Source organism: Vitis vinifera, chromosome 8, assembly GCF_030704535.1.
Source record: "Vitis vinifera cultivar Pinot Noir 40024 chromosome 8, ASM3070453v1".
In the NCBI taxonomy this organism is placed as follows: Eukaryota; Viridiplantae; Streptophyta; class Magnoliopsida; order Vitales; family Vitaceae; genus Vitis; species Vitis vinifera.
In genome coordinates this window covers 804,720-918,617 of record NC_081812.1, presented here as the reverse complement: position 1 = coordinate 918,617, position 113,898 = coordinate 804,720, and the positions used below count along the sequence as shown (strand labels likewise).

Here is a 113,898-nt window from a genome sequence, read left to right as displayed (position 1 = left end):
ATAATCTCAGCTTTTGAAAAGAAAAAAAAAAAAAAACAATAGAAGAAAAATATATTTTCAAATAATTTAGTTTTTCTTATAATGAAATAATTAAAAAAAAGTGGATAAATTTTTCTTTTCATATTTGATTTTTTTTTTTATTTGTATGACATTTTTTGCTTCCCTTTGATTTTTTTTTTTTTTGTTATTAATTTCCATATTTTCCATCTTTTAATACATTGAATGGACATAGTAATATAGTGATATTATATGTTGGACCGATGAGGTATAAAAGGCATCTCTAAGACTATTAGTACTGTTTTAAATTATAAAAATGACAAAAATATATTAACATTACAATATATTATGATAACACCTAATACAAAAAATTTGAATTGTTTTATTTGACTAACAATTTTATATGATAGGATAATACACATGTTTTCTGCCATAAACTAATATTAAAACCCAAATAAAATATTAATTTCAATTTATAAGGCTTATAGGTTCCTTTTATAAAAATCATTAAATAATTTCAAAAGCATTGAGTGGATGATGCTAATATGCTGATATGATGTGTTAATATTAAATGCCAATAAGATATTAATAGACATTTTTAAAACTATTACTTTTATAATAAAATATAAGAACAATATAAATGCATTATACTTACAATATAGACATACTAACATTACGATATATTATAACATAATTTAGAAAAAAATTTACTTTTTTATGAACTAATAGTTAAGGGTTATGGTGCTATACCCTCTAGCATATCTTATGCACACAAAAATACATTTCTTTATGATATAAGACATTTCCAATTTATTATAATTATGATACATTTCTTATAATAATAGAGTTCATGATAAATAGTTAAATCCTTTATCCGGATAAGTTATTTCATGATATTATTTTCATGCAACTTCGATGATTTAATATCGAGTATTTAATAATGTAGATATCATGACATCTCCAAGTGCGTTATTTAGTAATACTAGATGTCGTATTACATGACCAAAAAAAAAAAAACAAAACATTTATCACAAATATTGAAACAACTCAATTCTTCTTTAGCTAATTATTTGGATTTCCAGAATGATAATCACTTTATACCAACTTCTTTTTTCGAAGATAGTCAAGATATAATGTATTAATGGAGTTCCCAATGACTAGCAGAAAAAAAGGAAAAAAATCACCAACAAATAAATGAAATATAATAAATTAATTAATATACAAATTGTTCCAACATTGTTCATCTTCAAACAATTCCAATGATCCTTAGCAAAGCATCATGAGCTTCATGTGTTCTCTGTTCACTAATAAATGGTATCTTGAACTTCATTATCATCGAATCTTATAAGTTGTATAAGAAGTTTTATCCTGTATTTTGTCATCTTATTTTAAAAATTATAAAAAAACAAAAAGAAAAAAAAAACATTTTTAGGTTATCATCAATCCATACATTCTAACAAAATACTTAATTGTTTCTTTAAAAAACTACGTGCCTTGTAAATTCAAATTGATATCATATTTAATTTCTAAAGTTTGTTTATGGCATAAAATATGTTAGGGAGTATAACACGATGACCCATAATTGTCTCTTTCATAAGCAGGTTCAAAAGTTTCTACTTTGGTATTTTCATAATGTATTGTAATATTAGTATATTTATATTACAAGTGTAATGCATTATTGTCATATCTATATTTTATAATAAAAGAATGATTGTGTAAAGTAACCAAAACATACATTAAATGGACTAATAGCCACTAAATTATAAACTAACCTAAATCAAATACAAATGCAATAATCAATACAAAGGAACCCACATGCTAATATGCAGTAAACACTCTCACACACCATTTTATTGTTCTTCAATAATACATTGTGGAAAATAAGATTGTTTTAGGTTAAAAGTTTTATGTGTAGTAACATTAGTGTTGTAATGACCCGCACCCAACTGTATAGATATTGTCCGCTGTAGGCTCAAATGGGCCCTCATTGCTTTAAAATGTATCTACAGGGTTAAAAGAGGTCTATACTTATATAACGTCAGAAACTTTCCACCTTATCCAATGTGGGATGCCATAAACATATTCCTCATGTAGACACAACGTCCTCGTTGTGTACGAAGCCAAACAAACTCCCACACCGAGTTCGAGGATTAGCTCTGATACCATTTGTAACAGCTCGCATCCAACCATGTGGATACTGTCCTCTCTAGGTCCAAGGGGGCCCTCACGACTTTAAAATGTGTTTACAGGGTTTAAAGGAGTTCATACTTTATAGTGTCAGAAACTTTCCCCCTATCTGAGTGTGCAATGGTATAATACTAATTATTAACAATTCATATTATTTATTCACAAAAAATAAGTAGTGTAATATGAGTTTTAAAGTCACACTATAAGTAAGTATTTGGTAAACCAACTTAATCACTTAAAACGACTTAATAACTTAATTTAAGTCATTAAGTAAATTAAACATGTTTAGTAAAATAATTTAATGGTATAACTTAGAGTTAAGAACAACTTTAAGTAATAAGTAAAAATAATTACCTTATTCTTAAGTCCATACATTTATTTTATTTTTTTACCCCATTTGCACTAGTTACCTCCATGATCTTCTTTATTATTCCACGACCTCCACTATTACTCAATCTTCTTTGCCTAGTTATAATTTATGAGGATAAATATGTCAATTTGATGATTTAAAATAAATTTTAAGTTAATTTTATCAAACAACCTTAATACTTAAAATAAAAATTAAGTAGTAAGTTTTAAGTAAGAATTAAGTAATAAGTTATAAGTTAACAACTTAAGTATAATTTAACTTAAAGTTAATTAAGTCATTAAGAAATAAAAATTAAGTGTTACCAAACACCTCATAAGTTTGCAACTAACTTCAATATCAAGTCCTATGCTAATGACAATCTATCACAAAGTACCAAATAGGTATTTTTTGAAGCCAAAAAAAAAAAAAAAAAAAAAACAATTCTATAAAATTTTCATGAACTATTTTTTGTTAAAACAAAAATATTTTTGAGGACCTTACCAAAAAAGGGAAAAAAAAACATATAGGAATCCTAGTTTATAAAAAATTTTGTTATTTAGTTGCGAGTTCAATATACTTCAATAAAAAGTATCTCTATTATCAAATACGGAAACCAAAAATTAAAAAAATAAGGCAAGAACATTAATTAAACCACAAAAGCTAAAATTTAGATATAGGTACATGGAAAACCCTTAAAATTAGAAAAATAAAAACCTAGAAATTCAAATCACCACAAATGATTTCTCATATATGTAAAATAAAACCCTAGATGTCTAAAATCACTCTAAAATGAATTTTCATATACCCAAAATAAAACCTTGCAAAGTGAAATCATTCTTTTCCCAGGTAAAACCCTACAAAGTGAAATCATTATTTTACCAGATACTCAAAATTAAACCCTAGAAATTTAAATAATTGTAAATGATAAAATAAAATCCTAGAAATTGAAATCATCTCTCTTATTTTCAACATAATAGTTAGGAAAATTATCAAAAAGGATTGCCTATAGACCATAATTTCCCTTGAGGGTTACTGCATTTACAATTTCTTGTCAAGTTCTCAAGTAATGATTTAAGAGTTCTACCTACACCTTTTTTTTTTTTGTTTTTTCCTCTTATTTTCATCTAACTTTACTATTTTTTTTATACTTTTTTTTCCTATATATTAGAATTAGTTATATTATTATTATTATTAAGTATTAATATTATTATTTATGATATTAATATTTTGAATGATTCATGTTATTATTAATATCATCTATTATTTTTATGATTATTATTGACTTTATTATTCATATTTTCAATATTATTTTAATAAAAATATTATTATATTTTTATTATTACTACTACAAAGAAACCCTAAAAGATAATCTCTATTTTTTTTAAGAACTTGTAAACTTTATTATTATTATTACTATATTTTTGCCTTTTGTGCTTTATATACGGCATTAAGACTAATTAAATTATTATTATCATTATTATTATTAACACCTCATTAATATTATTATTTATGATATTAGTTTTGTATTATTAATTTTATTAATAGAGCTAATATTAATCCAATTTATAGGTATGACAAAAATACCTTGATCTTATAACATTAATATTTTAAATATATAATACATTAAATAATAAATACTTGTAGAAAGTTGTTCTATACTCTTCAACATTCTCTTTAATACAAATTAACTTTAAAATGATATATTGATATAGATGTTAATATAATAGGACAAAACAATGTTTCTAATATTATTAGATTTGTTGCAAAAATATAGGTATGATATTTATGTATTGGACTTATAACATAAATATACTAAAAATACAATACACCACATACCTTAATTTTGCTTTTTAACAATTATAAAAACAAATTTTTTATTATAATATTTTTTTAATAGTTATATTACTAGATTAAACATTTCAAAATTTATGAAATCTATATTATAAAAAAATATAATAACTTCGTTTTTTTTAAATGGTGAATAAAACAATAATTTGTAAAATTATTATATTGTATTTTATTATTATTTTGGATAAGTTATTTATAATATTTTAAAAATAATAATTTATAATTAATTATTGCATTATTTACATGTATTAGTATTAATATTATTCTTTTGATAGGTTATTAATGACGGTAATAATGATCGTAATAATAATAATAATAATAATAATAATTAGAAAAGAAAAAGTGATAAAAAAATAATTTTTTTATCATAATATTTTTTTAATAGTTATATTATAAAGTTAAACAATTCAAAATTTCTTAAATCTATTTAATAAAGATATAAAATAAAATTTTCTTATCAAATCTATTTAATAAAAAAATATAATAACTTTATTTTTTTAATATGGGAATGAAACAACAATTTCTAAATCCGTTATAGAATGCTCCAAATGATAAACCCTTTTAGTCACCAACTATCAACGATGATGTGAATCATGTGATAAAATCAAAACTAACCTAAATATATTTAAATTCTCGTTGAGTCTGCAGATACAGAAGCTAAAAAATGGCGATTTGCTTTCAATCTCCATTCAAACCCACTTTCGTTTCTCCGCCATCTCTGTCACGAAAATGCTCGGGGTCCGTCGGTGGGCTGTCCCTCGGTGGAAAAGGGTTGCCGTTGGGTTGGGGTCAAGTGCCGGTAGCGCCGATGCGTCTTCTGTGGCGGTGAATGAGATTTTTGGCCGGAAATTGGGAGCGGATGATCTTGTGCTTGCTGGGTTGACTCGGGGGAGAAAGTTCGGGTTATCATGCGGACAATGTAGCACCGGAGATCATGGAGGATTTGTATTAATTCGGAGTTATGATCTTTTGGAGCTGATTCCGTTGAAGTTTCCAAGCGAGAAGGAGTTGTTCCTTTTTCTTTTCCTTTCTTTTTTTTTCTTTTTGTGTGTGTTGTTCAATCCGGAATTTGAAGTGCCTACCAAGAAAATGCGGGTGGCATTGTCCTCTGAGATTGGGATGTTGAATTATAGCCGGGCAGGGGCGCTGGTGGCTTTGGTTTTACAAGGAGATTTGAGAGGATAGGGAAAGGCATTGTCGTAGGATAGAATTGTGGAGTCGAAGAGGGCACCATTGATCCCTGTGATGGGAGAGGTGAAGAAGGCTGCGATTCAGGCTGGTGCATCTGGATGTAGGTACAATTAACGGGGCAGGGCCGACTGCAGTTTCAGTTACAGATGATGAGGAGAAAGGGAGGGAGATTGGAGAACTAATGGTGGAAGCTTTCTTGGTGGAGAGGAAGTTGCAGGCAGTAGCAATAGTCAATCAAATCGATCGGGTTGGTGCTAGGCTTATGAGTAGCAGCCTCAGATGGAAAGACAATTAGGGGTATGTTTTGCTTTAGGTGTTGTGGTACAAAACTTGCTCACTTTTTAAGCTATTGAGTTTAGCATATTGTTTTGGAAATTATCCTTGGTTGTGTTGAAAGATGCCCTGATGTAGGGCAACCCTAAGATGGTTGCCTACACTCAAAAGTATGTGGGCTAGGGTTTTATTTTTTTGGGTGTAAAGAGAAGAATAAGGAATAAATTTTATGGTAAAGAAAATTATAAGATAAGAAATAGAGAAAGAGAAAACAATAAAAAAAAAATGGAAAACCTTAGAGTCTCACTAAGGTCTTATAGGAGTCTCACCTAAAAGAAAATCAATGGAGTCTCACCATTGAGGATTGCAACGCTTACAATAAAAGAAAACATAATATTATTAATATCAATCAATTCCTCATTTTGATTAGCCTATTTATAGGCTTCTTTAAGCAATCCAAGGTCTACTAGGATTCTAATAACCCATTATGACTTTAATTCTAATTATAACATCCAAAGTCTACTAGGATTCTAATAACCTATCATGTCTCTTTACTGTGCTAAGACAGGATCTCAAGATCTCTTGAACTTGTTCAATTTCATGCAAAACAAAAACTAGACTTCGAAAAACTTTTTGATGTTGTAAAACAAATTGATAATTTTCAAAATAATTATGTGTCTTCAACAAGCTTGTGGAGAGTTGCTTCCCATACTCTTCTTGTAAGTTGTCTTGTAGAAGAATAAGATTCTTGAATTCCCTATGTTCAAAAGAAATTTCAGCAGATTCTTCATGTTTGCCACTACTCATGATAATGTTTGGCCTTGGGAAGTCAAGCATCGATTCTTCTAAAGCTTCTACAACTTCTTTGAGCTCTTCTACTAGTTAATATAGGATTAGTTCCATCACCTCTTGCTTTCTAGATTCATCATTGATGATTTCTTCCTCCTTTCTAGTAACTTTGACTTGCTTTTTAGTAAGAGTATTTGATGGCTCTTCTAGTTTCAAGGGTGTTAATTTTTCCTCTAGTTGCTTATGTGGTGGAATTTCTTTCATTGGAAGAAGGATCTTCTTACACCCATTGCGCACAAGTGTGTAAGTGTTCTCATATCCATCATGTAGGACCCTTTCATCAAAAAGTCATGCTCTTCCAAACATAATATGGGCAGCTTTCATCGGCAAAACATCACACCATGCTGATAACTCAAAAGTATTATTGAAATTGAACACTACTAGACAACGAGAACTAATCAAAATGGATGTGTCATTTATCCATACTATTTGATAGGGATTTGGATGGTCTTCTGTCTTTAGATTAAACTTCTCAACAAGCTCCTCTGAAGCTAGATTGGAACAACTACCTCCATCAATAATCAAAGTACATAGTCTCCCTTGGCAAGCAACACGAGTTCGGGAGATGCTAGTACCTTGCCAATCCTCCTCTTCGTTTAGCCTTGGTATGCTCACCAATGATTGCATAAAAAAGCCTTCAACCATGTTTCCATACTTTGCTCCACTCCTCAATTACATATGCTTTGATGCCAAGAACTTTCTCTCTGATACCAAAACTGATGTAGGACAACCCTAAGATGGTTGCCTACACTCAAAAGCTAGTGGGCTAGGGTTTTATTTTTATGGTGTAAGGAGAGGAACAAGGAATAAATTTTATGGTAGAGAAAAATACAAGATAAGAAATAGAGAAAGAAGAAACAATGAAGAAAAGATGGAAAACCTTAGAGTCTCACTAAGGTCTTCTAGGAGTCTCACCTAGAAGAAAATCAAAGGAGTCTCACCATTGAGGATTGCAACGCTTGCAATGAAAGAAAACATAATATTATTAATATAAATCAATTCCTCCTTTTGATTTACATTGATTAGCTATTTATAGGCTTCTCTAAGTAATCCAAGGTCTACTAGGATTCTAATAACCTATTATGACTCTAATTCTAATTATAACATCCAAAGTCTAGTGCGACTCTAATAACCTATCATGACTCAAATTCTAATTATATTATAACTTAATTAGTTAATCCTAATTAGACTCCAAAAAATATCAATCCTAATTTAATTCCAAGTAATACTAATCATACTTTAATTGCAACTAATACTAATACTACTTTAATTGTAACTAATACTAATTCCCTTTCTTGATATATATCTTGGAGATTCATCCTCATCATGCCCTCATGTTGAATGCTTGTTGATTTCATGTATTTCCATGAAAATTGGAATGTATATTGCTGATGTTTGTATCCTTTCGTGATGTTTTACACTCTTTCTTATAAAATGAGTGTTTGAGAGTTTGACTGCTGGTCTTACAGAGCAGGTTGGCTTCAAATTGTAGCATGTAAACATGGAAAAGTTTGGCTTGCTTCTCATTTTTCTCTTGAGCATTTATTCTTTGCTTACTAACCAACAAAAATTTTGAAAGGTGTCCTGGCTGGAATAGTGTTAGGATCTCTCTCCTGTGTGACCAATTTTTTGACTGGCTGCTTGTATGATTGTTAGATTGTTATGCCTGTCAAAACTCACTAAGTTATTTCATTTTCATTGTCTTATTATCCATTTCTGCAGTTTTGAAAATTCCACTAAAGATTGAAGGTGTGAAAGGATTCATTTTTGTGGACCTGGAAACAGCAACAGACAGTTTAACTTCACTGCTCAAGTTGGCCAAGGCAGCTATGGGATGATCTACAGAAGTGCACAAGAAGGATCATTACAGGGTCAGAAAGTGATCTTCAACAATCACCCATTGTTTGGATATTCTGATGTAAAAGCAAGCATGTGTGATCAATCCATGCTAACTGGTTCTCTATGCATTCTTCTTTCTGGTACGTTATCATAATCTTATTGGGACTATCTATTATTTCTTTTGTTTGTCTCATTGTTAATTCTACATTGTTGATATGTGCTATAACAGATCAATCTGGAAGAACTCTTAGCTTTGCTGTGAGATTGCATATTGCATTGGGGTCATCCTGGGCCATTATTTACCTTCACATTGGGGCTTACCTAGCTATGGACCACTGTGCTATCAAGGCAAAAACAACAGAATGTCAGACTCTTTGATGCAAAAGTTTCCATGTGGGGAGAGGGGGTGTCTTGATTGTTGTTTGCAAATGATAACCTTATTTTTTGCGAGTCTTCTCAAGATTAAATGGTTCATTTAAGCTGATAGTTCATGTGGTTTGAAGCCATCTTGGGTTTGAAAATTAACTTAGAAAGAGCAAGTTGATTCCAGTTGGAAAGGTGGACAATGTGGAGGGGTTGGCCTATGAATTATAGTATAGGGTAGGAGAACTTTTGTCTTCTTATTTGAGGCTTCTGATGGGTGCTTCTTTTTAATCTGTGTCATATTGGGATAGAGTGGATGAGTGGCTTCACAAAAAGCTGTCAATGTGGAAAGGACAATATATTTTTAAATGGGGAGGCTTATTTTGATTTGGAGTGCATTATTCAGCTACCCGCCTAATCCCACAGTAGAAACATTGCCAGGAAGGTACTCAATGCTTTTAGTTATAAACCTTCCCCTAACAGCTCTAATTTATCCATCCCTAATGATAATATCCATCCCCCATTTTTGAACTTGAAGAGTAACCCATTTTTGACATAAATACCCTTCAATATTTTCATTATTTACATGTGTGTTTTAAAAGAAAGGGTTAATTTTGCAAGAAAAAGATGAGGGCATTTTTGTCAAAAATTGGTATTTTTTAGGTTGAAAAAAGGTGAAGGGTTGGTTTTCCAAAGTGGGGAATATTTCATCCCTTTTAATCAGTTATCCCAAAAAAAAAAAAAAATTGTTCTTGTTTCCCCACAAGGGTTGACAGGTTTAGACCTCAAGTGCAGGTCATAACAGATGATCATGAAAATTACCTTTTCCACTTGTTTTGGTGTCTTCATTATTTTTTTTCTTTTCTTTTATATTGCACTTGGCCTCATGCCCTGTTGGAACCATTGGGATATATATTCTATCATACTTCTACCGTGCCTGATATCATAGAGTACAATCACATGAGCTTCCTAGTAAAAGTTTCTGGCATTTTACATTGACAGGATATGAATGACAGGTGTCTGGATCATGCCAATCTGGAATGCTGTTCTCCATCATAGACCCGAGTATGGCGTAGTTCTCTTCGGAGTGTGTCAAGAAGTTCATGGCATTGGTCCTCGAGTGTTGTCAGGATGAGACAAAGGGAAGCCAATCAATGTTGAAAGTAGTCAGAGGGTTGAGCATTGCTTCAATGTTGCCAGAATCCAATGAAATTCCATCAGAATCAAATGCATTCACTTTTGGAGTGACTGGACTAGCCCCATCATCATCTATTCTGGAAGAAATGCTGTCTCCACTAATCCTGGAAGTAACATTCTCAGCAGTGTCATCCCAACTATCAACCCCCATTGATGCCTGAAGAATTCTCTAGTAACTGTTGAGGAACGACAAGGAGCAGTCCCCTATTAAACTGCTTCATTTTCAGTGTATTAGTCTGCAGTCCAGAGTCTACTTGTGATTGCATACTTGTAACTCTTACCAAACACTGCTGGGAAACTACTAGGATTAAGCCCTGCTAAACTGCTGGATTTTCATTGTATTAGTCTGCAGTGAAGAGTCTACCCCGCATACTTGTAACTGGAAACTGCAATGTTTTTCAATTGTATGAAGCTAATGCTTTGTTTATAGGTGGCTTTCTTGAACAATATTTGGTATGAAAATGTCATCTGAGGACTGAAATTCTTAGTGGTGTAACGTATATTACAGCAATAATAGAATCATTTAGATGTTTACCAGCAGGGTTAGGTGTGATTGAGGGGTAACTTTATCTATTGACATCATAGTTTGAGAAGTTCAAAGTCATCCCTATGACTTTTTCACAGTTTGATTGCAAAAAATATTAGTTTTTTTCTGTCAAGCTCCGCATGATTTTTATTCATGCATTTGTAAACACAAAGCAGTTGCCATTGTTTGTCCTTTTTGCTATTTGACTATGTTGTTTCATTGTGTATTGTTTGGTTAGAAGCATTCTTTCAGAGAACCATGTTGAAGAAATCAATTGTGTTGTACTAAAATATTAACAATATTATCTAAATCACCCCCACTCTTAGATAAAGACAAAATTTTTTTTAAAGTAATGCTAAATCTTAAGGTGGACTTCTTCTATTGGTTTTTATGAACTGAGATGAGTTGTAATTACCCTCTACTTTATAAAAATAGACAAAGTGCCATTGACATTTTTGAAATGGAAAAGGTCATTGGAGATTGCAGAGAGTGTGTGTGTATGTGTATATATATATATATATATGCTAGTAACATAGGAACAAGTCCACAACATAGGTCATCTCCCTCCATGCCACACCAGCAGATGAATGAGTTTGAAAATATAAAAACAAACCCAAAAGACAATGCTATTTACGAAATCCATTTTTTACTTTGCTTCTCCCATTTTCTTGACTCAATCTCTGATGTCGATGCCATTATCACCTCCACCACCCTCAGTTTATATCCACTCCACTCCTCATCAATCAAAATTTCATCATTTCTTACATCTGGGTGGTAAACATTAAAGAAAGAGAAGAAAATAGAAGAAAATGTGTGTTATGGGTTCTTCTCTGTTTTTTCTTTTTTGGTTACCTTTAGGATTATTGGGTTCTATTGTTTCTAGGTTTAATGCTTGTTAAGCTATGTGTTAACTGAATCTCCATTCCCACCCCTCCTTTTTAGTGATTTTTTTTAATTGATTTCTCGCATGTTAGGTGGTGACAATTTTCTGCAACATGTTTGGGTGGTTTAGATTTTGTTGAAAAAATGGATAAAAAGAAGAAAAGAAAAGAAAATGTATTATGGGTTCTTGTGTTTTTTACTTTTTGGATTAGTGAATTTTATTGTTTCAGGGTTTTTATGCTGGTTGAGTTATATGTTGAACAATTTTTTTCCTCTTTAATAATTATTTAGTTGATTCCTTTACAAGCGTGTTTGTTCTTGAGAATTTTCCAATGAAAAGAGAAGAAAATATGTTTTGGGTTCTTGTTTGTTTTCTTTTGGATTACTAGATTTTATGGTTTCAGCTGGCTGGTAACCATCTTTCACTACCCTGCTTGATTCATGATATTAGGCCCAGGAAAAAAAAAGTGATATGGGTTCTCTAATTTCTTTTGTCGAAGAAAAAATGTGAAAAGTCAACTGATTTTTTCTTCTTTAGTCAGTTTTTCTACAATTATCACTATTATATACACTGATGAGAACATTTCATGTGTATTTGTTGTGTTTGAATTTGAAGATGGCATGGACCAGAGTTTTTCTACTTGGAGCTGTTCTCGCTTTGTCATCATTTTGCCTCGCTGCAGGACAGATTACTCATCCATCAGAAGGTCATTTTTCTCTTTGTGTGTGTATATGTATTGGGTCTGTAGGGTTGTATGCAGGTGTATGCTCATATTCGGCCTGAAGGATTCTATGTGAGTGTGTGTATATTGGGCATATGAAGCATGCTGGTTTGCATGTAAGTCATGTCTGTACTGGTGCCATGAATTGTATGCAGTTGTGTGTATATATATTGGGGGTGCGGGGTTGTTTGAGGTGACTGGGCACATGGGGTTGTATACTCATCTGTTGATAAGTGAAACCGAAAATCATCAATGTTGAATTCTTGTTTGTGCTTGACTGCAGTCACTGCATTGAGAGCAATCCGTCGTAAGCTCAGTGATCCTAAGAAGAGACTCAACAATTGGAAAAGCAAGGACCCATGTGCATCAAATTGGACTGGGGTAATCTGCAGCATGAATCCAGATGATGGTTATCTCCATGTCCAAGAACTGTATGTATATACATTTATCAATTTAGATTTGTTTTGCTTTTCCCTTCTTGATGCTGCTGGTAGTGTTATTTCCTTTTGTGATTGAACTTATCTCTAAAATGAAGAGGCATTTGTTTGATTTATAGTACAAGGAAACTCTTAACTGAATTTGTATTTTTAGATTTCAAAGTTTACTTACATGTATAATCTCATCATAGTCAATCACCACTATTATTATGGCCATCAGGTTTTGTAGAATAGAAGATGATACCACTGGCTAGGAAAGACTGATGCCACTTCTTTTACCTTTTCAGCTTTGTTTCTTCTTTCTTTGTCTTTCCCAAGATTGGGAAAAAAAAAACAAACACTGAATTACCTAGAATTTGGAGGTTTGGATTGAATTTTTCCCTGTAATGGTTTAAGTGACTAGCTAGGCTGGGTGCATTCAAACCATGATATCCCCTGTTGCAGTTCTATACCGTTTTGTTGGATATGAAGAGGGTTAATCTATAAGAAGAATTAATTCTTAAAAAATTTCGAGGTACCAGTCCATTTTGTGTTGGTAAAAATGTTTATTGCAGGTTTAACTGTATATATTTTTTGCCGTGAATTATTATCATCTTAGGAGTCTTTCAGCTTTATCATATTTCAGGAATAAGACTACATATGGCATAGTTCATGGTATCTTGTTTGGTTATAGGTTAATCTCAATGACTAAGTTCACATCAATACTGATGATTAATTCCTAGTGTTCTTTCATCCAATTTGTTATCAAAGTCTGCTTTGGCACCCAAGATTGATCGTGCATTGCTTCAATCATTTCATAAAGATGATTTTTTTCAAACAGTTTCGGCTTTAGAAACTGGATGCTTGAATGAGAGTAAAGGTATAATTGGTTAGAGGCAGATCGATTGAAGGATTGAGCACATGGACATATCTTGAATTGAAAAAAAACCACTATAACATCCTTTAACTATGTTGAGTTTATGACCTTCTACACCATGGATGATATTCAAGCCAAACATAGTGACAGAAGAGTTAGTCAATTTAACAATATATCAACAAGGTCATTTATGCTGATTTCTGTGATTTTTCCTTTTCTATTTCTTTTCTGATGCAGGAGGTTGCTAAATTTTAGTCTCAATGGGAAATTAGCGCCAGAGCTTGGCCTACTATCTTATATGACCATATTGTGAGTCACAGCATGTGATCTAGCAACTATCTATCCTCTGATCAGAACTGATGATTTTTTCTTCCCTTTTGCTTTGCCAGGGATTTTATGTGGAACAATATAAGTGGCAGCATACCGAGGGAGATAGGTGATATTACCTCTTTGAAGCTCCTGTAAGTTGAAACTTGATTTAGAGTAGGTCATATATTTTCTTTCTTGATAAAAAGCTAAAAATTCTTTATAATACTAAAGAGAGAGCCCTGGGTGATCCTTAGAAGAAAGAACTATCATACATGAAGAACATGATATATGATAATGAAAAAGAAAAGAAAAAAGAAATGAGAGTAGACAAAGTATAGGCAGCAGGAGGAGGTTTGGTAAAAATTCTTTACAAAAAATTTCAAGTGATGCAACTTCCCTCTTAGCAAATCGATTGGCCCCTTGATTGGATGATGTAGGTGTCAAAGAAGGATATTAGCCAAACCCCTCACCAAGTTTTGTGAATCTTCCAACTGCCAGATTTATGGTTTTATTAGTAAATATCCTCTCTTGATTTTGATGCCTAGAATAGCAGAACATGATATTCCACAGCTTATCTCGGCTCATTGGTCCATGACATTGCTTATGATAGCAGGAAGCTAACATTTGATGTACTATATTTTATGTGCAGGCTTTTAAATGGAAATCAAATATCAGGTTCTTTACCAGAAGAGCTCGGTAATCTGACTAACCTGAACAGATTTCAAGTGGATCTGAACAATATATCAGGACCACTGCCAAAATCATTTCGAAACTTGACCAGTTGTCTACATTTGTGAGTTGCCTCTTAAGATCCAAACACCTCTTGTTGGGTCATATTTAGTCTTCAAGATCTTTGGGTACACATATTTATAGATGTTTTTTGTCAGTCATATGAACAATAATTCAATCAGTGGTCAAATTCCAGCTGAGCTATCTTCATTGCCTCAACTTATACACTTGTAAGTTCAATGAGAATTTAATGGCCTGTTCTGTTAGTCACTGTTTTCCTCACCGTATTAACAAAGAAAGTCTTAACATACGCAGCCTGCTTGACAACAACAATTTGTCAGGGTATCTTCCACCAGAGCTTTCTCAAATGCCGAAACTGAAGATTCTGTATGTTCAATCTTTCTTCATTATTTTTACAATTTTATAACCTTTTTAGCTTTTATACCAACGTCTGGCAATTGTATGTTTTCCTTGTCTGAATGTGATAATTGGTACTGGTGACACAGCTGAATGCAGTTCATATGATTCCATATGCAGAAAAAAAGTATCTAAGTCCTAAAAAGTAGGGGGAAATAGTTGCAAATGCATTGTAAAAGTAAAAATGATGGAATATCAGAGGCTGGTAGATGCACAAATGGAATGGCTTGTTGATCACTAACCTCTGCCTCTCTTTATTGCAGTCAACTTGACAACAACAACTTTGGTGGGACTGAGATTCCAGAATCATATGGCAACATGTCCAAACTGTTGAAACTGTAATATCTTCTTTTTTCTCTCTTTCATGATTTTGTTTCCTTTTCCATTAATATTCAATTCATGGATAAAGTATAATTCGAAATGTCACTGACATTTGGGAAGAGATTAACTGCTGGACCAGATCAATGTTTAACTTGCAGTTTTAGACTATGTTTATCTATCCAAAACCAACTAGTCTTTGAAAGAAATCGTGTAGTATGTTAGCGTATGTTTTCAGTTTTTGTTTGTTTCATATCTTCGACATCTTCCCATTTTTTAAAGAAGGTACCTTCTTTTATTCTTGCTGAACTTGCTGGTGTCTAGACTTATAATACAAAGTTTGTGATTTTATTCCACAACTAAGCAGGAGTCTTAGGAACTGCAACTTGCAAGGAAGTATTCCCAATCTAAGCAGGATACCAAACCTTCATTACTTGTAAGTTCTTAAATAAAATTGAATTTTTTTGTTGACTAAACAGTTATTGTCTCATAAAGAATTTGTATCTCTGTGTGGGTTATCCTCCTACTGATGATAAGCACTCATGGTTGATAAGTTCAATAATATTCATATACTGATGATTTCATTTACTAAAGAAGTGATGTGCCTTCTTTTGTTCTTTTTTTTGACGTAGTATACTACCAGTAGTCATGATTGGAAAATTACTGTTCATATTATTAAAATTAACAAATCAAATAAAATTTTAGAGTATCTGTTGACTGTGATTACTTCTGATTTGTTAATGTTTGTGTGGCAGAGATCTTAGCCATAATCAACTTACGGGAAGTATACCATCAAATAGGCTTTCCAATAACATCACAACCATGTATGTTGCTGCTGTAGTTCTATTTAGTTCTGTTCCATTTGCTCATCTCTTTCTTTCTTTTTTTTCTTGTGTGTAAAGCATCAATGTTGTCTCATTCTAGGCCATAAAAGAAATAATCCATTTTGTTGATCAATGGTGCAGTGACCTGTCCAGTAATATGCTTAGCGGATCTATCCCCTCAAGCTTTTCGGGCCTTCCTCATCTTGAGAGATTGTGAGATTCACTTAACATTTTCAGTTTCATTTCTTCTACATCGCATGCTATCTTGATGTGAAAATCCTTTCTAAAAATTTTACTTTCAGTACATTAGCAATACCACATGGACTGGTATACTGATCTAGGTTAAATTGTGGAAAACTTTTATAAGACAGTAAAACTTGCTTTGTTGTAGGTCACTCGAGAACAATTTGTTGAATGGTTCCATTAGCTCTGCCATTTGGGAGAATGTGACTTTTGCTGCTAATGCAACACTTACCTTGTAAGTAATGATAACAGAAAGTTTCCATATCCACTGCATTTTTAATCCTAGATTTTCATTGGCCTGGGGAGTGGGTTTCATTATTTGCCTAGTTCCATTTAATGCTAATCTTTTTTGTATCATCTATACTTCCAGGGATTTCCAGAACAATTCATTTTCAAACATTTCTGGCAGTTTTGTTCCTCCTTCAAATGTCACAATCAAGTAAGCTTCATTTTTCATGAATTAAATATACATTGTGCATATTATGGTACTTCTAGCCGTGGAAGCCATAGTAACAGGAGTAGGAACCAAAGGAGGAGAAGACAAATGGGGACTCCCATGACTCTGCATAATTTGGATATCTAACAACTCAAAGGAAAAGAATGGTATCAAGGTCATGACTTACAAAAGTAATGATGCAATGAATAATTTTAGCATTCAAAACTTTTTTATATTAAAATACCGACAACAGAGTAATATGATGCCAGAAAGGAAGGACTATGCAGGAGTACTTATATATATTTGTAATCATAGTCAAATATCTTATGCTATTAATTTACTGAAGAAATAAAATTTGGAATTTTTGTGTAGGAAAAAAGAAATTAAGAAAAAATGAAAGAGAGAATCCAGGTTATGCTAATGTTTACACTTACATGATGGATTTTGTAAAACCATATATATTATGCACATGTAATTGATATCTATGCTGTTCACTTCCATTTTAGTTGTGACTTATCCTTTGTCACATACATTGACCTTCAGTTCACCATTTATGCTTTCAAGTCTTTAATCATTTTCCTTTATGTATTGCATTTGTGATGCTGTCCTTTTACTCAAGTGCTCAAATGGTTTCCAAGAAATTGTTGAGAATGTATGCTCAGGTGCATGCCTTTAATGATGTCTGTATCTACATTGTCATTTATTCTATTAGTGTTTCTTGCAGATGTAAATACATGTAATGAGTTTTTATAATTGACAGTTGCAAATAAGCTGATGCCCTTCAATTCTGGATGTTCAGGCTAAATGGTAATCCTCTCTGTACAAATGCAAATGCACTAAACATCGTCCAATTCTGTGGAACTGCAAATGGAGAGGATGAGGCTCCTGGAAGCCCAGACAACTCCAACATTACCTGCCCGTCTCAATCCTGTCCTCTCAATGATCATTTCGAATATGTCCCCGGATCTCCTGTTTCTTGCTATTGTGCCGCACCACTCGGAGTTGGATTTCGCTTGAGAAGTCCTAGCATATCAGATTTTCCTCCATACACTGATCAATTTAAGGCATATATAACCTCCAATCTTGGTTTGGTTCCTTACCAACTACACATTGATTCATTCATATGGCAAAAGGGTCCGAGGCTAAGGATGTATTTGAAGTTCTTTCCCCAGTATAATAATCAATCTAATACATTTAACACAAGTGAAATACAGCGGATTAGAGACTTAATCACCACATTTACAATTCCTGGGGATGATATCTTTGGCCCATATGATCTGCTTAATTTCACTCTTGTGGGACCTTATTCAGACGGTATGCCTTGAAGACTATATTTTCATGTTCATAACTATCAATATAGCTATTACTTTCACTGAAGAATTGAAATTGTTTAAAGTGTTAAAAAAATGACAAGTTTTTTGGACATTAGCCTACAGCCTTTTTTTTTTAATTCCAGTATAACTTCGAAATCCCAGTATTTTTCCATGGTCTCTTCCATTTTACACAAACCAAATTTTGACTGGGTTCTCATGAATGTGGAAGGACCATGAATCTTTACTAACAAAATAAATAAATAAAACAAAAAAAGAGGAAAGAGAAAAAAGGAAAGGCAGGCTGTGTCCATGTAGTCATTGTTCATTTCTAGTTTTGCTCCCATAAAAGAGTTTCAATATCATGTTCATTAAATTTAGTTCCTTACATAGTATGTGAGGTACCTTAATTGTTCAAATCCAGATTGTTTTAAAATATCAGAAGCATTGATTGTTGATTGTTCTTATTGCTGCAGTTGATCTCGAGTCCAAAAAATCAGGTATAAGCAAAGGTGTTATTGTTGGAATTGTTTTGGGTGGCCTCTCCTTCGCAACTGCCATAGTTTTGGTCATTGCAGTTGTGTTCTGGAAAAAGCAGACTCGACATGGGCATAAAGATTCAAAACAACAACCATGTGAGTTCATATAGATTTATAGTCACTTTAAATATCTTTAGTCATGTCTTTTATAATAAAACCATTACAAGGAGTGTCCTTTGACCAGAAATATCCTTTGAAGTTAAGTTTCCATTTCTGGGAAACCAAAGTTCAAATTGGAATGGATGCTCAACTCCTTAAACTCATATATAAAATACCATTCAAATGTATTATTTTCATGCATTTTCCCTTTTGATTATTATTATTTTTTTTTACTTTTAAGGATATTCTATTTGATGATTGCATCATGTCATTTATAAAAGAAAGTTTTAAGGCATGAGTAAAGATGAAAACAAGAAGAAAAAGGATTCATGACATGTTCTTTTAAAGTGGAAACCAAACTGATAAACCCACTGATGTCTGAAATGTTCATGGCATATTCTTTCATCTGTCGCCCAATTTTTTTTTTTCCTTCATTATTTCTACCACCTCAATAAAAGGAAAAACCAAGTGAGGTTAAATAGATGTATTCCGAAATGCCTAATACTGCCTGCACTTAAAATTTTGTATATAGAAGAGGCAACAGGCTCTGTTGATGCCCTTTCCCTTGCAGCTTTTCAGTTAACATTTTAGAAAATTTAAAACATAAATATGGACTATGATGGGCTCTTTAAAATATAGCTGCTTCATTGAATTATATAATACCCTCAAGCATCCCTCTTAGAGATATGTTTGCAAGAGGCATAGTTAAATCTTTCTTGTTTAATTTCCCTGTGCCACTTCCATTCAGTAACTTGGGGAATCAATGAGGTTTTATGATTTAGTATCTGAAATAGTCCTATTGGTTGACCCATTATTGGTTGAACCATTATCACACCCTAAATCTACTTTGTTTTCTTAAATAGTCTTGCCTGAACAATTTTGATTACTTTAGATGCTAACTGGAATCATAAAAAAAATTTGCTTCTCAATATGCTGATCTTGTAGGTAGGGTTAGACACAATCATGGTCTTTTTTTGTTTGCTTTTCTCTTTTCAGTTTCAAAGACTGCAGTGATAATAGAAGGTGTGAAAGGATTTAGTTTTGGAGAAATGGAAATTGCTACTGAAAATTTTAGTGAAGCTACTCAAATTGGCCAAGGAGGCTATGGGAAGGTATATAAAGGCATTTTAGCAGATGGAACAGTTGTAGCAATAAAGCGTGCACAACAAGGATCTTTGCAGGGTGAGAAAGAGTTCTTTACTGAGATTGGATTGTTGTCACGATTACATCATCGTAATCTGGTTTCATTGATTGGGTATTGCGATGAAGAACAGGAACAGGTAGAATCCGGTCTTTTCTAGATACACAAATATAAGTACACACACACACACACATATACATATAAAACGGAGCTACTACTGAACTGCCAGTAGCACTTATTTGATGACTTGTTAAAAATAAAAAGGATTTATTGTTGCATGTATATCAACTTTTTTGTCTGTTAGTCGTGTCATGGACTCATGATAACTGATTTTTGTAATTTTTTTTGTTGGTTCCACATTAGTTTCTTGGATGTGTGTGCCCATTTGCATTTAGAATGAAAGAATTAACTCTGTTTTCAGTGTTATAAGTTTGTTTATGCTTGAAAATTAAGCATCTGATCTTTTTGCTTGTCTGTGCAGATGCTTGTATATGAATTCATGCCGCATGGTTCACTGCACAGTCTCCTTTCTGGTAAAGTTCTATAGACTTCCTAAGGTTCTATTAGTGGTTGTGTGTGTGGGTTATTCAAATTATGACCATATATTGATTGTTTTTTTCTTGTTTTCTTTTCTTTTCATTTCTTTCTCAAGGAGGGGGTGCTCTTCAGTTTGAATATGTTTCTTTTTTCACATTCCAGTAACAGAAGTAATGTTGGTTTTATATGAGAAGAACATGTTGAAACTACATTTTCTATTTCTAAATTAAAATTCTGGAATCTAGTCTTATACTTGTGGCATTATTATTCGTGTTCTCGGTTTTTTGTTTTTTTGTTTTCAAAAAACATGATGGTAACCTTAAGTATGATCATTCAAGTTCCAGTCTGATTGTCAGCTACAGTTTACTTTTTAAAAACAGAACACAATCCAAATGATTTCTTGGTTTTACGTATTTCAATTTTATCTTCTTGCGAGTGCTACATTTTTTGTGTTTGATGAAACAGCTAGGTCCAGAGGAACTCTTACTTTTGTGACAAGATTGCATATTGCATTATGTTCAGCCAAGGGTGTTCTCTACCTCCATACTGAAGCTTACCCTCCCATAATTCATCGTGATATCAAGGCGAACAATATACTTTTGGACTCTAAATTCAATGCAAAAGTGTCTGATTTTGGAATCTCATGTCTTGTACCAGTATCAGATGGTGAAGAAGGTGCCACTGCTCATGTATCCACTGTTGTGAAAGGCACACCAGTAAGTTTTACTCTAATTGCATTAATGAAAGATGTCTAGGCATGCAGCCTTAAGGTGCATTGTCAAGCTGATGACGTAGCATCATAGTTAGTGATGTAATCCTCCAATAATGAAGTCATTGGATATATGAAAATACATAGCAATCACGAGAAGGCCATGGGAAGCTCTTTGGACTGTCTTTCAAGTCTTTGTCCTAGGATGTTCTTAGAGTATTCTCTAAGCAAGAAAGTTGTCAGGAATTCTGTCAGGGGTTCTTCAATATAAGTTTGTGAAAATTCTTGTAAGAAGCCCCCTTGCTTCGGTGAAGTCTATTGATAGAGGAGGTTGATGTCTTTCCTCTTTTATTAATAGGAAACAAAAATATCTTCTTGAGAAGAAAAAATACTACAAGGACAACTGGACAAGAATCCTTCACCGTAGCCACAAAAGATCCATAAACCATGGAACTCGAGGGAGGAGCCCTCAACTGACACCTGTAGAACTGCAGTTCCTTGCTTAGCCAATCAAATTGTTTCCCCGTTAGTCTTACTGGGCTTCTGATCAAAATGGCATTGTAAACCTCTAGAAGGTTGACTATCCTATGAATCCAAAAATCATATCTTTAAGGCAGTCTCCAGCCCTAGGATATCTAGGAGAGAGCAATGTTTAAGTCCCTCTCCACCCGAGGTCATTGATTCAAAATGATCGTGCTTCTGTCCATCCGTCTAATTAGCCTAGGGTTCCATCTTGATGTTCAGACCAAATCTAATTGGATAACAACACTAACTTCATAGTTTGTAGAAACAACCCCATTTACTTGGATTACCCAGAGGACAACTAGCAACTTTGAGCATGAGGCTCTCTATGGAGTGAGATGCCTACTTAGCTCCAATCCCAGAGTTGACATTCTTTAAGGATTAATCTTTACTGGACAATGAATACTTAGCACATGTCTAGGTAGATTATATGGAAGATTGAACACATTTAACAATTTCATTTGCTTCTTGAATCTTCTCTAATCCTGGCTATGTGATAAGATATGCAATTAGTTCAGCTAACCCCTGTTTTGAGTGTTCCAACCAGCAAACCAAGACCCTTAAGCTATGACATTATTTGCTGAGACAACAGCCTCTAGGATACCTTAGGATTGCCAAAACCTTATCATATAGTCAACTTCAACTGCATCAAGTTGAAAACACTCCTGCAGTTACTCTTCGAGACATCACTTATTCTGCATGTTTTTCTTAAGAGGTCATCGTCCAGATATCCTATTCATCACATCAATTGGGTCACCTTAATTCCCCTCATCAAATATGCACTGCAGATTCATTTTTTGTTTTCCTTCTTGCCACTGTACACTTACTGCAATGTGTCATGGTTAATTGACAAATTTTTATACAAGCTACCATATTATTGGTCTATCAACCTCAAATTCTTATGCTATTTTGTTGTTTCAGCTTTTCAATGCAGAATCACAGTAAAATTCAATTATGAAATGTCTTCCATGCAGGGCTACCTTGATCCAGAGTATTTCTTTACTCACAAGTTAACAGAAAAGAGCGATGTTTATAGCCTGGGAATTGTATTTCTAGAATTGTTGACCGGGATGCAGCCTATATCTCAAGGTAGAAACATTGTCCGAGAGGTACGTAGTTCTCTCTATCTCTCTCTCTCTCTAACTCCTGTCACAAACACCTTTTGGTGCTAAGTAGACATTCCTAAGGTTGAATGCAATGCCAATTCCTAAAATACTTATTCCATTCTTAGTGAATTTTAACCCAATTTGCAAGTCTCCCTCAAATAGTGTACTTAATGTGTCTAATAACTCTTTAGGGGGTTAAATTGATATTTATGTCACTCATTTGCTTTGGTATGTTAAAACTAGTATTTTGAGAGAGCTATTCGTACCACAGCCATTGCAAATTTTGAATAATTACAGTGTTGATGATAATGAAGATAGGTATTAGATAATGACAATAACTGCTCTAGGACTTTCACATGTTTTAGTTCAGAAGTGTCGACTCTTAAGATCTTATGTCTGAATTCTTCTCAGGAACGGATGGAGGAACTTATAAGTAATCTACATGCTCATTTGAGATTGTTTGAGTTCTACTTCACCCATCACGTACTTGAAAGGAAACAGTGGAAAACATTATGATTATTGTTACCGTTTGGAAAATGCCATTTATTCTGAAAAATTAACAATGCTGTTGTTTTTTTATAAAGAGGACAGACCCTATTAAAAGACATCCCATTTCATCGTAACCAATAAACGTTTGATTGTTTATTGTGTTGTATAAGATGGGAAATCCCCTTCATTGAGTCTGGGGGAGGCTTACTCAGCAACCTAGATACTGACCTTAACTTTATGATTCATGGGTTGCTCAAAGTGTATGAGATTGAACGAGACCAACGAGTCTGCACCAGAATCAAGACACCCATGCCAGTACTGTCTATTTTTATTGATGTCTTTGTATGCCTTTATTTGTATTTATTTTTCTTCTTTATTTATTTTTTCCAGTTGAAAATTCTTGGAATAGCTATCCTAGCATGGGTTTTCAATGATAGATAGGTGCTAGCACATGTTCATAGTTTCTTGACACTATCACATCACCCCAACTGCATAATCTTAAATCAGACTCCCCCATTGTTTGAGATGAATTGAGTGAAGGTTGAATGTCATTTTGTCTGCAGTGAACTTCTGCGTGAATTCTGTGTTTTTTTTCCTGGTGTCTCTTCTGTAAACGGTTATCTTCAGTCTCTTCTTTCTCCATTTGTTTTTGGTTTTAAGAGTAACTTTTGCTTAGAAATTAGTACAATATTTTCTCATTTCCTGTAGAAGAAAGAACCTTTTTTTTTTTGGTTGTGATTTTGAAGGTTGAAAATAGCTGTTGGGAGCTCCATTAAGTGTCTGGTTTAGATACCAAGTCTTTGTCGTCTTCTTTACATTAATGAAGGGAAGATTGATGCTAAAAACACCTTGAATGTGGTGGATTAAGATTTTGTTTGATAGTGATTTTAGGAAGTGTTTATAACCTTTCTAGCACTTGAAAATTTTAATTAAAAGAATTGTTTTCAAGTGCTAAAAACACTTCTCTAAAATCACGATCAAACAAACTCTAATATTGTTTGCATAATTTTGAATGCCAGGTAACTGCAGCATGTCAATCTGGAGCAATGTTCTCAATCATAGACCAGAACATGGGTCCATTTCCTTCTGACTGTGTCAAGGAGTTCATGACACTGGCCCTCAGATGCAGTCAGGATTTGACGAAGGATCGGCCTTCAATGCTGGAGGTGGTCAGAGAGTTGGAGAACATATCCTCAATGCTACCGCAAGCTGGACATGGTCGATCAAAGTCAGACACCTCTGCTTCTGGAATATCAGTAATGGGCACCACAGCAGTCTATCCTGGAAGAAACTCCTATGTTTCTGGTTTCCCCGGGAGCGATCTCGTCAGTGGGGTCATCCCTACCATCCGGCCTCGCTGATCTACCATTAAATTTTCTCCTTCTGAACCTTACTTTGATTAGTTTGTTCATGTTTGTTTAAAGAAATTTAAGACTGATCATACATACAGCCTGCAATATCTTTGTGCAGTCTATGAGGAACTACTTGTATATAATGATGAATCCCAGTTCACATGATTTGTTAGAAGAGTTTGTATTGAATCCTATAATATACTCTGATATACACATCGATACGTTTTAAAGTCATGAAGGCGTTTGATTATGGCATAGAAGAAGACTTTCTTTTATGTCATAAATATCGAAAAAACATCAATATATTTTTAGTCTTATTATTGGTAGTCAAGTTGTATTTGTTCGTAGTCAAGTTGTATTTGTTTGTAGTTGTATTCGATATCTTAAAGTTTTTTAGATTTGAATGGTTGATTTATGTTCCTCCTGCCAGATATCCCATACAAGATAAGATATGGTTGATTTATCTTAAAAATATTGCTATATTTCTTTTTCTGATGGGATATAGCATTAAATATTGATGTTCCCTTTAACCACTTGATTTGTTGAGTGATGTAACGTGAATCTTTAAAAATTAATTTTCTATTTCAAAATAATTTTAAATTTATTTTTTATTTAAAAAATACTAAAAAAAAAAAGAGAAAAAACGTTAAAGAAAATAGTTTTTTTTTCATGTTTGATTTGATGGTAGAAAAAAAAAATTAAAATTAAAAATAATATATTTTTAAATTATTTAATATTTATATGACTTGAAAAATAAATCAAATAAATTTAAAAAAACGTATAAAAATAATTTATTAATTTTATAAATATTATTTTCCTCAATTTTTTTTTCCTCTATATTTATTTCCTCTTGTATTTTCTATCAAATTTTGTAGGAACTAAAAATGGGAATAATTTCCAAATGAGGCCATGTGTTTTGAAACCTTTTTTTATTTTTTTTTATTTTTTAAAAATACATCATCAATAAAAATTTTAATTATGAAGTGATTAATAATCTTTTGACATATTATATTATAATACTCTTAACATTTTTTTTTTTATAAAAACACCTCATCTTTTATTTATTTTTTTTACTTTATAAAAATGATAAAAACCCCATTAGGTGTAGATTAAATAAAAAATAAAGAATATTAAAACTAAAAATTAAAATGTAAAACCAATGATGTAAAAATAGAAATAGGGAAATAGCAGAAATCAATATTTTATATTTATATTTTTAGGTTCAATTTTTTTAATTTTAATCATTTTTTATTTTTCATTTCATGGTTGATGGTAGCTAATCGAGCTTTTATACAATTTTATTATTAAAAAAAGGAGAGATTTTTGTACCAAAAACATTAGATTATCAAAATATTCGATAGAAAGTTATTATTATCCACTTAAGGATTGAGGATAATTTTTTCATTTGAGGTGATATACACCCTTTTTGCAAATCTTAAAAATTTTATGGACGAGGTTTTATTATGTATTTTCAAAAAGGTATATAAGATTTTCAAAACAAATGAGTTGGTCTAGGAAGTATTCTTAAAAATTGTTCTAAGATAGAAAATGAATCCATTTACAAAATTTGAAGATATTAATTTTCAATGGGTGTTGAAAATGAATCATCAATCATATGATGACATATTTATATTTTTAATTTTAATTGTCTATATCGTAATGTCTCATATCTCATTTATTTGTATTTGTTCAACGATTTAGACATCATGATTCCACACACAAGGAATGTTTGAGATTTGGATTTTTATGAATTAATATTGATAGTTGACTTGATTTTCAGTTTACAACACTCAATATCAATGGTGTTATATTATGTTTTCAATTTTAATTGTTTGTACTCTAATGTCTCAAATCCTATTTATTTTATCATGATTTTGTACATGATGAATGATTGAGATTTAGAATTTCTTCAATTGACTCAACAAAAGACTTAATATAAATATATTTAAGTTATGTTTGGTTCTCAAAAAATATTAAGAAAGAAAAATACTAAGGAAAATGATTTTCTCATATTTGATTTTACGATAAAAAATATAAAATATAATCAAAATTATTTAAAAATTTATGCATTTTAAAATGAGTTAATCTTTATGTAATAAATGAAAATAAGTGAAATAGATTTAAAGAAACATATAAAATATTTTAGTGACTTTGAATCTATTTTTTTTTATTTCATTTTTTATTTCTTTTAATTTTTCTCTTTATTTTTTTCCATTTTCTCTCAAATTTTTTTTGGAAACAAGCATAACCTTAATTTTTATAAATAAAGAATATTTGTACCTAAATATTAATATATTAGATGATTTTTTTGAAAAATATTTTCAATTCACTTGTTCCATCATTAATATTATTTTTATTAATCTTTTTAAAATAAACATTTTTTCAATTTCTATTTAGTAGAATGGTTGAAAATATTTACTAAGAAGTATTAAGTTGTAAAATTATTTACATAAAAATAAATAAATAAATAAAATGTGGGGAAAACTTAAAGCCTAGTAGAACCTTTTTTGTTTTTGAGACTCAAAAACACATTTGATTTTTTTTTTTTTTTTTAAATATAGATTTTTTTTTTTTGATAACTTGCTTTAAAAATAAAGTATTTTCTCATAACATATTTACTTATTTTTAATTGTTTTTTGAAAGTTATTTTTCAAAAAATTATATAAAAATATAACAATGATAGAAAATAAAACACTATAAATAAAAAAATATTTTTATGAAATATTTGAAAAACAAAAACAGGTTGAGAAAATATTTTTTAAAAATATTTTAGAGTAGAAAATAAGTTCATCTATGGTATTAAATGATATTTTTTGCCATATGCATCATAAGTTTGGTGATAATATATATACATATTTTCAATTTTAATTATTAGCACTCTTACATCTCGATCTTATTTATTTATATTATATAAATTATCATACATATTCAACTTCTCGGGTTTGTCGGTGTCCATGGAAATTTTGATTTTTTTTTTGGGTTTTTGGTAAAACTCATATCACACATCACTCAATATCAATGGGAGAAAATGTCTATAGTTGGTGTCATATTCCCAAGAGAAATTAATACATATTCCAAATTCAAATCACATCAATCTTTTTATCATTTAGCACTTAGGGCACGGCACATAAGTCAATGGATTTCTTAAGTTAATTCACCGATATACTAAATATAAATATATTTAAGAAATATGTAATTAAAAGGATATAATAATCCCTAAATTATGAATCTAACCACTTTCATTTTTTTTAAAGTAATTTATTTTTTATATAAATATCATTTACTATTTCAAATATTTATATATAGATTTTTAAATAAAATGTTATTTAAAAAAAAAATAATGAGAACATTTTTGTCAAAATGAGACAAAAAAAAAATGGTTAAATTTCAAAAATTAGGTTTTCACATACTTTTTAATCAAATAACCTTATATTTAAATTTTATAAAATAAACATTTGATATCATTTTAATAACAGTTTTTTAATAACTTACTATAAAAGCAAACTATTTTTTGACAACATATTTAATTATTTTTATTTTTTTTCTAGAAATTATTTTAAAAATTAATTATACAAATATAAAAAGTAATAGAAAATAAAGCATTATAAACAAATTTTATTTTTTAAAAAAATATTGACAAACACAAAAACCAAGTTGAAAAAATTTCTAGACCCTATTTGAATAATTTTCTGTTTTTAAAAATTGCTAACATTGTTTAGCTATTATCTTTCGAAAACAATTTTTAAAAATAAAGTGGCGTATAAAATAATTTTTAGAGAATAATGAATTATTTTTATTATTTATTTTTTAATTTAAAAAAAACATGAACATGTTTTACCATATTTTTCAAAACTTGTGTTTAAAATTTATTTTTTATTTTTTAAATTAAAAATAATTTTAAAAATAAGTTTAAGAAAACATCATCAAACGAGGCTCCAAATTCTTGAAATTTTCTCAAAAATTATTTTGGAAAACATTTTCAAACGCTGGTTGATTTCAGACGTTATCAATTATGAAATAATTTAATCACTTATTTATATCATGTGACACATAATTTGCCATGTGAACACTTTGCACATGGTACGATAAAAGTACTAGACATTTAATCTTAAAAAACATATGTGATGTTACAACGTATTCTAAGGTTTGATTAAATTAATTGCTAATCCGAATCCAATTCCCGTCAAATTCAACTACTAGATCCAAATGGAAGGGCCTATATTATTTATTAATTTAAATATCTATTACCGAATCCCGTCAACGGTCACTAATGCTTTTCCCCAGGCCGTCACTTTCTTGAAAAATAAAAAATGTAACCTAAAAGTCTAAAACACGACATTTACATCATCAATTACGCGATGGTTTGAGAAAACTTTCACTCCAATGTAGATATTTTCGTCTGGTTTTATGGAATTCCAAAATTATCCAAGATATATTTTTCTCCAACGTTTTATTTAGCATTGATTACTTAGATTTTTATAAATAATTTCGATTTTTTTTAAAAAGAAAAATTCTATTATATATATTTATATCAAACTTTTAATTTAAACCTTTTGATATGAATAGCTAATTTTGTTTGATTTTAAAAAATTTATGTAATACTATTTGTTGAATGAAATTATAAATAAAAATAAAATTATAATATAAATAAATGAGATTAAAATAAGAAAAACTAAGTACAATAGGGTGAGATATTTTAATAAATTTTTTGTAATATTATTTGTTGAATGAAATTATAAATAAAAATAAAATTATAATATAAATAAATGAGATTAAAATAGGAAAAACTAAATATAATAGGGTGAGATATTTTAATATTCGACCTAATAAAAAAACAGAATTTGATGAATCGTGAAGTCAAATTAAATCAACGTGTGTGTGTTTTAATATGATATCTTAAAAAAAAATCTAAAAATGATGAAAATAATCCAATACCAATAATAATAATTTTATAACTATTTTTTCTACCATTAATCCATGTTATTATACATTTTAATTTTTTTTAATGGATGAAAATAATAATTAAAATATATTGTTAAAAAATATTCAATTTTTTGTTTTATGAATAAAAAAAATATATTTTTTTCTTTTTTTCTTTTAATTTATTTTAACAAATTGATCCTTATCTTCAAATATAATATTTTTTGTTATATTTTTTTAATTAATAATCCATCACCAATCTCCTGGTAGAAAGGATTGGGTGAGCGCGTGAAAAGGTTGGGGAAGAGAGTGATGAACTGGTCCAAGTACAAGCCTATCTGCTCCAGTTGTAGTCAAATAACCAACTACTCTGGAGACAAAAACGCCATTGATGAATATTTTGAACCTCAGTGATGAAGACAAGAGCTGTTAAAACTATTATCAATATTACCTTTATTCTCTATTATTCTCAAGTGGGGAGCATGAGGACAAAGGTGCTATCAGAGAGATCGTTTTCTCATATAAATTTTTTTCTTCTTTTTTACTATTCTCATGAAGATGACAACGACGACGATTCTTCAGCCCACCACGTGCTCCGTCACCCCATTGACTTTCTCGTTTTTTGGGTTTCAAATCTCCTGTTCTCTCACACCCAGCTGCATTGTTGCTTCTGCTTCTCCCTACTTCACTCTTGCAAGTAAGCCCTTTTTGATTTTTGATTTTTAATTTTTTTTGTGGGGTTTTTTTTGGGTGGTTTTGTTTGGTTTGAATTGGGGGGTTTGGGATTTTGGGTACTGTTTGGTTGGTGGGAAAATTGAGGGAAAAAAAGAAGTCAAATTGAATACAGCTGCAGCATTGGAAGGTGAGGAGAGATTTCCTTCTTTATTTTATTTTTTGGGAGGGGGGTTTTTTTGTTTCTGTTTTCTTGGATTTTTGGATGTTTTTGTATGATTTGAATTGTGGGGAATTTGGATACTGGGTACTGTTTGGTTGGTGAGAAAATTGGAACTTTTTGGCTGGTGGGAAAGTTGAGCTAAAGTCACAGCTATGCATTGGAAAACAAAGTGAGATTATTTATTTTTTCTTTTTTAAAACTTCATGGACTTTGGGTGTTTTTCTTTGGTTTGAATTGTGGGGATGGGATTGCACACTGTTTGGTCGGCGTGAAAGTCGGGGAGGAGAAATTCAGACTCGATATAGCGACAAGACTGGGAAGTGAAGAAGGATTTTTCATTTTTTTTATTTTTATTTTTAAAGAGAACTTTTGGGGTTTTTTTTTTCCTGTTGGATTGAATAGTGGGGATTTGGGATTGGACGCTATTTGATTGATGAGAAAGTTGAACTTAGCTAAAGCATTGAATGCGAATTGCGAAGTAATATTCTCTTTTGTTTAGATTTTTGGATTTCTTTTTAATTTGAATTATGGGGATTTGTGGTTACCCTCTGTTTGGACGCCACGAAGGTTGAGGAAAAGAAAAGGTTAAACTCAGTGCAGGTACAACATTGGAAAACCAAGTGGGAAAACTTCTCTACTTCGTTTTTGTTTTTTGTTTTTTTGGTTTTCTGAATGTCTTTTGTTTGATTTCAACTAGGGTAATTTATGATTGGTCACTGTCACTGTTTGATTGGTGAGAAAGTTGAGGAAAAGAGAAAGGTGAACTTAGCCACAGCACTGGAAAGTATAGGTTTAAGAATTTATCAATGGAAAACAGAATGCTTGAGTCTTTCTATCATTAAGCTTTTTTTCTTTATTTATATTTATTTTTTGGATTTTTGGTGTTTTTATTTGAGTTTAGTTGTGGGATTTATGATCACTCTCTGTTTGGATGGTGATGAAGCTGATGAAAAGAATGAAAGTTAGACTTACACGGCTACATCATTTGAAAGTGTTAGGTTCTGAATCTTGATTTCTTTAATTTCGGGTGGAAAGGAGTGTGGGCAATTTTCATTTTCTGGTGAAGTTTATATCTGCTTTTTATTATTATCTTTTATTTTTTTGGGTTTGAGTTGTTTTGCTTTGATTTGAATTATGGGGATTTTTGACTTTTTTTGACAGGCAAAGAAAGATATGCATATATAAACAGCAAAAGAAAAATAGTACACCAAAGTACACAAAAAGTACTGAAAAGTTACGCCTTAAAAGAGAAGCCACAAAAAACCACCCTCCCTCTTAACAAGAGCCCAATTGATCTACAAAATCAATAAAAGGTATTGAGCCTTCTCTTATATACATGCAAACCCAAACTTAAAGGTGCAAACCCAAGCTGAAAGGTTACAGAGGAACGAATGTTTCAACTTTTGATCAGTTTGTTCCTTGTTTTCAAATGCTCTTCAACTTCGTCCTTGCTAAATTGCCCAAAAAATGTAAAGAGGAGTGACTCTCTACACCTTTTTCCTTTTCCTTCCTACAAAGGAATCATGTCAACTTAAGAAAGTTTCTTTTACCGTGGATAGGAGCACCCAAACTACACCCAATAAGGAAAACATCTGCCATGGAATCCTTGCTTTGATACAGTGAAGGAGAATGTGATGATAGATACACTGTTAAGTTTACAAAGAAAACATCTTTTCTCAATCTGACATCAATACTTTTCCCTAAGTAGCTTCCTACGCAAAAAATCTCGCTTTGGACAATACTTAAGGATTCCTGTAGTGTCTATTAGAAAGGTAATTGACATCCTAGGTTCTAAGTCAAAATAGAAAGATTTAACCAAAAAAATGCCTATCTTTGAATCCTTCCCAATCACCCTCTCATTTAGTTCCCTTCTTAACAACTTCTCTAGCAATCTTGAGAAAAAAGTTTCAACAATGGCCAACTCCCAATCACATAAGCGTCTAGAGAAGTATGGAATCCAATGACCTCTAGTTCTTGTCTCTTCCTATAAATCCTCCACTCAAGCCTCTTTAGACGCAACTAAAGCATATAAGGAGAGAAAGGAAGTGCATAAGGGCTTCTCCACACATCATTTATCCTTTCAAATTTTAACTCTCCTATCATTACCCACTTCAAAGGAGGCTCTACTAAACAAAAGATCACATCCTTATAGCTTGCCAAATTTCAAACTTGTATCAATTTCTTACTTCCTAGGAACGTCACTATGATCTATTTTGAAAAAACTTCCCTTTAGAAGCAATTTCCAACTCCACTTTCCAAGGAGAGCCTAATTAAGAGAAGAGAGGCTTCTAATGCCCAATCCCCCCTTACTCCTATTAGTATAAATGACGGACCAACTCACCAATAGGTGTTTTCTCTACAACCCCTCCTCCCCATAGAAAATCTCTTTGAATCTTCTCTAACTTTAATTTGATCTTTTTTAGGGAATACAAAAAAGGGAATGTAATAGATTGACAAGTTGGATAATGTATTTTGAATTGACATAAGTCTCCCCTTTTAGAACTATATTGCCTTTTCCACATTGACAGTCTTTTACGAAATCTCTTTTCCATTGCCCTACACATCGCTATTGATATGAAAGGGGCACCCAAAGGCAAACCTACCCAAGTGGACAAAACTCTCCCCGCCTTACGACCCAACTCCATTACTAACTCCTCCACATTAACTACCTCCCCAATTAGGATCAGTTCACATTTTTCAAGGTTTATTTTTAGCCCTGAGCTTCAAACCATATGAGCAGTCAACTTAAAATGAAACATTTGATCTTGAGAATCCTCACATAAAAGCAAAGTATCATCTACAAACAAAAGGTGCAACACAAAATTGGTTTGTGATTGTTTGATAAAACAATTGGTTTGTGTTGGAGAAATTTCGTTAAAAAAATGGAATATCGGGCATGACCAACAAGAAATTTTGAGTGGAAATTTGGTGAATTGAGTTTCGCCAATGGCCCTTAATTTTTCAGCACCATAACACTTTTAATGTCAATTTTTTTCGACTCCATGCTAGCTTGGAAAAGGCATCTCCATGTCACTAGGGTAATGTTGCCCTTATGATATTCATATATCCATCTATTTATCTACACACACACATACTGAATTTATGTCTTGTAAACCTTTTAATATATTCATACAAAAATGAAATATTAAAATAGAATTTTAGTAAATAAATAAATTTTATTATCTTATTTAACTAATTATTGAAAAATATAAAAACCATCATGATAATCTTCTTAATGAGTTTTCATTTATATCTTTTATATGATAATTTAATACAATGGAAATGTGAACTTACAAATAAAATTATAAACATTTTTTTTAAAATTATACATATATCATAAGTTCTTTTATTTCTTTGAATACATCTAAACTAAATAGATTATTATTTTAGTATTAAATGCGTTTTCTAGTTTTGCATATTATTAAACACCATAAATTTTATCATACATATATAGTTTTATTCAATACAAGTATACAACAACTCGATATGTATATTATTGCTTGTTTTATCATTTCTTATAGTTTTTTTTCCCAACATTTTTATGAGTTTTGATCAATTTCCATTTCACCGATATTTTTTTTCATTGGATTTTCATTCGATATCTCCATAATATCTAACCACTGATGTTTCCACACCTTTCAATGTTTTTGATCCTTGATTGTCCTTTGTTTGGTTGGTCAGAAGGTTGGCAAAAAGAAAAGTGAAACATTATGCTGCCATAATAGTATTTTGAAGTGGCTGTTAGTAAGGCGAGGGAGTTGTTTTTTTTTTGTTTCCCTATGCTTTTTTGCCCTTGGCCACCTTCTATACATCGTGTATATCCTGCATGTTCTTTTGGTTGGCGCTTTTAATATAGTTATGTTTTTTTTTTTTTGATAGATAAATGGAAATTGTATTAAAAAATTATACATGGTGTATACAAAGTAACAACAACCAAAAGGGGCGAATACACAAAAATAATATTGTTGTTATTATGTACCCAAAAAAAAGAAAAAAAACTTTTGTTTTTTCTTTTTTTTTTTTAGTTGTTATTATGTACCAAAAAAAAGAAAAAGTATTTTAAAGTGGCTGATCTTGGAAATGCCTGAAAATTTGGAATAATCATTGACTGTGTCAATACCTTTGCTCATTTGATTTCTAGGGCACCAAAATGTTGGGAGTGAGGGCTGGTGTATGCATTTTTGCTCTGTCCTATTGTTGCTTCGTGCTCCTTGCAGTTGCGGAAACTACTAGTCCTTCTGAAGGTGAATTTGTTTAAATCTTATTTTTTCATGTTTTCAAAGTGTTTGTTTGTCTTTCTTTTTTCTATTGTTAGTTATGGGTATTTTGCTTTCTGTATACTCACAACAATACTGTCCTTTGATATTCTCAAGCTTATTGACTCTCTTATGTCAAAATTGCTAGCAACATTTTCTTTATATACTCTGAAGGAATGCGTTATGTATTATATCTGGTATTTTTGCCTTTCAGAAGCTAAAGTAGTGTATTTTTAGAAAATATTTAATTTTTTGTTTAAATTTAAAAATATGACTCTATTGTGTCAATATTGTTGGCAACCTTTTGTTTAATATACTCAGAAAGAATGTGTTATGTGCTATGTCTGGTGCTTTACCCTTTTAGAAGCTAAAGTGGTGTATTTTCAGAAAAGGTTTAAATTTTGTGTTCAATTTGATATTTTAAAATTTAGCTGATGAGTATTTGATATTTGTATATATATATATAAATATATTTTATGTTTTAATAAAGGAAATGGTGAAAAAAAAGATTCTGCTTGGGAATTTTGCTAGATTTGATTTAAGCAAAAAACACTATGGCAGGAGCATCATCGTGTGGAACAGCAGGATGCTTCATTCAGTTCAACTTTGTCGTATAACTTAGGTTTCTCTGCCAACTAAATAAACTTGGTTTTTTAGCTTCCCAGTTTTCAGAATTTGTAAATTTGGAATTTGCAAGTAATGAAGATAAAGATGTTAAATTACACTTATTTTAGATGTAAATATAGGAAGTGATAATATTTTGTTTCATTATTTGTTTAAGGGTTGTTATTATTTAGTGACAAAGTTTTATTAGAGTTAATTTATTTATTTATTTTTTATTTTTATAATATTAGTAAAATTAGTGTCCTATTAGAGTTAGGATTTTTTATCTATATATAGGCCAAGTGATGTTAAACACTCTAGACTTTTTGATTAATAATATTCATAATTATCTGGAATCTCTCTCTTTTACCTCTATTTCTTTCATTTATATTCTTTTCTCTCTACTATCCTACATCAGCTAGCTTAACAAGTTTATTGGGTATTAATTATGATTGTTGAATCTGTAGTACCACAATCATTTTGGCAGAGAATCATAAACCTTCTCCAAGCCCCAATGTCATTTTCATCATTCAACTCATGGGTGTAATCTTATTATTTTCCTTCTGGTAGTACTGACTTACCAATAAGTTCTAATGCCTCTCTCTTTTTATGGTACACTTGATGTTATTTTCTAGCATTTGGACAAAATTGTTGTGACTAAACTGTTCAATCTAGAATTTTCAGACACTTTGAAGCCATCTTAGGTCCATAATGGTGCCCAGGAAAGAGCTACTGTTACTACTGGAAGATCCATTAGTATTCTTGGTATTAATGGCTTTGAATCATTGATAGGAATAGCTTCGATCAGTTCTGGATAAATTATGCAAATGAGACATAGCGGCACCACTTCAACCATCGATTATTCAGGTTAGATCAGGAGAGGGTGAGTGGTTCAAGTGGAAATGAAATCTGAAGGAATAGAAAGGAGATTTATGATAGATTTGAATAAGAAGTTTACTCTCTGATGCTTATCTTTAGCATTGAACTGAGTGTATACTATTGAAATCTGTGCTGGGTGGGTTGAAGTCAAGGGCCATCCCTTTCATTTCTGGAAGAAAGTGTTTGAAGTGGTTGGGAATCTCTGTGGCCTGGTGATGGCCATTGACTGAAGTTTTTGTTTTCTGGATATATAAAGCTTTTTTTGGTAGTGGAGTTCGAGGACTAAAAGTTGCATTTATTTATTGAGCTATGGATCATGGATATTCGTTGTTATTTTTTCAGTTGAAAATGAATAATGATTCAAGCTTCAAGTCATGCTACTGGACTGGGTTGACCCATTGAGTTGCGGAAGAAAAGAGAGAATAACATGGCAGCATCTCTAAGCAGTGAGCCGATCATGTGGCTTTGGATAAGCCACATACATAGACATTTATGGAGCTGAGAGAAGGGCTTAGGAAAGGATGCTTTTAGCTATAGGTACATTTCTCAAGCTGGTTAAAAGATTGGTTATTTTTAAGAGATCTGTGGCAGGTTAACACGCTAAGGTCTCTTAAATCTTAGGTGCAAGATGCAGTGGATGGTCCACAATTGAGCAAAATAAGGAGAAAACTAATAAACTAGTGCAATGCTAAGAGAGGAGCCTCTACTCTCGTTGATTTTATCAGGGGTCTACTGTTCCTTGAGTTTGGTGCTTTATTTTTCTAGGAGTGATTTTATTTTTCTTTGTATACATCCTTGTTCAAGTTATTTTTCATCCTTCCTTTTCCTGTTATTCTTACTTTTATCTAGACAATTCAAGTATAGTTTCTAATTTTAAAAAAATTAAAAAATCTCTGGTGATTGAGAGTAGAGTTTCTTATTTAACACCACTTTCTTAGATTCTTCTTCCTAAGAAGAGAGGGGAAGAAGACATTAAGGATTTTAGGCCAATTAGCCTTGTAGGCAGTCTTTATAAGCTTCTAACAAAAGTTCTAGCAAATAAGCTAAAAGGATGATCGGAAAAGTGGTGTTAGATAACCAGAATGCCTTTGTGGGAGGTAGGCAGATCCTTGATGTAGCTTTGATAGAAGATGAGGCAATTGATTTGAGAAAAAGAAACTTCAGGTCTATTTTGGTTTGTGAATTGGATATAGAAAAGGCATATGATCATGTGGCTTGGAAATTTCTCTTTTCAATTATGGAAAAGATGGATTTTGGTCCTAAACGGAGAAAGTGGATTCCTTTTTGCATTTCTACTATAAGGGTGTTAGTCTTGGTTAATGACACTCCTACTGATTTCTTCCAAACTTCAAGAGGCTTGCAGTAGGGGGAGATCCTCTTTCCTTCCATCATTTTGTGATAGTCATGGAAGCCCTTAGTTGTCTATTATCAAAGGCTAAATAGGATGGGTTTATTAATGCTTCAAAGTCAAAGGTAGAGGGGGAGGAGTTATGCACATGTCCTACCTCTTATTTGCATATGATGCTATTCTATTTTGTGAGGCCAATTTGGATCAACTAAGATATTGGGGGTGGGCTGTAATTGGCTTTGAGGTCATGTCAAGTTTGAAAATAAACTTGCATAAAAGTGAGCTTATTTCAATTAGAGAAGTGGAGGGAGTGGATAGATTAGCATCTATGTTTGGGTGCATGGTAGGGAGGCTTCTCACTTCTTATCTTAGTCCGCCTTTGAGAATGCCTCACAAGTTTTGTGTTGTGTGGGATGTTGTTGAGGAGAGATTCAGGAGGAGATTGGTCCCTTAGAAGAAGCAGTACTTGTCAAAGGGAGGAAGATTAGTACTTATAAAGTGCACTATCTCAAGGTTGTCGATCTCTTTTATGTCTCTTTTTTGTAATGCCCTGGAAAATGAGGATTAGATTAAAAAAAAAATTTAGAGAGATTTTTTGTGAAATAATCTATTAGAAGGTAATAAGATACATTTAGTGAGCTGGTCTACAGATTGTAAGGATAGAAGGTTTGGAGGCTTGGGCATCAGAAGATTGGAGGTCTTTAATTGGGCTTTACTTGGAGAATGTTTGTGGGAGTTTGCCCTTGAGTAGGAGAGTCTGTGAATACACGAGAGACTTGTGGAATGAGTTTGTGGAAAGCAAGAATGAAGATATCGATTTTGATGGATATATTGGTAACCTAATTTTATGGATATATTAGGATATATTGAGAAATATCGATGGATATTTTGACACAAAATATTTTTTTTTTTATCAGAAACGAAGAAGAATATATTAATAGAAGAACAGATATAGGAGAAAGAAAAGAAACAAAAGAAAGAGAAAAAACCAAGGGAAGGATGAGACGAAAATTGATCAAAACTAATGAAAATGTTAGGAAAAATTCTAACAAATAATATAAGAAGTTAAAAATAGACATTTTGTAGTTGTTTTGTTGAAAAAATTGATATATATATATATATATATATATATATATATACAGATATAAATATGGGAAACATCAGTAGAACGGAAATTGATAAAAAAACTCATAGAAATATTGGGAAAAACTCCAAAAATGATAGAAAGATTAATAATGCATATATTGAAGTTGTTTTAATTTTAACAAAGAAATTGATATATATTGAAAGATACAAAAGAAATGATGATATATATGTAGAAGCATTTTTTATTTAAAAATGTTGATTATTTAAAATTTTATATTTATCATGTATTTAATTACTATATAAAATACACAATAAGATAATCAAAATTAAGTTATTTATGATAATTTTATTTGAATTACTTTATGATATATAGTATATAAAAGATTAGTATGTGTAGACATATATAATGTTATGTACCTTAAAAACAAAAAAAACATGGTTGGGTTATTGGTATGGGCAACACATCTCTTGGACAAGGTCCCTCGTTCAAACCCCTTTACTTGCATATTTAGGGTTGTTTTTCTGTTTAGCTTTAAAAATGCATTCCTAATCCCACATCGGAAATGGGAGAGAGAGTAATGCCATTTTTATTAGGTTAGTGCCCATAGGGTGGCATAAGCATGTTGGGCTCATGTATGATGGAGGCCTAAGATTTTATAGAGCCCAGGCCCACTACCGTTAAGAGTTTTGGAGGGAAAATTCTAACGTGGCTGAAATATAGGGGAAAAATCACTCAATTGAGATTTCGACGGGGTTTATTGTGTCAACATGGGCTGATACATGAAATATCAGCGATATTATGACGAAAAATTGCGACATTTCAAACCTTGGTGGAAAGACATTAGAAAATGTTGGAATGATTTCAGCTTCAGGAGAGCTATTCAGCTCAAAAATGGTAAACGAACCAAATTTTGGTGGGATATGTGGGTGGGGGAGAATCAATTGAAAGAAGCATTTCTTTTTTTTGTATAGACCTGCCTCTTCTAAGCATTTTATAGTTGTCAATTTGTGGGAAAGGGGAGGAAGCAGATGCCATAGTTAGTGCAATTCAAGAGACCTTTGAAGATTGGAAAATGGATTTCCCAGCCAAAGAAATTTGTAGGGCTTGCTATTTGTTATATGTGATGCTTAACTTGCTTAAGCATGTGGGAATTGATTAACTATTCTCATACCTTATGAAATGACCCAATTGATAATTGGTTAACAAAGGGAAATAGATAATTTCTCTTTTGGCATATAACAAAGGATTGGCATGAAAAAAATCTGTTTTCTCATTTTCATGCTTGTTACATTGTTAGGGCTTGCTCTATATTCTATGTGATGCTCAACTTGCATAAGCATGTGGGAATTGATTTACTGATCTCATTCTTCATGAAATAAGCTTATGATTTGTGTCCTGTTTTGCAGTCACTGCACTGCGAGCTGTCAAGAAAAGGTTAATTGATCCTATGAAGAATATTAGAAATTGGGGAAAGGGAGATCCATGTACGTCCAAGTGGAAAGGCATTATTTGTAAAGATAAAAACACAACAGATGGATACTTGCATGTTAATGCGCTGTATGTTCTTTTTGTACTACTTTTGACCTTTTTATTTTATTTTTTCATCATTTCATAATTTTAGAAAATAGCTGAAGTTCATTTATCTAAAGAATCTGAGGTTTTTGTGATGTTCAAAGTGCCAACTTCAATGCTTATATCTTTGGGGTTTTCTTGTATATCTCTTACATGCTTGGGTTGCATCCTTTTAACGTTGTTTAGACAATTTTTTACTCATCCAAAAAAGTGCCAACCACTTTGCTTTCAATTGCCCATATTGTGGTTTTTTATTATCTCTATAATTGATCTTTTGATTCCTGATTATATGCTACTATGCAACAGAAACTGAATTATGATATTTACTATATTTCCTCCTTCTGGTTGTAGCCTGCTGCTGAAAATGAATCTATCTGGAACTTTAGCACCTGAACTTGGCCAACTATCTCATCTTGAAATTATGTGAGCCATAAATTCAATGAATAGGGTGAAAAGTTTTTGTTTTCAGTAATTCTGTGATATCCCTTTCAATGATACTAATGCTTTTTATTTCTGTTTTCTTCTGAAAGAGATTTCTTGTGGAATGACTTAAGTGGCAGTATACCAAAGGAGATAGGAAACATTGCACCTCTGAGACTCTTGTAAGTGAAATCTATAATATTTTACTTTTGGAAACTTTTTCTGATTATGGCTGTTGTTTTATTTTTTATTGTAGGAAAACAGTAGTTTTAATTACCATTGCTCATCTAGAATTAGTACATTTTTATTTTTATTTTAAACTCAAGTTATCTACTGGAAGGAAATGTTTCTGTTTCCAGGATAGGAAGGATTTCTGTCTTAAACATTGGTGAAGAAAACTTCATATCAGTTCTCTTGGATTCTGGACTTTATACTGACTGTGTTTGAGTTGTAAAAATAACATATCTCTGATTCATCAGAGTTCTTAGTGGGAGGAGCCTTTTTGATTGTAAGGAAACTATTAAGGGCTGAGATCTATGACTTACTGAAGCTTTGAGAAATTTCTGATTCTTCTTGAAAATAAATATCTTGTACTATTTTTAGAAATGAAAAATATCCCCAAAAGAAGTTACTGGATCAATTTCGATGTTTATGGCAACTTAAGATGCAAAACGTAATATGAGATAACAGGTGCCATCATTTTGAAGTGCCGATTGAACAAATCCATAGATATTTGTCTGCATAAAATGCTTTTTGACAGTGCTGACTCGGTTGTCTATTTGTGTACACAGGCTCTTGAGTGGAAACAGATTGTCGGGCTCTTTACCTGATGAGCTTGGTTATCTTTTACATTTAGATAGACTCCAAATAGATGAGAATCACATATCAGGACCAGTTCCAAAATCATTTGCAAACTTGAGCAGAATTAAACATCTGTGAGTGGATCTTCAACCTAAATGCTACTTCAAGATGGCAAGAAGTTTAGCTTTCTCAATTCTTGTGTATTTTATCTGCATGTAACTTCTGCAGCCACATGAACAATAACTCACTCAGTGGTCGAATTCCTTCTGAGCTTTCCAATGCATCAACTCTTCGTCACTTGTGAGTAACATGGCAGTTTTTCCCTCTTTTTCTGCAAATACCATATCTTCCATATTGAAATTGCTTTACTGCCTATTGAGTTTATAGTTAATAAGACAAATGTTCACAGGCTTTTCGACAATAATAACTTGTCTGGGAATCTTCCACCAGAATTGTCACACCTCCCAGAACTGCGCATACTGTATGTTCCTTCCTTCACTACATGCTTATTTTTTATTAACTTGTTTACCTTATCATATGGTCTAAGTTTTAGACTTGTATTTTTTTGTAATCTTTTTTTCAATTTAATTTGCCTGTTCGATGATGCTAAGTGTTTATCCCTTTCATGTTGGGTTTTTTGGGGGTATAGAGCTTTAAGCATCTATCTATCTATCTCTCTATATGCACACACACACACACACACACACACACACACACACACACACACACACACACATATGTATGTATTTTATTCCCTGCCTCAAATGGGTGATGCACATAGGCTTATTGTTTTTCCATGTATAAGGTTTTGCTTATTTATTTTCTTTTTTATGCCATTTGTCAATGTCAAAGCATCACTGTGACATGTGGAGTTTTGGCTTACATTCCAATCAGATATATTGGGGAAAGATCTGTACAAACAACATACACATTTAGAAGTCAAGTGAATGCAACACATGGAATGGTATGCAGTACAAGTCCAACTTCTAGTGGAAAATACAAAATTCAGGACAAAACTTTTCCTTTTAAAATGTACATGTAATGTATCTGATCAAAAAGGAAAAAAAAAAAAAAAAACATGCAATGTAGAAAGTTATATTCCTAAATGCATGGCTTCATAGGAAGAGTTAGTAGATTCTCTGTTGTTTAACAAGGTCTGCTATTTATATTACCACACTGTTCTCAGAGATCAACATGTGACAAAAAACAAAGTATTGTCCAAACCATCAGTCCTTACAACATTCTTGATTTTATTTTCCAGTCTTCTCTTTTTTGAAGTATCTGTTCAAGTTAATATCTTCTTTTAGAAATTTCTATAGGTCTCTACTTTGTTGTAGAAATTGTTGCAAGATGATAATTTTTGAACTTAAAAGGGTTGTAGTAGATTGGTTCTGGTCAAAAGTGTGTGTGTGTTGGTAAAAAGAATGTTGTGTGTGTATGTTGGGAAAAAGAATGCCACTTTCTGGTTGACTTATTATATGACTTTCAGTAAGTAATCCTCAACTGCAGATCTCTTTTTCATGAGACCCTGATAGATGTTCTTTGTACTGGGATGAAATTGTGCTCATGTGTAACTGCATTTGTTATATTCAGTTGCTATTTTGCAGACATGAGAAGACTTCACTGATGTCGTTATTAATACATTTTCTTTCTCCATTTCATATGAATACATGCTAGGAATGATGTTCTTTGGGCTTGTTGTTGGTTTTGAACTGGCACTTGTCATGTCCTTTTCCAGTCTTAGTGCCTATAAATGGGATCTCCATGTGTTTGATCTACCTCCATTTGTAGGTGGACTCAATGTTTCCTCTATTGCCTTGTCATGAACCTTATTGCCAATTTTTGAGTCATTTAATGCTCAAATATAGAAATGGCCTTTTGGATTGCATCCTTGTTTCTCTCCCTGTTGGAGATCGTAGGATCAACTCCCATCAAGGCTTTCTCACCCCAATAGGCCGCTAATATCCATCTTGACAGCAATCTGGTGGGTGCATGTGGAACTTTGCCATGACAAAAAAAAAAAAAAGCAAAAAAAAAAAAAAGGAAAAACAACAAGGCTTAGATTTATGGTATCCCACCAAATTTCTTATACTGTTTTCGTATCTTTTATGTTATTTTCCTCTTTGCAGTCAACTTGATAACAACAACTTCAGTGGAGCTGAAATTCCAATTTCTTATGGGAACCTGTCCAATTTGGTAAAATTGTAAGTTCTATTTCCTGGTTTCTACCTTTATTACTATTTTTCATTTTTGGTGAAGGAATATGTATTGCTCCAAGGCTAAATGCCTTATTCTTTTAACAAAAAATCTGATTGTAAGAATTTGGTATCATAATATGTGAGAAATAGTTGAGAAGTTGGTTTTTGTTACAAGTTAATATTCTTTGATGTTTTGATATCAGTGCACCGTTTATGCTTCTCAACTTTGCTGCTGGACTAAATATGTCTTCTTAGGATCATTTATCACTACAGAGCTGCTAGTTGGAAAGAACTATATAAATCACCACATCATAGAGATCATTGGTTATGTTTATTCATAGTGGACAACTAATCACTAAATGTCAATCATTGGGTTGTTCCTGAAGGAGTTAGGAGATCCTCCAAGTTGGAGAAATATTTTTTGATAGTCAAAGGCAGATTGAATTAAGAAAACGCCTAAATAGGGGGCACACCCTACATACATAGGCTCTATACTAAAAGAGCCAAAACCAGGCTGTAAAAAGAAAGAAAAAACCTAGAGAGAGAGAAAGCTAGCCACCAAGCCAATCACCCAAAAAAATTCAGAAAATAGGAAAAGTCTAAATCCAAAAATTACTGAGACCATTCCAAAAGTGAGCAGAAAAATAGGTTCCTTAAACTTTAGTCTGACAACTCTTCCTTTTGGAACGTTATTTGGTTTTGCTCTCCCCAGATACACTAGAAAAGACAAATCGGAGCCAATCTCCAAACTACTCTCCTCTTCTTCCCTAACCCCTTAACTTTCCATTCCAAGATAAGATTTCTCATTGAAGCCAGGAACACCCACACTAGTTCGAAAGATGATAACAACAAAGTCCATAGCTCCCTTGTCTTACCACAAGGAATCAGAATGTGATCTACCGATTCTTCATTGACTTTACAAAGGCTGCACCTATTGATCATGGACCAGCCCCTCTTCATTAACATGTCTACTATTAAAATTTTCCCCAAACTTCTTCTCAAGCAAAAAAACGAGTTGTAAGGGGAGCACACGAACCCCAAATCTCTTTGGCTGGGAATAAAGAACTATTCTCAGCCCTTAAAGACCTATAATACGATTTGTCATTGTGGATCTTATGGAAAGCATGAGGGCAACTAAATTCATAGAGATGGTGCTAAGGGGAGGAAGAAGTCGGTTTGTGGTGGAGTCTAAGTGGTTTGAGATTGTGATTGAGGAGTTGGGTGGGAGGTTGTAAGGCTGCATATGGGAGAGAAGTAGGGGTTTTGAGTCTTGGATTAGATTTGGGGAGGCTAGTCTTCGTTGTCTTTTGGAAGGCGTTGAAACTTGTTGTAGAGAGGTGGATGATCAAAGATGGGCTTTTGAATGGTTGGAGGGTAACAGAAAGTTTAGAATGGAGCGTCGGTTGAACAAGGCAGGGAGGTTCATCCTATGCTCTGTCCGAGATATGGAAGCAAAAAGATACAGCATTATCTTCCTTGAAGGGAAGGGTCAGGCCAGTGGATGGAACTCTTTGGCTGTGAGGTTGAGAGGTCTTGGAGTGACTCCGATAGAAGGATTAAAGATATCCAATGTGCCAGAGTTTCCGGTGAAGCCGAAGGGAGTCCTGAAGGTTCAGTGGAAGGAAAAGGGGGTGGAAATGAAGTCTTTTGCAGAAGCTGTTAAATCGTCACCGAGAAGGGCGGGTGAGTCAGTGTGGTTAGAGGTAGGGGAAAATGAGGTGCGTGGTAGACTAGAGCATCTGAAACATTGTCTAATAGGGAGATGGGGTTCTGTTTCAGTTCCTCCACCTGAGTTGGATTTGGTTAGGAGTTGGACCCGTCAGTTTTGGGAGGTTAAGGGGAAGTTGTCGATTGCCGCGTTGGGCAGGGGTATTATGTTGTTCGAATTCGATCAGGCTCAAGAGGCTGAGCGTGTTTTGGCCAGAGGCAAAAGAAGCCTTAAGGATAATTGGCTTATCCTGGACAAATGGAATCCGGAGGTGGGGTGTTCCTTAAAGAATCCCAATGCCGTAGAGACATGGGTGAGGGTGGTCGGGCTCCCACTCCATTTTTGGTGTTTTGAGGTGTTTAAAAGTATTGGAGATGGGTGCGGATGATTTATAGCAGTGGATGAAGGTACCAAATCCATGTCTGAGCTGCAATGGGCGAGGATTTTGGTGAAGCGTGTGGATTGGGAGGTCCTGAGCTCAGTTCATATAGCTTTGGGGACGGGGTGCTTTGCCCTTCATCTATGGTGGGAGTCTGCTCCTTGGTTCTCGCAGGTGGTTCCGGCGGGAAGCTCCTCCGGGAAGGGCGGGTTAAGGGCAGGTGAAGAAGTTGATGAGCCTCTCTGGGTGGATTGCTGTGGGAGTCAAAGGAAGGGGATGGAGCAGTTGGGGCTGCAGGTGGAGGTACGAGACGTGGCGTGTAATGGAGAAAAAACACTCTTTCCCTCTGTTGAAGCCTCTGTAGATGGGACTGTTGAGAGGAGATGGGCTGGTGGCCAAGCCGACCTAGTGGGAAGGGGTAGGGAGTCCTCTCCCATCAGTTTGGTCAACTGCGGAAGGGGGCAGGCAGGCCCAAGCAAGAGCTCTGGCCCTTCAGTTTTCAGCTGTGGGGAAGCCCAAGTCTTTAATAGGATGGATTTGGGCCGGGGTCCAAGGCCCAATCCCTGCTCCTTTAGTGAGGGGATGTTGGGTGAGGCCGGTGGGCCTATCCAAGCTAGGGCCCTGTTAGATGAGGTCTCTGATGGTTTCGAGACCCCTTCCTCTCTCCCTAGGGCTCAGTTTATGCAGTCGATTCCCATCTCCAGGGGTGTTAGTCAAGACGCAAGAGGAGAAGTCGATCCCCTCGTCGGGCTGCCGCGAGACTCGACGGCGCATGTTTCCTCTCAGATGATGGATCGGGGGTTCCTGACTGACGAAGCTCTATGCGAAGAGGCTTCCAGGTATGTCGATCTCTGCCATATTCCTTTGGGGGGTCGGGATCTCTCTTCTCCTTCTTCCTCTTCTTTCGGTCGGGTGACGACGAATGAGGGGACCACTAGTGTTTCGTTTCCTGAGGGCAACGAAGAGGAGCAGACTCCATTGAGTATTATTTTGGCTGATGGTAGCAAGGGAGTGCTAGTCTCTGAGGGTGAGAAGCAAGTGGCTGGAGAAGGACCGGGGGGGGGGGGGAGTATGAGGGGATGTTTCAGGATCTGGATGGGTGCCGGTGGGACGACAGTTACTGGGCGAGGTTTAGCAAATTCTTGGGCTTCTCCACGGACGGGTTTGAAGGGGAAGTTCTGAACTTGCTCCTAAGGACTAAGAGAAGAAGAGAGCAAAATCTGAAGAAGGGCACGTCAGGGACCACTAAGTTTGATAGGGAATTGAAAAAACTTGAGTGGTCTATCAATTATACTGGGGCAAGAAAGGAGAAATCTGTGGTCAGAGAAGGAGGGGTTAGAATCTCGACAGTTAGATGAAGCTAAAGATTCTTTCATGGAATGTCAGAGGGGCCAATGACTGAAGTAAAAGGAAGGTTATCAAGGCCCTAATTAGATCACAAAAAGGTGGATTTGGTGTGCTTGCAGGAGACCAAAATCCAAGAAATGTCCCAAGGAGTTATTCACAGTCTTGGTGTGGGAAGATTCTTAGGTTGGGGAGCTGTGGATGCAAGAGGGGCAGCTGGAGGGGTGGTGGTTTTCTGGGATAAGAGAGTTCTGGAGCTTGTAGGCCTGGAAGTGGGTATCTTCTCAATCTCGTGTCATTTTAAGAACTATGAGGATGGGTTTATGTGGTTCTTCACAGGGGTCTACGGACCTACTATGAAAAGGTTTAGAGAACTTTTTTGGGAAGAGTTAGGTGCTATCCGAGGTTTGTGGACTGATCCCTGGTGCATCGGTGGGGACTTCAATGTTATTAGATTTCCCAGTGAACGGAGTAGAGTTGGAAGACTATCTGGTCCTATGAGAAGGTTTTCAGAGGTGCTAGATGAGTTGGCTTTAAGAGATATGCCTCTTCAGGGGGGTCCTTATACGTGGAGTGGGGGGTTAAATGGCCAATCCTGGTCGAGATTGGATCACTTCCTGATTTCGGAGGATTGGGAAAACCATTTTAGTGGAGTGTCTCAGTGCACTCTCCCAAGGCCTGTGTCTGACCATTACCCAATCCTCTTAGATGGGGGTGGTGTTAGGAGAGGTCCTATCCCTTTCCGTTTTGAGAATATGTGGCTGAAGGAGGAGGGATTTAAGGAGCTTCTGAGGGGCTGGTGGCAAGGTTTTAATTGCAGTGGTTCTTATAGCTTTGTCCTCTCAGAAAAACTAAAGGCTTTAAAAGTTAAGCTGAAGAATTGGAATAAGGAAGTCTTTGGTAAGGTGGGAGTAAATTTGAGGATGGCTTTGGGCAGAGTTTCTTTCTGGGATGATCAGGAGAGGCAGAGAATGTTAAACGTGCAGGAGTTAGAGGCTAGAAAGGAGGCCAAGGAGGAGTTTAAAAAGTGGGCGATTATGGAGGAAATCTCGTGGAGGCAGAAATCAAGACAAATATGGCTGAAGGAAGGAGATAAGAACACGGGGTTCTTTCATAAGATGGCGAACTCTAATAGTAGAAGGAATTGTTTGAAAAAGATTAAAGTCAGAGGTGTTTGGCTGTCAGACGAGCAAGATATTCAAAGGGGAGTGGTGAGGGCCTATCAGGATCTGTTATCGGATCCTGGTGGCTGGCACCCGAGTATGAGCAGCTTGGAGTTTGATAGTATTGGAAGAGAGGAGGCTGCCAGGCTGGAGGAAATGTTCTCTGTGGAAGAGGTGTATCTGGCCCTTTCGGAGCTAAATGGGGACAAGGCTCCTGGTCCGGATGGATTTCCCATTGCCTTCTGGTAGTTTTGTTGGGATTTCGTCAAAGATGAAATTATGGGCTTCTTTAAGGATTTTTTTGAGAGGGGAAAATTCGTTAGAAGTCTCAGCTCCACGTTTCTGGTTTTAGTCCCCAAGAAAGGGGGGGCTGAGGATTTACGTGACTATAGACCAATCAGCTTGGTGGGTGGTCTGTATAAGATTCTCGCCAAGGTTCTAGCCAATAGGCTGAAGAAAGTAGTGGGTAAGGTGGTGTCTTCGGCCCAAAATGCCTTTGTTGAAGGAAGGCAAATCCTTGACGCAGCGTTAATTGCTAACGAGGCCATAGACTCGATGCTGAAAGGGGATGAAGCTGGTGTGTTATGCAAGCTGGACCTAGAGAAGGCTTTTGACCATATTAACTGGGATTTTCTGATGTTAGTGATGCAAAAAATGGGCTTTGGGGAGAAGTGGGCCGGCTGGATCAGGTGGTGCATCTCCACTGCCTCTTTCTCAGTTATGATTAACGGGTCGCCAGCGGGTTTCTTCTAGAGCACTCGAGGGTTAAGGCAAGGGGACCCCATTTCCCCCTACTTGTTTGTCTTAGGAATGGAGGCCTTAAGCTGCCTCATTAACAAAGCGGTTAGGGGGGGCTTCCTTTCCGGATGCAAACTAAGGGGAAGGGGTGGAAATGGGATTCAAGTATCTCATTTATTATTTGCGGATGATACGCTGGTCTTTTGCAAGGACTCCCAAGACCAAATGGTTGTTCTAAGCTGGCTCTTAATGTGGTTTGAAGCCATTTCTGGTCTGAATATTAACTTGGAAAAGAGTGAAATTCTGCCGGTGGGAAGTGTTGAGAATGCTGAAGTCTTGGCATCTGAGTTGGGCTGCAAAGTGGGTTCTCTTCCTTCCACTTACTTGGGGTTGCCTCTAGGTGCTCCTCACAAATCGGTGGTTGTGTGGGATGGTGTGGAAGAAAGGATGAGGAAGAGACTCGCTCTATGGAAGAGGCAGTTTATTTCTAAGGGGGGGAGACTCACTCTCATTCGGAGCACTTTGGCTAGCATGCCCATTTATCTTATGTCCTTGATGCGTATTCCAAGAGTTGTAAGATTGAGGCTTGAGAAGATCCAAAGGGATTTCCTTTGGGGAGGGGGTGCGTTGGAGAAGAGGCCTCACCTTGTAAATTGGGATGTGGTGCGCTCTCATAAAATGAAGGGTGGATTGGGGATCAGAAATTTTTCTATCCTTAATAGGGCCCTATTGTGTAAATGGAGCTGGCGCTTTGCGGCTAAAAGAGATTCTTTTTGGAAACTTGTTATCAGCTCGAAGTATGGGGAAGAAGAAGGAGGGTGGATCTCTTGTGAGGTTAGGGAAGGCTATGGGGTGGGGTTGTGGAAGGAAATTAGAAAGGAAGGCGTTCTGTTGTTTAAAAACGTTTCCTTCACTGTAGGGGATGGTAGAAGGCTGAAATTTTGGAAGGACATTTGGTGTGGAAACACTCCCCTTTGTGAGGCTTTTCCTTCTCTGTTTGCCTTTGCTGTTTCCCAAGATGCGTGGGTAGAGGATTGTTGGGATTATATGGGGGATGCGGGGGGATGGAATCCTTGTTTCTCTAGGTCTTTTAATGACTGGGAGCTGGAGGCGGTGGCGAGTCTCCTTTCGGTCCTTCAAGGAAAGAGGCTCAATGTTGGGATGGAGGATAGAGTGGTGTGGAATGCTTCTAAGAATGGGAGTTTCTCTGTAAAATCCCTGTACAATACTCTGGATTCTGGTGGTGCAGTCCCGTTTCCGTGGAGAATCATATGGAGCCCTTGCGTGCCTACTAAGGTGGGTTTTTTTGCTTGGGAAGCTTCTTGGGGGAAGGTCCTAACCCAAGATCATCTCAAAAGGAGGGGCTGGTCTCTAGCAAACAGATGCTTTTTATGTTGTGACGATGAGGAGACTATTAACCACATCCTTATTCATTGCCCCAAGGCGAAGGTGTTGTGGAATCTTATGTTTACGATGTTTAGGGTTAATTGGGTTCTTCAACTCACAGTTAAAGACATTCTCCTTGGTTGGTCTGATTCCTTTGTAGATAAGAAGCGTGGGAAGATTTGGCGGGCAGCCCCCCTTTGTTTATTTTGGACGATGTGGAAAGCAAGAAATAGGATAGCTTTTGACAATGAGGCTTTGTCGATCCAAAGATTGAAAACCTCTTTCGTTTGTAATCTTTTCTCTTGGACTAAGTCGTGTTTAGATGGAGAGCCCCACTCCTTAATTAATTTTGTAGATTGGTTGGGCTCTAATTGAGGGTTGGTGAGTGTATGCTTCCTTGTGCTTTTGGTTGTTTGGGGCCTCTCGTGTATACTTCCTGTATGCTTCGGGTTGCCTTCTTGCTTCCCTCTTTTTAATACAATTTTTCTGTGTTTATCTATCAAAAAAAAAAAAATACGATTTGTCATTAAACTTTCCCCTCCCATCATTCTTCCATACTAAGGAATCCTCCCTTTCTTGAACCTTTACCATAAAAATATGTTCCAAAAAACAAGTCACCTCCTCCAATTCGTAGTCTTGGAAAGATCTTCTAAAGGGCACCTTCCAACAACTGCCTCCATCTTCTTGCCTCCCCCATAGGTCAGCCACTAATGTAGATTTATGGGCTGCAATTCTGAATAGCATAGGAAAAACATCCTTCAGCTTAGAATCCCTAACCCAAATGTCCCACCAAAATCTTGTGTGTCTACCATTTCCAATATGGATACTAATTCTAAGAATGAATTCCTCCCATTCTTTTCTAATGACTTTCCAAAGGCCCAACCCATAAAAATCCCTCACCTCTCTAGTGGTCGCTGCCCCCTCTACCTTTCCAAATTTTCCTACAATGACTTTCCTCCAAAAACTCTCATTTTATAAGGGAAATCTCCAAAGCCATTTTCCTAACAAAGCTTGATTGAAACCCTCTAAGTGCTTTAACCCCAACCTCCCATGCTTCTTATCTTTACAAATAACCAACCAACTTACCAAGTGGATCTTCCTCCTCTCCTCCATATCTCCCCACAAAAACTCCCTCTGAATTCTCTCCAATTTGATCATCACTTTCTTTAAAATTACAAAAAGCGACATAAAATAGATCGGGAGGTTTGAAAAAGTGTACTTAATAAGGATAAGTCTTCCTCCCTTGAACAAGTATTGTTTTTTCCAAGCAGCCAATTTTCTCTTGAATCTCTTTTCAATAACGTCCCTAACTCTACTTGATTTATGAGGGACTCCAAGGTGTAAACCTAGATAAGTAGTATGGAGTTTCCCTACTTTACACCCAAAGAATGCAACTGCTTTGTCCACATCCACTGTGCCCCTTATTGGTATAATTTCACCTTTTTGCAAGTTTATTTTCAGGTTTGACACCACTTCGAAACAAGTAACAACCCATTTCCAAAACGTCAATTGATCTTCATTATCCTCTCAAAAGAGAAGAGTATCGTCTGCAAACAACAAGTGAGAGACGTTAACCCCTTCTCCACCTCTCTCTATTACCTTAAAACCCTTAATGAATCCTCCCTCCTCAGCCTTTGCAATTAAACCACTGAAAGCTTCCACAATCAACACAAACAAATAAGGTGAAAGTGGGTCCCCCTACCTCAGGCCTCTATACTTTGAGAAGAAATATGTAGGAGTGCCATTGACTAAGACTGTCATTCTCATAGTTGAAATGCAGAAAAAGATCCACCTTTGCCACTTGGGACCGAATCCCATTTTCTCCAAAACTGATCGAAGGAATTTCCAATTTATGTGTTCGTAAGCTTTTTCAATGTCCAATTTGCACTTTAAACCCGTAGTGGAACTTCGTTTCCTTGAACCAATTGCCTCATTGGCTACCAAGGCTGCATCTATAATTTGTCTACCCCCCACAAAAGCGTGCTGACTATTCGACACCACTTTTTCAATCACCCTTTTTAGTCTGTTAGCTAGGACTTTTGCAATAATCTTATAAAGACTCCCCACAAGACTAATAGGCTTGAAATCTTACACATCACTTGCCTCCCTTTTCTTCGGGATAAGAACTAAGAAGGTTGCGTTAAGGCTTTGAAAAACGACATTTTGCAAATGGAGTTCCTCAAACACCTGCATCACTTTTCTCCCAACTATAAGCCAACAAAACTTCTAGAAAGCCAGTGAAAATCCATCCAGCCCTAGCGCCTTGCCACCCCCCAAATTCGAGAGAGCTTTAGTTACCTCCTCCTTTGAAAACGACCCCTCCAAGGCCTCATTATCCAAGGAGTCAAGATTTCCGAAAAGCCCTAAATCCACCATAGGTCTTCTCACTTGAGTTTCTTCAAACATGGATTTGAAGTAGAACCCAATCCCCTCTTTAAGCTCCTCCTCTTTTTCCAGACGAACACCCTTGACCATCCCACATTCAAGAGACAGCTTAAGCTTGGATAACTGGTTGGCTACTCTCTCTCTTGCCCTTTGCCTCCCTTCTTCCCTCCTTCCCACTCTCCCTCTTTCCTTTCCTTCTTTTGTGAGATGTAACCTCATAGAGCTATAGAGTATAGAAAGTAATATTTAACATCTTACTTCATTGAGCTACAAATGGCATGCAATCACAAGTATTTTTATTTCTTAACATTGGTAATAACCTTTCATTGATGAAGATGTTTTCTCCTTTTATGTGATCAAAGAATTTAGGAAGGTGAAATTGTACTGATTTTGCATAGAGCAAATCATCATCATCATCATCAGTAGATTTATATAGATGAGGACAGTAGCAACAAAGAGAAATTTGAAATCAAGACCTCTAGTTAACCAGTGCTTTTGTACCATGTCATGCTACCAACTTTCCTAAAACCTTAAACTGTTAGGATTTAGGCCTACAATGTATATCGGGCTAATAAAGATTGTTAAGAAGAGAAAAAAATAAAACAAAATTCCATGCCTATGTTCTTTCTTATGCCATTGTCTTGATATTTTGGATGATTTGTATGTGAATCTGCTTACTCATGTATTTGCTTGCATATTTATTGATGATTCGTCTTTATTATGCCTGGGGTTGTCATAGGAATTAGAAAGCTAACTTCCATTTTTTTGTTATGACTTTGGCTCGTGGTTGTTCCAAGATTGATTTTAATTTTCATGAACTGATTCCATTTCTGAACTGAAGCTTACTTAAAGTTGAAATAAGTCTCATTTGCTAGTACTTTGTGTTTTTCTTTTAAACTTCCATCAATTAATACACCTTTCAAAATGAGCAAACTTCAACTGAAATCTAGGTTAAGAACCTTGATCCAGTGGTCAGTTGCAAATAAAAGTTTTAATAAGCTTAATAATGTTATTTTATGCATACAAACTTAATAAAGGCATAAGCCTGTAGTAGGTGATACTTGTTGACATTAAAATGGGAACCTTGGTAGTTCCATGCAAGAATTCAAGGATTCTTGGTGGTTGACCCATGTCCAGGACGAGTATTTTACTCATTTGGAAGTTTCCATGCAAGGTATGTTGATATAGATGCTCTTCATGACCTATGATACTACAACAACTTTTATCACCTATGTAGTTATCTTTTGTGTATAAAAAAATAAAATTTGAGCAGTGTTGCTTGGGCTTCTATACTGTGAGTACTGTCACTGTTTTGGAATTGATGATACACTGTTCTACCTACCTTGATTGATACTCAACTTATTTTATTTAAGTCTGTTCTAAAATTTATAATTAAAAAGATCCCTTCTTATGTATTTAACTTGGTTGTTTTAGTGATATATGGTATTGCATTATTTAAACTGAAATTCCCTCTTGTGGTGTATGCATAAATTATTCTTCTCTCATGCTGTGTAATTTTACAAAAGAGATATATGTATTCTGCAAATGTTACCAAAATCTGCTCAAATAGAGTGCTCATGCTATTTTTCTCTCTGGTTTGCAGAAGTCTTAGAAATTGCAGCTTGCAGGGAGCTGTCCCTGATTTCAGCAAGATAGCGAACCTAAGCTATTTGTAAGTTTTGAGTACTTCTAATCTTCTGTTGAAGTTTTTCTGCTAAATACCTCTGAGAGGCAGCATTTTCTCTTATCATTACAATTAATTTATTTCCATTCTGTTTTATGACTAATAACCACCATATCTAACCGGTTTCTGGTTTCATGATATAGAGATCTTAGCTTGAACCAGCTTACTGGACCCATTCCATCAAATAAACTTTCAGACAATATGACAACTATGTACGTAATGATCTTGGTTCTTTCATTGTCAAGTAAATCAAATATGTGCATTACATGTGAGATCTGGTGAACCATTCTTATCAGTGATTAACTAGATCAAATTGTGATGATAAAAATTTCTTCTTGTGAAATTTGTTGACAAAGGTCTTGTGCAGTGATCTTTCAGGCAACCATCTCAATGGGTCTATCCAGGAAAGTTTCTCAGATCTTCCTCGGCTACAGAAACTGTGAGAATCTATGTACTTATTTTCATTTTTCTTATTTCCTATGAGTAGATGATGATAGTTACAGAATGATTTAAATATGGTAACTTGACTCTTATATATTCTGGAGTTAGTATGATGATTCTAGTGCATTAAATTACAGAAAGCTGTTTCTGGGCATATTTGATAAGATTGTGTAAATTGTTGTCTATTACAGGTTACTTGAGAATAATTTATTGAGTGGTTCTGTGCCCACTGGCATTTGGCAGAACAGATCCTTAAGTACATCAGCTAAACTTACAGTGTAAGACATGGAAGCATATGGCATTAATATTTGAACTTATTCTTCTTTTGAGAAGATTCCTATTTATGCAGTAGAATAAAATCACCTTAAGTTTTTAATGAACTTCACAAATATGTTAATTTGGCCCTGTTGAATATCAGTGTGTTGCTAATTTTGTGTACTTTGGAACTGCAGTGATCTCCAGAACAATTCATTCTCGAACATCACAGGTGATCTAAATCCCCCAGCAAATGTCACCCTATGGTATACCTTTTTTCTCTTTTATAGTGCATTAGCTTCCTTGCACTCTCATATCCAAATTTTTCCTTTGCTTTTCCTTTTTCATCTTGCAGATTCTGCCGGAAAAAAATAAATATCAGTAAGGTATATTTCTAGGATATTATAATTCTTGTGCACCTGGTTCTACTAGAACTTTGTGAGCATGAGATCAAGTTGTGTAGACCCTGGATCTGACAAAGATATTAGGCATGTCCTTGGAAAACCAGTTTCTGAGTCCAACATATCCCATGTACCGACCACCAATTTAGCACTTTCAAGATTATGAACTTGAACCATCCTGAATGTTCTCTTGGTCCTCTATTGCTTCTTTGAGCTTGCTTGCCAAGTTAAGATTCCTTGGAGAAGAGAAGCTTCGATTTGGAGGAGGCCGAAAGAAACTTATTCCTTTTGATCCCCCTTCCCTTTATGTTGTGTTTTTGACAAGCAGCGAGACTAAATATATTAAAAGGCACCTACAGAAGAGGGTGCAACTCATGCCCCCCTTTATGTTGTTGAGAGGTTCTCCCCATGTCAAGTTGAAATAAGGACCGCTTTAGTTTGGTTGCAGCCAAGGCAAGAATGTTATGGATGGTGGTTATTTGAGCATCCTGGGGCCACTGTTTCTCTTTAGTTGTTATAAGATCTAATGGCTGGAAATTTACATTGTAGCCTTCTAGGATTATGCAAAACCCTTGATTATTCCTTCCAGAGACTAAAAATGAATTTATATCCTTGAAAGGAAGCATGGCTCTTAGTTTTTGATAGGATAATCTATGCAATGAGAATTTGAAACTTCTAATTGGTCATTCTTGTTTAAATTTTTCATTAGGAGTTTCTATTTCAACAAATTTCTTGAACAAATCCAATTAGCTTTTTCTATGGTATCATTTGCTTGTACTGGTGGGGGGTTCACTTTCTATTTCTTTGGAGGGACTTGTGGTGAGAAAGTTCATTTAAGGACAATTGAGGAAAAATAGGAAAAGGAAGAACCTTATTGAAAGACAATGTTCAGCATGAAAATTCAATAGGATGTCATATGATATTTCTTTTTCATTCATACAAGTTACTCTATGTCAAACCATTGGTTCGGTAACGCCTTTATTACAAAATTCCAAGTCAAATTACTGTAGAAAACCCCCAAAGGAAGTTACTATTGTTTAATAGTTTTTCAAATTCTTAATTTAGTTCTACTCCTATTTTATTTCTTTTGGTGGAGAATATTTAAAAAGGAGAATTCCCATTTTCATATTTCCTAATGAAAAAATATTTCCTTATTAAGGAAAAATGTCAGGAACAACTCTATAAATTTTCTACATAATTGAGGGCAAAAACTTATGAAATGGAGATAGTCTTGTAAGTTGTAGTATATAGAGATGTGCAGAAGAGTTGAGAGACACCTAGTGGAATAGGGAAATATGAAATGTTTTGAGGCTCCGATTTAGGGCATAGATACTAGGAGCAATGAAACATGAGTTTCTTTTGAGGTTTAGGTTGTATATTTGTTTTCTTGTCTCCTGTGCAATGTTCTCCAGGATATGCAAGTTAATTCTTTCTAACACGAAATATGGGATGAAAAATAATAAGTTCTGTTTATTAGATTGACTATACATAGTTTATATAGGAGATTACAAGAGAAGAAATAGGAAACAAGAGACATAATAGGAAACTAACTTATTCCTAAATCATAAAACTATTTATTTACAAAAATAGGAAACTAATAAAACTATCTATTCACAGAAATAGGAAACTAATATAATAGGAAAATAATTCTCCTATTCTATTTACAGCTCAACACTCCCCCTCAAGCTGAGGAATAAATGTTTTCCATTCCCAACTTGAATACAAGATCGTGAAACATTGAACTGTTCAACCCTTTTGTTAGGATATCAACTAATTGATCTTCTGATGGAACATAGGACATACACATTACTTCTTCCTCCAATTTTTCTTTGATGAAATGCCTATCAATATCAATATGTTTTGTCCTATCGTGTTGTATAAGGTTATGAGCAATATTGATAGCTGACTTGTTGTCATAATAGAGCTTCATAGGACCATCCCACTTGATTCTTAAATCATCTAGAATAATCTTCAGCCAAAGTAGTTCACACAACCCTTGAGCAATGACCCTAAACTCTGATTCTGCAGACGACCTTGTTACTACATTCTGCTTTTTACTTCTCCATGTTACCAGATTGCCTCCAAGGAACCTGCAAAATCAGCGTCGGTGTATGTTTCTAGAGCAAGAGTATTGTTCTTCTTGAACAAAATTCCTTTCCCGAGGTTGCCTTTCAAGTAATGCAACACCTTGTAAGTAGCTTGAAGATGAGGTTCTCTTGAATCATGCATAAATTGACTAATCACGCTCACCGAGTAGGCGATGTCTGGCCTAGTGTGAGCAAGGTATATGAGCCTACCAACCAGCCTCTGGTACATTCTTTTATCCACCACTGGTTCTTCTTTAACTTCTCCCAACTTGTGGTTTGGATCCATTGGGGTAAATACTGGTTTACACCTAATCTTCCCTGTTTCTGCCAATAAATCAGTCACATACTTTTGTTGAGAGATGAAGATCCCTTGTGTGGAATATGCCACCTCAATACCGAGGAAGTACTTCAGTTTCCCTAGTTCCTTTATTTCAAACTCTGTTGCTAATCTCTGCTTCACTTCATGCTTTTCTCTCTCATCATTTCCAGTCACTATGATGTCGTCAACATAGACTAGAAAAGCAGTTACTCCCCCTGCAGCCGAGTGCTTAATGAAGAGAGTGTGGTCACCTTGGCTTTGTTTGTACCTAAACTCTTTCATGACTTTTGCAAATCTCCCAAACCAAGCCCTAGGAGATTGTTTTAGCCCTAGGAGATTGTTTTAGCCCATAAAGGGCCTTTTTCAGCTTGTACACCTTGTTACCTGTGTTTCCCTCAAATCCCGATGGGATGTTCATGTAAATCTGTTCATCTAAATCACCATGAAGAAATGCATTCTTAACATCATACGGTAGGAGTTGCCAATTGTAGTGGGAAACCAGTGACAGTAGGATTCTTACAGTATTCATTTTTGCAACTGGAGCAAAAGTCTCCTGATAATCAACTCCATAAGTTTGAGTGTACCCTTTGGCTACCAATCTTGCTTTATGTCTCTCAAGAGATCCATCAGCCTTATATTTCAGTGAAAATCCACTTGCAATCAACAATGTTTTTCCCTTTCGGTCTTTCAACAATCTCCCATGTTTTATTTTTTTCTAATGCACTCATCTTCTCTCTCATAGCATCCTTCCATTCCCTTTTTGTCAATGTCTCAGAAACAGTGTTAGATATGATAGTGGTGTTTAGACTCACAATAAAATTCTTGTGGGTTGGTGATAGGTGCTTAAGAGACACATAGTGTGATAGTGGATAGAATTGTCTGTTAGTGCATTCTCTGGTGCCTTTTCTGACAGCAATGGGAAGGTCTAGGTTTAGGTTGTCTATTGAGTCAGTGGAAGTTTCACCAGGTTGTGTATGTAAAGGTGGGTTTGATCTTACCGTGATTTCATTCCCAGGGTTTGAGTTGGATTCTTGGACCTGCTTTTGTTCTGAAATGGCCTTTTCCCTTGAATACACCTTAGGAAACTGTGGAAAATTGTGAGTGACACTGGCTGGAATAGGGGATGACACGGGTTCAGTGGTAAAATTGGGTGACTCAGGTGTGATTGACTCAGATGACTCAGGTTCTTCATCACCATGGGTTAAGACATGAGGAAGATCAAGAGGTTCAAAGGACTCACAAGGACTATCTTCCATCATTGAAATCTCCCCCTGAAGAGAGGACTTGGTGAAAAAATGTTTATTTTCTGTGAAAGTGACATTTGCAGAGATGTAAAATTTTATGGCTGAGGGATTGTAACACTTGTATCCTTTTTGAGTGGATGAGTAACCAAGGAAGACACATTTTATGGCTCGGGGGTCTAGCTTGTCTCTATGTTGGCTGTGGACATGAACAAATGCAGTGCACCCAAATACCCTAGGAGTGAGCCCATTTGAGGTTTTGAAGTGTGGATAAAAACTCTTAAGTATCTCTACAGGGCTTTTGTTGTCTAACACTTGTGAGGGAATTCTATTTATCATGTATGTGGCAGTAAGAACAGCTTCCACCCAATAGGACTTAGGAATATTCCCTTGAAAGAGTAAGACTCGGGTTGTGTTGAGTAAATGCCCATTTTTCCTTTCGGTTACCCCATTTTGTTGGGGTGTGTTAACACATGATGAGTCATGGAGAATGCCCTGTGATTGAAAATAGGGTGACAAAATCTAGTTGAAGTAATCTCTAGCATTGTTTGTCCTAAAGCTTTTTATTTTAACCCCAAATTGGTTTTGAACCATTGAGTGGAAATTAGGTATAACAATGCTAACATCAGATTTTTGTTTAAGAAGAAAGATCCATCTAACCCGAGTGTAGTCATCAATTAAGGATACAAACCAACGAGCCCCAGAAACATTAGGTATAGCCGAAGGACCCCATATGTCACTATGAATAAAATGAGAAGGATGAGAACTTTTATTGCTAATAGAAAAAGATACACGAGTAATGTTTTGCCAATTCACAAGTTTCACAATGAAACTTAGAAATATCTAATCCTTGGAACAAATGAGGAAACATGACCTTTAAAACCCTAAAAGATGGATGACCTAGACGTAGGTGATACAACCAAATGGTATCTTTATTTGAGGAATTGAGAAAAGACAACGACAAATTATTACTAGTTTTTTGAGATGATTCAAGGTGGTAAAGACCGCTCCTTTCCTTAGCAAGTTCAATCCTCTTTCCCGAGCCTTATTCCTGAAAAACACAATAAGAAGGGAAAAAAATAGCATAACATTTAAGATCATGGGTAAGCTTTTGAATGGAAACAAGGTTGGCCGACAATTTTGGTACATGGAGGACATTTTTAAGAATAAGGGTAGGTGTGATGTATATGTCTCCGAAACCTGCAACGGTAGCTAAAGAGCCATTGGCCACTGCAATTTTCTTGTTACTTGGGCTTGGGGTATAGGTATGGAAAAGTTGAGATTTAGAGGTCACATGGTCTGTGGCATCGGAGTCTATTATCCAAGAGTCATCATAAACCCTGTGTGAGGAATTTATGCAAAAAGAGAGTGAAGGTGTACCTGAAAGAACCAAATAACAAGTTTGAGTAGGTTTGTCAAGGGATCCCAACAAGCTTCTCAACTTCTCCATTTCTTCACTATTGAACAAGTTCTAGTAGGTTTGTAAAGAACACATGAATAAAAAAAAATCCAGCTATGAAGGCCAAAAAAATGGCGATGAAGGCCAGAATGATGCCCAAGTCTTAAAGACCTACAACTCTGATACCATGACATGAATTATGGGATGAAAAATAATAAATTTTGTCTATTAGATGGACTATACACACAATTTATATAGGAGATTATAAGAGAAGAAATAGGAAACAAGAGACATAATAGGAAACTAACTTATTCCTAAATCATAAAATTATCTATTTACAAAAATAGGAAACTAATATAATAGGAAAATAATTCTCCTATTCTATTTATAGCTCAACACTTTCATCTATGAATATAGACATGATTATTTGATTCACGTTAAACATCATATTTTTTGTAAGTGGAATTGTTTTGTTTTTAGTGTTATTGCAGAATATATATCACATCAACGCTTCTCTAGTGATAGCAACTGCAACCAAATAACTGGGAACTAAAAATTTCACTATTTCAAGATTTGAGGAAATAAGGAATTAAGGTTATGGTATGGGCAAAGAAAGTAAAAGCAAGGAGAAGAAAGAAATGGAAAAGACCTTCGGGTCTGATTAGGGCCTTCTAAGAGTTTGACAAGAGAAAATAATGGAATCTTCCCATAAAGGATGTGAAGAATTCAAAAATTATTATCATTCCTATTATTTTCACCTACCCTAATTAGTTGTATTTATTTAGAAACTCCTAAGGACTCAACAAGACCATATAAATAATTTAAAAAAAATACCATACATATTAGAGCTCTAAAATGAAACCTTTTTAGAATAAAAAGCTTAAATTATAGGAATTACATGAAAATTTAAATCATAAAAAAATAATTTAAGTTTGGTATGCTATTTTCGGTGCCCTTTACAAATCCTTTTCATTTGCCTATTAAAAAAAAAAAGAAAAAAAACACTGCATGTAGACTTGTGTAAGAAGTTTTCATTAAAGAAAACTTTCTAAATTCTAAAATGGATTCAAATGGGAGCTTTTGGAAATTTGGAAAAACGAAAGTTTCGCAAATAGAAATCTAAAAAATATAGGAATTTTTTAGAATGAGAAATTCCAAAAAAAAGACTTTTTAAATTCTAAATGAGGGAAGATCTAATGTAAGACAACATTAGGAAGGTTTACAACATCCCTTCTGATCTCCATAGCACCTTCCTCCATGTAGATGAGATGAGAGGGGGAAAGTGTTGGGTTGAGATAGAATCGAAGTCGTTTGAAGTTTCGGTAGAGGAAGTCTGAGGGAAGCTAAAAGGTACCATTGTGGAGAGGAGTAGAGGTCTTTCCTCTTGGATCCGGTTTGGAGTTTTAAGTTTAAGAAACTTATTGGAAGGATTTGAAGAATGTTGTAGGGAGGAGAAGGAAGGAAGAATGGTGAAAGTCTAGGAGGAAGAAGGAAGAAAGTTCAGACTGGATAGGCGTGTAAACGAGGCGGGGAGATACGTCTTATGTTCTGTTGTTGATTTAGAGACTTAAGAGATTTTGCTTAGTTTTCCCTGAAGGAAAAGGATTGCTAGGGGGATGGGCCATTCTCACTGAGAAACTACGGGCTTTGGGGGTAGTTACTCAAGCTGAAGCAAAGACTGCAGCGGTGGCTTCCCGAGCTGAATCAAAGACGAAAGTAGTGACAATAGAAGGCAATGACGAGAAGTGCCTTGGAAAAACGGTGGAGGGTGAGAAGAAGGCTTTCATGGATGTTGCTAGGGAGCCAGCTGGAAGGCTAGGAGATGCATTATGGCTTCAGGTGGGAGGGAGAGAGTTGAGGGGTAGGGAGGAAGTGTTGGGTCGGTGCTTAGTTGGTAGGTGGGGGGTGTCGGGGCGGTGGTGGAGACGGAGATGGCTTCATTTAGGAAATGGGGGGAGTGCTTTTGGAATCTTAAAAAAGGCGTGAAAGTTTTGAAGCTGCTGCACTTAGAGAGATGGAGTGAGGAGGCGGGGTGCTTGCGCTTAGGAAACCAAGCAAAAGAAGTGTGGGTGAGGGTGGTGGGGCTCCTGCTTCACTGTTGGAGTGGATAAGTGTTTAACAAATTGGTGACTGCTGTGGAGGTTATGTTGAGGTGGATGAAGAAACAAAAAAATTTTCTCAGCTTCAATGGGCCAGAATTTTGGTGAAGACGGGGGGCGGGGGGGAGGTTTTTCCGGGGACGTTGCATTTAGTGGTAAAATCTTATTGTTATGCAGTCCAGTTGTGGTGGGAGGTGCTGCCATGGATTTCTGCAGTGGTGCCGATGAATAAATTGAAAAGGAGAGATGGGAAAAAGGTTAGGGAAGAGTGGGATGTGGGCTCACGCGCAGGGAGCAACGGTGGTATGGGGAAGGAGATTTGGCATGCAACAGAGGTTGATGGGGCAGGTTTTTTCAGAAAGAAATAGGGGGGAAGAGAAGGTGATGGAGACGGGACAACAAGTTTAGTTGATGGTTTTTCAAGCTTTGGGAAGGGGGTTGGAGAAAAAGGGAGTTGAGGGGTGGACTTAAGTGAGAAAGGGGGGTCTGCTGCATTTTTTGGTTGCAAGCCCATTTGTGAGGATGCTCAGGCCCAAGGGATTACAGGCCTGGTTTGTGAAGGCCCTTCAAACCCTTTAAGTTCTAGAATGGGCTGGGCTTTAAAGGAAAGTGAGAGGAGCGGGCCCAAGTCATATTGGGAGGAGGGGCAGCCCAGCAAAGGTGCGGAGCGGGCTTCTTGTGACAACCCTTCAAACCTTTTAAGGGATGGGGCTGGGTTGTGCTTTAAAGGAAAATGAGAGGAACGGGTCTAAGTCGTTTTGGAAAGTGGGGCAGTCCAGTAATGGACTGAATCGGGCTTCGGATCCAGATCAGGCTTTCTTGGACGAGCCTTTAAAAAAGGGTAGGGCTTTGGTTTGTCGAATGTGTTCTAAGGGGTGTTTTCTCTAGTGGACATGTGGCTTATGGAGGAAGCTTCCAGGTACTCCTTCTTTGCGCCTTTTTTTTGTTTGCGTTTAGGGGGGACGTGACTCTTCTTCTCCTTTCTATGAGGTGGAGGGGGCTTTGATCGAGGTAGAGGAGGGCCATGATGTTGGTGTCTTTTTGAAGGAAAACGAAAGGGAGCTGTTTGTAAATCCTTTGAGTGTGTGTTTGGCGGAAGAAAAGGTTGTTGAGAAGGTTGATGGCGGGTCTTTCCCATTAAAGGAGGGGAGGGGATGTGGAGTTGTGGAGGTACAGTTGTGTGGCAAATTTTTGTCATTGTTTGGGAATGCCCACTAAAGGATTTGAAAGTGAGATTTTGAAACATCTTTATATAATAAGGGAAAGAAGAGACCGATTTGAGAGGGTAAGCAGAAAAAAGAGGAAAGGACAGAGATCCTCTAAATTTGACCGAGAGTTGAAGAAACTTGAATGTTCGGTAAATTACATCAGGTTAGGAGGGGATTGGGGTCATCCAGAGTGTGTTAGATGAGGCTTCGAATCCTTTCGTGGAATGTAAGGGGGATAAATGATAGAGACAAGAGAAAATTGATAAAGAATGTTATTAAAACTCAGAAGGTGGATTTAGTGTGCCTCCAGGAAACAAAAATTCAGGAGATGACTAGTGGGATTATGAGAAGTCTTAGGATAGGAAGATGTTTAGAGTGGGGGGCTGGGAATTCAAGAGGTGCGGTGGGGAGGAAGGAGGGGGTGGTGGTTTTCTGGGATAATATGGTGCTACAAATGGCGGAGATGGAGGTGGGTAAATATTTAGTTGCTTGTCACTTCAAGAATTGTGAGGATGGTTTTTGCTGGATTTTCACAGGAGTGTATGGACCCACTGTGAAGTTGGAGGGAGAAGATTTTTTGAGTGAGCTGGGGGCCATTAGAGGTTTGTGGAATGAGCTATGGTGCGTAGCAGGAGATTTTAACATGATAAGATTCCCATCTGAGCGTAGTAGAGGAGGCCGTTTGTCCTCGGCAATGAGGAGATTCTCAGAGGTGGTTCAGGACTTAGAACTAAGGGACTTGCCTCTTCAAGGGGGGCTATTCACATGGAGTGGAGGTTTTAATAATTGGTTAAAGTCGAAAATTGATCGGTTTCTCATTTCTGAAGATTGGGAAGTTCATTTTCAGGGGCCATTCAAGTTGTTTTGGCTAAGCCGATTTCTGATCACTTTCCTATTCTTCTTGATGGGGGAGGGATGAGGAGAGGGCCCACACCTTTTAGATTTGAAAATATGTGGCTGAAAGAGGAGGACTTTAAAGAGGTGTTGAGAAAGTGGTGGGAGGGGATTTAGATTAGCGGGTCAGCCGACTTCATTTTGACTGAAAAATTGAAGGCCTTGAAACCGATTCTGAGAAGCTGTAATAAAGAGGTTTTTGGTTAGATTGAATCTTAGAAGCAGAGTGCTTGGAATTTAGTTGATTTTTGGGACAAGAAAGAGAGTGTTCGCTAACTGTTTATGGAAGAAGAGAAAGCTAGGAAGGAGGCAAGAGAAACGTATAAAAAGTGGGTCCTTTTAGAAGAAGTGTCGTGGAGACAGAAGTCTAGAGAAATTTGGGTGAAGGAGAGGGATAGAAATACAAGGTTTTTTCATTAAATGACTGATACTCATAGAAGAAGGAATAAACTGAATAAAGTAAAAGTGAATGGAAGGTGGCTCACTGAGGAAAGTGAAATTAAAGAGGAAGTGAGCAGAGCTTTCCAAGGTCTATTGGCAGATCTCGGTGGTTGGAAGCCCAATATAGACGGTTTTATTTTTGAGAGTTTGGAAGAGTTGGATGTGGAGGGGTTGGAGAAGCCTTTCTCGGAGGAGGTCTTCGGTGCGTTGTTAGGTTTTTGCGGAGAGAAAGCGCTAAGCCCTGATAGTTTCTCAATGACATTCTGACAGTTTTCTTGGGATTTTGTAAAGGAGGAGGTGATGAACTTCTTGAGACAGTTCCATGAGTTTGGGAGTTTTGTTAGAAGTCTGAATGCAACCTTTCTAGTGTTGATTCCTAAAAAAAGGGTGGGGGGTTGAGGACTTGAATGATTTTAGGCCAATTAGCTTGGTGGGAGGGTTGTACAAGTAGTTAGTTAAGGTGCTGGCTAACAAACTGAAGGGAGTGTTAGCTAAGGTGATCTCAACGTCTCAAAATGCTTTTGCGGAGGGGCAGCAGATTATGGATGCAGTGTTGATTGCTAATGAAGCAATAAACTCCATTTTGAAAAGTAATAGAGGGGCGATTCTTTGCAAATTGGACATTGAGAAAGCCTATGATCATGTGGACTAGTCTTTTCTTTTAGCGATGTTTGAGAAAATGGGGTTTGGGGAAATGTGGCATAGATGGATAAAGTGGTGTTTATCCACTGCTAGATTCTCTGTTATGGTGAATGGAAGCCCTACTGGATTTTTTCAGAGTTCAAGGGGTTTAAGGCAAGGAGACCTCTTTTTGCCTTACTTATTCATAATTGTGATGGAGACTTTCAACTATTTGTTGAAGATAGCAGTTTCTGAAGGTTTTTTATCACCTTGCTCGGTTCGGGGAAGAAAGGGTGAAGGGGTTCAGGTCTCTCATTTGTTGTTTGTTGATGATACGTTGATTTTTTGTGAGGCAAAGGAGGAGCAGTTGACGTATTTGTGTTGGTTGTTCATGTGGTTTGAGGCAATTTCAGGGTTAAGAGTGAATTTGGAAAAAAGTGAGTTGATTTCGGTTGGTAGAGTTGAGAATGTGGAAGAGCTGGCTGATGAGTTCGGTTATAAGGTGGGAAGATTGCCCTCCACCTACTTAGGAATGCCATTAGGTGCTCCTTTTAAATTTGTTGCCACTTGGGATGGAATAGAAGAAAGATTTCGAAAGAGATTGACTATGTGGAAACGTCAATACATTTCAAAAGGGTGGAGGATTACCTTAATTCGAAGTACTTTGTCCAATTTGCCGATCTATTTCATGTCTATTTTCTAGTTGCCTAGGGTGGTTAGAATGAGATTGGAGAAGATTCAAAGGGAATTTTTGTGGGGTGGTAGGGCCCTTGAGCAAAAACTGCACTTAGTAAGGTGGCTGATTGTTAGTGTAGAAAAAAGAAAAGGAGGGCTGGGGGTTAAAAGTCTTGGGACCTTCAATAGGGCTCTCATTGGCAAGTGGGTTTGGTGCTTTGCAATTGAAAGAAAGGCCCTTTGAAACCAAGTGATTAGAAGGAAATACAGGGAGGAAAGAGGAGGGTGGAGCTCTTGTGAGGCTAGGGAGGCCAATGGAGTCGGGTTGTGGAAAGCAATAAGTAAGATGGGACATCTAGTAACCCCTTCTTTTGACTTTGTGGTTGGTGATGGAAAGAAGGTAAGGTTTTGGAAAGACAAGTGATGTGGAAACACCCCTTTGTGCGAGGCATTCCCTTCCTTATTTGCTCTAGCAACTTCCAAAGAGGCTTGGGTAAATGAAGTTTGGACAGCCGCGGGGGAAACGGAGGGAAGTTGGAGTCCTTGTTTCAATAGACCATTCAATGATTGGGAGTTGGAAGAGGTGGAAAGGTTGTTTTATTGCTTGGATGGGAAGAAGGTTAGTGTGGATGAGGAGGATAGGGTGAGGTGAATGGATTCAAAGGATGGGGTTTTTTCGGTAAAGTATTTGTTTAGGGCCTTGCAGCCGGTTTCTCTTGCTTCTTTCCCTTTGAAGATTATTTGGAACTCTTGTGTGCAGTCCATATTAAGTTTCTTTGCTTGGGAGGCTTCGTGGGGAAGAGTTTTAACCTTGGACCGTTTGCAAAAGAGGGGTTGGGCTTTGGCTAATAGATGCTTTCCGTGCCAAACGTTTGAGGAGTCGATTGATTACCTTCTTCATTGTGAAAAAACAAGGGAAGTGTGGATGTTGCTCCTTTCTTTATTTGGAGTATCTTGGGTGTTTCCTTTTTCGGTAAAGGAAACCCTTTTAGGGTGGAGGGGCTCTTTTGTGGGTAAGAAGAGGAAGGAGGTGTGGCAAGTGGGACCATTATGCTTGTTTTGGGTCATTTGGAAGGCAAGAAATAGAATTGCTTTTGAAAATAGCGTGCTGTCCATCCAAAGGTTGAAAGCTTCTTTTGTGTATTTACTTTGGTCAGAAACCAAATTGTGGATAAAAGACGCTCCTTCGACCATAATAGATTTTGTAGATTGGTTGGATTCGCGTTAAGGGAGAAGGTTTTTTGTTTTTCCTTGTTTTGGGTCCTTTTGTAAGGGGGTGAGTGTCTTTATACTGTAATTCTGTGGGTCGCTATTTTAGCGCTTCATTGCAATATAATTCTTTTGCTTGTTGATAAAAAAAAAAAAAAAAAATTCTAAATGAGACTCAAATAACCAACTGTTGCCGACTTTGACCCTACACAACCTAAATCTGAAGAATTACCTGAATACCTTGATCGAGTTAATTTAGGATGTGTTCCACTTCCTTTTTCTTGACTAACCTTAAGGGGATGACCTCATTAGATAAAATTCTTGGAAAACCTAGTTAAGTCTACACTAATTATGATTTTTTTTCTTAATATGTGGTAGACAAGCATTACTTGGACATCTTCTGCTGATATATACTTACCTTGGATGGTACATGAACAATCATTGTACCCAAACTACTATCACAACATGCTGAGGGTTTAAGTATGGAATATGTGTTTTGACTTTGTTGTTGCTTGATATTTGATGGAATCATGACCACTCACTTCAAGTTTATTATAGGCAGCTTAGATTTAGGGGGTAACTTTTTTAGTATATTAGTCATGCATGCATATGATTGAATCCATGTTTTTGTGTTATCTTGTGTTTATGAATCTTAGTACTTGAGATTGAAAGTTGATTTTTTAGTTTTTATTTCACCATTTTTGTCATTTAAATCTCATCATAATGTCATTCATTATTCAGGACACATGAACTTTCCATGTTATGTTTTGCCTTCAATAACTCTCAATTGGTTTCATTTACAGGCTCCAGGGCAATCCTATATGCAGTAATGCAAACATAGTAAACATTCACCTATTCTGTGGATCTGAATCTGGAGGGGAAGAGAATCCTGAAAGTTCAACAAATTCAACAGATAATTGTCGTATTCAAGAATGTCTCACAGACGATTTCTTTGAATATGTTCCAGCATCCCCTATCCCGTGCTTTTGTGCTTCACCTCTTCGAGTAGGATATCGGCTGAAAAGTCCTAGCTTCTCTTATTTCATTCCATATGAATCTCCATTTGAAAAGTATGTAACCAGTGTCCTCAACATGGAGCTGTATCAATTACACATTGATTCATTTTTCTGGGAAGAAGGGCCTCGTCTGAGGATGCATTTTAAGCTTTTTCCAACATACAATAATCACACATTCAATACAAGTGAGGTTCTGCGAATTAGAGGCATCTTTGCATCATGGGACTTTCCTAGCAATGACTTTTTTGGACCATATGAGCTTCTCAGCTTCCCTCTCCTGGGACCTTATTCAGGCAGTATGTATTCAATCTTCATCTATTTCTTGGTCAAAATTGAACTTTTGAAGTACTACATATAATGATGTTGAAAATGGAAGTTTTCTGTTATTCGTACAGAAAAATGGATGAATCAGAAAATCTGATATGTTTTCAAACCGGCAATTACAAATAAATTTGGTACTGTTCCATTAGCATGTTAGAAGTATTTTCGTGCTTTGTTAGTGGACAACCCAAAACAGCTGTTGTTTCCACAGCAGGAAAGATCCTTCCTCTATGCTAAACAAAAGATGTTTACATATCATAGATTTTGCAATTTCAGTTGGAGTGAAAGGTGTATATCTTTTATAGAAATCTCAATATTATTGTGTGTACAAAGTACAAACTGTAAAAAAATTCGTTCTTACAAAAGAAAACAACTTGCTTATTAGCCTAAAATTTTGGAATAGTAGAAATCAATGGTATTTTGTCTAAAAATAGTGCATCATGAACTCTACAAAACTACATGGTCTGAAACCATGTACTTGTTAATTCTAGGGTTACATGATATGTATGGCAACAAGCATCTCTTATTTTCTTTTATTAATGTGGAAATCCACTAGCCTGCTTCGCAGGAATAGGGACTACCATAGATACACGAACTGTCCCCAAAGAATGGTATCTGTTGGGTATGTTTACACTCAAACCTAGGACATGGGGTTGGGGTGTGGAAGTGAGGTGAGGCTGCCTGTGGTCCTGGTGAGAAACATCTTGTTGTGGGTCTGCTGTACTTGAGATGTGTCACATCTAGTTAAGTGCTTGAGGAACTTTGTAGTCAATAAAGTGCTGCAGCAAACCACCACTTTGAGATTAATGTTTGTTATGTGGTTGAGTTGGCAAGGTAGTCTAACCTATATTACATGTCACAATCTAGGCCTAATGTAGGTGAAATGCAGGCAGAATTTGATATTAGTTTATTACATCTTACAATCCATATGAATTTATTCACTAATTATAGAACCATGTGGAATTGTCTTTTAATATCAGGTTTACTTTCTCTTGAATCTGTAGCCTTACGTGTTGTATTGTTTCTATAGTTGATTCTGCGACTCATGGAAAAAGTCTTAGCATGGGTATATGGGTTGCAATTTTATTAGGAGCCATTGCCTGCGCCATTGCAATTTCGATAACTGTTACACTTCTTATTGTAAGAAGACATTCTAAATACCAGAATACTGTGTCAAGAAGGCGCTTGTGTAAGTTCACAACAGCTAATTAAAATTTTATTGCTTTCTCAAAAAAATTACCATGTCTCAATATTGCTGAAGAAAGTAGTGGTAATTCATTATTATTCTCTGCAGCCTCAACAATTTCTATGAAAATTGATGGTGTGAGAGACTTCACTTATAGAGAAATGGCTCTAGCTACTGACAATTTCAATGACTCAACTCAAGTTGGTCAAGGAGGTTATGGAAGAGTTTATAAGGGAATTTTATACGACAACACAGTTGTGGCAATAAAACGAGCACAGGAAGGATCCTTACAGGGTCAAAAGGAATTCTTGACTGAGATTCAGTTGTTGTCAAGGTTGCATCACAGGAACCTAGTTTCCTTGATTGGATACTGTGCCGAAGAAGGGGAACAGGTATTTTTCTGTACTCTTGGACTACTTCATTTGTCTATTGTTTCATCCTTGCTGACTAGTAGTTTTCCTGCCAAGGTTTTGCAACTAAATAGGAAGAGAGTTTGTGTGTGTGTGTGACTATCTTTCTGTCTTTAATGACATGGTTTCTACAATTCGTATATGAGACTTGGCATTTGTCACCAAAGGGAGGCAGAGTCATGGACAGAACCGATGTCTTCAACTTGGCAGCTGTGGTGCATCTGTAACATGAATTAACATTCCATTTTATCCTCTCTTTGACAATTTCAGCTCAATGGGATTTTTCAGTGCAAGGAAATAAAATCTTCCTTGGCCATTTGTCAAAATAAATCATATAAAAAGCTTAAACAGCAGCAACGGCCTTCACTCTCTAGAATATATACAACAGAGTTAAAGGCATGATCTGGACAAGATGAATGTTTTAGCAGATCAGTAAAGATTTAAGTGTTAGTTGATAATTTCCTGAATGCTGTTGAGGATAATTGAATTCTTGTTGAATTACCGTCTTTTATACATGTTTTTAAGACTAAAGCAAAATTTATGCTGCTTTTGTCCAAAAAATTCAATTGGTGTGTCATTGTTCAGTGTTTGGATATGCCAAGGTCTACTCCATTACAAAACTATGCTGATGTTCTTAAAGTTATTTGTCTGCTTATGTTCTTATTGCATGTGCAGATGTTGGTTTACGAGTTCATGCCCAATGGAACCTTGCGGGACTGGCTTTCTGGTACAAAATCTTGTTCTCAAATTTAGTCCATGGACCTATATTCTCTGCAATTGACATTCACTTCTTTGGATGTTAATTTTATTGTATAGAAGATCTAATTTTTTTGGGTTTACTTGGGATGGGGGTTAGTTGGGATGATAAGATCATTTTATGTGGTTGACATAAAAATGGTATGAATGCTTTGGGAAATGTATAGATGAAAAGAAATTTATCAATGTGGTTTTCCATTCTGATTTGGATGAACTTTTTTTATTCCTGGGAACGATCATTCAGCATTTTTCTGGTTATAATATCACCATTTTCTCTAAATGCTAGTGGCTAATCAACCAGAAATTTTAACTGTCTTCTGAACAAAATCCTGCTCATGCTCTGAGACATTTCTATCCATTTCCAAATTTAAATTTTTACTCTCTCAATTTTAGGTACATAATACTCTGATTCCTCTTCTGCATGAATTTCTTATGTTCAGAATTTTTTCTGCTAAGCTCTAAAAATGGTTGATTACTGTGATATGACAGCTAAATCTAAAACCCTGATATTCAGTACGAGGTTACGCATTGCACTTGGTTCAGCCAAGGGCATTCTTTACCTCCATACTGAAGCGCAGCCTCCCATATTCCACCGAGATATCAAAGCCAGCAACATACTTCTGGATTCTAAGTTTACACCTAAAGTTGCTGATTTTGGACTCTCACGGCTTGCACCAGACCTAGAAGATGAAGGGGCTGTGCCTAATCATGTATCCACCATTGTGAAGGGAACACCGGTAAGCATGACTTCATTAACATCATCAAATATGTAAGGCAGGTCCCCATGTATGATCGAGTGGATTGGAAACTAGGGTTTAGTGCCCAATGAGAGTTCCCATTTAACTTCACTGTTCTCATTAAATAGCATATGACAGTAATTATTTTTATTCATGTGATAACTCTCTTGATGGATGATCTACCTGCAGGGTTACCTCGACCCAGAATACTTCTTGACCCGTAAGTTGACAGATAAAAGTGATGTGTATAGCCTTGGAGTTGTATTTCTGGAGATCTTAACGGGTATGCAGCCAATATCGCATGGCAAAAACATTGTCCGTGAGGTAATTTCTAACATCACACTGCTATCTTAGAGGCCATTAAAACCCCAAAGTATAGTTCGGGTTTAAAAGAATTTAAGCCACAATCTATCATTGCCTGGACTCGCTTTTATTCATTTATCCTTTCCATTGTGCCAAATCTGAATTTTGTTCTCTTAGAATCTCACCGTTATTTACTGATGTCAACTGGCCAACCATTTACAATCTTCTCATTCAACACAAAGCCATTGAAAATGGAGGAAAAACGGGTACTATGATCTAAAACTACATTGTTGGTTTCAGGTGAATATGTCTCATCAGCTGGGCATGGTGTTCTCCATCATAGACAACAAAATGGGTTCCTACCCTTCTGAATGTGTCGAGAGGTTCTTAGCTTTAGCTCTTAGGTGTTGCCATGACAAGCCAGAGGATCGGCCATCTATGTTAGACGTGGTAAGGGAGCTGGAAAACATACTGCGAATGATGCCTGAAATCGAAACCCAGTCCTCAGAATCTGCATCACATTCTGGGAAGTTGCTGTCGCTGCCCTCTTCATCCTATGTGAGCAGGGACTTATATTCAATATCAAATGCGTCAGGAAGTGATCTTGTCAGCGGTGTCATTCCCACCATTGCACCTCGATAACACCTTAAACCCTTCTGCTCTACTTTCTGTTTGTCTGTTAACTTCTCATGTACAGTTTGTGGAATGTGAAGTGGGCTTTCATTCCTGATTTTGCTGCTGTGAATGGAGTACAGTTTGCCCAAGTCTTGTGAACAAAGTTTTGGTTGGAGTATCTTCACAATCTCCTTGTAAACCCGACTTGTTTCAGTCTGGTGATGGATGTATGCTACATTTTCAGGCTTTGCATACCATATGTGAAATGTAGAAGAGTACATTTAAGATTTTTGTTGTGAGGCGTTTTCATAAATTATAAGCAAATTCAATGTTTGGGTGATGCATATGTTCGTAATAGCTAAGGGTCTGTCATAGCTTTCAGCTAGCTTTTGGTTTTAGTTGGAATCGAAGTTGAAGTCCAGCATAATTTTAAAGAATGATATTGGTATTGTAAAAATTTTATTAAATAGGAAATAATTTTCCATAAAAGTTAAAATAAAGTTTTAACAATAAGTAAGTTTTTGTTTGACAACTGTTTTCAAGAATAGTTTTTTATTCTTCTAAACAAAAAATAGGAGAGTACGGTAAGTATGTCTCCTATTTTTTTTTTTTTTTTTCAAGAATATGTTTTCTATTTTTTGTTCTTAAAAATAGAAAATAATTTTAGAGAACATCTTTTAGTTATTTTAAGTCGTTTTCACTTGTTTTTTAAGACTGTTTAAAAAAATAATTATACAAACACGGAGAATGATAATTAAAAAAAAGAAAAACACTAGATATAAAAATATATTTTTAAAACATATTTAAAAACATTAAAAACTAGTTAAAAATGTTTTAGGTTTTTAAATAAACTTTTATTTTATAAAACATTAGAGAATAGTTTTCAAAAATTGTTCATAAAACTTAATATTTTTGAGAAATTATATTTGTATCTACCAAATTTCTCTTTTACATCCATCCTATTTACACATCCACTTTAAAATATTAACCTTAATAATACATTGTGCATAAATTTTCAATATACTTGAAACACCCTTCCCACTCTCTTCTACATCCATCTTTCTCTTTTTTCTCTTAGCTTTTTTCTTCTCATTAACAAACTCTAAGAAAAAAAAATATCTTTTAAGGTTTTTTCTTTATGTAAAATTTTACAAAAACTTGTTGCAAAAGTAGTGGCAAAATAATTAGAAAGAATTTAAAAGTCAGAAAACGTGAAAAAGTGCAAGAGAAATGTTAAAAAAAATTAAAAAATAATCATTCCATGGTATCGAATTCACCATGCAAATGTTCATGCTTAATGTGTTAGCAACTTAGGAGGGAGATAAATATGTATTTTTCGTTAAGGGTAGTTTGGTCATTTCATCAAGGGACATTTTTATCCTAAAAAAATTATTATTTAGATGAGTACCAAGAAAAATTGGGTGGATGCAATTACAATTTCTCAATTTTTATTTTTATTTTTTGACTTTAATATTAAGTTTTTTTTATTTTACCAAAATAGTCAAACAAGTATAAAAGTTGTTACCAAAATAGTTCTCAATGCATCTCTAAGAGCATTGTTGAAGTAGCATGTGTAACTTGCTGTTTCTCTCCCTCCGTGTGTCTTCTACGTAGCTCCATTGATGGAATCTACAACAAAGGTGACCGGAGATGCTCCTGCTACATCATCTCCGATGATGAAGCAAATGGAGGAAACAAAATCTAGAATAAGAAGTAGAGTTTCCCCTTAGGTTTAGGTTTTTGTTGTAGTTAGGGAATCTACATAGAAGGCATGCATCCGGAGACAAATATTGAACTACACACATTGCTTCAACAGGAATGTCTCAAATGGAGAAACCTTTCTCTTTTTCTAATGCTTTGGTCCATGTGGGCACTTCTAGTTCTCTTTTAGTACATTTTGATATTGACTATTGGATTGTTGATTTAAGAGCCAATGACCCACATGTTAGACATATCTACTAGGCTTTCTTCTTTCTTGTTATCAATGAACTCATTTTAGTAAAGACTTGCTAAAAGTGCTACTATTATTATTAGTGCTACTATTCCATTAGTTAGACTCAAGCCTAACTCTTGTCTTTTGTAATTCAGGATTTGTTTATAAGGTGGACAATTGATGGTGGTAAGGAGAAACATTTTCAATAAAGAAAAGTATGTTTGTACATATTCATTTGAAAAAAACTACAAAATAGAAACCCTCTAAATTTTTTAAGTTTTATGCACTCATCGGTTAAAGGTAATAAAGTAGTAAATTTATCATTAAAAAGTAGTACTTGAATAATCAAAATATAGCACATTTGATCAAACAATGCACAAAATTATAATTATTTTTAAATATTCATATTCAATTTGAATTTAATATCTAGGGTTCCTATTTTGTGTTTTTTTTTTCCACATGTGTCTATGGAAACACATTTTTCCCTTGTCAATGTCTTTCAGCTATAATTGTAGTAAACAACATATATAACGATGAAACATTGTTATGACACCGAAGCTTTAGTCATCCTTCTACATGAGTTTTAGGGTGAGTAGTATCTATCAAGGATGAGTCTAGTTTGCGTTATGAGCCATATTAAACAAGAATAGTATAGATTGTTGGAGTTGATCTATTATGATATTTAGGGAGGAAGCATTATTGATTCTTCTAAATTCAAACATTTTCTTACTTTATTAGATCATTTCTCAAGAATAATATGAATCCATTTACTTTAGAGTAGAGTGTTACTTATGTTTAAGGTTTTCATGCTTAGATTAGAAATAATTTAAACATGTCAATTTCCACATGTCATAGTGATAATACAAAAGGATACTGCTCCCATGGCTTTATATCATATTTGTTTGATGGAGTGATTGCATCATAAATCTTATGCTTTTACTTATCTTTGGTAAAATGGTATTGCTTATAAAGAAGGAAAATTGTCAATCGCTTGACTTTGATTTGTTGTTTACTTTTTACGGTGAATACACACATACATTATTGATCTCATGTAATTATTACAACATGCAATCAAATTAATTAGTGGATTAGTCTTGTACTTAATAATAAATTATTTAATAAATTTTTTATATAATCATGTGACTAAAATTCTACTTTGTGTCTTTAAATGTGTTTTCTTTGTATATAATGACTCTGTACTAGTTCTAAGTTTTCTTTTGGATCAATTAAGTGTATTTTAATAGAATATCTAAAACTAATAAGGGATACAAATATTCAATCACAAGTTCTCCAATTCTAAATCAATCATAACTTCTCATATATATAGATATAATCTATTGTTCAACATTTTGATGTTAAGACAATAAAATAATAATCATAGAGGTCAAAATCCGACCAACTACTCAACCATAAAACCGACCAACTTTTAGAAATGGATTGTAATGGAGCACATTGTCACAGACTGTTTGTTTGGTGTATGTGATCGTAACAAAGGTTGTAATCAAGACTAGTATGTTGAATGGTTTGAGCATAATAAAATGAGAATTGCTTCTTGAGAAAGGGTATGTAAGTGGTGTTGGAAGCTTCTTTAAAGGTTAGGTAGACTGACCCGATTAGGTTTAGGGAGCTTATTACTAGTCAAGGATTTGACAATGAAGAGGAGTTTGGTCATTCTTACACAAACTGGTTAGGAGTTAGAGCTATTTCCCTGATGAGTCCGTGGCAGGACGAAACCGGTCAACATAGAGCCTTTGGAATGCATGGTGTGCAGGCTAAGCCCCTTGATTCATGCCCATGGGGGTTGCCGCAAGGGTCGTGTCGTTGCATTGAAACTCTAGGCCCGTGACAAGTGGTATTAGAGCAAGGCAGATGGTTGAGCATGGTGGTATTCCCTTCTAACGATCTATGGTCGAGGAGTTATCTCTCCTAATAGCAATACAAGTAGCCTATGAAGCCTAACATTGCAATGGTGTGAAGGTGGACATTGTGACGTGAATCAAAGTTGCACTTATGAGGACCCGTGAGGGAATATGGGTGCCTTTGAATTGTGAGGTGTCATTGGTCGTTCTAGTAGCGTGCAAGGGTGTCTCCTATTAAGGGTGAAACTTGGTGTTAGAGTGCACACTTTTAGGGTGTTATTGGGCTAACATGACGAGTGGATGTCGCGTCTTGGGTGAGTGGACATCCCCTTTGGCCCATTGGGTATCAGCAGCGAACCTTTGGTGATTAATGGTTCATAGGGAGTAGCAACATTTGAGGGCATCATTTGGCGAAGACATGAAGCCTTGCATGAGGACTTGCAAGAAATTGGATGGAGAGAGTGTCACGAACTATTTGTTTGGTGTTCGTGATTGTAATGAAGGTATTGATCAAGACTAGTATGTTGATTGGTTTGAGCGTAAGGAAATGAGAATTGCTCTAGGAAAAGGGTGTGTAAGTGGTGTTGGGAGCCTCTTTAGAGTTCAAGTAGGTCGACTAGTTAAGTTTGAGGAGCTTGTCGCTAGTCAAGGACTTAACAATGAAAATGAGCTTGACTATTCCTACACAAATTGGTCAGGAGCTGGAGTCGTTCCCATGATGAGTCTATGACAAGACGAAACCAATTAGCATATAGCCTTTGAAATGCATGGCATGAAGGCTGAGCCCCTTGAGTCATGACCATAGGGGTCGCCACACAGGTTGTGCTACTGCATTGGAACTCTAGGCCCATGATAGCATGTCCAACATTTTGATGTTAAGACAATAAAATAATAATCATAGAAGTCAAAATCCAACTAACTTCTAAACCATAAAATTGACCAACTTTTAGAAATGGATTGTAATGAAACATGCTACTTATGCCCGATTGTAAAGATAAAAACCTAGACCTATGATATGTAAAGCATAATTGTCCGATTTAATTTAATCTTGGGCATGTAAAATCACATTTTCAATTTATTTTTAGTAAAAAAGTATTGTAAATGACCATTTATAACCATTATTCTAATTTTTTTATTATTATTATAAAGCAAAAAATTTAAATAAATATTTTTCCTATTATATATACATACATACCATATAAAGAACTGTTTCGTTCCAATGAGAGGGACTGCCATTCCATAAACCCTATAAGAATCAAGCACATCAGTGATTCTCACTGTTGTTTGGTGACTTCCATTTTCCTTTCTCATTTCTACATCATTGCTGTTGGGTTAGGGTTAGGGTTTCCTGATCTTCCTTATTAGTCACTCCAATTCTATAATCATCCATATTTTTCTGTGATTTTTCTCTTTTTTCAATTCCAATTCTCATCAACCAATTTTCTCTTCTCTGTTTGCAGTTTCAAAATCACACCCAGAAATGGCTACAATGAGTAGTCACATCTTCCGCTCCCACCTCTTCTCCGATCACCTCCGTCACCACAGCCACCACCTTTGCTCGGACCTTCCGCCGCCTACTTTCCCTTCCCAGAATCTCTCCTTCGCGCCTCTCCGATCCAGGCCCACAAACCCTAACCCCCTCTGGAAGTACAAGCTTCCGCAGGCTGGTGGCAACGGAGGTGATTCGGCGGGTCACGGCGGCAGAGGTGGTGGTGGGGATGGGGAGGGGGATGGAGGTTCGGGTGGGGAGTCGTGGGAGGGTTTCGGAGTTCTAGGGCTCTTCCTCAATGGGTGGCGATCTAGAGTTTCGGCGGATCCCCAGTTCCCGTTCAAGGTTCTAATGGAGGAGCTGGTGGGAGTGACCGCTTGTGTGATCGGCGACATGGCGTCCCGGCCGAATTTCGGGCTCAACGAGCTCGACTTCGTCTTCTCCACTCTCGTTGTCGGATCCATAATGAATTTCGTCCTCATGTACCTCCTGGCCCCCACGGCATCCTCTGTTACCCCGAATCTCCCCGCCATTTTCGCCGGCTGTCCCCCGGGCCACATGTTCGAATCGGGCAGTTACGGGGTTCTGAATCGATTCGGCACCTTCGTATACAAGGGAGTCCTCTTTGCCACTGTGGGGTTCGCGGCTGGTCTCGTGGGTACCGCCATTTCCAATGGGTTGATCTCAATGAGGAAGAAGATGGACCCCAACTTCGTAACCCCGAACAAGCCTCCCCCGACGGTGCTGAATGCCATAACTTGGGCGATTCACATGGGCTTGAGCAGCAATTTCCGATACCAGACTCTGAATGGCATTGAGTTTTTGCTGGCAAAGGGGCTTCCCCCGTTGGCATTCAAGAGCTCTGTGGTGGTTTTGAGGTGCTTTAATAACATTCTCGGGGGAATGTCGTTTGTTTTGTTGGCTAGGTTGACAGGATCACAGAGCGTGGAGGAGGGGAAGGTAGTTCTGGCCGAGGCCGGATCGGATGCAGAGAAGGAGAAATTGGTGGGTGAGGAATTGCCTAGCAATCAGTCGACTTGCAAGTGATTTTGGATCTGGGTCGTAACCCTCTATGAACTTTGCTTCTGTTGTTGGGTTTTTTTTTTTTTTTTTTTTTGTAATTTAGGGGTAGTGAATCACAGTTTAGTTGTACTGGGATTGGATTCGAGACAAAGAGGACTTCATGAGTTTTTCTCAGCTACCAAATAAAGCAAAGATGGTCTTCTACTTTGGACTGCAGCAACCAATTTGCAGTGTGTTCATGGCTTCTAATGCTGCATTGAGATTAGGTTCTGAATAGATACTGAAATTCAAGTGCATTTGATGTATTTTTGGGACTATATCTATATGAAGCATTTGTTTTTGCTATCAAATCTGAGCTCCCTTGCTTTGTGTTAGAAGATCATGAATTTCATTGTCTATATATATATTGGTTTGACTCTTTCTTGAGTGTCATATGGTTATGTTGAAAGAGAGAAATTAAGAGCTTCTCTGCGGAGGAACATGGGAAGTGAGCTTGTAGGTGGATTCCCATAAGGGAATGCTTTCAATTCTGACGGCCATGGAATGGATGCAGATGTCATGCTGGCTGCAAGCTTTGATCTCATGCAAGGGGACAGCAAATAGTACTGGCAATTGGGCTGTGCTTGGTTTTCTGTTGAAAACCATAACAAAAATAACAAAGAAGTGAAAGGCGTCTAGGTACACTACTGTTTTGATTCCTGCTGAAAAGGGGTCTGGCTCCACTAAAGAGTATACTTTTTTGGGAGAATCGTGTTTTGGGCCTAACTGGGCCCAAAAATTAAGATTTGGTTCATATAACTTCCATAATTGATAGAAATGATATAAAATGTTAAAAGATCAATATATCCTTTAAATTTCTATATATTACCTTTTAAAGATATAAAATAGTGATGGACTAAAATACCTAATGACCTTTCACATAAGTTTTTTTTTTTGTCTTTATTGCACCACTATTCATGCAACCATAATAATTCTATTTTTGTTGTAAAATAAGGACAAATATAATACAAATCAAAGTAGTAGAGATAAAATATATCTTACTTTGATATATAATATGGAAGAAGGAATCAAAGAAGAGAATTGAGAAAGTGAAAAAAAGAGAGAGAGAGAGAGAGAGAGAGAGAGAGAATGAGAAGAAGAACTTTTCTTTCTTTTTCTTGGGATGCTCTTACATAGGGTGTAAGAAGCTTTTTATATGCTTCATAATATGAACTCCCATTACTCATCTTAAAGATGAGTAAATGGAGTTCATAATGACCATCAATGTGGTCATTCACTACTCTTCATTTACAATACTTCCCCTTGGATGACCACCATATTAAAATAATATGCCTCATTAAAACCTTGTTAGTAAAAAACCCTACAGGAAAAACCTAGCGAAGGAAAAAGAGTACAATATTTTTTTCTTGGTATATTAGGACCGCCTCACTAAAAACCTTACCAGTAAAACCCAATAGGACAAAACCTGGATGAAGGAAAAAAGAGTACAGTACAGTAACACCCTTTTACAAACTTACTCTCCCTCATGTCGATATCATTGAGTTGACGCATTCCAATCCTGTGTATTAACTTCTTCAATGTTGAGGTTGGCAATGACTTTGTGAATAAATCTGCTAGATTATCACTTAAGCATATTTGTTGCACATCAATTTCACCACTCTTTTGGAGTTCATGTGTATAAAAGAATTTTGGTGAAATGTGTTTAGTTCTATCTCCTTTAATATAACCCCCTGTTATTTGTGCAATGCATGCAGCATTATCTTCAAATAATATTGTCGGATCACCTTTGATAGAGGAGAGTCCACATGATTCCTGAATATGCTGGATCATAGACCTTAGCCATATACATTCACGACTTGCTTCATGAATTGCCAGTATTTCTGAATGATTTGATGATATGGCCACCATTATTTGTTTGACAGATCTCCATGAAATAGTAGTACCATTGCAATTAAACAAATACCCTGTTTGTGACCTACCTTTATATGGATCTGAAAGATATCCTGCATATGCATATCCAAGCAATTGTTGCTTTGATTCCCTTAAGTAAAATAAACTCATATCAGTTGTCCCGCGAAGATAACGCAATATATGTTTGATACCATTCCAATGTCTTCGAGTTGGAGCGGAACTATATCTTGCTAATAAATTGACAGAAAAAGCAATGTCGGGGCGTGTACAATTGGCAAGATACATAAATGCACCAATAGCACCAAGATATGGTACTTTAGGACCCAGTAACTCTTCATTTTTTTCGCAAGGACGAAATGAGTCTTTTTTCACATCAAGTGATTAGACAACCATTGGAAAACTTAAAGGATGTGCTTTATTAATATAAAAATGCTTTAAAGCTTTCTTAATGTATGTTGATTGATATACTAAAACTCCATTTGGAAAATGCTTGATCTGCAGGTCGAGACAAAATTTTGTTTTTCCAAGATCTTTCATCTCAAATTCCTTTTTTAAGTAATTTGTTGTTCTTGTGAGCTCTTTAGGAGTTCCAACAAGATTTAAGTCATCAACATACACTGCAATAATTGCAAATCCGGTTTCTAATTTCTTAATGAAGATGCATGAGCATATAGGGTTATTCACATACCCTTCTTTTAGCAAGTATTTGCTAACGCGATTGTACTACATGCGTCCAGATTGCTTTAATCCATACAAGGATTGTTGTAACTTGATTGAGTACATGCTATGAGGCTTTATACTATTTGATTAAGGCAATTTAAATCCTTCAGGGATTTTCATTTATATATCATTATCTATGGATCCGTATAAATATGTTGTAATAACATCCATGAGATGCATATCCAGTCCTTCTGAGACTACCAAACTAATTAAGAAACAAAGTATGATTGTGTCCATGATGGGAGAATATGTTTCCTCGTAGTCAATACCAAATCTCTACGAGAAACCTTGTGCTACTAATCGCGCTTTATATCTTATGATCTCATTATTCTCATTGCGCTTTCGTACAAATACCCATTTGTACCCAACAGGCTTTACATCTTCAGGTGTTTGGACTACAGGTCCAAAAACTTCTCATTTTGTTAACGAGTTTAACTCTGTCTGTATAGCTTCTTTCCATTTTGGCCAATCATTTTTATGTCGACATTCTTCCACATTTCGTGGTTCGGGATCTTCATAATTTCTTATGACTTCGGAGGCCACTTGGAAAGCAAAAATATTGTTAATAACAATATTATTTCGATCCCATTTTTCGCCCGTGTGTACATAACTTACTGAGATCTCACAATTTTCAGGTACCTATACCTTTTCAGGGGCTTCTTGTTCAATATGTGCCTCTTCAGGGGCTTTCTGCATTATTTGTGCCTCTTCTAGGGCTATAGATTTATCAATTTTAAACTGATCAGTCATTTTGATGGTCTCTTCTAGAGTGCCAAGTTTTTCTTGGGTTCTCCTCTTTCGGGGAGTTACATCATTTGAGCCGACATGTCTACCACGCTTCAGGCGTATCTTAGATTCATTTGTTAACTGTCCTACAGGGACATCAATTCGTGCTGGAGTATTTGCAGCCGGAATATGTGACTTTGTCACTTTCTTTGTATCAATGAATGCATCTGGTAATTGATTTGCAAGATTTTACAAATGAATGATCCTTTGAACTTCTAGTTCACATTTGATTTGTACGAGGATCAAGATAGGTCATAGTAGATGTCTTCCAACTAATTTCTCGTCGTTCTTCAGGAATCGACTTTTCTCGCCCTAATGATAGGAAAAAACTCTCATTAAAATGACAATCTGCAAACCGGGCTGTAAAAACATTGCCCGTCAAAGGTTCAAAATATCTTATGATAGATGGAGAATCAAAACTTACATAAATCCCAAGTCTTCGTTGGGGACCCATTTTAGTGTGTTGTGTAGGTGCAATTGGTACATATACTGCACAACCAAAGATTCGTAAGCGAGAGATATTTGGTTGTTTTCCAAGCATAAGTTGTGAAGGGGAGTATTCATGATAAGTTGTAGGTCGAATACGAACTAAAGCTGCAGCATGCATAATAGCATGTCCCCGGGCGGAAGTAGGTAATTTGGTTTTCATTAGAAATGGTCGAGCTATTAATTGGAGACGTTTGATGAAAGATTCTGCTAAACCATTTTGGGTATGAGTATGAGCAACAGGATGCTTAATATTTATCCCTACTGACATGCAATAGTCAATGAATGTTTGAGAAGTAAATTCGTCAGCATTATCAAGACGTATTGTCTTAATTGGATAATCTGGAAATTGTACTCGTAATCTAATTATTTGTGCAAGGAGTCTAGCAAAGGCAACGTTACATGTAGAAAGGAGACAAATATGTGACCACCTAGTAGAAGCATCTATTAAGATCATAAAATAACGAAATGGTCCACATGGTGGATGGATAAGCCCACATATGTCACCATGTATTCTTTCTAAAAAGACTGGTGTCTTAGATATGACTTTAGTAAAAGATGGTCTGATTATCAATTTACCTTGTGAGCAAGCAACACATAAGTATTCATTGGGTGAAAGAATCTTCTGGTTCTTTAGTAGATGCCCATGTGAGTGTTCGATTATTCGACGCATCATTGAAGACCCTGGGTGACCTAGCCTGTCATGCCAAAGGACAAAAACTTTTGGGTCGTTGAACTTCTAGTTCACAACAACATATGATTCAATAGGCTTTATAGTTGTATGATACAACCTAGAGGAGAAAGCCGAGAGTTTTTCCATTATAAGCTTCTGGCTAGATATAATGGAAGTAATGTAAAGATATTCTACATTATCTTCATTTATAGTTTCAATATGATATTCGTTTTTGCAGATATCTTTAAAACTGAGCAAATTTCTTCTGGATTTGCTAGAATATAAAGTGTCATTTATATGGAATCTAGTTCCATTTGGCAACGTTATGTTTGCTCTTCCAAAGCCTTCAACTAGGTTTGTAGTACCAGATATGGTACTTACATTAGCTTTTATTAATGTCAATTCGAGGAAATATCTTTTATCTCGAAAATTGTGTGCATGGTCGTATAGTTTGCGAGACATACATCATCCTCATTCATCTTGAGACCAAATAACACATGGATTTCAGATATAACAAAAAAACAAGGCATAATGTAAATAACAAAGTAAATCAGATGTAAATATAAGACATAATAATATATTATTTCATATATAAAGTAACATCAATCAATGTTAATTTTCTCATCATTTATCAAATGGTCTGTTTTTTCATTGGGACCTCCAAAGAAATCAATGTCATAGTAGGTTAGGTCCAATCCATCACCATCGGTAAAGTTCATCTCTATCTCTTTTCCTTTAGCTTTTATTAATGCTTGGTACAGGTCCACCAAATGTTTGGGCGTACGACAGGTACGTGACCAATGCCCCTTCATACTACATCTATAACAATTATTCTCATGGTTCTTAGGAGATTTATCTTGTAAACGCTTCCCATTTTCTTGTATTGTCTCAGTATTGTTCCACTTCTGGTGGTGCAATGAGACTTTCATTTTTTGAGAATTATTACTATAAGAACCATGGTATCGGGGATTTCTTCCACGACCACGACTACGTCCTCGTCCTCGTCCACGTCCACGAGTTTGGGACAATATTGCATTCACTTCAGGGAATGATTCAGATCCAGTTGGACGAGACTGGTGATTTCTTATCAAAATAATAAAAAGAATTAAATTTCATTCATTGATTATCCATTTTTCTTTTTTTCCATTAGTTATTTTAATACTATATATATATATATATATATATATATATATAGTATGTTTACAATTAAACAATAAAAAAAGATCAATTATGTGTTTTTTGTGGGACTATCTTTTACATGAAAAATAATTAAATAACTAAATTATATATATTTATTACTATTTTTAATTTTATTTTCTTTATTTATTTTTTGTCTAATAAAAAATTTTAATATATCCATAATTAACAAAGTAATAAATCAATTGTGCACATTTTAATATATTAAAATAAATTAATTTCTAATTTAAATAAATAAAATGAAATAAGTAAATAAATTTGGGGTTATTTCTATTTTTTAACATATTTTATATCAATATTTTTTTATGGTTAAATAAATTTTTTATTTTATTTTCTTTAATTCCAAAAATAAAATGAAATAAATAAATAAATTTGATATTTTCTAACTGATCTTATATTCATATTTCTTATGGTTAAATAATTTTTTATTCTTTTTTTCCAAAAATAAAAGGAAATAAATAAATAAACTTGGCTTAAATAATAGTTTTTAAGTAATTTCTTTGTCTTATTTTTAATTACATTTTGCATTGAAAATAAAATAAAATAATGTTTTATTTGTTTTAATTATTTTAAATGTCAAACTATTGGGAACATAGTTTACACACTCATGTGTATATAATTTATACATATATATAAAATTTATACCATTATATAAGGTTATTACACTAATTGTACAAGGGGTGTACAAAACTGTACATTTTAAACAACTTTTTTTTTTTCCTTCTTGTCATCTAAGGATTATACGTTCTCCTACCACAAATTCTTTTATTTCATGTACTTTATTTAACTCACATATAACAATTCAAATACTTACCTTAATAATGATGTTTAGGGAAAAATTTTGTTTTTACGTTTTATATCATTTTTTAAATCAAACCATTGGAAACATGGTTCACACATCATATGTGGAACATAATGTATACATATGGATGAAATTTGCACCATTGTACAAGGGTGTTATACTAACTATACAAGGTAAATGTTCAATTGAATAAGACAAATGTTTCAACTATACAAGACAAATGTTCTAACTATACAAGGGGTATACAAAGCTATCATTTGTGAAATATTTTAATCAATTTTGGACAACTTTTTTTTTTTTTTTTGTCTTGTCATCTAAGAATTGCACACTCTTAATGTACACATTCCTCTATTACACACTCATCTTATGCACTTTATTTAACTCGCACATGATAATTCAAATACTTATCCCACTAATGATGTTTGAAAGAAAATTTTGTTTTTCCATCTTCCACTATTTTTTGAAACAAACCAATGAAAACATGGTTAGCCTACCTATGGTTACACATTGAGTAGGGGGTATATGGAATTTGAGTCACTGTATAATGTATTTACACTAAGTGTACATGACAAATATACTAACTGTACAAGATTATTATTTGTGAAGGATTTTAAGTGATTCTGAAAAACTTGTTTGTTTATTTTCCCTAACTAAGGATAAATGACATTCCTTACACACATTGGTTAAGCATACATTCATCTCATACACTTTATTTAACTTGTATATGGTCATTTGAATAGGTACCTCACTTATGATGATTGTAAAACAAAATTATACAACAATTTTTCTTTTCTTTTAAAACCAAATCAATGCAAACATGGTTAACCGACCTATTGTTAGATATTCATGAGATGATGTATGAAATTTGAGTTATTGTACAAGGGTATTACACTAACTGTACAAGACAAATTTACTAATTGTATAAAGGTGTACAAAACTACTTTTTGTTAAGGATTTCAAGTGATTTTGAAAAACTTTCCCATTTTTTTCCACTCAAAGATTTTTTCCCCACTCAAATTCTCTCACTCAAGAATTGTTTCGAATTTTATTGTTAAATTCCATTATCAAAATTTTGTAATTGCATATTTTGTTTTTGTAGTTTTAGCGATGTTCTTTCTTTCCACTATTTTTTTTTTTTTTTTTGTGAAATTTTATCCAAATGAATCTATATTTAAAATTATAATCATATTTATCAAAAATTTTACTAAGATTATCTTTAATTCTTTTAATATATTTATACTCATTTATTTAAAAAATAAAAAACTATTTTTATTTTTATTTTGTAAACATGTTCTATTACCTTTCAAGTAAAAAAATTAGATAAGTTTGAAAGTCAATAAAAAAAATTAAATACCACTTTCAATAATTTTTAGATAAAATTCTATATAATATATTTTATTTGAAATTTAATTTCTAAAGTTTCACTAAAAAATTGTATTGACAATTTTCTTGTTGTGAGTCAAAATACTTTGCATTAGTCTATCTAGATAAGAAAAAATATTAATATAATATTAGAACTTCATATCTTAGTTATTTTTTTCAATAAATTTATCTTTTTAAAAATTTTAAAATAAAAACATTAAAAATTAAAAAGCTAAAAGGATATATATACATATATAATAAAGTGAAGTGATAGTCAATTTTTAAAATTTTTAAAATATGGTTAATGTAGAAAATATAAAAAATAATTAAAAATAAGAGAAAAATATAAATGAAAGGGTAATGTAAATTTAAAATAAAAAATGAAAATTAAACTAAAAGATAAATACAAAAAGATAAAAAATATTTGGATGAAAAATCCCAAAATTTTAATCATTGCTTATAATAAGAGCAAAAAGATTCAATATCTTTAAAAATGAAAAACAAAAAAACATTATTGCTTTTTATTTGACATAAAATAGAAATATAGATTGGAAGAAAAAGAAACAAAAAAGTTAGAAATGAGTAATACTTAATAGGGAATGAAAAAGGAAAATAAAAAATAAAAAAAATTGAAATTCAGACTCACTTATGTCTATGTAAGGATTAAGGGTATTTTAGGTATTAATAAAGGACAATATCCTTCATCTTAATTTTCATACTTTATTTGGGTCTTGGACTTAAATATGCATGATATATGGACCAAATGTTAATTTTTGAGCCTAAAACACAATTCTCCCTACTTTTTTTATACTTGCCGGAAAGGCAACACCATTTAGGTGGTGTATGTGTACAATTTTTATGTTCCATTGTTTCTATCCTTATATCGTTCTTATTGTGTTTGTCCTTCTTGAACGATATAAATCTCATCATACATATTCAGTGATTTGGATTTTTGTGTTATATAAGGACGGTTACGGTATTTTAGTATTTTCTAAAAATTTACTATGAAGTGATGTTTAAACCCACCACTTATTGAGTGGTGTTATATGATACCCTGACTTCAATTTGTTTGTAACTTGGTACCTGGATGCTATTTATTTAATGGTACTTGTTCCTCCACACAGGCTTTATGCGAACCAAGATCTTGCTAGGTGATGGTTCAATTTTTGTTGTCTTCCTTGAGCCGGGCATTTGATTTGACTGAATACCTTTGTTCTTGATATTGAGCTTTTGTAGCGTGTCAAGTGCCTCTTGTTCCTACTAGTGTGTCCGTTTCATTTCTGTTTGGAACATTGGTTGGAATTGTGCAGGATGGTCTTATTTTCAGTCCTTCAGATTCTTTCAAAAATCACCATTCTATCATATAGTATATTAAAAATAACACCATCAAAACACTTTTGTTTTTATTTGTAACAGTAAGTGATTTTTTAGAAAGCACTTTTAACAAAAACATTACAGCTTAAAAGTGTTCTAATCAAAATCACACTCGAGTTGTTGATATCTTGTCCTAATTCTGACATATGTCTGAATTAGTGGTGTAGAAGAAACATTATGGTATAGGAGGTGCTGCTAAATGGTAAGGGTCTCCGACTGGCCGGGTCGAGCCAGCCGGCCCGGAGGAGTAAGGCCCATGGCCCAGCCGGGGGCGGGCCACTGAGCCCGTTGACTGGTCAACGGGCCAGCCGGGCCTGGCCCTTGGTAAACCTAAGGCCCGTGGCCCAGCTCGTGGGCCCTCAAGTTGGGCGGGCTGGGCGGGCTTTGGGTAAAAATTAAAATACTTTTGAGTTTTTAAAATATTTTACTAAATATATGTCATATTTTTATTTTTATTTTTGCGGTTGAAAAGTACAAATGATTGACAAATAAATAGGTGTCAACCTAGTTGGGATGTATTTATTTTGTAGTGATGTAAACTTTTCCCACATTTTCAAATATAATGTATACATTTAATGAATAAAATAGTTAGCAATGAATATTTTTATTAATGTAGCCTTTTCTATTTCTTGAATATTTATATATATATATATATATTTTAAGTGGCGGGCCTAAGGGCGAGCCTATGGGCCTACGGGGGCCAGCCTGCCGGGCCGGGCCTAAATTGGGGCCCATGGCCCGGCCCATCCAAAAATGGGCTCGGGCTGGGCCAGGCCGTGGGCCGCGGGCTTTTTGGAGACCCTTAATGGTAATAGAACAAGGTTGTAGGAACCATCCTAGGCCTTTATATGGGTTTTGTACATGCTTTCCTTAATACTATTTTCCACCTGCAAATTATTGCATGTTCACTGTACAGAGTGCACCTCTCGAGTCCCCTCAGGGCCACTGGAGGCTTATCCGGTTGTTAACTTCAGGGCCCCGTGGAATTAGTTAAGGTGTGCGTAAGCTAATCCGGACATCCCCGGTTATTAAAAAAAAAAAAAAAAAACTGTACAGAGTGCACCTCTTGCGTCACTTTGTCGATGTCGCTCTTGATATCTTGTTTTTTTGCGAAGCCTAAAGTGTGCAACTTGGCGGTATTCAACTCAATTCCCTGCGGTTCTAAACTCCTTACCCAGGTCTTGAGTTTGAAAATAAATAACAAAAAAACTATTTTGACAAGGAGTTTTAGAACATGCGCCAAGATTTTCATATCATCTTATGTGTGAACAGTCTAGATTTTATGCAATGTTGGGTTTGATTGATTCGCTCAAAATGCTTGTACGCTCCTTTTAACGGTTTCATCTTCCCTTGAGAGCAAAATTGTTGCACACACAAAACCCCTAAATGGATAGAATTCTATGCATTCTTCAGAGGCATTGGGCTAATAACAAGGAGGAACTAGTGCAAGTATCAAAGTGGGGTGGGGCAGATGCAACCTAAGCTGTTTGGCTGCAGATGAACCCACTGTATCCCAATGGATCTAATGGATAACAAAGAGAAAAATTGGAAGAGAGGGGGTTACTTTGATAGGTAAATGCATGAATCATATTCAAAAACATAAGGCTTTTGATCTGAGTTGTTCTCTTGTTACAAGGGGAATGACAGGTCAGGACTCCTCCCCTGACTCCTACTAGATGAATGGAAATGAAAATACTCACACGGTTATAGGAAACTAAATCTAATGTGTAGAGCAGAATACCTCCTCCCCTTGCATAGGATGATGATAAATCTTCCCAGCAAAGACCCTTTTATATCGTTCTTGTCTTCCCAAAATCTCTATTACAAATTTACACAAGTCTGGTCCACCTTGAAATGCTGTGCTAACAGTGTTTGATATGCAGGTGTACCTCAATCTGAGCATGACATGAGCTTTAGAATGATCGACTCATCTGACAGCCTCTGGTGCAGAATTGCAGTAAGGTGTGTGCAAGCAGACCAACTTGGTGCATGTTAAACACAGAGCAGCAAGCCCCACACCAATCATAAGCCCACAAATGCTTTTTCGCATATCCAATCTCAATGATCTCCGCACTATTTTCCAAAAGCCTGGGAGTAGACCCCCACATGCAAATACCATCAAGTGATCTAGACCACTGTAGTCAATTCCTGCAAGTATCGCTCCAATTGCAGACACTGGACCAACAAACCCAATAAGGGCAGCAGCTGCAAGGGACCCATGCCAACTGTCAGTTGCGCCAAAGATGCAGCTAGCCACAGCTGCTCCCCGAGGGAGCCCATGTAAAGAGACAGGAAGGACCATGTGTCGACCAAGCCCATAAGCTTTGGGTGCTGCAACTCCTAGTGCAAGCCCCTCAGCCAATGCATGGAAGGCAACTGCTCCACATGATAAGAATGCCTGGAGTGTGAGAACACTCACTGAAATGCCAGTTACTGAAGATAAGTCATTAACCGAAGCCCTTTTGCGGCCTGCATACTTCAAAATATTGGAGGTAGAAATGTGGAAAAATGCAGATCCCATCAAGAGCAGAAACATCAGTGGTATAAACCCCATTTTTGAAAACAGCACTAGCTGCAATGGTCGCCAGACACCAAGTACAAAGGCAATGCCAGAGGCTACACTTGTGAGAAGAGCATGTTGGAAGCGGAATGCAAGAGCAAATGACACAAGAACAATGCCACCAAGCAATGGCCCGAGACCAAAAAGTAGGGAAACAAAAAATCCAGAAGCATCCTCTGAGCTGCAATGCACAACAGTCGAGTTCAGTTTTGGGAAAAAGGTTGATCTAAAAACCATTATTGAGCTAAAAAAAGGAGTAGATTCAACATGAAATCTTAAATGGCAAGGTGGTATTATGCTTAAAGCATATATATATATCATAAACTAACTCCTTAAATCAAGAAAGGCTCAAATGAGAACTAGGCCCATTTTGCTTAGGAGTGATTTATTTGATGCAGGGGCAATGAGGGATGAGGCATTCTGTCTGCAGTGAACCTTCTTTCAATTCATTATGGAAGCTCAATTCATTAAGGCGAGCTTCAAGGCATTGAGCATGCCCACTAAGAAGTGTTCTAGAACAGGTCACACGCTCCAAAAGGGCAAAGAAAAACCAATCAGTCACCTGGAAACAGTAAAGTTAAGTTTGTAACTCTATGACAACCTACGAGTTTGAACAAAGCAAAACAAAGAATCGTTTTTATGACACCAAGGAGTTGGGACCTGGAGAATTAAGTGACAGCATACGCTTGTGGCTGTCCCATACACTACCATAAACAACACAAAGGTCCAAAATAACATACTTGTAGTCATGGCTGAAATTCTGGAACAAAGTGCCAAGGGCTTCCATGAACGCCACAGAAAGGGTAGCTGCTGATGCAACCTGAGAAGGAGAGGCTTCCTATAACCAAAAACCAGAAAACACTAGCATCATATTTTTGGAAAAATGAAAATTAAATCAACACCAGCAAGATTGCAAACCAGAAAAAATCATCCAGGTAGCCATTTGGTGTTTAGGATGTTGTTCCCTAGAACTCCGATTTGGTCTAAACTTTGTTTTCCTGGAAAGTGAAATGATTTTTATTTTTATTTTTTTTACAAGAGAATAGTGGAATGAGATACACAAAACAAGGAACACCATATGATGTCCATATTCAATAAATTGTTAGCCAAAATTAAGAAGTGGTAAAAACAAATAAACAAATAAGATGATAATTGAATCATGTAGTGAATCATGGACCCAAAGGAAGCTCGGAGATGGTTGCCCAATAATAATCAGTTAACATATTTGTCAACTTGCTTAGATAACTAGCACCTCTGATTCAAGTTTGACCATAAACTGTAACCAATTAAACTGGCCTCTTTTGCTGGGAGTTTGGAGCATAAACTCAGATGGATCTCTCCACTGACACTATGCGAGTAATGGACAGAAATATAAGAAACAGTTTAGGATCTTCTACGTGGACTTATGCCTCCTTCAGAGAACAGGAATGTGCCAAAGCATGAGATGCTCAGAAGTAACAGTTGACAGATATTACAGTAGCCACTGACTCTACCAGTTCAATGGACGCTATGATGGATGTCCAACAAACTCTTTGGAAGTGAAAAGACTCGCATAAGCCACAGAAAATAGGATGTGTTATACTGCTTCACCCTATTAAGCATATTTTCAAAGAAAGCAATAGTATAACTGATTTCTTTATTTTTTTTTAGTACCGCCCAAGATCAAGTAACCAAGCTCCATACATCTATTTTTATGCAGTTGTCATACTGTGATCAAAATGAAAGAGAGTCCAAACATGGTCAGCATTGCAGTTTTTGATTCTCACAAAGTATGAATGACCCACAAAGGGGAAAAAGATGATAAACTAAACAATATCTTTTTTAAAACATCTTTCCAAGGATCCTCAAGTTAAAAAATGCAACTGAATATGCATGAATTTAGTGAGACACAGACCTTGAATGCATCAGGGAGAACCTCGGCGACAACCATCCAAATCATACATCCAGCAGCAAAGCCCGTACAGAAAGGCAGGAACTTGTTAAATGCATCAGCACATATAAAAGAAGGAACTGCTACAATGGGCTGGAAAGAAAAAATTTCATCTGTTAATGGTTAAAGAAATTCTTGCAGGTGCAGGTTCAGGTTATAGTTGAATCCCTTAACACTCAGTGATCCAAAATTTTGGTTTTCTTATGCTATTCTCTCTTTTGGAAAGTGACATTAGGAATATACATGTAGGCACATGCACCCATGTGGTCTTAAAGTCAATACATCAAGATATGCACCTAAAGACACAACTTGGCTTCTGGGTTTATGTGAAATATCAAGTCAGAAACTGAATCAACCTAAAATTAGTTCTCAGTTCTCAAATCTGGTACCAGACTGGAGATTAATTTAAACTTGAGCAAAACAAACCAATATCAACCCAGATTAGACACAGATTATGGTGACATTCTTCAGGGTATATAGTTGGGAAATTATATATTCAGGATACATACATACCTCTGAATGGTTAAAAAAAAAAAATCATGATTACAAGGACCAAATTCATGCACAGCCCATCATCAGACATTTGAAGGAGAGGAACCATCCCCATACCCATCACTATGTGATTCTTCCAAACCAAAGTTTTGTCTACCTTACATACTTTAAGATTACTATGATCAATGCTTTTATGTTTGGGATCCTTACCTAATCTATCAACCAGAACCCAATATAACTTTTTTGATGACTCAATTCTCTATTTTTCAAACTCAAAGTTTGAAGCTAGAAGCCTTAGAACCAATACGAATGAGCCAAAAGGTGATTGGGTTGATCAGAACTTGAAATGGAACAGCCTAAATTAAACATTTGGAACCCAAGTTGAACTAGGATGGCCCATGCATAAAAACAACAATGTTAATAAATGAAACCAAGTAACACATGGACACCTTATTTGGTATTGGAAAATGTAATGTTGAAGGTATGCAAAATTTTACAGGTGGAAAACAACATGAAAAACATGGTATAAACCAATAAAAGAGACAAGGTAGTACTTAAAATCTAGTTCGACTAAAAGAACTCCTGTTCCATAATGTTCTTTTATCTTTCATTAATCATACATGCTTTAGATTATATGATCAAACTACCAAGGAATACATTGGCCACCACAGCATGAGATACAGTCAAAACCCAATTAATTACCAAGCATAAAATACTACCTGAGGCAATGATGTAATTACACTCCATAACATTGCATTCTGCGGTGAAACTCCCCTTGATGCAAGCACCATGCTCACAGCCAATCCCTCTGGTATGTTATGCACAGCTATAGCCAAAGTTACCAAAATGCCTTGTGAGAAACCCTTTGAGCCAGCAAAGGAAACTCCAACACCAGCACCCTCCCCAAAGGAATGAAGAGTCATTATTCCGATGACAAGAACAACTTTGGCTGCCTCTGCTCCTTTTATGTCCAACATACTTACTTCCCCATATTGTTCAAGAAACTGAGAAACAAAAAAACATGCATAACATGATAAGATTTCAGTACATCCAAGCATGTGTGGAGGAAGTAATCATCACAACACAAACAAATGTGTACATAAATACAGTTCTTTGGTGAAAAACTCAATTTGGTTTAATGTTGTTTTAGGTAGCATTTTCAACATGATATGAGCTTAATTATAAATTGCAAGTATAAGCTACAATTTTTCCACTGGATCGAGGCTTTTTCATTCCTTTCATGCCTTTCAAATTTGGTCATTAAAAGAAAAAGGAAATCTAAGAAATGATGAAGCCATCTTCCACCAAATTATCAATTTTTTTCCAATTCATTGATAAAGAATTGTAGTATGCTGTAGTACAACAAAATAGACAGTTTGTCAATCAGTAACAAAGCAGACTCATCAAACATGGCCATCAAGTTCAAATTAAATGCTGTATAGGAAAATTTAACATGGTTTTGTGAGTGAGAGTGCATGCATAAGAATGAAAGGAATAATGACATTCCCAGCTAACAACATCATTACCTCAAATAAATGAACCATTTCAAAAGAAATTTTAAGGGTGCATCTCTCTGTTAAATCCATTTAATACTGTGTAATGGAAGTCACTCAATTTTCAGTCTTCACTGATGGACTCAGTTAGCCTCTTGCCAAAAAATGGATAGAATCCAACCATATGGTATTGAACCATCAAAACAAAACTGATAAATTCATTTTCATTATATTAGCCAGAGGACAAATTTCCCCTTTCAGATGCCTAACTTTACAGCACTGTAAACACAGAACGAAATGCATTCAGTATAGAATTTTCAATTCTATCAAAGACGGCCTTAAAACAGAAACACTCAAAAGAAAATAAATTTGTACAAAATGGTTGTTAAACCAAACAAAAGAGATCAACAATAGCATAACAAAAGCACATTGAAAGATATTTATCATCAAAGACATACAAAACATTATAATGCACGTCTAATTTATTTTTTGATGGGTTATAATGTGTGTCTAATTTATGCATAGATGTGTATATATATTACTGGAAAGGTGACAAATATGCCTCTATGGAATAGGAACAAGGAGCAGCAAGTGAATTTTAGTACTGAAAGGGACAAAAAAACATGAAAAGAGCAAGGTTCACCACCTTCTTGCAAAGCCAAATGAAAATGCCTCCTGCCAAAATGCCAACCATGACCCAATTTCCAGTACCATGCTCCTGCCCTTCCTGTACAAGATCAAAGCTGGCAGCCAACATCACACCAGCAGCCATTCCATTGCATATTCCAGCCCACTGGGGATCAAGCTCGACAAAGAAAAATGGGACTGCACCTAATCCTGTGGCAGCAGCCATTGCCAGAGTAAATAATGCAACTGTGGACACCGTAACTCTGGTGGTACCCCCTTTCCTCTCACCCAGCACACTTTTACCATCTTCTGACCGGAAGGCAGTCTCTGTTCCAGACCCATCTATAATATTATCTCCTACATTCCTATGTGGAGCAGTTCTTAATTTTGGCAAACTTTCTGTTTCTGACTCTGCTTTAACACAACCAGATAACAACAAGAAAAAGAGTGAAAATAACAGAAACTGTTGGAATCCCAGCTGCATTGTGTTGATAGATACTTCTCACCAAGAAAAAACAATTCAATTCTTCAACTTCATTATTTCAAGGGATCCCTAAGACAATATTCTTGTAGAGGCAAAAGGAAACATTAGTGAGGCCGCTCTCTGCAGCCCAAAGTCAACTGGCATAAACCCACTTCACTGTTATTGTGAAAATCGGAGATCTGATCAAATAGAATTTCATGGATACTCAAAAAATGATCCAATACACCTGAATTTAAGTGCAGCAGTTAGGGGCCACAACCTTTTTTGGGACTGTGCCTGGGTTCAATCTTACCTGAAGTCCAAAGCCAAAAATTCATCAGGACAAAAAAATCTAATGATGAAAGCATTACTTCAATAACAATATCATGTAAACTTCCACCGCTCTCAGGACCATGGACCCTCACCCCCAAATACACAAGGAGAGAAAAAGGAAAAAAAAAGGTTGAGGTGGGGGGGAGGGAACAAGATTATGATCCATTTGGTTGCTGAGAAAATGTTAGAAAATTAAATTAAAGTTCAAATTATGAATCTTGGGTTTCACATAACACAAGACCCCAGAAATCAAAGGCCTAGACCGCTCCAGTCAACTAAACCTAATACAACCATTTGACTCAGTTCATTTGAATTTTTTTTTTTTCAATTTTGGGAATCCAAACAACAAAACTAACAAACAAAAATAGAATCCAAAATTTATGTTGCTTTTTCATCTTCTGCCCTCTGGACAACCAAACAGATGGCATAATAGATTTGCAGAAAAAGAAGAAGATATGTTTTCCATTTAATTGATGAGAAAATAACATGAAATCGAAGAAATCAAAGTCCTGAATCTCGGACTCATTTCAGTCCTGAGATGCATAACATAATCGTTTGGCTCAGTCCACCTAAAATTTTCAAATTTTAGAATCCAAAACATAAAATGCAAAATTCCATCTCCACCTCTTTTCTTCTACTTTTCTCAGCAACCAAACAGAGAGCAAACGAAAGCAAAATCTGTAAGAATAAAATCTTAAAAAGAAAACCGCCGATTCAGCTGAAATCATATTGCAGTCACCAATTCAAGCATATCAACATGATCCGATTTTTTTCCGGTCAATGGCCTAGAATAATACCGTAAAGGCCATTTTGGTTGCTGAGAAACCGCAGGAAAGGAAATGACAACCCAAAGACAAAAATGAATCGGATTCATCCCATAATAGTCCAAAATTTTATTTTCTTACCTTTTCATATCTTTTCCAACAATTTTCTCAGCAACCAAACAGGAACCAAGATTTGTGAATCAACTATGATCCCATTTAAAAAAAAAATAGAAAAAACGAGCTTACCAACAATAAGATTAACCCAAAACCGCTGCAAGGATCAACTCAGCTCAAAGAAACCCAAATATATAGAGACTTCGATTCCAAGGAATAAACCCTAATTTTAAAAGGAAAGATGAAAATAAAAATAAAAATAAAAATAAAAATAAAAATGCCCGCACGTTGTTTCAAATCAAGACCAGAAAAACCACGTTCGGTTGCCTAATTAATAGTAACAATAATTGCAATAAGCCAAAAAAATTGCTTTAAATTGTTAATAATACATATTAATTAAGCTGTATTTTTTATTAAAACTTTAATATAAAAATAAATTATTTTGAAAGAAATCGCAATTCTTCTTAACAATTATTTTAAAAATAAGACGTTTTCGAAACATATTTTAATTATTTTCACCCAATGATACAAATATAAAAAGGTAATTAAATATGAAATGTTATAAATAAAGATTTATTATATTTGTATTTAGTCATAGGTTATTTACAATCTTTTAAAATAAAAATAAAAATTAATAACTTAGATTTTAAAAATAATGATTTTAAAAAATATTTATAAAAAATATCAAACTATTATTAAATTTTAAAATTTTTGAAAATAATTTTTAAAAATATAAAATAAACATCTAATTTTTATATAAAATGTTCTATTTTTATATTATAAATTTTTTTCTTTATTTTAAAAATAAAAAATGTATCCGGACACTAAATTATTTTATTTAAAAACTTCAAAATTCATTTGTTATTAATTATTTTTAAATCAAAATAACCTTCATTTTATTTTATTTAAAAATTATTTAATAATAATAAAATAAACTTTAAAGCAAAATTTGTTATTATAATAATATTATAATTAATTTGATAATATATTTATTTTAAAACATAGGTAGGAGAATAACTATTTAAGGTAAGGGGGTCTTATTAAGAATGAAATGACGAAAATACCCTATTCAGGAATAATAAATGAATGTGTAGGTAATAAATAAATAGATAAATAAAGATGATAAAGCCGCTTTAATGCGCTGACGGTTCAGTTGGAGAATGCTTGTAGTGCGGGTTTTCTATGGACGGGAATTTTTTGGACTTTTTCTTTTATTTTATTTTTTATTCTTCACTAATTACGTTGACTTCGATATTCAAAAGTCTTCTTTCCATACTTAGACGTTGGTGTTTGGTGGTAGGTGATTATTTTATTCTTTTTTGTTTTTTTAAATCTTAGGTGTATTTTACCTTAATAGGTATCAAGTTAATTATAATTTTTGAAAATAGAATAATATTTGTAAATAAAAATAGCAATTAACTTTATAGGAGTATATTTATTAAATATAATGGATAAAAAAATATTGTTATGTTTATAAATTGAATTTTTTAATCAATTTATAAATTAATGGGTAAAATAATAATAATAATAATGTTTTAAAAAAATTGAAATAAAAGGGGTAATATACGTTGTATAAAGTTTTTTTTTTTTTTGTTTTTAATTAAGATGGGTAAATACATGTGACAAGCAGATTTAAAAGGTATGTTGATCTTCATTTAATTTATTTGGATTTCATATCAACCCATTAAAAAAATATTATTTATAAATTTATATATATATGTATAAGATATTTGTACTAATTATAGAAGATATTTGCATAATGTTAGCCCAAGGGTTCTCATAATCATGTTTTGATGATAACAAATCATGATTAAGTTACTAATTGGTTTGAATTATAAAGAATTTCAAGTGTTAATTTGAAAATTCATCAAATGACCTAATGGATGCAAGATCCAAACTTTTGGAAAACCTTTAATAATAGGAAACATATGTAAGATAAATGCATGGGTGCACTTAGGATTTACATATCATTTCATGCATCTTTGAAAAACTCGGTTTATTCTTTAAAGTTACATTTCCATCAAAACCCGAGTTTTATCAAATGAACCTTAGGCAAATCACTTCAAAATTAGTATATTAATTTACCTAAAGACCTTGTCTAAGTGTTAGAAGAGAAAAGAACATAAAATTATAGGTTTTTGGGCCAAAAATGGTGAACCAATCGAGGTACTGGCCAATCGGTCAAGGTACCGGTCGATCGATTCCCTCTTCCCGGTCGAGGTCCGGTCGAGAAGTGCAAAAAACACTCTCTCTTCCAATAGTCTTTCCTTCTTGGTCGAGGGATTTGCCTTCCCAGTCGAGGTTCGATTGAGGATAACGGTCACATGTCAAGCATTAAATGCTCCAACAACTAGTGAACCGGTCGACCCCCAACTCGACCGGTTGAGGTTGCTTTTTGGTTTTCTTGGCTCCCAATGTTAGAAACCTATAAATAGAGAGTTTCACTTCATTTATGAGCAAGAGAACACCTGCATTTATTTTTCTACCCACTTGTTCTTACCTTAAAAGCTCTCATTCTTTTCTTTGTGCGTTAAATCTCCATTTGCATATCATTAGCGCACCTTTATGATTCATCCTAGTTTTGAATAGTATTTAAATCTTTGTTGAGTTAGGTTGAGAGATTCATACTTGCTAATTAAGTATTAAAGCCTTCAAGTGAGTTGAAACTTAAAAAGATTGTGTAAGAGCCCACTAAAACCAGAATCTAAGTGTAAAGGTAATTAGAAGCTTGATTGAAGCTTCAAGTTAGTGGAACTCTCACTCGGTTAGGAGCTTGAGGAGAATAGATATAGGTAAGAAAGTGTCGAACCACTATGAAATCTGAGTTTGAATTCTCGAACTTTATATCTTTTTATTTATTCCTCTTGTGCTTAAATTTGTTGTGTTTAAAAAGATTTTTTTTAATCTCAATTCACCCCTCCTCTTGGGTATTGTTCTCTTTTAAAGATTAGCCTTTATTTTTTCACATAGTTTTATGGTTTCAATACACTAATTATCTTGATGATTCATTATGAGTAGTATTATGATATTTTGATGATTCACTATTTTTTTTATAACAATGCTTTTATATCTATGACTATGTTCGATTCTTGGAAAGTTTGATGGAAATGTGAAAGAAAGAAAATAGAGAAGAAAAATAAAATGAAAAATAGTAAAAAAAAATAAATAAAAAAATTTAAAGTGAATAAATTATTTTTATATACTATTTTAAACACTTTTAATTTATTTAATTCTTCTATATAAAGATTAAATAATTTAAAAATATATAAATTTCTTAATAATTTTAATTATATTTAACTTAATTTTATGTATTTTATAATAAAATCAAACATGAGAAAATTATTTTTCTTCCATTTTTTTCTTTTCAAAGTAGTTTTCAAGAACCAAACATAACCCACATGAATTTTACTAGTGTCAGCTAGAAAATTCAAAGTCAACTAAAACTTCAATTCACCTTCCAACATGACCAACATTTTGACCAAAGGTAAGAAAAATGAAATTGAAGAAGTATTAACTAAAGAAAGTTTCAACAATACTGATAACGACCTATAAATATTATTAAAAAATGGTTATTTGAAAAATAAATACAAAAAAAATGATACTTTTGACCATTTATCTTTTACACTATATGATATTCCATATTCAATAGCAGTATGTACATGTTTGGATTCCTTTTAATTTTATAAACATGTTTTAAAGTTGTAAGAATCATTTGTGTCTTACAGACATGGACGTTAGGAATTTGTTTTTTGTTTTTTTTTTCTCATTTTTTTTCCATTTTTTTTCAAAGTTTTTTACTTCTTAAACACTTCAAAATTATTTTTAGACATTTTCTTAACTATCTTTACAACATATTGTCATACCCCAAAACCTACTCCAAGGGCATGACGATCATTTCACACCTCAAGCCCAATGGGTCAAAGTGGAAATGACACAAACATTCGTAAGAATAGTAATAATAATAACAATGATAATAATAATAATAATAATAATAATAATAATAATAATAATAATAACAATGATGGTAATAATAATAATAATAATAGTAAGATTTTGAAAGTTGAATTAATAATGGTAATAATGATAAGTTTGTGAAAGTTGAATTAATGATAATAATAATAATAAGATCTTAAAAATTGAATTAATAATAATAATAATAATAAGATTTTAAAAATTGAATTAATAATAATAATAATAATAATAAGATTTTTAAAAATTGAATTAATAATAATAATGATAATAAGATTTTGAAAATTGAATTAATAACAATAATAATAAGATTTTAAAAGTTGAATTAACAATAATAATAATAATAATAATAATAATAATAATAGGAATATGGATAGGGCTTTGGACATTAGTAATATTAATATTAAAAGGGCTTATGGGCTTTGGACATTATTAATATCATTAAAAGGGCTTATGGGCTTTGGACATTATTAATATTAAATTTTATCCTTCCGTTTGGACCTGGGCTTCATCATAAGCCCAAGTCCACTAGCAAAAATCACAAGCTCTTCCCATGCGGGTGCTGCCATCCGCCGTCCCTCTCGTCGCCGTCGGTGAGGAGCTTTGGCTCGACGGCACCGGTTGATGTCGCCTCCACTTTTCTCCTAGGGTCACGGCTTGCTCACGCACCTCATCCTCCGACGGCCACAGCAGCAACCAGAGGTTGGGGTCGCGCGAAGATTGAGAGGGCAGCCCGTGACAGGAACGGTGAGGAAGAGAACGGCGACAGGGGCGACTTCGAGCTGGACGTAGGAAAGATTCCGGGCACTGTTTGTAGAGGATTTCCAACCGGGCATTTTCAACGTGATTAACCAGCAAACAAACAACAAAGCAATATACGGGACCCCTTTCATACTGGGACAAATAGGTTTCATGATCGGTGCCGCAACGTGAATCATATCCGGGATTATCATTGGAATGAAAGCGTGGGAATGACAACAAAGGCAACAAAGCAACAAAACCCAAGCAACAAATAACAACTAGAAAGCAACCAAAAACATGCATTAAAGGTGATATAAGAGGGAAGGTGGATGGGAAATCCACGGGGCTCATACCTGGAGACCTTTTTTTTTTTTTTTTTTTTCTGGTTTTGGATCCCTTCCCTCTCCACACCTCCTCCTGCTCCCTCTTTTTTTTTTTCTTCTTCCTTTTTCCCCCCGGCAGAAGGTTCCCTCCTTTGATATTTTATTTCCCGCTCTTTCCTTGACAGCCACCACCTACTCTCTGTCTCGCGTCCCATCTCGCCGCCACCCCCAGCTTGATTTCGGGGTGGTCAGAAGAGTAAACGTAAAATAAAATAAAATAAAATAAAAACACTGTTCGGGGGTCTACACCTAGGTTGCCCATTCATCCACTCATTTCATCCATTTTGTCATCCATATTTTTGAGCTATTTATTTGAAAAAATTGGGATAGGTGTAATAAAATAAAAATATTTAAAAAAAAAAAAATGAGGCACAATTGTTACATTTTCAAAAAAATAAAAAAAATTAAAATAATTTTTATTTTATATTAGGATACTAATTATTATTATTTTAAATAATGATAGAATATCACTCATTTTAAAATGCACTAGGGTTTGTGTTCTATATTTTATTTTGTGTATTCATTTCTAATTATTTTTTAAGGTTTTTCTTAAACCTATATTATTTTTTTAAGTGTATAGAATTTACATAGTTGTTTAATGCTTTTGGAGGTTTCTTAATAGGAAAGTTCCGTTTTATTTCGCTAGTGAAAAAAAATAAAAAAATTAAAAAATTAAAAAAAAAAATTAAAAGGAAAGAGAATAAGTTAAAAATATATATGACTTAAACCTCTAAAAAAATAAAAAACATAAAGTAGTAAAAATTAAGGGTTTATTTGGTTCCTGTTTTCAAAAACTATTTTCTATTCTTGAAAACAAAAAACACAAAAAATTTGGTTGGGAAAAGAGGTGTGTTTTTGTTTTTTGTGTTTTCCGTGTTCTCAAAAACCATTTTTTGATAACAATAAAAAAATATTTTCATTGTTTTTCCACTATTCATATAATAGATTGTTTTTCGTTTTTTTTTTTTTTTTTTGTGTTTTCCTACTTGTTTTATGTGTTTCCACAAAGGTGAGCTCCACCTAACCACCACACCCCACCCTCACCTGCAAACCCTTTCTTCTTCCTTAAATTATTGAAATTAATATACTTACACATAGTTACAAAGTCGTAATTTGTTTAAGAAAATTATAGTTTGTGCAAAAATTTCAAAATGAAATATTTTTTTAAAAAAAAATTAAATGAATTGTGCATATGAAAATTATTTATATATTTATAATATCAAGTTAATAGAAGAAAACACTTTATTAATTAAAAAATAACTTTCAAACATGTTTTTTGTTTTACTTATTCTAAAAAACTTTTTTATTAACTCAATAAAACATGTTTTTTTTAGAACAAAAACTGTTTTCGTTCCCAAATGCAATTTTTTTTTTTTTTCTGAAAACACAAAAACTGTTCTTAAAAACTGTTTTCCAAAACAGTTTTCAAAAACAACAACCAAACAAACCTAAGTGATTTGATATAAAAGATCAATTTAAAAAAATAGATAAGAATTCTTAGGTTATGTTTGGTTCCTAAAAAATCTCTGAGGGAAAATGTGAAGTAAAAAAATATATATAGAAGAAGTAAAAAGAAAAATAAAGTGAAGGAAAATGAAAAAAGGTTTAAATTTAATAAATTATTTTTATATGTTTTTTCAAACTCATTTTGCTTATTTCTCTTTATTATAGTAAGATTAAATAATTTAAAAATATATAAATTTTTAATTAATTTTAATTATATTTGATTTTCCTTTATATTTTCTATAATTAAACCAAATATAAGAACATTTTTCTTGACATTTTTTTTATTTCCTTAATATTTCCCAAGAACCAAACATAGCCTTAAAAAGTAAACTAGCATGTGAGATGAAAATTAAAGTGAGAATATTTTAGAGGAGTTGATTTCTTAAGACAACCGATAAAAAGAGAAGTTATAATTTCAAGGTTCATAGAAAAATTTATAGATAATTTTTTTTTATTAATTAATTATTGATAATTTATCTGCTTATGCCATATTTTATTTTTATAGAATTAAATCTTTTGCTTATGTGATATTTTGATTTTATAAAGTAAAAGTTTTCTTATTAAATAAAACATCACAAATGTAATTTTTAATGGTCAAGTCTCCATGTTAAATAAAATATATTTTAATCTTTTTGAATTCAAAAATTAAAAAGTTAGTCTTATTTTTCTGTAATATTTTTATGCCATTATCCTGATTTTCCCCATTTATAAAATAAAATAAATGACAACTCCAAATCAAAATTAATTAATTATATAAATAAATAAAAAATAAATTCTTACTAACAAATTTACCAATTACAACAGAAAAATTACTAATTACCTTATCATAATATATTTAATACTTGTCAAGATAACTTATGCCTCAAATATAATGCAAATATAGTCCGTTAATTGTTGTAACATTCCTCAATTATTATGTACATTAATAAAAAATAAAACTTCCATTTTCATGAATAAATACAAAACATAACATATAAGGATATTAATTCACCTTTCCTTCTCCCCCCTCTCTCTTTCTATGTATATATATACCTACATTCCATAGATTTATTCTCAAATAACTCAAGGAAGATTATATTGAGTTGAAATAACTAAGCGATGGTGAGAGTAACATGTTTGATTCCAACATTGGTGGCTTTTCTCCTCACTTGCAATGTCATGGCCATGGATCCAAGGAATACAAATAGTAAGGATGTTCCATGGTACGGTGAAATCATACCCCCTGAGCCCTCTCCTGGTTTCTATATCAGGGTGCTTCATTGCATGTGGAATTTGAGCCCTGGTTGTGGCTTACAAGTCTATCATTATATATTTAATCCGTCCGTGCAGCCGGATGACGACTGTTGCCGCATTATCATAAGCATAGGTTTAAAATGCAACAGACTCCTCGGTTTGGCCCTTAGTGCGTTTAAAAAATTTAAACCCCAAGAAGCTTTGATTAATAAGCAAAGTAAACTAGTATATCATAATTGTGTTAGGCGAAATCTATAAGTAGGTCATTTGTGGGTGAATGTGAACATGTTTCGATTCTACTCTTGTAATAAGACACGTTTGATGAAAAGTTGAAATGCATCTCAAAGTTTTCAATCACATATTTCTTGTTTCTTTTCAAATGCAACTACTAAAGAATAGTGTAAATTGATCAAAAACAAAAATCCTATTTTTCCATGACCTAGAATAAGTGATTTTGAGTTCAACCACGACCTCAACTCAAAGGTTTGTCCTTCAAAATGGTTCTATATAAAGGTGAACCACCTTATTTGCCCTTAACTAAATTGGAGCTTAGTCTTTTGTCACGTAAGACGTATACAAGACATGATCTCTCAAGAGTATGTAATACTATACAAATAGATAGAATCTAAATTTTGGTTATAAGGGTGAATGATGAAATATAAATAACACTACATCATGCATGTGTACACACACATAGATATATAAATAAATATACCTCGCTTGTATTTTTTTTCTTATGGGGTAATTAATATATATTCCACATTACCCAAAGTAACTAACACATGGGTAAATTCAATGAATATATTAGGGTTATACAAAATGATTGATATTGTTATAGCCAATCCAAAAGCCAACTATAGAAGACATGGTTTTTATTTTTTATTTTTTGTTGTTGAAAAAAGCAAGACAATAATAAAATTTAATTTGTAGTGCTACCACTTTATGGGTATAACAACTTTCTTTGGTATATTTTGTTTAGTTATTCATTTGATGTCATTTTTTGTATTTCAATCTTGTAAACTAAATTTCAAGTGTATAAGTCTAATATTGTTTTGAGATAAAATGTGATTTGAATGGTTAGACTACATCATTGGAATCTAAATGATGAACATGCATCAATCTTTTATTTTAAATAAGATTATTAGTGTATAAACTGAGATCTAAGGATATAACAGATATGGATTGGATCTTCACATTTAGCTTATTCTAATTTTAAATGGAATTCAAAGTCCTTTTAAATAAAAGGAAAAATCTTTTTGAGTGGTGTTTGAATTAGTTTGAAATGAAACTAGAATTTCATAAATCTACTACTGGTATAACTTTTTAAATCAAGAATAAAGAATGGTGTTGTCATGTTAGAAATATCGATTTCAATGGTACTCAAATTAGAAATTTTAATTTTTATCATTTTTGTAAGCTTCCATGATCTTTTGGCTATTATGGTTTCATTTATTATTATTATTATTATTATTATTATAATTATTATTGAAATCACATATGTCCAATAGGGTAACACTAAGAGGAGAGGAAAGAAGGGTGAATGGGTGTTTTTAAATATTACAATATAAACATTGAAATTAACCCAAATTAAAATCTAAAGATATTAGGGATACTCAAAGTAATCATAGACATGAAAGGAACGTAAAGATTTTTATGTGGAAAACCCTCATACTTGTTACAGAGATAAAAAACCATAGGGTTTAAGACTTATAATCTACAACCCATTATATGATATCAAAGTATACAAATTTACTCGATTGCTTTACCTTAAAGACTTTCTTTTCAACACCTATACCTTAATCCACGTCTGTGATACAATACATCCAATGCTCCAGTGGTTTCCTCTCAACCTCTAAGGGATGCAAGTCCTTCCAACAACCCATAATTGAAAACAACGAATTCTTGTTGAAAGTTTGAGAATGTTAGGACAAGTTGGGCTTTAATCTCTCTAAAATGGGTTAAGAGAGGGTTTATATATAGGTCTAAAAGCTTGAGGTTAGAAATGAAATTTTCTTAAAAAATAAAATATTAACTTTCTAAAAATTAATTAAGAAAATAATTTTCTTAAAAAATAAAATATCCCAACTTTCTAAAAATTAATTAAGAAAAGAAATTTCTTAAAAAAATAAAATCTTAAAGTTGTCAAAAATTAATTAAGAAGTTTTAGCTCAATTTTAAAACTTTCGATCCAATCCTATCTTATTAAAAAAAACTAACTTGTCTTTATCAAACCTTTTAAAATTTACCTATAACAATCCAGTTGAACGAATAACAACCTCGAATCTTTAATTGAGAGTAAGCCACTATCTAAAAAAGGTTATTATGTCAGAATGAAACGGAACATAATTATTAACATATTACAATAACTCACTTTCCCAACAATTATTATTATTATTTTAGGATTAAAATGGAATGAATAAATTCTAAAAAGTCTTGTGGAAAACAAAAGAATAAATTTCTCTCATGTGTTGATTAGGATTTGTCTTATGCAATTATTCTATACAATTCATTTACTTCTTTTTTTTATTTTGTTTACTTGTAATCCAACATGATCAATTGCTATACATGTATTGTATTGTTTTCTTTTTGCATTGTATCCATCATTTAGTAGACTAATTGTCAAAGTCACCTTAATCACTTTGTTAGAATAGCTTAGCAATCCCATGAATATTGGCTTGTTGATTTGTGTTACACTAACCATGGTCATTTGAGTTGTCTCATATATTCTTTATTTATCTTTACTCTCTAATTTGTATAATGATTTTACAATTTTACCACTTAGCATCACATGAAACTTGCACTAGATTAGTTTGTTAATAGCTTTTATTGGCAACTAGTCTTTCTTTGGGACTAACTTGCCTTATCTAAACCTCAATAAGAGTGTGAGAATGATTTAAATTATTTGAGAAGTATTAAGATAACTTATAATTGAATCAATTTCTCATGCCACTAAATGATTATTTTGATGTTACAATCTCATTGCTTCAACCCCTACACTCTCTCTTTATAGTGCCTTGACAATGATTTTTTTTTTTTTTTTTTTTTTAAGTGACTTTAAATGATGTTGGTTCCATTTCTACCCCCGACATGACTATATTTTGTGCTTCTCCTGTTCCTAATCTTTGTTTGAACTTACTCTCTGTTAGCCAATGTGTGATTCTTGTTTTGGTGTTTAGGTATTTTGGTTCAAAAATAGTTGGTAGGTAAACAATCCTAGCTAACAGTTTTTTTATTTTTTTTATATTGGTATCATTTTACATTATTTTAAAATTTTTATTACTTAAAATAAATCAATATTTTCTACATAGAAATAATACCATTGGTAATAATAATTTTTGCGTGTAATTAGATGTCATCAATTCATTTTAATTTAAATGAAAAAAATCAATTTTGAGATAGCTTTGTTTATTTAAATGAGTTAGATTAAAACAAAAATAAAGCAATATTAGTTTGGGAGAAATAATGAATGATTGATGATAAGAATATCTTGGTGTCATTTGGAAGTGGTGTTCTCTTTTTTATTAAGATATTATTAATTTATTCATTGCAGAATTATAAATAATCTCATTATTATTTATAAGTTTTAACAAAATTAACATGTTGATAATATTGAGTATATTTAGAGTCCATTTTATAGTAATTTTATAAAACACTTCCATAAAAAATACTTTTATTAAAAACACTTCGAGTGGAAATACTGTCAAACACATTCTTATTTTGTTTTGATGTTTATTCTTAATGGGAACAAACACAATTTTAATCACAAAGTTGATTAAGGGGAAAAACATATATTTGGCAAAGAAATAGGAAGAAAAATTTTATTTTCTTACCTTTTCATATCTTTTCCAACAATTTTCTCAGCAACCAAACAGGAACCAAGATTTGTGAATCAACTATGATCCCATTAAAAAAAATAGAAAAAACGATCTTACCAACAATAAGATTAACCTAAAACCGCTGCAAGGATCAACTCAGCTCAAAGAAACCCTACTATATAGAGACTTAGATTCGAAAGAATAAACCCTAATTTTAAAAGTTGATAAGAAAAAGGAAAATAAAAATAAAAATGCCCGCACGTTGTTTCAAATCAAGACCAGAAAAACCACCTTCGGTTGCCTAATTAATAGTAACAATAATTGCAATAAGCCAAAAAAATTAGTTTAAATTGTTAATAATACATATTAATAAAACTGTATTTTTCATTAAAACTTTAATATAAAAATAAAATATTTTGAAAGAAATCGGATTTCTTCTGAACAATTATTTTAAAAATAAGACATTTTCAAAACATATTTTAATTGTTTTCACCCAATGATACAAATGTAAAAAAGTAATTAAATATAAAATATTATAGATAAAGATTTATCATATTTGTATTTATTTCTTGGTTATTTACAATCTTTTAAAATAAAAATAAAAATTAATAACTTAGATTTAAAAAATAATGATTTTAAAAAATGTTTATAAAAAATATCAAACTATTATTAAATTTTTTAAAATATAAAATAAACATCTAATTTTTATATAAAATGTTCTATTTTTATATTATAAATTTTTTTCTTTATTTTAAAAATAAAAAATGTATCCACTCGAACACTAAATTATTTTATTTAAAAAACTTCAAAATTCATTTGTTATTAATTATTTTTAAATCAAAATAACCTTCAATTTATTTTATTTAATAATAATAAAATAAACTTTAAAGCAAATTTTGTTATTATAATAATATTATAATTAATTTGATAATATATTTATTTTAAAACATAGGTAGGAGAATAACTATTTAAGGTGAGGGGTCTTATTAAGATTGAAATGACGAAAATACCCTATTCAGGAATAATAAATGAATGTGTAGGTAATAAATAAATAGATAAATAAAATAATAAATAATAAATATATAAAGATGATAATGCCGCTTTAATGCGCTGACGGTTTCAGTTGGAGAATACTTGTAGTGCGGGTTTTCTATGGACGGGAATTTTTTGGACATTTTCTTTTATTTTGTTTTTTATTTTTAACTAATTACGTTGACTTCGATATTTAAAAGTCTTCCCATACTTAGACGTTGGTGTTTGGTGGTAGGTGATTATTTTATTCATTTTTTTTTTTAAATCTTAGGTGTATTTTACCTTAATAGGAATCAAGTTAATTATAATTTTTGAAAATAGAATAATATTTGTAAATAAAAATAGCAATTACCTTTATAGAAGTATATTTATTAAATATAATGGATAAAAAAAATATTGTTATGTTTATAAATTGAATTTTTTTTAATCAATTTATAAATTAATGGGTAAAATAATAATAATATTTTTTAAAAAAAATTGAAATAAAGAGGGTAATATACGATGTATAAAGTATTTTTTTTGTTTTTAATTCAGATGGGTAAATACATGTAGCAACCCAATTTAAAAGGTATGTTGGTCTTCATTTAATTTATTTGGATTTCATATCAACCCATTAAAAAAATGTTATTTATAAATTTATGCATATATGTATAAGATATTTGCATAGTGTTAGCCCAAGGGTTTTCCTAATCATATTTTGATGATAACAAACCATGGTTAAGTTACTAATTGGTTTGAATTATAAAGAATTTTAAGTGTTAATTTGAAAATTCATCAAATGACTTAATGGATGCAAGATCAAGACCTTTAATCATAGGAAACATGTGTAAGATGAAAGTATGAATGCACTTAGGATTTACATATCATTTGATGTATCTTTGAAAAACTCGGTTTATTCTTTAAGTTACATTTCCATCAAAACCTGAGTTTTATCAAATGAACTTTAGGCAAATTACTTCAAAATTGACATATTAATTTACCTAAAGACCTTACTTAAGTGTTAGAAGAGAAAAGAACATAAAAAAGATAGGTTTTTGGGCCAAAAATGGTGAACTGGTCGAGGCACTGGCCAATTGGCCAAGGTATCGGTCAACCGATTCCCTCTTCCCAATCGAGGTCTGGTCGAGAAGTGTAAAAAACACTATTTCTCTTCCAGTAGCCTTTCCTTCTCAGTTGAGGGATCTTTCTTCCTGATTGAGGTCCGATCAAGAGTAACGGTCACCTACCAAACATTAAATGCTCCAACGGCTAGTAAATCGGTTGACCCCCAATTCAACCGATTAAGACTGTTTTTTAGTTTTCTTGGCTCCCAATGTTAGAAACCTATAAATAGAGAGCTCCACTTCATTTATGAGTAAGAGAACACCTGCATTTATTTGTTTACCTACTTGTTCTTGCCTTAAAAGTTCTCATTCTTTTCTTTGTGCACTGAATCTCCATTTGCATATCTTTATTACACTTTTGTGATTCATCCTAGCCTTGAGTTGTATTTGAGCCTTTGTTGAGGTAGGTTGAGAGATTCATACTTGCCAATTGAGTATTAAAGTCTTTAAGTGAGTTGAAACTTGAAGAGATTGTGTAAGACCCCATTGGAGCCGAAATCCAAGTGTAAAGGTGATTAGAAGCTTGGTTGAAGTTTCAAGTTAGTGGAACTCTCACTCAGTTAGGAGGTTGAGGAAAGTGGACCTAGGCAAGGAAGTGTTGAACCACTATAAAATCTGAGTTTGAATTCTCTAACTTTATTTCTTTTTATTTGTTCCTCTTATGCTTAAATTTGTTGTGTTTAAAAAGATTTTTTTAATCACAATTCACCCCCCTCTTGGGTGTTTTTCTCTTTTAAAGATTAGCCTTTATTTTCTCACATAGTTTTATGGTTTCAATACAGTAATTATCTTGATGATTCATTATGAGTAGTATTATAATATTTTGACGATTCACTATTTTTTTATAACAATGCTTTTATATCTATGACTATGTTCAATTCTTGGAAAGTTTGATGGAAATGTGAGAGAAAGAAAATAAAGAAGAAAAATAAAATGAAAAAAAAGTAAAGAAAAATAAAAAATAAATTTAAAGTGAATAAATTATTTTTATATACTATTTCAAACTCTTTTAAATTATTTAATTCTTCTATATAAAGATTGAATAATTTAAAAATATATAAATTTTTTAATAATTTTAATTATATTTGACTTAATTTCATGTATTTTATACTAAAATCAAACATGAAGAAAAAATTATTTTCCTTCTATTTTTTTTCTTTTCAAAGTAGTTTTCAAGAACCAAACATAAGCCACATGAATTTTTCTAGTGTCAGTTAGAAAATTCAAAGTTAGTTAAAACTTCAATTCACCTTCCAACATGACCAACATTTTGACCAAAGGTAAGAAAAATGAAATTGGAGAAGTCTTAACTAAAGAAAGTTTCAACAATACTGATAACAACCTAACTAATATAAACAAGTACATTAATAAGCATCGATAACATCATAAGATGTATTATTAACACATTGGTTCTTCTTCATCAACATTGCAAGAGGTTGGTTAATGACTCCAACAACACCTAGTATGGGAATTTGGAATCTAGGGATTTATTTTATTTTTAACATTGTTATTTTTAAAAAATATTATTAAAAAATGATTATCTGAAAAATAAATACAAAAAAAATATTACTTTTGACGATTTATCTTTTGCACTATATGATATTCCACATTCGATAGTGTTATTGTAGACCCCCATTTCGGGGTTCTTTTTCGTGCCGTTTTATTTTGCCAAGTGGAGGGCTCTTAGTAGCCCACGTGCCGCCTCAAGAGAGGCTGTTAAAAAAATCATAGTAGTGAGTTGAATGCAATGGGAAATCGACAGGTGTTAGGAGGAATATTCAGAAAACGGTTTTGGGAAGATTTGGAGGAGCGTTTTGGTTAGAACAGGTGAGATATTTTCTGGGGGGCGGGTGACAGAGAGGTAGGATGAGAGCTTGGGAAGCAAGATAAATAGGAGAGCGTGGGGGGAATCAGTTGGGTTTTCTTTGTGAGAGGAGTCGGGTGGTTGCTGAGCAGAAATGAGAGCTTGGGGAAGTAAATAGCTTGAGTTGAGAGGAGAAAGAAAGAACTGAGTGGAGAAAAAGAGAACTGTGAGAGAAAGACATCCAGAGGAGCGTAGGTTTTTAGAGCAAGAAAAGAAATCAGCTGAGAGTGAGAAGAGAGGAGGTTGCTTGAGGGGATTTTTGGAACAAAGAGAGAGAGCTGCAGAGTGGTCACCGGGGGAGCATAAGCTGGTCAGAGAAAGAAGAAAACACACAGAGGAATCGTCTTGTAAGAGGGCGACACAAGTATTATTTCTATAAGCTGACGATTCTTTCATACTCATGCCATTTTTGTGTCTTCGGGGTATTATGAGATCCGATTTTGATGCCTGAATGTGTTTATTGGGGACTCTTGCTTATTTTTATGGAATCTGAGTTTGCTTGCACTCACCTTATGCTTGATTTCTAACCTGTTTTATGTCCTCTATTTTGAGATTTCATATGAGATATTGGCATTCACGTCTTGATTTCGTTTTAAAACTCATTTGAGATCCATTTTGACCCACCCTACATTATAAGCTTGTTGATTGCAACATGAAATGTGGCTTGTATGGTTTCATTTTTATTCCTATTTTTGGTGCTCTGTTCTTGTTGTTTCCCTTGTTTCTGGCTTGCAATGGAAGACGGGCATTCTTTTTAGAGGATTTGGTGCTAGCTGCCCCAAAAGGTGTCTTTGTCAATGTTGATAGTGAATTTGATTTGGATAATATTATATCAACTGCAAGAATTGCTGGCAAGAAGGTCAAT

At 34.2% G+C, this 113,898-nt stretch overlaps 4 protein-coding genes and 1 pseudogene across 14 annotated transcripts; 4 read left to right on the top strand and 1 right to left on the bottom strand.

Moving 5' to 3' along the window:
* Positions 1–4,920: 4,920 nt before the first annotated feature.
* Positions 4,921–10,574, top strand: LOC100255411 (homoserine kinase-like; annotated as a pseudogene).
* A 555-nt stretch (positions 10,575–11,129) lies between these two features.
* On the top strand, positions 11,130–24,764 carry LOC100265706 (probable LRR receptor-like serine/threonine-protein kinase At1g06840). 2 transcript variants are annotated; one of them, XM_003632500.4, is made up of 21 exons: positions 11,130–11,430; positions 12,118–12,208; positions 12,507–12,654; positions 13,754–13,825; positions 13,906–13,977; positions 14,475–14,618; positions 14,713–14,784; positions 14,870–14,941; positions 15,235–15,309; positions 15,657–15,725; positions 16,045–16,113; positions 16,255–16,326; positions 16,505–16,591; positions 16,727–16,795; positions 17,592–18,106; positions 18,579–18,737; positions 19,737–20,020; positions 20,363–20,414; positions 20,884–21,134; positions 22,624–22,758; positions 24,264–24,764. In XM_003632500.4, the coding sequence occupies exons 2-21, from the start codon at positions 12,118–12,120 to the stop codon at positions 24,603–24,605; spliced, it is 2,850 nt and encodes a 949-aa protein (XP_003632548.1). In that variant the 5' UTR covers positions 11,130–11,430; the 3' UTR covers positions 24,606–24,764. The 2 variants fall into 2 exon arrangements, with proteins under 2 accessions (XP_003632548.1, XP_019077015.1); XM_019221470.2 differs by having other exon boundaries at positions 11,130–12,208.
* Positions 24,765–29,886: 5,122 nt separating this feature from the next.
* On the top strand, positions 29,887–73,342 carry LOC100243382 (probable LRR receptor-like serine/threonine-protein kinase At1g06840). Of its 8 annotated transcripts, none has more exons than XM_059738859.1 (22): positions 29,890–30,213; positions 30,979–31,011; positions 34,553–34,655; positions 39,991–40,141; positions 40,508–40,579; positions 40,687–40,758; positions 41,368–41,511; positions 41,606–41,677; positions 41,787–41,858; positions 43,507–43,581; positions 54,282–54,350; positions 54,506–54,574; positions 54,730–54,801; positions 54,995–55,081; positions 55,256–55,324; positions 68,456–68,964; positions 70,020–70,178; positions 70,284–70,567; positions 71,261–71,312; positions 71,831–72,078; positions 72,268–72,402; positions 72,682–73,342. In XM_059738859.1, the coding sequence occupies exons 3-22, from the start codon at positions 34,562–34,564 to the stop codon at positions 73,021–73,023; spliced, it is 2,847 nt and encodes a 948-aa protein (XP_059594842.1). In that variant the 5' UTR covers positions 29,890–30,213; positions 30,979–31,011; positions 34,553–34,561; the 3' UTR covers positions 73,024–73,342. The 8 variants fall into 8 exon arrangements, with proteins under 8 accessions (XP_059594841.1, XP_059594843.1, XP_059594842.1 ...); XM_010654818.3 differs by adding an exon at positions 31,109–31,170 and having other exon boundaries at positions 30,188–31,011; XM_002266170.5 differs by lacking the exon at positions 30,979–31,011 and having other exon boundaries at positions 29,891–30,213.
* A 4,632-nt stretch (positions 73,343–77,974) lies between these two features.
* Positions 77,975–79,718, top strand: LOC100258770 (protein RETICULATA-RELATED 3, chloroplastic). 2 transcript variants are annotated; one of them, XM_002269203.4, is made up of 2 exons: positions 77,975–78,075; positions 78,249–79,718. In XM_002269203.4, exon 2 carries the CDS (start codon positions 78,269–78,271, stop codon positions 79,322–79,324), a length of 1,056 nt encoding a protein of 351 aa, XP_002269239.1. In that variant the 5' UTR covers positions 77,975–78,075; positions 78,249–78,268; the 3' UTR covers positions 79,325–79,718. The 2 variants fall into 2 exon arrangements, with proteins under 2 accessions (XP_002269239.1, XP_010653119.1); XM_010654817.3 differs by having other exon boundaries at positions 77,996–78,125.
* A 10,457-nt stretch (positions 79,719–90,175) lies between these two features.
* LOC100248509 (putative zinc transporter At3g08650) lies at positions 90,176–109,314 on the bottom strand. 2 transcript variants are annotated; one of them, XM_059738857.1, is made up of 6 exons: positions 109,152–109,314; positions 95,733–96,489; positions 94,313–94,597; positions 93,066–93,194; positions 91,912–92,009; positions 90,176–91,352 (listed from the first exon to the last, which is right to left on the bottom strand). In XM_059738857.1, the coding sequence occupies exons 2-6, from the start codon at positions 96,195–96,197 to the stop codon at positions 90,539–90,541; spliced, it is 1,791 nt and encodes a 596-aa protein (XP_059594840.1). In that variant the 5' UTR covers positions 96,198–96,489; positions 109,152–109,314; the 3' UTR covers positions 90,176–90,538. The 2 variants fall into 2 exon arrangements, with proteins under 2 accessions (XP_059594840.1, XP_002266161.1); XM_002266125.4 differs by lacking the exon at positions 109,152–109,314 and adding an exon at positions 97,520–97,798.
* Between the last annotated feature and the right edge of the window lie 4,584 nt (positions 109,315–113,898).

What these genes read in the sequence shown, in the direction of transcription:
- LOC100243382 (XM_010654818.3), top strand. Translation starts at nt 31,117, where the DNA reads ATGATTGGTCACTGTCACTGTTTGATTGGTGAGAAAGTTGAGGAAAAG. An exon ending in GTGCCGAAGAAGGGGAACAG is followed by an intron (nt 70,568 to 71,260) that starts GTATTTTTCTGT and finishes TTGCATGTGCAG; the next exon opens with ATGTTGGTTTACGAGTTCAT. An exon ending in CTTGCGGGACTGGCTTTCTG is followed by an intron (nt 71,313 to 71,830) that starts GTACAAAATCTT and finishes GTGATATGACAG; the next exon opens with CTAAATCTAAAACCCTGATA.
- LOC100265706 (XM_019221470.2), top strand. Translation starts at nt 12,076, where the DNA reads ATGAGAACATTTCATGTGTATTTGTTGTGTTTGAATTTGAAGATGGCA. An exon ending in GATTACTCATCCATCAGAAG is followed by an intron (nt 12,209 to 12,506) that starts GTCATTTTTCTC and finishes GCTTGACTGCAG; the next exon opens with TCACTGCATTGAGAGCAATC. An exon ending in TCCAATAACATCACAACCAT is followed by an intron (nt 16,114 to 16,254) that starts GTATGTTGCTGC and finishes TCAATGGTGCAG; the next exon opens with TGACCTGTCCAGTAATATGC.
- LOC100258770 (XM_002269203.4), top strand. Translation starts at nt 78,269, where the DNA reads ATGGCTACAATGAGTAGTCACATCTTCCGCTCCCACCTCTTCTCCGAT.
- LOC100248509 (XM_059738857.1), bottom strand. Translation starts at nt 96,197, where the DNA reads ATGCAGCTGGGATTCCAACAGTTTCTGTTATTTTCACTCTTTTTCTTG. An exon ending in TCATTTGGCTTTGCAAGAAG is followed by an intron (nt 94,598 to 95,732) that starts GTGGTGAACCTT and finishes TTTGTTTCTCAG; the next exon opens with TTTCTTGAACAATATGGGGA. An exon ending in TTCTCCCTGATGCATTCAAG is followed by an intron (nt 92,010 to 93,065) that starts GTCTGTGTCTCA and finishes TTTTGGTTATAG; the next exon opens with GAAGCCTCTCCTTCTCAGGT.